The sequence below is a fragment of the Pituophis catenifer genome, unplaced genomic scaffold, assembly GCF_029215685.1.
Source record: "Pituophis catenifer annectens isolate HBS135680 unplaced genomic scaffold, rPitCat1.0.hap2 SCAF_2, whole genome shotgun sequence".
Taxonomy (NCBI): domain Eukaryota; kingdom Metazoa; phylum Chordata; class Lepidosauria; order Squamata; family Colubridae; genus Pituophis; species Pituophis catenifer.
In genome coordinates this window covers 188,986,702-189,130,880 of record NW_027256882.1, presented here as the reverse complement: position 1 = coordinate 189,130,880, position 144,179 = coordinate 188,986,702, and the positions used below count along the sequence as shown (strand labels likewise).

At 41.9% G+C, this 144,179-nt stretch overlaps 1 protein-coding gene across 2 annotated transcripts; it reads right to left on the bottom strand.

Annotated features, from left to right (window-relative positions):
• Nucleotides 1–60,157: 60,157 nt before the first annotated feature.
• Nucleotides 60,158–120,356, bottom strand: SLC22A15 (solute carrier family 22 member 15). 2 transcript variants are annotated; one of them, XM_070938360.1, is made up of 13 exons: nucleotides 120,209–120,356; nucleotides 119,219–119,364; nucleotides 118,684–118,896; nucleotides 116,364–116,496; nucleotides 114,033–114,197; nucleotides 95,706–95,835; nucleotides 91,243–91,458; nucleotides 85,959–86,099; nucleotides 84,419–84,504; nucleotides 77,935–78,055; nucleotides 73,077–73,149; nucleotides 68,420–68,608; nucleotides 60,158–61,063 (listed from the first exon to the last, which is right to left on the bottom strand). In XM_070938360.1, the coding sequence occupies exons 1-13, from the start codon at nucleotides 120,342–120,344 to the stop codon at nucleotides 60,983–60,985; spliced, it is 1,830 nt and encodes a 609-aa protein (XP_070794461.1). In that variant the 5' UTR covers nucleotides 120,345–120,356; the 3' UTR covers nucleotides 60,158–60,982. The 2 variants fall into 2 exon arrangements, with proteins under 2 accessions (XP_070794461.1, XP_070794462.1); XM_070938361.1 differs by lacking the exon at nucleotides 119,219–119,364.
• Nucleotides 120,357–144,179: the final 23,823 nt, after the last annotated feature.

The window sequence follows — 144,179 nt, the reverse complement described above, 5'->3', positions numbered from 1 at the left end:
CATCCATATGCATTATATAATCCTTGTATTTATTTGGCATTTGATTTCTGGTATTTCTGATTGTTTTTTCAGGCTTACTATCATTATCGTGTAAATATCTTGCTTCCTTTTTTGTTAATGAATCTGTCTTTATTTTGTGTTGACTGTTTGTCCATGTTTTGGTTTTGTTTCTATGCTTGTTGTCATTGTGCTCTTCTATAGTTCTTTTCCCTTGGAGTTTGGTATCTGTGTTGGTGCTTGGGAATATTTCATTAAGATGTATTTTAGACCAGTTGGCCTGTTCATGGAACACAGCCGTTCTGGAAACTATAAATTTGTTATTATTATCGATGAATCTGTATCCTTTTGTACCTGTCTCGTACCCCATAAATCTAAGTCTTCTAGATACGTTTTCTCCTTTTCGCCTTAACTGTTTGGGTATGTGTACGTCTGCAGTGACTCCAAATATGTGCATGTGTGCTAATTTTGGTTTCCTATTATACATTACTTCATATGGTGTCTTATTTACAATGCTGGACCAAGTTCTATTTTGTGTGTAATTGGAATATTGTAGGGCTTCTGACCAGAATTGTTTGCTTAAGCCAGCATCTTCTAATGTGCATCTAATCATGGTTTGTAATGTTGAGTTCTTTCTCTCTGCCACTCCGTTCTGGAATGCGGAAAATGGGCTAGATGTGTAATGTAACATTTCTTTGTCCTTCAGCCATTGGGAGAATTCCTTAGACATGAATTCACATCCCCTATCTGTCATGATTTGCTTTATTTTAATATTGTGCTGTGTTTCTATACATTTGTAAAACTCTTTAAATTTCTGAAAAGTTTCATCTTTATGTTTTAATGTGTAAACAAATCCATAGCGACTATAATCATCCACAATGGTTAGAAAGTAACGTTTTTTATAAGTAATTGATGGTGTTAGTGGACCAACTAGGTCCATGTGTACCAAATCAAAAATTTTGTTGGTTGACCTTGTTGATTTTCTAGGTCTGGGACTAGTTTTAAGCTTTGTAGACTTACATACTGAGCATTCCAAATAGTTTTCACAATTTTTTATTTTAACACCTTCTGCGTGTTCAGTCATCTTTTGTACTACAGGAAAACTGGCATGTCCTAACTTCCTATGTAAAACATGAGCACACTCATCGTGAATTGGCTTACCTATTTTTGGTTTTTTTTCATTATGTGTATCTTTGTGATTATGAGTTACTTCACATTCATCATTTTCACTATTACTAATGTTTCCACTATCTATTTCAATACTATCTTCCATATTTGAATCAATGTTGTGTAACCATTTCTCCTTTGTTATTAAATAAGGTAGGCCTCCTTTGATTATTACTGTACCTATATCTATTTTATTTTTCTCCAATGTCGCTTTTCCCTTTGAAAACACAATGTTAATATCAGAATCTCTGCTTAGTTTTATGGCACTAAGTATGTTATGAGGTATTTCAGGTATTAGTAATACCCCCTCTATTTTTCCAAGGCCAGGTAAGGTTACATTCCCTCTACCTATTACTTGGACTTTTTCTTGGTTAGCTACCTTTATTACAAATTTATCCTCCACAAATGAAGACAATATATTTCTGTTATTTGTAGTGTGATTAGTTGCTCCAGAATCAATAAGCCAATTATTGTTCTCTAGCTGTTGTATGTTAGTGTTGTCTTGTTTGTTTAGTCCGTTCAGTGAACCAGATTTTCTATCCTTTGAATTATCTCTGCCCCCTCTATGTTCTTTATAATTGGGTGGACTTCTATATCTATGTCTATCAATGGAAGACTGTCTGTTGTTGTACTTATTTCTATATTCTGACCTATGTCTTTCTTTTGAAATTTTAGGGCAATCCCTCCTATTATGTTCTTTGGACCCACAATTGTGGCATCTAAATGTTTCATGATATCTTTCTTGAAAAGCTACCTTTCTATATAGTTTGTGTTCTATATGGTTGTTAGAGCGACTCCTCCTTGAATTGTCTTCAGCTATTAACTTATTGGATAGACTTTCTATGGATAAGTATCCTAGATTGATTGTGTCTAAATGTGACATATAATTATCCCATGATGGGTCAAGTGAGTTGATGATAACACTTTTCATCGTTTGATCTGAAATCACCTCCCCCCTTAAATGCAGTTCTGCTCTAATTTTGTTTAAAGATATTAAATGTTCACTTATGGTAACCCCTGGTTTTATCCTAGAAGAGAAGAAATCTTTAGACATTCTTGTGGTAGTAGCTACACTATCACTGTGAAACAAATTGAACATGCATTGAATAATTTCTGAGACAGTCAGATTTTGCTTAATGCTGTGATACATTGCAGGAGATACACTGGAAATTAATAAGAAAAATGCTCTATGGTGTAAGCAATCTAACTTTAGAGTCCAAGGTCTTTTGGGGGGATTAGTGATAAAAAACAGTAAGTTTTCTTTCATAAAGACAACCTGGAGCTGCTGATACCATTCTTGCAAATTAATGCCATCTATTCTCAGCTTTGGGAAGTCACTGGGTAAGTTTCCAACATTATTGGGTCCATTACTTACAACCGGGGGTAGTCCGTGGTCTCGTAAATGCTGGAAATTACAAAACGGCGTGGGAATGCTCGCAACGAGTCTGCACGATCCTCTCCGCGTCTCATGTCTTCCTGGGCCGTCCGCGTAGTCTTGCACATGCGCGTTGCTCATTTCATTCCTGGAGTCGTCGTGAGAGGTTCTCGTCGCTGTGGCTCGTTCGCTTTGTTCTTCTTCAGATGAATCGGTCTCCGGCTCGATCTTGGGAGTCCCGATGGTAGCGATTGTTCATTTTCTTCTATTGAGAGCGCTGGTCCTTGGATCGGTCTGCGGTGTGGGGTGGTATCTGCAGGGCTCTCTGGGTTCAGGTGTCGGTGCTCTCGTCGTCTGGATGGGAGCGGGTAGATTTTGAGGCGTTGGCTTGCTTGCTTGCTTTCTGGTTGATTTTTTAGTAATCTTCAGTTTCGGTCCAAATGCAGCAAAAAGCGTTTTCATTGCTGACTTTATTTGCGTGTCTGTTGAATCACCTTCGCTTTCTGATTCTGATTCTTCTGAGGTATGTGATTTTTCTTTTTCATTTTCTTTATCTAGTAATGTCTTTCGCGCCAGAAATTTTGAATCAAGTTTTCTGATTGGCTCTGCTTCGCTCACCTTGGAGGTCTGTTGAAACCAAGATGGCTGCCATTCGAAATTTTGCGCGGGATCACCGTTTTTCTTCTTCACTGCGTTTTTGTCTGTAATCGTATCACTCACTATTTTTGAATCTTTTGGCTTTTCAGTAGCGATGTGTTTCTCTCTCGCTGCTCCACTGTTTTTTAGCATATCTTGGAGGTTCGCGATGAGGCTTTCATCGTTCTTTTGGCTTTTTAAAAGTTTTAATATCTCTGACCTGAGTTCGTTGTTTTCTTCTTGGTCATCATTTTCATTTATTATTTCTTCGTCTTCTGTGGTGTATTCTTCAGATTCTCTCGAAATTGCATTTGTGGACTCATCGATTATTTCTTGATCCGTTTCCATTTCTTTGCTGTATGCCCTGGTGTTGGGCCTATCTCTCTTAGACATATTTAAGTTTTTATTGAGTCAATTCAACCATCCTCTGCTACCAGCTTGTTGCGATATTTTCAGGATCAGACTCAATAAATCATTTGAGAATTAAGAGTTCAAATATATCTCTCTTTATTTACATAAGGCATTCTATATTCACTGAATATTCACAGATAGAAGCAAGGAAGGGATGTGTGCAGCTCCTTATATATACAATGGGTGGAGCTAGATATGGGAGTGGTGAAGTATGAATACATTAAGAAGTGAAGAATAAATTAACCCCTGATATCCTGTCCATATACTATTTACATAATGGAGAATAAGGCATTTACTTGTGACAGAAACTTTTCTAAAAGGAAGAGTTGGTGTCATTCTCTCTGCCCTGGCATGCATCTACCTTTGTACATTTGCATTGTACATTTGTATTAAAATCTTTAAAAGCAGTATATTCTTACTACTCCCCTATTAAACCCTGAAAATATAATTGGATTCAAGTATCTTAAACATAATGATTGTTTATGTTCATTATGTTCTTACCTTCATATACGTGGGACCCACTTCAGCTTTGTAATGTAATACCCATTTGAGATATGGGGTGCTCTTTGTAAATTAAAGATAAATTAGGGATTTGCTTCTTGGGCTTAAAAAGTTAAATCAGAGCTGCTTCCCTTGTGCTCTAGAAAAAGAAAACACCAGTGTGCCATGACTCTAATTCAAAACCCTTCCAACTGGCCACAGACACATTTTTCATCTGGGAGAGTGTGGAAAACGTGTAGGGCAGACTAGTTCAAAATGTGAAAAATCAAAGTGAGTATCTTAAGGGGATGGCATCTAATTTAATTACTTCACACAAAGTCTATGTGAAGCAGGGTATAAATGAAGAGTTAGGTCCCTTGCAGCTATTAATGGAGGCACAGTCTGCATATTGTTCCTAGAAGAATCTGCTTTATATCAGTGCAGGCCTCTGATCCATTTGGCCCAGCCTTATCTAATCTAGTGGAGAGGTTGGCCCTGTGTGTCTTTCCAGTTCTGATACCAAGGATCCTTTGTGGAGATGCCAAAGATCAATTGCAAGACCTTCTTTATATGCGCTGAGTTAAGTAAGAATATGTGGGTATGTTCACTCACACACAGTATGATTTTTACTGAATAACAAACAAAATCCAGGAGACGAGTCCCATTCTTGCCAAGTTGCAAGTTAAATATATTTCTTATAGTACAAGCCAGTATTTATGTTTCACTCCTGCTACCTACTAATCATCTGTACTCAGTTTAAATGAGCTCTGGATTCATAGAAGACAATGCATCTTTCATTCACTTTGTTTACTGCCTTTACCCATAGAAAAACTGGAAACTGAATTAATAAACTTTCAGCTATTTATTTTTGGAGTCACAAGATTTCATAGACAATACATGTTGCCAACTGTTATATTAAGTGCTTTTTGCAAAGGTCAGAACAGAAAAAGTGACCTGACGTGACCAATATTCATTTTTAGTAGGACTTTTCTAATGAAGGAGATGTTGAAAGTGAGCTGTAGGTTGAAGGCAAAGTACAGGTACTAATCTACTTATGATCACAACTGAGTCCAAAATTTATGTTGTTAAGTGAGACATTTGTTAAGTAAGTTTTGCCTCACTTTACAACCTTTCTTGCCACAGTTGTTAAGGTAAGTTGCCACAGTTGCAGTGATAAGTTGTTAACTTATCACTGCAGTTGATAAGTTAGTACCCTAGTTGAATCTGGCGTCCTCATTGACTGCTTGTCAGAAGGTCACAAAAAGTGATCACATGACCTTGGGACACAGCAACAGTCATAAGTATGAACCAGTTGCCAAGCATCTGAATTTTGATCACATGATCATGGGGATGCTGCAAAGGTTGTAACTGTGAAAAATGGTCATAAATCACTTTTTTCAGTGCCATTGTAACTTTGAACAGTCACTAAATTTATTTTATTTTATTTTATTTTATTTTTCAATTTATATACCGCCCTTCTCCCTGAGGACTCAGGGCGGTGCACAGTCAGAATTAAAAACATGAAATACAAATATTAAAAACAATTAAAATCTATATAAATTTGGCCCAAAATTTAAAAAACCACAAACCAATTAAACATTTAAAAATTTTAAAAAATTTCTTCCTAAGCCAGTCCGGCTTGCTGGAAAAAGTGGGTTTTAAGGGCACGGCGGAAGGCACTGAAGTCTTGGATTCTCCTTATCTCTGGGGGCAGCTGATTCCAGAGGGTAGGTGCCCCCAAAGAGAAGGCTCTCCCCCTGGGGGGTCACCAGCCTACATTGTTTGGCTGATGGCACCCTGAGGAGGCCCTCTCTGTGGGAGCGCACGGGTCGCTAGGAGGTCGGTAGCAGCAGGCGGTCTCGAAGATAGCTAGGCCCTATGCCATGGAGCGCTTTAAAGGTGATAACCAACACCTTGAAGCGCACCCGGAAGACCACCGGGAGCCAGTGCAGCTCGCGCAGGAGCGGTGTTACATGGGAGCGCCATGCTGCTCCCATCACTACCCGTGCTGCTGCGTTCTGGACCAGCTGGAGCCTCCGGGTGCCCCTCAAGGGGAGCCCCATGTAGAGAGCATTGCAGTAGTCAAGGCGAGAGGTGACAAGGGTGTGAGTGACTGTGCACAGGGAATCCTGATCAAGAAAGGGCTGCAATTGGCGAATCAGGCGAACCTGATAAAAGGTCCCCCTGGTTACAGCCGTCAGATGTTCCTCCAAGGACAGCTGCATATCCAGGAGGACTCCCAGATTGCGAGCCCTTTCTGTGGGGGCCAAGGACTCGCCCCCAATAGTCAGTGATGGAGTCAACTGACTATATCGGGATGCCGGGAGCCACATTCACTCAGTCTTGGAAGGGTTGAGCTTGAGCCTGTTCCTCCCCATCCAGATCCGCACAGCCTTCAGGCACTGAGACATCACTTCAAGGGCATCGTTGGGGTGGCCTGGGGTGGAGATGTACAGCTGGGTGTCATCAGCGTACTGATGGTATCTCACCCCGAAGCCATGGATGATCTCGCCCAGCGGCTTCACATAAATGTTGAACAGAAGGGGCGAGAGGACCGATCCCTGCGGCACTCCACAGACGAGAGGCCTCGAGGTCGACCTCTGCCCCCCTGCCAACACAAACTGCGACCGGTCGGAGAGAAAGGAGGAGAACCACCGCAATACGGTGCCTCCCACCCCCAACTCTTCCAGCCGGTGCAGCATGATACCATGGTTGATGGTATCAAAAGCCGCTGAGAGGTCTAACAGGACCAGAACAGAGGAGCAACCCCTGTCCCGAGCCCTCCAGAGATCATCAAGCAATGCGACCAACGCCATTTCCGTGCTGTGCCCAGACCTGAAACCCGACTGGAACGGATCTAGATAAGATGTTTCCTCCAGGAATTGTGGAAACTGTCGCACGACCACACTCTCAACAACCTTCGCCATGAAGCGAAGGTTGGAGACAGGACGATAGTTGGCCAATATTGCCAGATCCAGGGACGGCTTCTTGAGGAGAGGCCTCACCACTGCCTCTTTCAAGGCAGCGGGGAAATAACCCTCACTCAACGAAGCGTTGATAACACCCTGAAGCCAGCCTCGTGTAACCTCCCGGGAAGCCAGTACCAACCAGGAGGGACACGGGTCCAGTAAACATGTGGCCGTACTAAGTCTCCCCAAAATCCTGTCCACATCATCGGGAGTCACAGCATCAAACTCCTCCCAGATAACATTCTCAAGACTATTCCTCGTCACCCTGCCCTGATCTACCCAGTCAGAGTCCAAATCCCCCCGGATCTGAGCGATTTTGTCATACAGGTATTGTCCGAAATCCTCCGCCCTGCCTTCCAGGGGATCCTCCCGCACTCCCGGATGGAGCAGGGAGCGGGTCACCCTAAACAGGGCGGCCGGACGATTCCCTGATGACGCAATAGAGGCGGAAAAGTAATTAAACTTTGCCGTCTTTATCGCCACTAGGTAGGTCTTAATATGCGACCTTACCAGTGTTCGATCAGATTCAGCGAAACTGGCCCTCCAACCGCTCTCCAGGCATCTTTTCCGGCGCTTCATTTCCCTCAGCTCCTCAGTAAACCAAGGAGCTGCGCGGGATCGGTACCAGGTCAGAGGCCGCAAAGGCATGACTCGGTCCAAGGCCCCACCAGCTGCCCGATCCCAGGCGGCTACCAGGTCCTCAGCCTAGTCATTCTAGATCCTCAGGAAATGGCCCAAGCTCCATCTGGAACCTATCAGGATCCATCAGGCGCCTGGGGCGGACCCATCTTATTGGCTCCGCCTCCCTGTGGCGGGGTGTAGCGGTTCGAAGGTCCAGGCGAAGGAGCGAGTGATCTGACCATGACAAGGGTTCCATGTCTATATCCCCTATAATAAGATCACTCAACCACTGGCCAGAGACAAAAATCAAGTCCAGAGTGTGTCCCCCCCTGTTGGTGGGGCCATGAACTAGTTGGGTCAGGTCCATGGCCGTCATGGAAGCCATGAACTCCCGAGCCGTCTCAGACGTTTCACCGATGGACGGCAAGTTGAAATCACCCATGACCATAAGCCTGGGTGTATCAACTGCCACCATGGCTATCACGTCGAGGAGCTCGGGCAGGGCCGTTGCCGTGTGGCAGGGAGCCAGGTACGCAAGCAACAAGCCCATCTGAACCCCATGACCCCATCTCACAAAGAGGGATTCACATCCGGCAATCTGTGGCACAGTGGTCTCCCTCGGACTAAGACCTTAAATGAACTGTTGTAGGTCCAGGGTACCTATATTTTCTATTAAAATAACAATACTTCTTATCCTGCATTCCTAATATTCACAAGTCATGCCCAGAATAAAAGTTACCCCTTTTAAAATTGTTTGCAACTTTAAACATGACGGCTGTGGCCAGGGGGACTTTTTATCAGGTCCGCCTGATTCGCCAATTGCGTCCCTTTCTGGATCAGGACTCGTTAAATACGGTCACTCATGCTCTCGTTACTTCCCGCTTGGACTACTGCAATGCTCTCTACATGGGGCTCCCCTTGAGGAGCACCCGGAGGCTCCAGCTGGTCCAGAATGCGGCCGCGCGGGTGGTTATGGGAGCGACGTGGCCGCGAGCTGCACTGGCTCCCGGTGGTCTTCCGGGTGTGCTTCAAGGTTTTGGTTACCACCTTTAGAGCGCTCCATGGCATCGGACCGGGGTATCTACGAGACCGCCTTCTGCTACCAATAGCCTCTCACCGACCAGTACGCTCCCATAGAGAGGGGCTCCTCAGGGTGCCGTCGGCCAAACGGTGTCGACTGGCAGCCCCCAGGGGGAGAGCCTTCTCTGTGGGGGCACCTACCATCTGGAACGAGCTCCCCCCAGAGATACGGAAGATCCCGGACCTGCGCACGTTTCACCGTGCTCTCAAAACTTTTCTATTTCAGCAAGCTGGCCTGGCCTAACTCCCATCTTTTAAATTTTTAAATTTTTTAATTCGTGATTTTATAAATTGGGTGTTTTAATCTGTGTTTCGGCCGAAATATTTAATAATTTTAAGGGATTTTTTTAATATTTGTATTATCTGTATTTTATCTTGGCTGTTCACCGCCCTGAGTCCTTCGGGAGTAGGGCGGTATAGAAATTTGATAAATAAATATAAATAAATAAATAAATAAATAAATAAATAAATAAATAAATAAATAAACCCAAGGAACAAAATCTGCAAACCATAAACAGATTACTAATCCTGTCTGGTGAAACTCAAGTAGTCAGCCCTCAGCAAGGACAACCCAAGACAAGACAAGACAGGGATTTGTGATTAGTGAAAAAGGTCAAATCTGAAAGCTTTACAGTGTTTACTTCTTTTCTCCAACCATTCTTTTTTCCAGCCTTCTCTATCAGGGTCCAACGAACAACGCACCCTGGACTCCTGAGGGTTCTTTAAAAACAAATAAACAAACAAACAAACAAATAAAAACAGAACTCTTTCAAGTTAGGATTTTAATATTATCCCTCCCTCCTCCTTCTCAATCCCTTCTGGCAGTATGAAATTAAATTGTGTTCCTTTTTGTCCTGTTTTCTTTTGTTTTTGAAGGTGGCAGGGTGGGGCAGGAGGATAGGACTGTAGAGCTGTCCTCATCAGGAGAAGAATAGAATGCTATTGTCAGGATCCTGCCATCAAAGGGGAAGGGAGGGGGGAGGCATTTGGGGCAATCCACACCTGTTTGGAAAGTGGGGAGAGGAGGCTGACATGTGAAGAAGACCAGAGCTGTTTGTATCCGTTATGCCGGGTATCTTCAAGGCCTCTCGCCTTGGTGTGAAATTCCAGCAGCCTAAACAACCCAGAGTTTCCCACAACATCACGGCCGATCCTGGATTGCATGACAACGGACTGGACATTGGGGGGAGGGATGGGGAATGCTGAGTTTGGCACTTTGTATCGGTGAGTGGAAACTTCAGATTCCGCTTCACCTTCTTGCAACTGACATCTTTAGTAAAAGTTGTTTTCACTTCAATCAATTAGAGTCGAGAGTCTGCTTTGCTAAATGATTGTTTTTGGGCAGGTCTGACAGATATATTTCTTATAAGTAGGGCAATTTGAAATGCTAATTTGGGGGTAAACATCAATAGGGCAGGGCAGACTGTACCTTCTACCACTGGTATTCCTAATATCCTATATAAGGAAATGCAGGAAATGACCTGGCTGAATGCGAGGGAGGGGTCAAACACATAAGAGACATAAGTCCAGGCCCTCTTGAAGTCTGTTTACTCTTATTTGGTGCTAATTTGCCTTGACCATTAGTAGATAAGATTCTTGTGTACAGGTTGCATGGAATAAACCCGTAGTGCTTTTGAACTCTATTCTGGCTACTGATTTCCTGTGCCTGACAGGAAAGTCATAATTTGGGACAGGTTGACAAACTCTGACATGACTAACTTTAGCTTCCTTCAGGATTAATAGGAGGGCAAAACAGCTAAACAAAGCAAAAGATGACAGCCTGCAGGAATTTTGTCAGCCCAGAAGAAGATATTTATTTGTTTGAGTGATTGTAATTGGGATACATTGTCCACATCTATTCATTGTTCTTGTATGTTTGCCGCAAGGTATTTTTTAACATGACCTTTTTCATGAATTTGTCAAGAAAAAGATTCCAGTTTTTTAGTCTAGGAACAGGGCAATCCAATTTATGCTAAGTCAGCCTCAGGTCTACCTACTTCACTATCTGAATGACAGCAGCTCTACAGGATTTAGAATGGGAAATTTTCTAGCCAGATTCAGGCATCTGCATATTCTGCAGGCTTAGTTAGGCATCAATATATTAGAATAACAAATTAGCATTTTGTGGGAAATAGTGGTAGAGTCTTTTGCAATGGGTACAAAAACATACCTGGCTGGTTGACAACTTGCCATGGCCAACTCACTATGGTCAACTCTCCACAGTCAACTTACCACAGTCAATTTGCCATGGCCAGCTTGCCACAAGACAACTCACCACAACCAACTTGCCACAGGACAATTCAACACTATATTAATCATTTCATTCAGTTACTTTTATTACAGGTGTCCATATTTTCATAGAAATTATTCTAACTCTTGTGTTTCTGGATTTACTTTCTTTTATTATTATTGGCCATGGTTCCATCGAAATTAATTTAACATTTGTATTTGTTGAATTGTCCCATGTCGAGTTGTCCTGTCGCAAGTTGGCCATGATGGCAAGTTGGCTGCAGAGAATTGTCCCATTCCATACCTGACCAGTATCTGAAACTCAGTGTTCATACTCTTAATCAGGCAAGTTTTCCATCTGTTAAGAAAGCAGGCTTTGCATTACTGCACCAATATTCTGTGTAACTGGTTCCCATTTAAGAAAAAAAAAGAAGACAACTCCATTCCATCCTGACTTTTTTTTATCAAGTTGCTGCTTCTGAGGATTTGCCATTAGAATCAGGAAGCAACCATTTGCCTCAAGGTTACAGAGAAGTAACAGACGTGGGGCTCTTTCCTGGCACTATAGAATTTAGCTAAGTCATGTCAACATTAAATGGGAGCCACTGTCATTTACAGGATATTAGCACTGATCTGTCCAGTTCCCCTGCCAAGAAACCTTCCCCTGTTTTAATAAAGAACCATTGTTTCAGAATGTGGCTGCCAGTGAATCTAGCTGGGTTGCAATGGATAACTAATATAGTAGATGCTTTTCTTTAATGTGATGCTAAAGGGCATAATGGAACATATAAGCAAGTATTTATATACTCTGAAATTGTGACTTGCCTTCAGAAGACAGTAACAACATATTAAGCCAATGCATGCCGTTTTTGGATAAACCCTTCCTAGCAAATAACATGTTTGTTGCTTTTCTAATGACCCACCATCTATGGGAACTTTCCAGACATCACATCAATAAACAAAGAATTCTCAGGCACAGAGGCAGGATGGAAAACCACAGAGTTATACACCCCCACTTATGCAAATGAAGGAATCAGACAAATAGTCTCTCAGAGCCACTGACTCACCTGACTTGGCTGGTTACTTTGCTAGTTAAGTACAAATTTTTATTTATTTTTCACATAAATCTTTTAGATATTTTTTCATTAAGTGTTTACCAATAACTAAGGCAAATACTAAATACGGATGGCTCTGTAATGTTCTGTTAAGCTATGATTTATGTAACCATAATTTCTTGAATTAATCCTACTTAGATTCATACAGAAGACAACAATTTCATGATGTCTCAGGTACTGGACTAGGATCCAAACTTTATCCCACCTTAGGCTTCGAGGAAAGAGAGTTAATATGGGTTTCTGGAGAAACAGTGAGACCCAAGTCTAAGGAATAAATAATTAAACAAGCATACCTATAAAAATCTCCTACTAATTCCTGTGAATTGGAGTCTTCCAAGAAGCAATGATGATTGCAATTTCAAAAACTAAAAACCCAAATTAGTTGAAAAAATAAACAAGGTTAAAGTAATTATTTAAGACTTAGGGAAATATTCACACATACTGAATCATAATATGATTTGCTTACGAGTGATTTGGTTTACATTTTGTGCTCTGAATCATAATATCATTTGCTTACGAGTGATTTGGTTTACATTTTGTGCTCAGCTGTAATTTGCTTAACCATGTTTTGATGAATAAACCACATTTAACTAGATACGGTATAGTGAATTGTAGCATTTTTATACAACTACATTACAGCATAGAAGTTAGGGTTAAAATTTCTTTCTGTGCCTCTTGTATTCTAATAATTGTTTTTTTTTTAAAAAAAAACCATGCTGATCTAATACTACTATGTTTTTTTCTTCTGTCCCCCTCCAAATATTAAAGCTTTTGCCCTGAACAAAGTAGGAAATAGGTTCATTTCCATATTTGTACTACATTACTTCCATATATATATGGAAATATATTACGTAGGGAAAACCTGGCTAGAAGAAAAACACACATAAACCCTACGAAGAAGTAAGAAAATTGATACTGTACCTTTACAGGGAGGATACATAAGATATGAGTGTGGCCTACTGATGAAAGCAAATGAGCTAGAAATGGATCTATTTAGGTCTCCCACCTAGCAGTAAGAGCTTGCTAGCTGTTAGAAAAGAAAAAAGCCCAGAACCGAGTGGATGTGATTCTACTGAGCTGGAGCTACAAAAAAACCTTGGTTACGTAGGGAAAACCTGGCTAGAAGAAAAACATATATATATATATATATATATATATATATATATATATATATATATATATATATAGAGAGAGAGAGAGAGAGAGAGAGAGAGAGAGAGAGAGAGAGGGCATATTTACACAACATGCTAATTATCATTAAGTACCATTGAATTAGCACATGGGACCCCCAAGGCTGTGTGCTCTCCCCACTTCTCTCTATATACCAATATATATATAACAATCCATCTGTTAAACGACTGAAGTTCGCAGATGACACAACAGTGATCAGTCTCATTCGAGAGAATGATGAATCCGCATACAGACGGGAGGTTGAACAACTAGCCTTGTGGTGCAACTGGAACAATCTGGAACTGAACACACTCAAAACCATAGAAATGGTGGAAGACTTTAGGAGAAACCCTTCCATACTTCCACCTCTTTACAATACTAGACAACACAGTATCAACAGTAGAGACCTTCAAATTTCTAGGTTCTACCATATCGCAAGATCTAAAATGGACACCTAACATCAAAAACATCATTAAAAAAGCACAACAAAGAATGTTCTTTCTGCGCCAACTCAGAAAGCTCAAACTGCCCAAGGAGCTGCTGATACAGTTCTACATAGGAATTACTGAGTCTGTCAACTGCATCTCTATAACTGTCTGGTTTGGTTCTGCAACCCAACAAGACAGACAGACTACAGAGGATAATTAGAACTGCAGAAAAAACAATTACTACCAACCTGCCTTCCATTGAGGACTTGCATACTGCACAAGTCAAAAAGAGGGCTATGAAAATAATGTATTTACAGACCCCTCACATCCTGGACATAAACTGTTTCAACTCCTACCCTCAAAACGACACTATAGAGCATTGCACGCTGGAACAACTAGACACAAGAACAGTTTCCCCCCGAACTCCATTAACTCTGCTAAACAACTAATGTCTGTCCAACTATTTACTAAGTCTGCACTACTATTGGATCTCCTTCCACTTATGACTGTATGACTGTAACTTTGTTGCTTGTATCCTTATGATTTATATTGACTGTTTCCTAATATGATTTGATTACTTATTTGTACCCTATGACTATCATTAAGTGTTGTACCTTATGATTCTTGATGAACGTATCTTTTCTTTTATGTACACTGAGAGCATATGCACCAAGACAAATTCCTTGTGTGTCCAATCACACTTGACCAATAAAAAATTCTATTCTATTCTATTCTATTCTATTCTATTCTATTCTATTCTATTCTATTCTATTCTATTCTATTCTATTCTATTCTATTCTATTCTATTCTAGCACTCACTTAGGGAACATATCCCAGCTGACACAACAAACTATAGCCAGCATACTGTTAAACCCCTTTTGCTTTTGATGATTCCCCAACAATCTTTCCACCAGATGGAAAGAGTATGCAAAAAATCAACAACAGGAAAAGACTAAGCTAGCCCAATGGGAATAGCCACACTATGTTTTGGGGTGGAAGGGAGTGGAGGACACATGATACGTATGAAAAACCAAGTTGGAACGGCAGGAATTCTACTTTTGTACCTTTCTTCATTTTCTTGGAAGATGATTTTTTTCATTGGAAATTATTCATTTGATTGGATTTATATTACACATTAGACTGAATTTAAGGTAAGCTAATCTACAGCAAGTGATGGTTACAGACATTCATTAAAGCATTCCTTCTTAACCACAGCTTAACCTGCCATTTGGGTTCAGCCATTACATCAACCCAATATATTGCTTTTTTGGAAGGCATTTTCCAGTCAGTCTTGACCAGTGGTCCCCAACTCCCAGGCCACGGACTGGCACTGGTCCATGGCCCACCAGGAACCGGGCCAAGCAAGCAAGAGGAAACCCACCCACGGATGTACAGGATCCAGATTGTACACAAAACCATATCCCCCCCCACCAGGTCCATGGAAAAACCATCCTCCACAGAACTGGTCCGTGGCACCGAAAAAGATTGGGGCTGCTGGTCTTGACTTAGCAATGCCTGGATTAGTCCCTGCAGTTTTCTTGGCCTTACAACTTCTTAAGGCTGAAAGAAAGGGACTGGCTAAAGATCACCCAGCCAGCTTTGTTCTTAAGGTGGGACTAGAATACTTGGTCTCCCAGTTTCCTCCTGGTTCTTTACCCACTTCACCAAACTGATTCAATGTATTGCTTAAATATTGTTTAACATGCCATATGAAACAAGCAACCATCAGAGCAAATCTGTGTGGTAAATTAATATTCTTCTCACGGGGGATAGGGAATAAACCAAGAATGGTATGATCAGACTATTTGCATAGTCCATGGATAAGGTGAGATTTTTAGAGGGCTTCTGGGAAATGGATAAAAAACCAGAATGGATTCGAATTGGTGACAAAAATAAAATTGATGCTACAAACAGATGTGTCAAAGATAATGTGAATGGTCTAAGAACCACAACCATTTCAATGGATAGTATACCTTTTAGTAAGCCTCCAGCCCTTCTGCAAGATTAGAACAGTGCAAAACACATAAATTCACCAATCACAGAGCATTAAAGGGAAACTGAAACTACCATGAGAATCATATTTTCTAGTACAAAAGCAGGCCAAAACTCAATATAAGAGCCGTAGTGGCGCAGTGGTTTAGAATACAGCATCACAGGTTAATTCTGCCAACTGCCAGCAGTTCAATTCTGACTGGCTCAAGATTGACTCAGCCTTCCATTTTTCTGAGGTGGGTAAAATGAGGACCCAGATTGTTGGGAGCAATATGCTGACTCTAAATCACTTAGAGAGGGCTGTAAAGCACTATGAAGTGGTATATAAGTCTGTGCTATTGCTATTGCTATTTTGAAAAACTAAATAAAAGAAGGCAACCATATAATAGGTCTTTTGGCTCTCTGAGATACCTGTGATTCAGGCAGTTTTCTAAAATAGGGACTTAGCAGAGAGAATTTCCATAGAAGATTTACATCTGTCATCACTTGCATACTTTGTACAAATTCACAGTTGTTCTTATTGCACTTGAAGTATCTTTGAAAAATAATTTTTAGCTCATTAATTTCTTCAGCCTCGATAATTTAGACAGAGTATCAGCCAAGTTTATTATAGACAGCAACCAAAAATTAAATTCCAGCAAAATATTCATTGCATAATATTGAATGTGAATATATATGTATGTATGTACAAAAAAGTTTATCCTTAGAACAACAGACAGACCAGAGCTCTTGAATTTTATCAACAGCTATTTAACATACAATCTAGCAAGCCTTCCTGGTTGCAGAGATGATAATGAAACAATTGTTTCTTGAAGAGTTCAAGCTTAAAAATTACAAGTAAAAAAGAATATGTTTTAGCTCCCACCTTTTTTCTAGTTAGATTAGACAAATGCTAAAGATAAAAAAGCCCTGAATATTTTCCCCAAAGCATTTCTGAAGGTAATGCACTTAAATTGAAACAAGAGAAGACTAGCTGATAAGAGCTAGCAACATTCACATTTCCAAGATAAGCAGCTCACTGAAAAGAATTTCCTTAGGAGATGCCTGGGGAATAAAGAAAAAACAGGTTGATTAAGAAGCAAGTTCCTGAAAGGAAATAGCCTTTAGTCTTTAGTTTATTAGTTTTATCACAAAGTTAAAATCCATCTGGAAAAAGGGGGGAAATCATAATCCAATTTAATAAACTTTGAGGGCAGTGCAGATCTCTCACTGAACCATGTAGTTATCTAGCATTTGGGCAGATGATGGCTGCGCATTTCCCTCTAGCTGTTTGTCAGTGTATTCCCCTGGAAGAGCTCAGGCACTTATTGATGTGTTTCTATCCCCCCAAAAAAGTGTTGCCATCACCCCTCACCTAGAATTATCTTCTGGTTATACAATCAAGCTCAGTTTCACCAATTTTCTAGCCACCCCACAGTTGAACTTTGTAAAGAGGGCAAGAGCTGAATTGTACCGCCTGCAGCATTTTCCAGCCATTCTGTCTGCAGTTGTGTCTCAGTCTATGTGCACATACCCCTTGTATTCACCATTTACAGCTCTGTCTCCTCTTTGAAGTTTAAAGGCCACCCAATAGACTTGCCCATCCCCAAGAAGTCCATAGGACCAATAAAAGGACATTTAGGATCAAATCAGCCTGGCCCAAAATATTTGTTGGAGAACTCATAGATGACTTTATGTAATTATATACTTGGCAATAAAATACATTTTGTGAGATAATTATCTTTTTATTCAATTCAAAGTGTTCTAGCAGGAACATCCACCTGGGCAGCAAAATAGGCAAGCAAGGACATGTTCTGGGCTGCCTGGGTAACAGTTCTGCCTCCCATGGGCAAGTTGCTCTACCATGCAATTCTAGGCATAGGACAACGCACACAAAATCACTTTTCTTTGAGATGATTGTCTAGCTGGGAGCAGGAAGCAAATCTCAATAAGAGAGATAATATCAGATGCATTTAGATTTCTACAAATTAAACTTACATTCACATAATGCCCAGCATCCAGGCTGACTTTAGAACATAGAATCATAGGACTGGAAGGGACCTCAGAGGTCTTCTAGTCCAGCCTCCTGCTCAAGGCAAGAAACCTTATACAAATGGCTGTTCCAGTATATTTTTGAAAACCTCCAGCGAGGTTATTCCATTGATTAATTGTTTTCACTACCAGAAAATTTCTCCTTAGGTCTAAGTTGGATCTTTCTTTAATGAGTCTCCACCCTTTACTTCTTGTCCTGCCCCTGGTGCTTTGGAGAATAAGTCCTTTGCTGCTTTGATGCTCTGCAGTGAAATGTTATCCTGGAAGAGAAAGTAGGAACTGAACCTGTTGCCCTAAGAGGTGTTCTAAGCTCAACAGCTGAATTTACTAACCACTGAGAACATGGCCTGGGGGGAAAGGAGGAAATAATAATTTCTCCTTCACCAAGGTATATCTCAAGCTGATTGAAGTATCCTTGATTCTATTTACACACATTAATTTCCATGGAGTTATGGGGAGGGGAACAGAGCTTCTCGGATATGTGAGGAAGAAAGAGCATCCTGTAGAGATATGGAGATGCTGCACTCACCAAAGAAGCCTCACCAACTTTCTTGTCTACTTTTGCCTCTCCCAGCAGGAGTCTGTGTCTGTGTGTCTGTGTTAAATGTGTCCAGCTATCTTCCAGAAAACCACAGTACAAATGCTCCTGAGAGTTTAGGCTGTCCCACCCTTGGCTTCAGCACTGCAGTGTCAAGGTTACAGGGCGGGTAGGGGAAATATGTGTTAATATCAGTCCTGTGGCCTTCTGGGTACTTTTAAAATGCGCCTATGGCTTTGACGCAGTGCTGAAGCTATGGGGAGAGCCTTACCCATGGGGAAAGTGACTCTGCCACCTGCACTCTCTCTCTCTCTCTCTCTCTCTCTCTCTCTCTCTGTGTGTGTGTGTGTGTGTGTGTGTGTGTGTGTGTGTGTGTGTGTGTTGGGGGGACAGCTGCTTAGCTGCTGCTTCTGTGGGAGGAGAATCTTTATCTTGCAGGAAAGTGCTGCTTTCCCTCCTTCTCTCCCCTGCTTCCTCCCCCAAGTCTTGCTCTGGGTGGCAGGAGAAAGGCGGAGGGGGGAGACAGAAGGAGCAAAGAATGGCTCCTTTGATATCAGTTGTCCAGCCTGAGGGAGCTGACAGCACCAGAGTGGTAAGTGCTCTGCCTGATGTAACTGGGCCCTCTCCTCCAGGTTTCCTATATGGATCCAACTCCAATTTACATAACTGAAAAGACAGTTGGAAATAGCACTTTTCTGCTGCTGTGGGGAACAGTCTTCAATCTTTGCTGCCTCCAAAATTTATTCATCCAGTGGACTACATTGCAGGGCTGCCCTGAAGCACAACTTCCTGGGCCACCCCCACCTCTCAGCAGGTGTGGATCCCAAGGAAAGAATTCATTTGTCTTTGAATGGGCAGAGGGGTTGCTGATGGTGGGATGTAAATGGGAACAACTACCCTTGTGTTATTTTGCACAAAAGCTAATTTAAAAAGACTATTTAAAGAACTTCATCTAAGTACCTGCCTTTTTGTTTACAAAGGCAGAGAAATTACATACTCACAGCTGTGCCAAAATTTTGATTGCCTCTCTTGTCTCTAAAGGCTGGGGCCATTTCTGCCCTGCCCTGCCCCTGCCCTGCCCTGCTCTGCCCTACCCCCCACCCCACCCCGCCCATGCACCTCAAAGGCCTCAAAGAAATATTGCTTCTAGGCAACAACAATGGAATTGTTCACACAGGCATTAGCCTTGGGGGGAAAAGGGCTGTGGTTGAAGGAGAGGCACTGGAATATATAACAATGGTGTCTTCTAGCCATGGAAAATACTTAAATTGGCTTCCTTCCCAGTGTGGAAATTTACTATGGAAACCAGTATCCCTAAATGTTACATGATCTACAGTAAATGGGTCATGATCTACAGTAAATGATACTAACACTTATAGCCAGGGAACACATTACTACAAAGAAATAGTCTGGGTTGTTTATATCCTGCCATTTCTTATAAGACATCTGTTTATCCCACACCTAATGAAAAAATACAAATAGATATGTGTTCTCTTCTTGCTTTGCCCATTTGGGATCAAGGAACAAGACAAATATTAAATAGATAAAGAAAAGCGAGTTTCATAATTCAATATTCTAAAATACTTGCCTAAATATAAATGTAGCCTTTTTTGGCCTGGTATTCTCATTGCACTTTTACTGATGAAAGTAGCTTGGAGAGAAAACCTATTTAATACTGTTTTAATGCTTAAAAAAACTTTTTTCAAAATGTTCTATATGAAAAAGAATGTAACATGATTCTACTTTAATGTATCACAGATCTTATCAAATTACAAGGCTTGCTTACATGTACCACTTGATATTGGTTACTCTCTAAATCAGAATTTGTAGAAAGCCACCAATAGAAAAATATTACATTCAAGGAACTCCACCTCTAATTTCTTCAAAAATCTCCAGTGGTCACCTCACATAAGATGTCCTCAGAGTGAGGAGAAGGGAAATGAGGACATATGCATTATTTATTGTATTTATTCATTCAACAAACTTCTGTTGCAATCAAAGAAACTCTCAGCAACTTGTTATAGGTGTAGTTGTAGATCATGCCTCACTGGCATCACACACTATAACACAACTTTTAAGATGTCACTTGTGCAGGATGATGATGCACATGTCATTTTGAAGTTGTTGCAGCTTGTTATGGAAACCACTGAATAGAAGGCAGACTTTGCCAGCAAAACATCTGTATTTCTTTCTGAGCTCACTTTCTTTTTTGCTCATTTTGGCAATATTTAATTGATTCCACTCAAATCTTTGAACTATTACTAAATAAATGATAACAAATTAAATGGCGTCCTTTTTTGTTTTACTATGTAAGCATAACTACTATTTGCAGCTTTAAATGTTAAGCAAGTATCTAATATGTTTTATTTAAAATATCAGAAACTGTTTTAAGTTATGGACTCTATAGAATCTATTCCAGGAAAGGATCTTTCAAATGATCATCAGTGTAGCAGTATAACCTGAAGCCATGGTATCTGCATACGTGACAAAATGATGATTTCCCCAGTGTGTATGGGGAAATCTGCAACTGGAACAAAACTGGTTAGGTATGCGGACAGAAATAAAATTCAGAATTTTATTTGTAAGCTAGGGAAAGTGCTGAAAGCAACATAATGAATTTGAATAAAGACAATTTAATTAGGAAAAGCAGTTAAATGCATACGGGTGAATCCTGGCTTGGTAATGGTAATTGCTTTAAAAAAAAAAACATTTTATTGCTTTAAAAAAAGAAAAAAGACAATGCAAACAAAACCCAGAAGGGAAAAGAAAAGAGGCAATAAAAAGTAGAAGAGAAGGAAAAAGGAAAAAAGAGGAAAAGAGGAAAAGAAAAAAAATATTTTTAAAAAATGACTTCAAAATCTTCATCACAAGTAGTTCTAACAAATTTAATAATTTTTTTACCCCCTACAAAGTTCCCATAACTCTTCCTTATCTATAAACAAGTCCATAAATCATTAAAATATTAGTCCTGGTGTCAAAAAAAGTCCATAAAGCATTCATGGTATTATATAGAAACATGTACTTTTAACTTTGTCCAAACCAACCAACCCTGTATTCCTTACTCTTGCTTTTAACAATCTTGATTTTTAACTCATTCATATGTTGACATAGGATTTGATTTCTCTTCAGGTTTTTTTTTTCTGATCTCAAAAGTTGCTTTGAGGCTGTCACACCTGCCCCAGTCTGATCCCTTAGGGAAGTAAACACTTGATTCCATGTGGTTGAAGTGAAAAGGCACTTTACTAAGAGATACTGATTGCAATAAAGTCAAGCAGAATCTAAAATTCCTGCACACTAATACAGAACTAAACCTGGGTATTTGCCTTTTACTGCCCAGGGCTCAGGGCAGCCTGTGCCCAGGGGTCCTTCATGTGACCTGAGAGGGATGGCGAGGCTCCTCTGATGGATGAGGTTTTGGCACTTGCTCTGGTCTTGCCTTCCTCCACTGAGGACCTCTGGATTCCCCCTCCCAGCCTTGCCTGGCCCCCCACAGGAGGCAGAAACATGGCTGCAGAAAAGACAAATGTAGTTTGCAGAGCAAAGATTAGTTTACAGATTAAGATCTTTCTACTACATTTTTGGGGGTAAGATTACACATTAACAACACAGAGAAGGGCTATGAAGATGTTCAGGAGTAAAACTATTAACTCTAGATGGAAGGAACATGCCTACAGCAACCAAAATGCGGCTAGTAGAAATAACTCCTGCCATGTCACCACCATTGTTGTGACCAAAGTGCCAGAAATCTAATAGATTGATAGTAAGACTAATGTTGGGAAACTATAGAAAACAAAATTTTTATATCAGATCAACAAAATATGAAACGTTATGCTCTGGTGATGAAATAAATATGAAGGCATGTCTCAGAACTCATGCAAGCCACAAAAATATCATTATTGGAAGAAAGTATAAAGGAATTCATATTTTCTGCCCAGAGAAGGTAAAAATGTCTGTTATTGTGAAAAAGAACTGAACTCACTGAGCCCCAGAAACATTATGAAGGATCTAGAGCAGGGATGTCAAACTCATGTCGTCACAGCAGCGTCACAGCAGCGTCACGTGACACATTGGGATTCCCCCCTCTTTGCTAAACTGGGTGTGGGCATGGCCAGCTCTTGACACATCTGGCCCTTGGGCCGGTAGTTTGACAGCCCTGATCTAGAGATTTTCTTTTGTATTTTAAAGGATCTAGAAACTTCCTTTTATTTCTGTCTTTTAATCATAAGACAGAATAGCTGTTTTTCACAAACATTGCAAGCAATGCAGCCCAAAGTCCAGACTCCATCATACTTAATCCTGTGGTGAACAGCTAAGCACAGGATCTTCCTAATCCATTCTAATGCAAATATTATGCTTGAGTAGCTTTCCATTGTACATAGGAAGTTAGCACCCACCAGGGGTGGGTTCTACTTACCTTTACTACCGGTTTGCAACGGAAGCGCACATGTGCATGCTCAGAAGCTTCTGCGCATGCGCAGATCATCCATTATGATGTCTGGGTGGGTGGGCGGAGCGTCCCACCACTTTTACTACCGGCTTGCAAGAACTGGACAGAACCAGGAGCAACCCACCACTGGCATCCACCCTTCTCCTAGAACCATGATGGCAAACCTATGGCACGTGTGGTGCAAGTGGCATGTAGAGCTATCTCTCTGGGCACGCCAGCCGTCACCCGTTGTTCTTCCGGGTTCCGGCACACACATGCATGCCAGCCAGATGGTCTTTACACGCACAGAAGCAGAAGAAGAAGCACATGCGCGCTGGAGGATCTGCTCTTCCAGTTTCTGGCACTCCCATGCATGCGCACCAGGGAGCTGCTCTTCCAGTTTCCAGTGCTCCCCCACGCATGTGTGCACGTTCCCGTTTCGGCATTTGGTGCCAAAAAGGTTCGCCAAACTCTCCTAGAAGAATGAAATATTCTAGGAAATATTAAAAGGGCAGAATATTATACCTCCCTAGAAAGAGTGCAGAGAAGAGCAACAGAGATGATTTAGGGAACTGACTGCTTAAACCAAGGAATGATTAAGGGAACTAGATTAAGGGAACTAGTTACATCTAGTCTATAGAAGAGAAAGGTGACAGGAGAGCTATTTTCCAGTACTTGAGGAGCTGTCCCAGATAAGAAAAGCTCAACTTATTCTCTATAGCACTTGAGGGCAGGCCAAGAAGCAATGGGTGGAAGCTCATTAAAGATAGATCCAATCTGGAACTAAGGAGAAATGTCCTGACAGTGAGAACAATTCATCAATGGAACAGCTTGCCTTTCGAAGTTGTGGGTGCTCCATCACTGGAGGTTTTCAAGAATAATGGAACAATTTGTCCAGAATGGTATAAGGTCTCCTGCCTTGAGCAGGGGGCTGGACTAGAAGACCTCCAAAGTCCTTTCCACTCCTATGATCCTACTTAAATCTTCTACTAATAAGAAAGATATATTCAACACACTGGACCTTTTTTTCTGAATAGACATCCATAGATATGTGCTACACAAGACATTTCACACTACTCGGGGACTTCCGGTTTGCTCTCCGTCGCTGCCAGACAGTCCCTCGGGACCGCCAGCCCCATCGCCTGTAAAGAGCCGCCTTTACAACGGAAAGGCGGCTCGAAAAACTTCATTTCCATAAGGAAATGTGAGATAGAGCAGGTGAGGGCAGGTAGAGCTCTCCGCGAAGCCCCCAGAGTTTTTTTTAACTCTTGGCGAAGCGGATGAGGCTCCCTATTTCCCTCGCCGTTGCTCCGGGCTTTGGGAGACCTCTGCCTTTTTGCAGAGCCAGCGACGAGAACAAGCCTTTTAAAGAAAATTAACAGACTAAGTAAAGAGGATGAGATCTGGACCTGTGACCCTAAATCGCAAGTATTTTTATTTACTTTGTAAAAGATATTGAAGAAAGCAAAAAAGAATTTTTAAAATGGCGACTGCCGAGGCTTGAGCAGGGAAAGCTGAAAAGGGAAAGTCCTTCCGTTTCTTATTAAGCCACAAAGTAGCGGAATAAATACTCCTGGCTACAATTGAAGAAAAAGCTCTACTTTTGTGTTTTCTCTTTCCTGGAGATTTGATATTGATCTTGTTTGGAAAGAAGCTTTTTCTTTTCTTTTCTTTTCTTTTCTTTTCTTTTCTTTTCTTTTCTTTTCTTTTCTTTTTTTCTTTTCTTTTCTTTTCTAAAAGAGTTTGTCTGTGTGGAAATATGGTGTTTAGACTAATAAAGCCAGACAAACAAGCGGGGGGGGGGATTCCCCCATCTACAAACTATATGAACAAGTTCTAAACCTACAGACTCAGAAAACTGATTTTAATATAATTGAATTTCTCTTGGAGGAGATTGTAAGAAGGGATGAGATTATGAACCAGAACTTTGAAAAATTTAAGCAGGAAATTAAAGAATTGGTGCAATTAAAGTTTGATACTTTGCAACGAAAGATTGCAAAAGTGACTAATGGTTTTTCAGAAATTGCTATGAAGTTGGATACAAATATTAATTTATTAGAGTCTAAAATGGAGGAAATTGAGGATAATTTGGACAATAAAATACAAAGAATTGAAAATGATTTGATAAACACCCAAGACAATAGCTTAGAAGAAAAACCTAAAATGGAAGCTGATCATGAGACTTGTAATGCTGAAAATATAAAACAACGGATTGAAAAAGAAGTTTTAATGATGTAACATAATCTCACAGAATATGCGATTAGATTGAGAGGATTACCGGAAAATAACAGAGATGACTTAAGGAAAATATCTTCTGAAATTCTGGCTGGGATCTTAAAGGTTCATCCTGAGGAAGTATTTTGTAGGATTGACAGAGTCTATAGAATAAATTCCTGGATTGCAAAGCAAAGGCAACTGCCTAGAGATGTGGTGATTTATTTTACAGATAAAGAAATAAGAAATAATATTGTGCAAAAATCTTTTAATTCTACTTTGCAATTGTTTGGAAGAAAGATTTGGATATGTAAAGAATTACCACCTAAGATGTTATTGGAAAGAAAGAAATTTGGATTTCTGGTGACTGAGCTTAAAAAACAAAATATTTTATTTAGATGGGATGTTCCAGTTGGTATAATATTGAGATATCAAGAAGAAAGATACCAATTAAATACTGTTGAAAAGCGGAAGAATTTCACCAAAATTTTTTGAAAATGAGCTCAACATTTTTATGCACAACACAAGATAAGTAGAAGGAGTTGGAAATAAAGGAAAAATATCGAGCTACAGAGGCTTCTGTAGATGAATCGCCTTTGGATTCTTTAGATGCCTCAGTTGGATTATCTATAAATAAGAGAGACATGGCATCGGATTCTAACGTGATGACTCATCAAGTCACAGACAAGCATGGAAATCAATTAGTTGATACACAACTTATAGAAAAGAAATATGAGCCACAAAAGCAAAACCAACAAGATCAAGTCATAAATCAGAACGAAAACCGATCAGTTGATATACAACTCGTAGAAAGGAAATTTGGATGGAGATCAAACCCACAAAAATTCAAGAAAAAAAGAAATAGATCTCACAAAAACAAAAATTTCTAAATTAGGCAACAGTGAAGCCAGTTATTCAAAAGATGACTGAATATATGAAAAGATAGTTGAGGCAAAGTATTGGTTAATATTATCCTGAGGAGAGTGACAGACCTCTGCAATGCCGTAATTTTGGGATGTGAAAAGGGCCTTAAATTGTTGGATTGGAATTATCTATTTTGGATTTTTTTGATAAATGTATTATGTCTATGCTGAGCTATATGGTAAGAGAACTATGCTGGGGCATGCAGAAGATCTGGTTGTTACCCCATTATGACGGTGGGAATTAATAATCCTGAAGAAAGCCACTACTACAGATATTATATGGAATACAATTACAATGTCACTCGGGTGGTTGTTTTCTTTTTTTATATACATGAAGATATTCATTTCTGATGGGGGCAGATGATAACTGAGGATTTTGAACATTCTGTTGCAATCAGGATGTTATGTTACCCTAATATGGGTGATGGAGTTAACAATCCAGTGGAAAGACATCAAAGAAGATATTATATGGACTATAAGTTTAAAGTCATTGATTTTATCTATATAAGAGAATATTTTTTTTTAGCAGGGTGGGCAGAAGAATAAAGATATTAAGAATTGTTATGTATGGTAATTTTGTAGGAAAGTGGGTGGAGACAGGCTAGTTTATTGATTGTTTAGTTTAAGAAAAGGGATGTTTAAGAGATATATTGGAGTGGAGGAAATGGATAGAGTTGAATAAATGTTAAATTAGGATTTATTATATAGTTTTATAGGGGAAGGCTGCTTCGAAATGTCATATTAATATACACCAAAGATTAAATGTTAAATTAGGATTTATTATATAGTTTTAAAGTGGAAGGTTGTTTTGAAATGTTATATTAATATACAGATATATGTATGGGGGAGGAGAAAAAGGGCAGATTATTGCTAAATTGGGAGTCATAATAATATTACTATGCTAAATCAGAAGTTATTATACAATGTTATAGTAGAATGTTATTTTGAAATGTATGGTAAAAAGGGGGATGTAATAATATTATTAGAAAGAAAGGGTCAGTATTTGGGGGATGGAGTAAGGGGATGGTAAAATATTATATAATCTGTTATGAATTTGGATTTTACTTTGAAGAAGTCACAGGGGGACGGGTGGTGAGGGGGGGTTAGGGAGGACGGGGGGAGAAAAAAAGGGGAAAAAATCTGTATTTGAAAAACTTTTTCAATTAAAAAAAAAGACATTTCACACTACTCTTGCATTTGTAAGCAATGCCAATCATTTGGGTATTCGATGGAATAAGGTATATAGTCTACAGAAGTTAACATGAGCCATAACCCGCCTCCTCCAAAACTCCAGTGTTGTAGACCACAGCAGGCTCAATCCATGATCTTCCATTCTACATATTTTATCCAATAACTTACAAGAGTGCCCTCTAAAAGTTATTAAGTAATCTATTCTAAAAGGGTGCAATAACTGCTGTAATTTTCCACTAAAGAATTATTGCCAGACAAAGTAAGGCAAAATTGCTCAAGATATTATGTGAATTGCACAACTCAACAACTTAAATCCACCTTAAATTCTGAATAAAGTTTGATGCCTGTATATCCCTACTGGTCAGGTTTAAACTGGTTAAGGGTATTGAAAAAAATGGTACACATATTTTCATCCTTAAAGTAGCCTAGCTATATAATATTCATTTATCTAGAAATACACATGAGTCTTAATCTCTTTTTAAAAAATGGCATGATAGCTTGAACCCTTTGGCTACATCTCATGCTTCTTACTGAATTGCTGAAAAGTTACTGACTTGTGAAATCCAAATAGACCAGTCAGAAATTAATGCAAGCGGGTCCCTAGTTACTGATTTCAAAATGGCAGGTTCAAAATTGTAGTTATGTAGTTGATGAAGGTCTCAAAAGGAAAAAAGTGAGATGTTTAAAGAATAAAAGGCAATGTATCAGTTTTTACATGGACATGTTTCTTCTTTCTTACTGTGTCCTGTTTTGTATTGCTTTTTTTTTTTTTTGGCTTTTATTAGAACTGTGAAGCTTTTTGGATTTGAAAGGGAAAAATGTGGCTGCAACTTTCTTCAAGTAAGTGAATCTTTTCTCAAAGGCAATGCAAAGATGCCTTTGGTTTAAAGATTAGCAGTCTGATGCTATCTCTGCACCCCCTTTTTAACTTTAAATCCAATGTGCTACATTGCCCTTTCAGTATGACATGAAATATACACATGTAAATGTAGCAAGTATCTTCAGGAAAGCTGTAATGTAATGCCTGCATTTTCTTCTATTTTGTTCTTGAAACAATGGGTGTGCATTGCATATTTATCAACATTTTACAAAAAAAAAAAAGACTGTGAGAGTATCTCGAGACCCTCCCTGTTGATGAGTGTGGATTCTGTGTGAAGGGCAAAGGAGTTTCCTATTTCCCTAATCAAAAAGACATACCTTTGATAATACAGTATGCAGGCTATCCTGCCAATATTGCTGAATTTTATCCTCAGCAGATCTGTTATGGAATGGACAGAAACACTGGACCTAAGCTCCTAGTGCAGAGGGAAATTCTCTTTCATGACTGGTGAACTTTTGCCCCGGATCACCTAGCTGTGTTTTTCTTATAGCGTATGAACGTTGTTCTCCAGCTCTAGCCTGGCAAGAAGTCAATGAAATATGAGCTATTCAGGAAGGTACTTGCGCAACTGGCCTGTCCAGCCCATCCTATATCTTTTATGTTGACAAACTGTTCAGGAACAGAATGTGTGGGTGGGGAGCCTTTTTCATGCCTATAGGCTAGCTGCTAGACAGTGTAGTAGCTTGCAAGCATAAGAGAAGTATATATGTACCCTAAAGAATTAAACTCACACAGCTGTCTGCAGTTGTTGCTTGGACTGGATTGTGAATGGATTCCTTAGGAAGATTCCCCCCACCCCCCCAAAAATAACAATATATCTTAGATTTAAAACTTGTCATTTAGTGATTGTTGGACTTTAAATTCAGTTTCCAGCATCCAGAAAAAGGTAACTTGACCAAGGAAGCTCTGGAATATTTTGTGCACGAAAAAAAAATCCAGGATCTTGATTTTTATCACAAATTGAATATCCTTCTTTAGATAGCTGTTATAGTGCCAACATGAGCAAATACTACCCTGATTAAAAGATATATTTTTCAAGAAAGGAATTAATCACAGTCTCTTAATCAGAGAGCCTTCTCTGTGGAGGCCATTTGGAACGAGCTCCCTCCGGAGATACGGAGGATCCCGGATTTACGCACTTTCCGCCGTGCCCTCAAGACCTTTTTATTCCAACAGGCTGGCCTGGCCTAACTTCCTTTTAATTGTTAATTTTAATTGGTTTTTAAAAAAAAAAAAAAACAGGTGTGTTTTAATTGGTATGGGCCAAATTTATTAAATGTGTTTTAAATTGTTTTTTAAATTTTATATTATATGTGTTTTATCTTTGGCTGTTCACCGCCCTGAGTCCTTCGGGAGTAGGGCGGTATATAAATCCAAAATAAACTTAACTAAACTAAAACTCTTCTTTCATTCAATTGTGTCCAAGTCACAGAGACTGCAGACAAATTCAGAAGCGGTTTGCCACCTTCCTAGAAAGGCACAGAGAAAGTGACCGGCCCAAGATCACTCACCTGCCTTTGTACACAAGGCTGACTAGAACTGATGGCCTCCTGGTTTCTAGCCTGCTGCCTACCCCAAATTGGCTCTTTGCTATAAGCTTTCTATAAACGTTTATATCCTGGCTAGAAATAGTAATAGCCTCGTAGTTTTTGGCACCCTGGGCAACAATATCATTAGGGAGTTCCATGAAACTCTGATTTTTACAACTTCTCAGCAATGGACCAGTCTTGACACATCTAACTTTATGGGAAGATTTATGAATCCATCATGTTCATGAATGGTGCAGCCATGCAAGTACAGATTTTTGTAATTCATTCATCATAAGAAATGAAAATGAAGATCAAAAACTCACTCCTGTTCTTCATGAGATACCTTTATCCAATCTCCATAGTGTACTGAATATGTTTATCTGATATCATAAGAGAACACAAACTGAAAACTTAATGAGTTTTATTTATTTCATTTATTGAAATGAAACCCTGCTAATCTTTTTGGATGAAAAGTCCTCAACAAGATCATTCCATTTTTTTCCAATTCGATATTGAGTTGAGATCATAACTAATTCTAAGCATATAAGACTTTTCATAATTTTCAGTTTTGAAAATAACCTCTTACCTGGAATAATTATTTATAATACAGTGAGAAAATGCATTTTGAATTTTATACTTAAACTAAACATATGGCAAAGCTGTTCATCTTGAAGCTAACTTGTATAATCTCAAAAAACATTTGATTTCAGTCATGGTAAAATCAGTGTCTTTCCCAAAGTGAGAAAATATAATTTGTTATCCCTTTCAGTGTTTTCATCACTGATTTTTGTATCCAACTAAAAGGATGAGACCAAAAATTGTTCATCCTAGATTTCCTTTTTATCTACTATAATTATATCAAAATTGTGGAGGTCCTGGAGTGGGGCACAAAATTGTCCATTTGCTCACCTGTAAAGCCACCAAAACCAGATGGAACTTGGCTAACCAGATGGTAGGAATTATAACCATTCCTTGGAAGGTGTTTCTGCTCCAGCTACTCTAAAGAATGTGTGTGTAAGACATTCATTAATGACATCTCCATGGTTCCCATTACTTTGGTTAATTATTGACCAATTTCTAATCTCCCTTTTTTTAGTAAGAGCATGCAATAATGTTGCAACTCCTAGCTTTCTTTGATGAAACTGATTAGCTGGATCATTTCCCATCTGGATCAAGTATGACACCATAGTTCAAGCGGTTTTAATTGCTTTGGTGGATCACTCATGATCAAGAACTGAACAGAAGTCATGTCTCCATTAATTCTCCTATATATAACATATATATTGGTGAATTTCTGTATATTAAATTTCTGTATATTAAACAAACTATCCTTCTGAGACATTTCAATTTTGAGAAGTTCAATTTTGTAGTGATTCTAATCTAATATAGTATCAACAGTAGAGACCTTCAAGTATCTGGCTTCTATAATCTCCCAGGATTTGAAATGGACACCTAACATTAGAACCATCATTAGAACCATCATTAAAACGGCTTGAAAAATGGCCTGAAAACGGTCCAAATAACAGATGGGGTGGGGCCAGCCAGTGTTCCAATTTGCCGGTTCTCTGAACTGCGCAGAATCAGAACAACCATTTTGGGTGAACCAATCAGAACTGGCAGCAGCCCACCTCTGAATGCAGTTCTACAGAGGAATTATTGAGTCTGTCATTTGTACTTCTATAACTATCTGGTTTGGTACAGCAACCAAACAAGACATGTACAATCGACTTCTATTGATTGCAACCAGCCTGCCTTCCACTGAGGATCTTTATATTGCATGAACCAGAAAGAGGGCTAAGAAAATCCTGGACATAAACTATTTCAATTCCTCCCCTTGGGATACTGCTATAGGGCATTGCATGCCAAAACAACTGGACACAAAGACAGTTGTTTTCCCTTGTGCCATCACTCTGCTGAACATCTAATTCCCACAGTACTGTCTTAAGTCTAGACATTTAGCCATGTAGTGGAGCTGCATTACTATCACCATTCTCTTCTTTCTTATTATCTTCTCCTACTGGTATCTTATGATTATCACTTTGTTGTTTGTATGTATACTAAGAGCTTATGCACTGGAGACAAATTCCTTGTCTGTTCAATCACATTTGGCCATACTCTGCTCTGCTCTGCTCTGCTCTACTCCTACACACTTATTCCCTCTGTTTTTAATATCTATATGAAGAAGTGATGTGAAGGCCATGTGGAGTTTGGTATGGAAGACATCTATCTGGTTAAGGTCAGCTGAAGACTGGTCTCCTTTATTTCTTAAATAAATCTCTCTTTCATGATTGATACCTGAGAAAGGGTATCTGAGTAGTCCTCTCTGTGAGCACATGCACCATTGCCAGATGCTTTTCTGGTTTCTGGCACATGCATGTGCACTGGCCAGCTGGTCTTCACTCATGCCGGAGCGCAGGAAACCCAAAGACTAGCTGGCTGGCACGTGCATGCACCAATTCCATAACACTGTTCTTCCTCAACTGTCAATTCCCCCCTCCCAATTTCCCATCATAAAGTTATACAGCTTTATTGCCCATTTGTTCTCCCTCCCTTCCCCAATTGATGGCAGAAGACAGACAGACAGATTAACAGAGTTGGAAGGGACCTTGTAGGTCATCTAGTCCAACCCCCCCACCCAAGCAGTAGACCCTACCTACAGAGTCTCTGAAAACAGACAAAGAATTATAATATCATATGAATTAGGATTCCCCTGGTAATTCTGTAATGTAGTTGAGGTTGCCACATTTATGGTTGAAGGCCTAATAAGAATCAGAACGATGTTTTGGTTTTAATAGTCTCTTTAAATTTACTTTAAAATATTTTATGAAGTTAAATTGAAATTGAAAAGAAAATGTCACAATAAAAATTTTATATTAAAAAAAAATTAGAACAGTAGCAAATATTAGAACAGTAGGCTAAAATGCCTAGGAATTTATATTCTTTTTTTGTAATATGAAAATTGCTGCCTCGCTTCACTAAAACAACAAATCCTCTGGGATGTTTGTTTAAGAAGAAAATATCTAGGACTATGAGACTGAAGAATGTGCTAAACAAAGAGATAACTGATTTGCAAACTCAAAGCATTCGTACAGGATGTTCTAATGAAAAGTCTGTGATCAATTGTCAAGGAAACAACTATGGATAAGAGGATGAAAAATCAGCTCTATACAAAAGGTCACTCATAACAGACAACAGTTGCTGAAGAAACAGATGGGAAGAAAAAGACATGGACTGAAAATTGTGAATGGTCAGAATTTACTTTGGGGGAAAAAAAATCCCACCCCAATAGATTAAATGTGTGTATGGGGTCCCCCCCCCCTTTAAAAACAGATACTGCTAAATAAATGCTGCTGAATGTCTAGCATATGATGCTGAACACTTTTGTTCTCAGAGATGACCAGTTATAGATTGGTAAATGGGAGGATGAATAAGTAACTGAATCATGGCCCAAACAAATCCATGCTGCCCATTCTGGACAGCTGGACAAATTAGATGTGAATTTGCATTATGATCACAATTTTCATACAATCACAGAACTGTAGCAGGCTATTTAGGCCATCAAATCCAGTCTCCTACCCACTACAGGACTTTTGTTTAAGTCTCCAGAGACAGATGGCTGACTAGTCTGTTTGAAAACATCAAATGAAAGAAAATTTGCCACCATTCGGGATAATTGTTTTTAAAATCAGAATCCGCCTTTCTGTAATTTATATCTATTACGCCATAACCTGTACCATGGAATAATAAAGAAGTCCTGCCTTTCTTATCCTTAGTGGTATTAAAGAATGCTATCATTATTCAAAAGAAACAGATCCAAAACAAGAGGAGGAAGAGGAGTTGCATTATATGCAGGGAATCACTATACTAATGTGGGAGTAAGGTGGGAATGTAACAAATAAAGTAATAAATAAAGTAAAAGCGGGTCCAACTAGATGATCACTGAAGGACCCTCTTTGTTCTTAATATTGTAAAAGAGAAAATGCTTGCAATTATATCCAGTGTGAAGGCAGGCACATTCCTTTCTAGTAGGACTCCTACTTCAAGGCCTCTCAGTTGTCACAGATAAGGACAGTCTAGGTGATTTACACTTTGAAGGTCAGAGTAACAGAGATGTCCATATTGTTGTTTCAACAAGAGATAATTTGAAAATTATGCTTCAGTAACTTTTTAGAAGAATTATTATAACTGTTTTGCAAACTCAGTAATTAGGAAATGTCAATTAAAAAAGACAAATGTATAGGACCATATGAATTGCTGACTTCACAGAATCCTTTGTTTGAAACTGTATAAATGTTCTGAGCTGAAAATCATACTTCGGTCAAACCTCCTCTTGATAGCGATATCAAGGTTTGATCCTTTATTGCAATAAATAATTAAACTGATTCTGTCTGCCCTAAAAGGGATGTTTCTTTAATTCCCAATTCCACAACAACACCTCTACAGAAATACACAACACCAAGGATGAAAACCTTGAATTCATTTGGGTACATATTAGAGGGACATTGCTATAAGGGTATACTACAGGTCACCAAACCAAACAGAGGAAATACATGATTTTTTTTACTAATTAGTTAATTAGTTTTACTAATTAAAGTGTACAGGAAACCCATAATTGTAGTAATGGGGACTTTAGCTACCATGACTTCAACTGGGAGACAAACTCTGCAGAAATTGGTAGATCTACAACTTTCTGACATGTCTAACTGACAACGTTTTCAACCAAAAGTTAGAGGAGGAAACTAAAAGGTGAGAACAAATAATCAATGGAACAGCTTTCCTCCCAAGGTTGTGGGTGCTCTTTTGCTGGAGGTTTTCAAGAAAAATTGCACAGCCATTTGCCCAGGATAGGATAAGATGTCCTGCCTTGGGCAGGGTAGTGGATTACATGACTTTCCAGGTCCTTTCCAATCCAATGATTCTATGATTCTATTCCTCCCCCGCCCTCCCCCCCCTCCGCCCGCCTCCTAAATCAGGAAATACCTATCTTAAATCCAGATTTAAATGCATTTTAAATATAATTCAAGATGCTGGGCCTATCAAGCCTTCATGGTAAAAAAAAATGCTCTGATTATCAACCTCTTAGAGACTTAGACCAAAGAACAAGTAGAGTAATAGACCCAGACTACACCCTACTGCCCCCTTGTGATTTAATGTTCTTCCTACTTTCACTTTAACTATTTTTTATCCTGATTTAATGAATATCATGCCTGATCAGCAGAATCTAGCGTGTTTCTAGATATTAGGCTAACATAGCCTAATATCTAGAAACTTGGTGTTGGATTGCACATTTGAATCAAAGACTTTAGCCACTGTGTTCGAGGCTCGCTCTCATGCTTAGGGACAGCGCATTGAAGCTTCAAAATGTTTTTTTCCCAGGGCTTGCTTGATTTACAACAAGGGTTGTCCAGTTCTCTACCTGAAGGTAAATTATTTGGGCAGTGAATATACTGTACCAAGAAAGATATGTATTCCTGGCAGAGTCTGGCATGATGAAAAGGCTCAAGAGAACATAAGACCTCTTAGTGATATCCCTTTCAGGCATTAGTTCTCAACATTACTTATAAATGAACTATTGTTCTAAGTGACTGTCAGTTACTCCACAGCTGCTTCAGGGGGCTCTGTTGCTGGCATTGCCAGATCACTACCATAACTTTACAGTATACCTCTTCTATTATATTATACAGGAAATTATTATATAGGAAATTATATTATAAAAACTGCTCAGTTTCAATCATATGGGAATTGCATCAGATTTCATAAATTCCAAATCCAGAGGCAAAGCAGTATTAATTCAGATAGATTTTTTTGAGCCCTAAAATAAAATCAGCCCAACTCAATTTTGCCTCAGTTTGGAAATGGGTCCCTTGCAAGCTCTGGGGTGAAATGTACCCAATGTACAAGTAGGTCAAGAGAATTTTTCAGCTGTTTAGATGAGAGTAAAACAGGTTCAAGTGAGATTTTTAAATTCTGGGTTTTTTTTTATAATGGCCCAGAAACAAGTGCCCTTGTTGACTGCACTGCCATATAATATTTTTATTTACAATTTTTATCATTAAAATCCACCCCAAAGTAAAGTCCATCTTACAATATATTTTAAATATTTGTTGAAAACACTTCTAATAAGCTTATTCTTTGATATACGATTGCATTGTTTAATTGATATAGTATGGATATTATTAAATATCTCTGCTAATTTATTGGTTTGATTTATATCTTGATTTATATCAAGATATTTTAATTATGAATAATTTAGAAGTAATTTTAGATAGACAGAAAGACCGCTAACCAAAAAATATAATTAAACTGTCCTTTACAGATAGTTTTTGTCTTAACTGTTTTAACACCTTTTGTTCAGCAGTCATTCAAAGTTATGATGGCACTGAATAAATATGGTTATGACCATCTTCTGAGTTATGGCCATCCCAGCACCTCCACCATGACATGCTCATGATCTGGGTGTTTGGCAACTGAATCACACATATGATTAGTTGCAGCACCCCACGATCGCCTGATTGTCATTTGCAACCTTCCCTGCCAGCTTCCCAAGAAAGTCAATGGGGAAGCCTGTAGGGAAGGTATGGGGTAAATCTCCCATATCCGCACAGACTCCCTCCTGTGAAAAGAGGCACACTAGGACTTTTGGAATGAGAATTTATACATGTGGGGTCTGGAATAACACATAGCCATATTCCTCACTTCTTTAGGCTTCTGAAGTTTTGCTCGGCTCTGCTGTGTACAACCAAGCAATACAGAAGAGGAAAGTAGAGTCTTAGCGTTTTTCTTGGCGATATGAGAAAAGATGGCAAGAAGCTGCAGGACATATTACCTTAATTCTGAACAGAGCAAGGTCTATGCGTGTGTATGTGTGTGTGTGAGATTGTGTGTGCACATAAGATATGGTTCTTGTCTTCCTATTATGTGACTTAGGGAGGCCTTTATTTAGCTAAGGATGGCCACAATTCTCATTATCATAGTTATTTGAAGACACACGTGGGTATCCTGGTGCCCTCATTAGCCCTACTCCAAATTGTTGGGAAGGCCTATACTTCAAAATCTAGTTGATTGCCCAACTCTGCTGGGCCTTTGGCAGTTTGGGGCCTGCTTCTTATTTCTATAGACACCCCCCAAGCCAAAAACCCTTCCAGTTTTCAGGATGCTCTCCTGGCCATCTGACAGCAGCATCAGGAGCTGCAGAAAGCTCACACAAGCTGCAGCTCAAGAAAGATCTTCCACACAGGCGCTGTCCGCACCTACACAAGTCAGGGCCTGAAGTCAATGAGGCAGTGGCAGGGCAGGAAGTAGCAGGAGGAACATTAGCCAGTCTTGTTTACTGGGCTGTGGGTGCCACACCAAGAAGTCAAGTTTAATCCTGCTGACATTTTTTTCTTGACTATATAAGTTTGGGTCTTTTGCTTTTCTGAGTTGTCTTACTTTCTTTTTGATTTACATATTAACTGCTTAATACTTTTTGTAAACTATTTTAAAATATAATTGGAGGATGATGATAATACTTGAGCTAAATAAATAAGCTCATTTCCAACTGAACTTCTCTCTTACTGGTGCAGAAGGGCAAAGCTCAAGAATTGTGCCTGGAAGCCTAGCAATGGCCAGTGAAAGGTGCACAAAATATACACGAGGATTCATTAACATGAAAAAGAAGGCTGAACATTAATTAACTAGATGTGATATGGAAACCGATTGTGGATACTTTAAGAATGACTTCTATCATAGGGCACAAGACTTAAGATTGCTGGGAGGAAATGCAAACCTTCCTGACGTGTAGCTGCCACCTCAGAAGACAGGCAAAGATCAAGCTCACAAGGGAAGCATTATGTCTAAAAACTTGGGTTCTATGATTGAAAACTGCCCAACAAATTGCATAGGAGACATAGGAGAGAAACAAGCATTCTTAAAAATTGCTACTACGTACTATGATATCCAAATATTAGCAGATGTGACATTTAATGGTAGCTTAATAGCTGATGCATTAACAAGTTCAAATCAGTGGTGGAATTAAAATTTTTCTATTACCGGTTCTGTGGGTGTGACTTGGTGGGGCGGCACGTTGCTGTGAGTGACATCGAGTTGGCCATGCCCACTCAGTCACATGACCCACCAAGCCATGCCCACCAAGCCACGCCCACAGAACTGGCAGAATAGGCAGCTCCTGCGGTCTGTCCCTTTATGGTCCCCCCCTGCCCCCCGTGTCAAAGTACCTTAAAGGGACACAGCAGTCTGGCTGCCTTCCAAGCAGCTCCACTGTGATGCCATCCCTCTGGCACAGAAGGCCGCTCTCCTGGCCAGGTCTGGCAATTGGGTGCCGCCGCGCACTGGCAGGCAATAGGGTGCGTGGGTGCAGGCAGTGAGAAGAACAGAGCGGCGGCGATGGGACTTCAGGCCTCTTTTTCAGCCTGTAGTTTTTGGTAGTTTTTAGTGTAAGAAGTCTGCAGCTGCCACATCTTTTCTGGCACAAAAAGCCTCTTTGCCAGCCGGAACCAAGCCGGCAGCGGTGGCTGGAGACTTCTCATGCCGAAAAAGAAGCACAAGAAGACCCGGCAAGGAGAATGGCCTCCTGCGCCAGAGGGATGGCATTGCAACGGAGCTGCTTGGAAGGCAGCCAAAAACTACCAGCAGCTGGAGGCTTGCCAGCTAAGCCTCGCCAGGGACCCCCACCAAGGTGCAGATGAAGATGAGTGAGGTGGAGGGTGAGCGGGTGGCATGCAGGCATAGGCCCCAGGGAAGGCCAGAGTTGGGGAATGGCACGTTCATTCCCCGACCCAGCCAAGGCGAATGGCAAGTGAGTGGAGGCTCCCTGGCAAGGCCAGAGCCAGGGAATGGCGCATTCCCCGACCCGGCCAAGGCAAATGGCGAGTAGGTGGAGGCTCCAACTGGGGCCTCGGGGAATGGTGCCTCCCTGGGCCCCGACCCGAGGCAAAGTGCGAGTGGGTGGCATGCTTACCTTTGGTGAGCAGAGCGGGCGAGGTGCGGAGGCGAGGCGATTAGCTGGGCCGTGTGGCGAATGCAACATATATAGGATGGGGTGGGGCGGGGTAGGGTGGGGTGGGCAGGGCGGGGTGAGGCAAGCAGGTGGGAGGGGGCGAGCGGTGCCCGGGTGGGCAAGGGCGGGGCCAGCCAGAGGTGGTATTTGCCAGTTCAGCGAACCAGTTAAATTTTCCGCTACCGGTTCGCCCGAATCGGTCCAAACCAGCTGAATACCACCCCTGGTTCAAATGTACTACTGTTAAAGAGAACAAATTCTGGGCAGAGCAGGTAGAAACAAAAAGGGGATGGCATACTGTATTGTTATTATTAGTTTATTTGGGGTCATCTGTAGAACATTATCTGTATCAAAAATTACAGTGAATTGTGTGTTTGCTCTGTTTTTGTCTAAGATCAATCTTCCCCAGTGATCTGAGTTCCCTATGCAGCTTCAAATGATCACCTGGGGCTTTGCCTATATTATTTGCTGCACAACTGGGATAAAGAGGCTATTTACACATGAGTGAAACCAGAAATATTTCCAATAATGCAAAGCCTGCCACCTTCTGATAGAATTGAGACACAACAATATTTTGTGAGTCCACAGGGTGCAATCACTTAAATATATTACAATATCCTTCTATTTTTACAAAATATATATATTTACAAACATATTTTATTGCTTTCTACTTTATAACCAAAATCCCCAGAACATAATTAAAGCATAAATTTAAAAAATCCCCAAAAACAAAAACAAAAGAAACAAAAATTTCAGAAGTTAATGCATATTAGATCAATTCAATATACAATTATATCAAATCTTAACCAATTAAACTTGACCATACAGAATCATATTAATCAGATTTCCATGGTGTCCCTAGAAAGTCTATTCATACAGTACATAAAAAGTCTAGCCGAGCAGAACAATCTTACCTCCTGCCTGTGTCTTTTAGAAAGACAATTCTTGAATTCTTGGAGTGAAATTCAACATCCCTTTCCCATCTTTGACTCTTTTACGAGCACTCTCTTTACCATCAAGATAAAAAATATGTCAATCTTGGCATGTGATTAAAGTCCCACCACTTTGTATGTTGACATTGCATGCACATATGAAGAGGTAGGACTTTGTACTTTCAAGAATCTTGTATTCGTTTGTTTTACTTTTTGCCACTCTATGTCAATGTAGTTGAGGCTCAAAACATGAGTTTCTTCTGATATATTGCAGTTTTAGCATACTAATTTGACATTCTTTAAAACTCAACTCACTGGTATGTTAAAACAGTTCCAACTCATTATTCCACATTAGCTGTACATTATTCATAGCTTTTTTCATAAAAAATTTCAGCTATGAAAATAACTGAGTTAAAAAGTTAACTCTAAATTTAAGAACTTCAAAAATTATTTCTGGTGTTAATACTTTAGAAACTTCATAGACAATTAGTGCATCTGTCTAATATTGTACTATGTTTTAATTACCTGTACAGCCATATTTAGACACATAGCCTGTTTGTGCAAAAAAAAATAAATCACCTTTTAAAATACTAAATAAAAAAATATAGTCTATCTTGGTTGTTTTGCCCATAAATTTCAGAAAAATAGTTTGCTAGAATTGGGTTATACTGTTTTATACTCATAAGAGTTTGGATTCAAATTTTAAATATTCTGTCTCACATTTTCCAAATATGTTTTGTGACTCTTAGTGCAGGAAAAACAACTGAATCATGATTATTACCTAAGTTGAATCAGAGACAAGATATTAAAACTGCATAGAATACAGAACATAGAATAACAAGGTTGGAAGGGACCTTGGAGGTCTTCTAGTCCAACCTCCTGCTTGAGCAGTAGACCTTATACTACTTGGGACAAATGGTGTCCAATCTCTTTTTGAAAACCTCTAGTGATGGAGCATTCGCAATTTCTGGAGGCAAGCCATTCCGCTGCTTAATTGTTCTCGCTATCAGGAAATTTTACCTTAAGAAGGCAACTGAAGTTGGACAAGCGCTAGCTCCATGAAGTCCCTCTGAATTCTTCTAGCCAGGAGGCTCTGCGGGGCCGAAAGTCACCCTGTAAGGGTGACGAAGACAGAGGGGATGTTTCGTGAGGAGAGCACAGCCTCCTCGTTTGACCGGAAGAAAGCCCCTTTAACCAGCAGAAGAGTAGACAGCCATTATGGCTGAAACAAAGCCATGGCAGCTGAAATGGAAGAGAAGAAAGGCAAGATCCTGTAACAGTGTGCTTGGTCTGGGTAAGAACTTTCTAACTTTTGCCGTGGAATTTCCCCTAAAAAAACACTCCCTTTGGAAAGTGGGACTCAATTGAGGTGAATAGCAGCAACTAAGACTTGGAGCTACTGTCAGATTTGAAAAAGAAAGAAAAGAAATTGTAGACAGAAGCAACCTTAAAGATAAAGGATAGACCGGCTTGGCTAGTTTTAGCAATTTAAATAGTTTCAAAATATTGGATTATATTTTTATTTCCACCTTGATTTGAAGGACTTTGGAAAATTATTAGAAAATATTTTTGGAGCTATTTTATTCCCAGCAGAAGCAGAGAAAAAAAGTAACAGTGACGCCTACTGGCCAGGGAAGACATCATAGAGTTAAAAAAAAGTGGAAGAAGGAGTGAAAGTTGTTTAGTCTACAGATTAGCTGGAATACACTAAAGAACACCTGCAAATTGATTATACTTGGTATTTGGAGACAGACTGTGAAAACATTCAACTCTTAGAACCTTGAAGATTACAAATATGCTGGGCAGTGTGAAAGTGGGAAACAGCTTGGATTTGTTTTGAAACTAAGTGAAGGTTGCTAATTTAATGGGGTGAATTTGTGAACTGCTCTAATATTGGCTTTCTTGGTGTGACGAATAATTGGGACATTGGGATCTTGATAGATTACTGAATAACTTTTTAATTCATTAAAATACGGCAAAATGCTATAACAGGAGGAAATAAGTATTTTATTAAAATAAATATTATTGATGCTCCAAGGTACACAGGAAATGATGACAAGAAATCATAGAGAGATCATAAAGGAATTAATACATGACATAGTTGTGAGACCAGAAAATTATGAGCAAATGATACTGAATAATGAATATGAAATCCAGGAAGTAGAGGAGAAAACAGAAAGAACAGAGGAAAGGACAGGGGAGGAAAAGCAACAAATGATATAAAAAGTAAAAGAAGAGATAGTAAAAGCTGGTGAAATAGAAAAGGTAAATTACACTTTAAGAGATCAAAAAACAGAAGAGGATACATGGAAAGACACCCCTGAAGTGATGAAAGGATCATTGAAAGGCCTACTGAAGGCTCAACAGAGTGAAGAAGCTATAGAGATAGATGAAATACTTAGATGAAACATGAATGATATAAGATATAAGACCCCAAGGAAGGAGTATGGGAGATGTGCCAAGAAGTCAATAAGAGATGAGATATGAAAATGAGCAAAAGATGAGGGATAGATGTAGAATACTGTTTAATATAGGAGCTGTTCCATTAAAAATTAGTATAGAGGTAGAAACTAGAAATGGGGGAAATATTACTTTTTAACTTGGGAACTATTTTATTAATGGTTAGAAAATAGAAGCAGAAGTTAGAAATTTAGAATCAAGGAGGATATGTAAACAAAGATGAAATAATTGTAATTAAACAATGAATATTGAATAATTATTTACATGATGTTTATAATTGATTATTATTTATTATAGACTAAACTGAAGAGTGTTTAATTAAACAATGGAAAATGCTTAACAAGGATAAGCGAAGGCCATGGCGAATAGATTTTGAGAATAATAGTCATAATTATTGTGTGCATAAGATTTATTATGTGTATTTAAAAGAGATTGTATCCAGACAGTATACTGCTATTGTGAATATGGAAATTTTATATATAACAAAGAAAATTGCATAATAAAAAATAATTTTAAAAAATGGAAATTTCACCTTAGTCCTTGGTTGGATCTTTCTTTAATGATCTCTCTCTCATTACTTCTTGTCCTGCCCTCAGGTGCTTTGGAAAATAGGTCAACTCCCTCTTCTCTGTGATAGACTCTAAAATAGTGGAAGATGGCTATCATGTCAACCCTAGACCTTCTTTTTGTTAGACTAGACATACCTATTTCCCTCAGTCTTTCAACATACATTTTAGCCTCCAGGTCTTATCATCTTTGTTGCTCTTCTTTACACTCTTTCTAGGGTCTCAGCATCTTTTTTGTATTGCAACATAATAGCTTTCTAGTTGTATGTAATAAATAATTGGGAAAATTAAAATATCTATTTTCATATAAAAGTTGTAGCAGAATATAGTTCTAATAAAGAGATACAAGATCAAAATGCAAACATGGTTCCCATTGAAATGACAAGATCTAAAATAAAAAGGTAATTATATGCATTGATATTTGTTTACCTACCTTTGAACTGAAGTGTTGGCCAATTGTTAGGTTAGATCTATAATTAAATAGAACAATGCAGTTCTACAACATTACATGATCATATCCCCCCCCCCCCATTTTCTTGATTACCATCAATTAAGAGGCATCACTTGCCCCAAGGGCTCTTTGGAAAAATTTGCTTTTAGCAGCCTTCTGAAATCAGGACAGAGAAGGGAACCACCTACCTTGATGCGGGGTAGGCGGAGATCATTCCTGAGCTGTAATTGAGAAGGCCTGTTCTGAGCTGCTGTCCCTTTAACATGGAGCTGAGGGAGAGAGCACTGGCAGCTACAGCAAGCATGTATCAGGGGACAGATTCTTCTCTGAACAAATGGCCTCAAAGTAGCATCCTCCTTAGCTAGCAATGCAGAAAGCTTCACAAATAGATTTCCAAGGATAGAAAAACTCAAATAACAAGGCTTATTGTAGAAAAACTACAGGCTGTAACTAAAGATTCTAGCTATGAATCAAATGTAGGCCTTATATAGAATGAATTCAACATTTAAAAACAATTCCACCTCTTTCTCCTACCTGACCATTCAACTTTGAATTTTAGTCCTGCCTTAGGCATGAAAGCCAGCTGAGTGACTTTGGGTTAATCATTCTCTCAGACCAACCCACCTCACAGGGCTATTGTGGAGAAACTAGGAGGAGGAAGGAATTTTATGAATGTGTGTCACCTGGAGTTATTTATAAAAATAATAAAGGCACTACTGACAAATTTGTCAGTGGTGCAGCTGGGTGTCCCATAATTGTAGATTGAAACTATCCCCCAATGGCCAGACTGGTCCAGGCACTTGCCTTCCCCTCCACTTGCTATTAGAATAGTAGAATGAGCTGAAAGGGACCTTGGAAGTCTTCTAGTCCAGCCCCCTGCTCAAGCAGGAGATCCTATACCATTTCAGACAAGTGACTGTCTAGCCCAGGGGTGTCAAACTCAAGGCCTGTGGGTTGGATCCGGCCCATGGTGTGCCTAGATCTGGCCTGCAGAGCTGCCCTAGAAACAGCAAAGGACTGACCCGCAGTGCCTCTGCCAGTGAAAATGGAGCTCGGGAGGGCCACATGCGGCCCTCCTGAACTCCATTTTTGCTGGCAGAGGGTCGCAGGAGGGCTTCACAGCCAAAAACGGAGTTCACAAGAGCCATGGGCAGACCTTCCAAGCTGTTTTCTCTGGCAGAGGGTTGCAGGAACTGTCGCAACCGAAAATGGAGCTTGGGAGCCTATTTTCCCCGGCAGAGCGCTTGAACCACCACAGCCACCATATCTAAATCTTGTTCTTTGAGAGTGCATCATGTTAGTCTAATCCCTAACATGATCAAAACGCTATTTAGGCTACTTCAGGAGCCAGGATCCAATCATGATATGTCACTGGTATGTTTTGTACTGCTAAATGGCAATTATCTCTGGAAATTGCCAAGGGGTTGATAACACCCTTTATCAATGATGCAAAGATTATAGGAGTTTCCGGTTGGCGTCATGATGTCTCAGACGGGGAATTAGCGGGGCTCCTCGGAGCCCTGCGAAAAACCCCGTCTGTTAAGCCGCCGCCGGTTTAACAGGCGGGGACAGGGGGATAGAGAGGGACCTCTTGGACGGCCGAGAGGTACGGGCAGGTTCCTCAGGGCCGGAGGATTGCCCTCTGCGCCGGTGGCGGTGGATGTGGCAGCCATGGCGACTGGCCCAAGATCATGACAATCGGAACAAAAAGATGTGCAGGAGAAGAAGCGGAGAGTGGAGCAGGGAGTTTGAAAGCCGGGTGAGTGGAATGCTGCCCAGGTGGGAACTGCCCGTAAAAGCTGGATTATAAATAAGTATGCCCCAGCCTTAACAGCGGCTGAGAAATATTGGGGCAAAAAGATTCAAATGAATGGTGGAGAAAAGACCTGTTGATAGATAGTGCTAATTACAGACTTCTTGGAAATGACTTTATTACAGATTTGGTCTTCTTTTTTCTTTTCTTTTTTTTTTTGTGGCTGAACGAGACTGGATTATGTTTGAGAGAGAGGAAGAAGAAGAGGAAATAAATATGTTTTTAAAAGTAAAGACAAAAGACAAACGGAGATGGAAAAAATGGCTGCCAGCTGAGAGTGAAAGTGTAAATTCCAGACTGCTTGTTACTTGAAAGAGAAACTTTGTTGCTTGTTACTAAAAGTGGATTATTTTGAGAAAAAATTCAAGAGCCTTGACTTTGGACATATAACCTGTGTAATGGAGGATGTATTGAAGATCAGAAAGAAGAAACTAAATGGAATAATGAAAACTGATTTAATAAGCGTGGCAACAAGAGAAAAAGGGCCTGGCAACAAAAGAAGGACATGATGACATTATATATGGATTAACTTTATAGAACTTATAACTTTGAGGACATTGAAATGGAAAATAAATATACTCAGACAGATTGGAGAAAGAAAAAAAATGGAATATATCATGTAACAAGATAACAAAATACCATAGTTTGAATTAAATAAATGTAATGGTGTCTGGGAGTTTGATGTCTGAATAATCTTAGGAGATACTTTCCTTCTTCTCTTTGCTCTTTCTCTATTTTTTATTTCTTTTTCCTTTTTCCTTTTTTGTCTCTTTTCCCCTCTCTATTTTTTCTAATTCTCTTTTCAACTTCTCTTGTTATATTTCTATTCTCTTCCTTTTTTATTTTTGTTTCTCTTTTCCTTTTTTATTTTAACTATTATTAATATTGTTACTATTCTCTCTCTTTTTTCACTATTATTTTTATTAAAGTTGATTTTATGAATATACAAACAATTTGATTAGAAAAAAAAGAGTATAAATGATTGAAAACATGATTTTTGGATGTTTTAATACCTTTTTAAATTTGGAATTTTTAAGCTCTATTTACAGACTTAATAATTGTCAGGGTGGCAATTAATCCCATTCCGCTTTTGGGTAATTGCACCTTGATTAGAGAATGGATTGAGGCTTTTCCCTTGGAGTATACTTTAAGAAAATAAACCCGAGATATATTCTAATAAACACATTTTATTATAAAGAAGTAAAAACAGTCTTACTAGCTAATTAATTACATCTTGGCAGCGTTCCTGCAGTACCTCTTGGCAGGCAAACAAAAAAAGTTAGAAGAAAGTGAAAGAATGTGGAAAAGGAATGTGGACATGCGCAGTGGCTTCTGAGATAAGGAGCTCTGCATCTACCGTAAGTCTTCGAATGGGAGCCCAGGTGACAAATACAAAAAACGCAGTGACAATAATTTAGAAGAAATTTTTTTTAAGGTGCCGGACATTAAAAAGAATTATTTACAGATTTAATAATTATAGAAAATTGATTTTAAAGTGATTCAAAATGTTGATATTTATTGGAAATAAGCATGGCATGGAGGAAAGCCTAGGAGAGAATAGGAGTTAAGATATTTGTTGATATACTTTTTTATCTTAAATCAGTTAAAGATACGGAGGAGAATGAATTTAAAAATAAATATGAGTAATACATTGTGAATTAATTGTAATTTAATTTAATCAATTAAAATAAAATGCTATGAATCAGTTAAACAAATGAAGCTACACCCCGCCGCAGGGAGGCGGAGCCGGTAAGATGGTTCCGCCCCAGGCGCCTGATGGAACCTGATAGGTTCCAGATGGAGCTTGGGCCATTCCCTGAGGCTCTGGCACACGCCTCGACTGGAGACCTAGTGGCCGCCTGGGATAGGGCGGCCGCTGGAGCTCTGGACCGAGTCGTGCCTTTGCGGCCTCTGACCCGGCGCCGATCTCATTTAGCTCCTTGGTTCACTGAGGAGCTGAGGGAGTTGAAGCGCCGGAAAAGATGCCTAGAGAGCAGTTGGAGGGCCAGTCTTTCTGAATCTGACCGGACACTGGTAAGATCTCATATTAGGAATTACCTAGTGGCAATAAAAGCAGCGAAATGTAACTATTTTGCTGCTCTTATTGCGTCATCAGATAATCGCCCGGCCGCCCTGTTTAGGGTGACCCGCTCCCTGCTCCACCAGGAAGCGCGGGAGGACCCCTTGGAGGGTAGAGCCGAGGACTTTGTTCAGTATCTGTATGACAAAATCACTCAGATTCGGGAAGATCTGGACTCCGACTGGGTAGTCTCAGGGGGAGGGACTGGGGCAGGTCTTGAGAATGTTATCTGGGATGAGTTTGATCCTGTGACCCCTGAGGACGTGGACAGGATTCTGGGTAGACTGAACGCGACCACCTGTTTATTGGACCCGTGTCCCTCCTGGTTAGTGCTGGCTTCTCGGGAGGTGACACGAGGCTGGTTCCAGGGGATTATAAATGCTTCATTGGGTGAGGGTGTCTTTCCTGCCGCCTTCCCTGGACCCGGCAATGTTGGTAAATTATCGTCCGGTCTCCAACATTCGTTTTGTGGCGAAGGTTGTTGAGAGTGTGGTTGCGCAACAGCTCCCCCAGCACCTGGATGAAACGACGTATCTGGATCCGTTCCAGTCGGGCTTCAGGCCCGGGTACAGCACGGAAACGGCATTGGTCGCGTTGGTTGATGATCTCTGGAGGGCTCGGGACAGGGGGTGCTCCTCTGTCCTGGTCCTGTTAGATCTCTCAGCGGCTTTTGATACCATCAACCATGGTATCATGCTGCACCGGTTGGAAGAGTTGGGGGTGGGAGGCACTGTGTTGCGGTGGTTCTCCTCCTTTCTCTCTGACCGGTCGCAGTCTGTGTTGACAGGGGGACAGAGGTCGACCCCGAGGCCCCTCATATGTGGGGTGCCGCAAGGGTCGGTCCTCTCGCCTCTCCTGTTCAACATTTATGTGAAGCCGCTGGGCGAGATCATCCGTGGTTTCGGGGTGGAGTACCATCAGTACGCTGACGACACCCAGCTGTACATCTCCACCCCGGATCACCCCAACGATGCCCTTGAAGTGATGTCCCGGTGCCTGGAGGCCGTACGGATCTGGATGGGGAGGAACAGGCTCAGGCTCAACCCATCCAAGACCGAGTGGCTGTGGTTTCCGACGTCCCGATATAGGCAGTTGACGCCATCACTGACTATTGGGGACGAATCATTGGCCCCCACGGAGAGGGCTCGCAACTTGGGCGTCCTCCTGGATTCACGGCTGTCTTTAGAAGAGCACTTGATGGCCGTGACCGGGAGGATTTTTCATCAGGTTCGCCTGATTCGCCAGTTGCGTCCCTTTCTGGATCGGGACTCGTTACGCACGGTCACTCATGCCCTCGTCACCTCCCGCCTGGACTATTGCAATGCTCTCTACATGGGGCTCCCCTTGAGGAGCACCCGGAGGCTCCAACTGGCGCAGAGTGCGGCCGCGCGGGTGGTAATGGGAGCGACGTGGCGCTCCCATGTGACACCTCTCCTGCGCGAGCTGCACTGGCTCCCGGTGGTCTTCCGGGTGCGCTTCAAGGTTTTGGTTACCACCTTTAAAGCGCTCCATGGCTTAGGACCTGGTTATCTACGGGACCGCCTACTACCACCAATAGCCTCCCACCGGCCAGTTCGCTCTCATAGAGAGGGACTCCTCCGGGTGCCGTCAGCCAAACAATGTCGGCTGGCGACCCCTAGGGGGAGAGCCTTCTCTGTGGGGGCACCTACCGTCTGGAATGAGCTCCCCCCGGAGATACGGAGGATCCCGGATCTGCGCACCTTCCGCCGCGCTGTGAAGACCTTTTTATTCCAGCAGGCGGGCTTGGCCTAATCTCTTCCCTTTTAAATATGTAAATTTTAATCTGTTTTTAAATTATTGGGGTGTTTTAATCTGTCTGGGCCAAAATAATTTAATTTGATTTTATCTGGTTTTTAAATTTTTTATGTCTATGTTATTTTATTGTTTGGCTGTTCACCGCCCTGAGTCCTTCGGGAGTAGGGCGGTATACAAATCGAATAAATAAATAAATAAATAAATAAGTTAGGAGTGGAGGGAAGCATGATTCTGGAGAACAGTGAAAGTAAAGCTGTGATCTAGTCTTACAAATAAGGTAGGAGTGGAGGAAAGCATCATACTGGAGAACAGTTAAAGCAAAACTGGGAACCAGTTAAAAATAAAAATAAGAGTTAGGAGTGAAGGAAAGCACATGCTGGAAAACAGCTAAAGTAAAGTTGTGAACCAGCCAATAGAGTGAGGAGTGGAGGAAAGCATACGCTGGGTAACAGTTAAAGCAAAACTGTGAACTAGCCAAAAAATAAAAAGTTAGGAGTGGAGGAAAATATACCTAGAGAGCAACTGAAATACAGTTGTGAACCAGTTAAAAATAGAGGTTGGAGGGGAGGAAAGCACTGTTGGAAAGCAACTTTTTGACCTGTGAACCAGTTTTATAATAGATTTAGGAGGAGTGAAGGAGATAACATTGGTATGCAGTTAAAATTATACTGTGAACCAGCCTAAATAAGTAAGGTTAGGAGTGGAGGAAAGCATCGCTGGAAAGCAACTGATTAAGATGTGAACCAGCCAAAAAATAAACCTAGGAGGAAGTGGAGGACCTAATACTAGAGAATAGTTAAGCCAAACTTAACTAAGAGCCTGGTGGCGCAGCAGACTAATAGCCTGTTATTAACATTCAGCTGCCTGCAATTTCTGCAAGTTTGAATCTCCCCAGGCTCAAGGTTGACTCAGCCTTCCATCCTTTCTAAGGTAGGTAAATTGAGGACCCAGTTTGTGGGGGCAATAAGCTGACTTTGTATAAATATACAAAAGGATGAAGGCTATTGCTTAACGCATTGTAAGCCGCCCTGAGTCTCCGGAGAAGGGCGGCATATAAATCAAATTAAAAAAAACAAAAACAAAAAAAAACTGTGAACCAGTTAAATAAATATAGATAGAAGTGGTGGGAAACACTATTGGGAAATAGCTATTTAAATTATGAACCAGTTAAATATTAGACTTCAAAATAAAGTATTTTGGGAGTGACAAATTTTAAATGGAAATGTTGATTGATTTAGAAACAATTAAGAGAGGAGGAAAATATTCCTTGTCAAGATTATGGATACTAGCTGTCATTTAAGAGAGGTACAATATAGATTCGATGTAATGGGTCTTAGAAATGAGGAATATATATGAAATATTGATTGTTAAAATGACAAAGATTTGGAATGATGTCTATTTGGAAATAATTGTCTAGAATTTAGGGTGACATAGTAGAATGATAAATGTTTAGAATAAGATTTTTCTTTTTCTTTTCTTTTTTTTAAAAAGTTGTAAATGGATAAAATTTGGAACAAAATTGGTTGACGGAATGTGAGTAATTGTATTTACTTTATACCGAATCAAATCCTTGCTCTAAAAAGGTGTATTTTATGTTTTATGTTTAAAAAAATAAAAAACTTTTCAAAAAACAAACAAACAACCAGACGATTAAAAGTCAAATGTCTGCAAGCAAGCAACCAAGCTCAAAGAGCACTAAGGACTTCACAGTTCAACTCTGAGCTACAGATTTTCTCTTCCGTTGGAACCAGCAGTTAGCAAACGTTCATTGAAATGGGTCTGTTTTACAGGTCTACAGGGAGCTTCCTATTTCTGAATTTAATATAAAAAAGCAGCAACCCAAAAAATAATGATGCAAAGATTATACAAAGAGAAAAGCTATATTTGTTTCTGCTGCAGGATTTTCTCAGGGACTGATGATCCATAATTAAGTTTGGTTTCTGTATTAGCTGACATAAAAATTCTTGGGCAAAGACATAATACTGTAATTAACACAAAAAATACCATCCAGTAGTTTACATTATAACAATTATTCTGGAGACATTGAATGACCTACCTTGTGCTTATTAGGAATACACTATGAATTTTACTTCTCTATGTATACATAGAGAACTGTTTATTTATGCAATTAAAAATACTACAGCTAAAGGATATCTCAGCATTCAGCTTCCTATTTTGATCTTCATCTTCTGCAAAAATGCTAATCCCTTAAAACTCATAGGAAAAGAATGAATCAACATTTTCTGGTGCTCTTGATCTCATGTCTTAAAATAGCAAGGTCATCTCCAATGCCGGTTCAAGGATATATGGTGCCCTTAGGTCACATTGACTGATGGAGCCACTTGTTTATTGGAAGATTTGTGATACAAAAAGAATAGCTTTTGTTTTTGAAAGGAAGGGAGCCACTGGCACACTCCTAAGCTTTAGTGACCTAAGCCACTGCCTACTTAGCCCTCACCTAAAGGCAATATTTGTTGCAAAAAACTAATGATCACCTTTAGCTGTTATTTATCATCTCGTAATGCCTATTTTTCACCAATAATCACAAGCCAAAAGTCTCAAAGTGATCTACACTCATTTGATTGCCTCACTGTAATCTAGCTATAGCTATTTCTCGGATTACTTAGAAATGAAAAAAACAATCACACACACACAAAAAGATTTTGTTCTTAACACAAAATGTTGTCCTTAATTGGAGAAGGAATTAATTTTATTGCAAGGTAAGATCCCACAGAGTTGGTCTCCTCCGGGTCCCGTCAGCTAAACAATGTCGGTTGGTGGGCCCGCAGGGGAGGGCCTTCTCTGTGGCTGGCCCAGCTCTCTGGAACCAATTACCTCCTGAGGTCCACTGGAAGATCTCTCTGTTTTTGAAAATATGTATGCACCACATAGTGTTTTGTTGGCAACCTTATTGATGTGGGGCTTGCAGAGCTGTACCGATCTACCCATTTATTTTTGCAGGCACTGATCTACTCATGTATTTTTGCAGGCACTGGTCTACCCATTTATTTTTGCAGGCACCAGTCTACTCATTTGTTTTCTTTTAACACTGATCAGCTGTAGGGTTGCCCTTTGAAGCCCCGTGGCAGCTGGGACTCAGGAGGCAGCAATAGATTGGGTGTGGGACCAAATAAAAGGTAAGAATAATACAGGGGGTGGGGGGGAGGCAGGGGGGCAGAACCAGTTCGGTGACATCATATCGTCACCACTACCGGCTCGGCGGAACCGGGCAGAACCGGGAGGAACCCACCACTGTTGCTGCTGTTATAATGTGGAATATAATATATTGAGATTTTTTACTTATACTTCCTTTTATAATACCCAATAAGAACAGCTCTGGCTTCATCTCAATTTTTTGTTTTGTAATTTCTTCTAACCATTTTTTTATTTTCATCCAATATTTCTGGGCTTTCGGGCAGGTCCACATGTGATAAACTGTCCCTTGGTCGTAGTTGCATCTCCAACAGTTTGGTGATTTATTGGAGTACATTTTGGCCAGCCTTGCTGGTGGTAAATGCCAATGATAAAACATTTTATAGATGTTTTCTTTGTATGATGCCGACATCGGTTAATTTATAATTTTTCTCCCATATTTTTTCCCAATGTTCCAAATCAATATTGTATCCGAAATTTTTGGCCCAAGTTATCATCGTTTCTTTTACTGTTTCCTCCTCCATTTTAAATTTTAAAAGTCAATTATAAGTTTTAGTTATCATTTTTTCCTCTGTCCCTAATAATATTTTGTCTAATTCTTGTTGTTCACTTACATAATTTTGTAAATCTTTTTTATCTCTTATTTGAATCTGTAAATATGGCCACCAATCTATTTCTAGTCCTTGAGATTTTAATTCTTTATTAGATTTTAATATTCCTTGTCCATCCAATAGCTCATTATATGTAACCACCTTATTCCAGTCTAAGACGTTGGGGTATATCATGGCTTCCATGGTTGATAACCACCTTGGGATTTTTGTATAGTGATTTCTCGTTATTTTTCTCCAGACGTCTAGTAATGCGTCTCTTACCTGATGTCTCTGGAAATATGTATGAGATGTATTTTTCCCCTCCTAGATGAACGCATGCCAACCAAGCTGTAAATTGTGGCCTTCTATTGTTAATATCCTCTTATTTTTAAGAATTATCCATTCCTTGAGCCATGTTACACCTGCCGCTTGGTGGTAAAGTTCCCAATCTGGAAGTCCAAAACCTCCCTTACTTCTACTGTCTTGTAAGAGTTTAAGCTTTATTCAAGCCTTCTTCCCTAACCAAATAAATTTTAAGATTGTTTTATTTAATTCTACAAAAAAGTTTTTCCCAGGTTTTATTGGTACGGTTTGAAATAAAAATAGTATTTTAGGTAAAATATTCATCTTTATTGTCGCAATTCTTCCAGTTAATGATAACTGTAGTTTCACCCAATTTTCCAAATCCTTTTGTAATTGTAATAATTTTGTGTAATTGTCCTCTTTTATCGAAGAACATTTCACTGTCAACCAAATTCCAAGATATTTTACTTTCTTTACTATTTGAATTCCCAATTTCCCTTCCAATTTCTCATTTTGATTATGTGTAAGATTTTTAGTTAATATCTTTGTTTTTTCTTTGTTTATTTTTAATCCTGTTACTTTGCCAAAATCCTCTATTTCCTGTATTAATACAATTCCTGTTTCTAACGGTTCTTCTATAAAAAAGACCAAGTCATCTGCAAACACTTTCATTTTATATTCTTCTTTTTTAATTCTTAATCCTTTTATTTCCTGTTTCTGTCTAATCTGTGTTAGCAACATTTCTAATGATAGGATAAAAAGTAGAGGGGATAGTGGACATCCATGTCTAACCCCTTTATTTATATTAATTTTCTATGTTAGGTCCCCTTTTACTATTATTTTAACAATTTGATCGGAATATATCGCCTTAATTATCCCTACAAATTTTCCCCCAAAGTTCATACTAATTAATTGGGTAATGAGGAATTTCCAATTTAAATTGTCAAAGGCTTTTTGTGCGTCCACAAAAATTAACACTGGACTTCCGGTGGCACTGCAGGTGCTGACAGACGCTCCTTTTGGACCGTCAGCCCCGTGATTTCGTTAAAACCAAGACAGCGCAAATCAGCTGTCTGACGGCTTGGAAACCTTCCCCTCGGGAGAAGAGAGGAAGGCGAGCAGCCGAACTAAGGTAGAGCTCCCCAAAAGCCCTAGGAGCAATTCTGGGGCTTGGAGGGTGAGAGCTCCCTGGTAGTTCGACTGAGCTCCGAATCCGAGGCTTTTCTGCTTCAAGCAGAACAAGATGCCGCAATCACCCCTGCAATCAACATTCAGATTCAAAATAAGCTTAAAGCAGGCAGAACAAAAACAGGAGTCCTAGTAACTGCAAGTACTGAACTTTGTGTCTATACTTCTTCCTTCTAAGACTTTTAAAATGAAAGCAAAAATGGCGCCTGAACTGTAACAGGGTGTGAAAGTGAAAGTTATAGTGAAAGTGATAGTTAACATCGTTAGCGCTTCTAAGGCTTCTAAGGCTGTTTAAGATTATTGGATTCTACACCAAAGAAAGATTTAAAGTGGAAAGACTACAGTTTGGACTTTAAATAAACTATAATACTTACAAAAGATTTAAAAACATTTGGACTTATTGATTTGGTTGCTGTAGGAAGTATAAATTGAAAGCTAAAAATGGCTTCTAAGCAAATAAAATCTGGCTTTAAAAGTGCTGGAGGATCGCCAGCAAAACCATCAAAACTACAATCTTTGTCCACTTCAAACCCACAAATATTGACTTTGGAAGTTCTACAGGAATCTCTGCAGGACGCTTTGAAGCAACAAACTTCTTTTTTAGAGGGGAAAATTAAGTGAGTGTCTGAAGAAATGGCTGAAATTAAAGAAGTTATACAAATTTGGAATATAGAAATAAGAGAAGACATAGTAATGGCATTTCAGGGTCTGGCAAAACACATTGTTGGATGAAAGAGTAGAAGAAATTAATCAGTCCAATTTGAATTTGGAAAATAAAATGAATGAAGTTCAGACTAAGGTGGATAGGGCAGACGATGAAGTGGTGATGTTACAGTATAGAGCGATGGAATTTGCCCTGAGAGTAAGAGGTCTGAGAGAACACAATCGAGAGAACTTGAGAGAGATCTTTGCAGAGGCTTTTGCAAAGATAACTGGGGAGCAACAAGCAGATCTCTCATTGCAAATTGACAAAATATATTGTGTTAATTCCTGGTTTGCCAGACAGAATCAATTGCCAAGAGACATTGTGATTTACTTTACAATGAGGAGGACCCGAAATGAAATTTTACAAGCTTTCTATAAAAATAAACTTCAAATTGCAGGACAAGAGGTTTTAGTGCTGAAAGAAATTCCCCCCAAAATGTTGAGAAGCAGAAAGGAGTTTGCTTTCTTGGTGGATGAATTTAGAAATCGACAGATTCAGTTTAGATGGGATGTTCCAGCTGGACTGGTGGTGAATTATATGGGAGAAAGGTATCGCCTTAACACAATTTGGAAGGCAAGAGATTTTTATACTAATGTATTAAAGGCTGGATGCCCACCATCTCAGGAAATGAGGAGAAGAAAAGAAGAGCTGGCAATACAGGGACATATGGAAAGTAAACAGCCACAAGCTGTAGGAGAGACCTCGCTTATTGAAGAAGATTTATTGCAACTTTTTTCAACCTTTGGAAGTAGCAGAAAAAAGAGAAGAACCACAAGAACAAAGGCAGACCCGTGCAGCAGCAAAGCGAAAAGAACAAGATTTAAAGATACAGCAAACTCAAATGAAAGCTCAAGAAGCTACAAAAACAGAAGTGGGGGGGGGCAAGGCCGAAGAGAAAGGTGCAGGAGGATCTTCAGCTGGCCCTTTTAAAGCTTCAAGGTGCCAAGAATGGCAACTAAATTTTTGACTTGGAATGTCAATGGTTTAAATTCACCACAAAAGAGAAAGAAAATATTTCATTATCTGAATTCCAAAGGAGGACCAAGATCATAGTCAACCTAAGAATTATAGGCCAATATCGCTTTTAAATACTGATTATAAGATTTTTGCTAAAATACTAGCAAATAGGTTAATGGTAATTATGCAACAAATGATTCATAATGACCAATCTGGATTTATAAGTGGGAGACAAATGAAAGGTAATGTAAGACAAATTGTAAACTTATTGGAATATCTGGAAAGGAACAACCAAGTCCCTGCAGCGCTTATCTTTTTGGATGCGGAGAAGGCATTTGATCGATTGAATTGGCAATTTTTATTGAAAATAATAGAAAAGATGCAGTTTTGAGAATACTTTACACAATCTATTAGGGCAATATATCAGAGACAAACAGCACAAATAATAATTAATGGTGGTTTAACAGAAACCAGGGGACAATTAAAGGCTGTTTTTCATTTGTCCCCTGCCCATATCCTTATCCGATAATACACCTCCTTGAGATCTAATTTAGTGAAAACACGTCCCTCTGCCAACCGAACCAACTTATCCTTTATCAACGGGAGAGGATATAAGTGCTCTATACAGACTGCGTTAATTCCCTGGAAGTCAACACAAAGGTGTAGGCCCCCATCTTTCTTTTCGCGGAAAAGGATGGGTGCCGCCACCTGGGCCTCGCTGGCTGAATGAATCCCCTTTTTAGATTTTTTTTCTATGTATACCCTCAGTGCTGTCAAATTGTCAGGTTCCGCAGAAAAAACCCCCCAGCCAAATTATGTTTAGATTTGAAGCTTTATATCTTTTCCGGCACTCACTGACCATCCAAGCAATAAACAATGCAAAGAAAGGATTGACAGAGCTAACATCCGGTGCTCCCCACCACCTTTAAACAGTTCCCACCACCACACCCCCTCCCCCACATGCCTGCCTGTCACTCAGTGCTCCCAGAAGTGCTGGGTCACTCTGGTTGTCTCGCAGTTGTAAGTTGTGCTTCTGAGGCTCACCTGCTACTGGAGAGATTATGAGGCAGTTCTGGAGTCCCTGTAAGGGGTTTGACAAGGTCCAGCTGTTTGCAGCAAGGCTGCCTCCCCTGGGATTGGCCCCTGATGGTCTTTTCTCCCCCTCCCCGAATGGCAGCTCTGAGCTGAGCATGCCAGAGCTGACACCTAGCTCTTCCCTGAAGCTCCTCACACCAGCCGAATACCCTGGCCTGAATGCCACCACTGCTGCTCCTTGCCTTTCTCAGGATGCTCACAGCAGTTTGGACAGGACTACGGTGATGGTGGGGCTAGCGAGGCTTCCCAGAATGCTGCCTGGGTGGTGGCAGTGGGTAAACTGACGCGTGCAAGGAGGAAGTGCATGGAAGACGGCGTCAGAACCCTCCTTGGCTCTTCCCTGAAGCACCTTGCATGAGCTGAATCCCCTGCCCTGAATGTTGCCTTGCTCGGGACGTTCACTCTTCGCTGCCCAGTTCCAGTGGGGCAAGTGGAGTTTAATATCTGCCCCCGGGGAGTACAGTGAGGGGGAGCTGGAGTGGCCAGATCCCTTCCAGGAGGCCCTCATGATAAAAAGGGCCCATCGCCCCTACTTCGCCTTTCAGATGGCAGTGAGGTAACATCACCAGTAGGAAACACCCCCCCCCAACCTCTGGTCCTGTGGATGTTGCCTCTGCTGTGGACAAGCTTGCACGTTGGTGGTGGGAGCAGGAGCCCTGAACTAAAGGTGGTTTTCCTCCTCCCCACTCAAGAAAAGGGTTTTGGCGCAGCATTCTGAAAAAGCAGCATTGTGAATTTTAAGTTTTCTTAATTGGAAAATGGGAGCACATCTCCCGTGCTTTCCTATCCCTCTTCCTAGGTTTCAGATTGAGGCTATGGGCTCCCCAATCAAGAGCAGGGCTGAGGCAGGTGTGAAATCCAGCAGTTCTGACAGGTTCTGGAGAACCAGTAGCGGAAATTTAGAGTAGTTCGGAGAACCGGTAGTGGAAATTTTGAGTACTTCGGAGAACTGGCAAAAACCACCTCTGGCTGGCCCGAGTGGGGTGGGAATGGAGACTTTGCAATATCCTTCCCCCAGGAGTGGGGAGGGAATGGAGACTTTGCAGTATTCTTCCCCTTTTTGGACACTGCAAAATTCATCTCCACTTAACTGATATTTCCAGTCCAATATTTTTTGTTTGCTTTTAGAATTTTGTTAAGAATGGCACTTTTCCTATATATTGGAGAAACTTAGATACCAAACATCAGAACATTTCTTAGATAGAGGGTCTGATTGCTGTGCATTCCTTTGTTCAGTCCAATCTTCCTCATATCATTGATAAAATGTTCTGTTTCTATTCAGCCCATTACTTCTGCACCTGTGTGCCTATTTTTACCTACTTTCAAATTACAGTCTATGGCCTTTGTTCCTTATTTCTCATTTCTATCTCTTGTTATATTGACAATAAATGCCATGTCATTTCAGCCTTGTCTGTCATTTGCTTTTATTTCTTGACTGTAAATACAAAACTGAGCTGTCTCTTGTTAATTGCCAGTTGCCTAAAGAAGCATATAAACATGCAAATTATATAAAAAAGGAAGGCAATTGATTGGCCCCTTTATCAGTTGAAAAGGAGTATGATTTGCAAAATGTTGCATCATGATAACAGAAACATAGGAGACACTCCATCTTGTGCCAAAATTATTATATGTTGCTAGCAGCGTTTTGACTGCCATTGATGCAATGAGAGACTGTCTGGGCATAACTGTCTTGGCATAACAGGCAAAGCCAAGGGCACAGTATCTGTGCTTTGGTTCAAGTCTATTAGCTTGATATGCCACATTTCTCCTTAATGCTATACATGATACCTCAGAGTATAACCTGAACTATTTCCCCCCATATATGCGCCTTAAGATCTTCTAATGAAGCCTTCCACCAAAGGAGGCCACTACAAGCCAGAGTGTTTTTTCTCTGGGGGCATCCCATTTATGCAATGCTCTTCCCAACTAGTGCTCACAGTAGCACCATTTTGTATTTTATTTGATTTTATTGTGTATGTTTCCACTCACATTTTTAAGCATGTCTTGTTGTAAACCACCCATAAAGCTTCCTTTTTAAAAATAATTTAAAACTTTTAAAAATTATATGATTACAAATCAATTTGAATAAGGGTGAGGGTTCAAACTCAGGAGTAATTTGCCCATTTCTAGTGTTTAAATATTTTTGAACATGGAATCATATAATTGTAAAGGCCAGATATCTGTAACCAGAAATCTACATAAAATTTAGATTAGAGCAAATCACTCCAATTCAATTACAGCAACTTTAGGTTTGATTTTTTTAAAAAAGTTCATTCTTAGTATATAAGGGGGAAACATCAAAATGCCTGTAGCTGCTTCAATTTTAAGTTTCAGTTTCCATACCTTTTTAGCAGCAAGGACAATAGACTCTTGGAAAATTCTAAGCCTGCAATTTCAGTTGAATATCTTCAGTGGTTTCAACACAATACTTTTTTGAAGTATTCCTTTCTGTATCTCTTTTAAAGCAGTGAGATGAGACAACACAGGGCAGTCAATACTGCCAAATAGTCCAGCAAAGAGCCTTAATCACATTGAACTAATGGATGACAATGATAAAGATAATATGATATGATATTCTGCCTTGATCACTGGATTTGTGGAGCCCTAAGAGAGCTGGTATAACAAACTTGGGGAGGAGCCCCAAGCACTGGCAGGATTGATTGGGCCAATGTTATACCTTGAAGCAAGGAGAGTTTATAATGTTGGTGTTCACAGAAAAGGAAGCCTGCATTATATGTAGACTATTCATAAATACAGTAAACTCCATTTAGGCCGTTACCTCTTTGTGTTAACTCGTCACAATTTCACTTACTGATAAAACTTAAATTTTGTTTGTACAGAATTTTAAAGGAGATTTGACCCAAGAGTCGATTCCTGACTGATTTGCCTTACTTGTATGGACACCTAGTGGTGTTTCCAGAACCAGCACAGAAATGTAATAATACATTAGCATATCAGAATGAAAAATTAAGCTTGTAATTAGGTGCTCAGGAAACTGAGAGGTGCATGAAGCCCAAACAATGTTAACATTTTCATCTCAGAACAGGGCAGAAAGTTTAAGAAAATGACAGATGAAGTGGGCCAGTTAATATAGCAGCACTGATCACATTATTCACCCTCTCATTAGGCAACTTTGCAAATTGTTTTTAACAACCCTAGAAGCAGCAGAATCTATCAAATCTGCAAAATGAATGCTTTTGATTAAAGCTCTGGCCAATCAGAGCAAGAGGTAAAAATAGCAAGGGGTAAAAAAATAAATGGACATACCACTTGAAAAAGAGTTTCGAGTGCTATGTCCATTTATGTAAAAAGAGAGCTCTGAATAGAGGGGTATCTAAAAACAAGATTAAAGGGGTGGGGGAAGTTCAGTAAAAGCAAGGCAGCGGAAGCCAGCAAATTGTTATAGTTTTATTCCTCTGAACCTGAATTCACATGCTGTTCTCTACTGATAAGACTGGGTCTACCAGACATATCCACAGCAAGCCAAGAATTTGTCAAAATAGTGAAATGTGTGCCTTGATGTCATGATGCAAACTTCATCCATTATGTACTTGCAAAGAGAATTTGCGTTGCAGTATCATAGCACACATTTTGTCATTTGTTCCTCGTAGGCCCTACTCAAGTGTGGCTTTTATTTCACCTTCACTCTTATTCATCTCCGCAAAGGAATACAGTATATTGCTCAGCCCATGTTAATGGTACCATCAAGTATATTTCATAAAGTAAGTAAACTGAGGTAGACAAGGTTTCTACATAAATCATTGATTTCAAGGATATATTCCATTATATTCACATAAAGATTTCTGTAGTCCCCTGATATTACACAAATACAAAAGTGAAAGTAGACAGAGAAGCTATTTTTTGCCAGATGTGGAAATACAATGAAAGAAATCAAGGAGGATCTTTGGCAATAACTAAAAGTATATCTGAAAAATGATGTCATGGATCATAGTATGATTAGTTGCCTTTTATAATATCAATCATTTCAACTTACAAACTTCTCTTCTTTGCAACATTATCACACACTATAAAATCCTAAACACCCAATTCTGTATTATATACAACATCAGATTTCACAGTATATATGTAACATCTTGCAATATCTGAAGCCATTTTTTCTATTCAATAGTTAATAATAGCTTTCCATGGTCAATTTTTCAGTACAGTAAAATAAAACCAAAGTGCAACAAACATGAAATTAACTTAACAAAATCAAAATACAAACAAAATTCTAATATATGCTAAAGATTTGGCTTTGTAACAGATGGATTGTCATGATTCAAAACTAGAGTTTACTTGCATATTTCTTACTGTCCTAGTCAGCTCCATGTGTCAAGGGAGCCTCCTGGTGGCCATAGTCTTCTATTACAGTCTGATAATTTTGAATCATAATTTATTTTTTTCTTAAAAACACAGTATCATATTGCTACTGTCACAATTGCACCTGGCACTTGAGTAAGATTTAGCCAACATTTTTTTCACAAAGGGCGCATAATATTGAACAGGGATCCCTCACTTGATCATCTGAGTCTCTTCACTGGCATCATAGAATTCTTCATTGTCACTTTCGGTCCTAGATGAATCTTGGTCAGACTAAAACAAGAGTAAGAGTTTAGTTACAGGAATATTTCTTCAGCATGCTTTGAATAAAATATTTAATAGGATCAATCTTGAGACTGCAATAATATTTTACCAATTTATGGATGGAAGACAGAAGTCTTTGGCAGGTTTACCTTCTCTTATTGTTTTTAGCATTCCAACTGCACTAGACCTAATACTAAGACTAACTTACAAAGATTTTAAGGATTTAAAAAGGATTTAAATAGCATACATGAAAATACAGTAACAACTAGTGGAAACTAAGCAAACTGGTATATTCCAAAAAATGTGTATTTTTTAATTCTATTAGAAATACAATATATTTTGTATCCATTAAAAAAGCTGAGTGCCGAAGATTTGATGCTTCCAAATTGTGGTGTTGGAGAAGACTCTGGAGAGTCCCTTAGACTGCAAGGACATCAAATATGTCCAATCCTAAAGGAAATCAACCCTCACTGTTCCTTGGAAAGACAGTTGTTGAAGCTGAAACTCAAATGCTTTGGCCACCAAATGAGAAGAAAGGACTCACTGGAAAAGACCCTGATGATAAAGATTGAAGGCAAACGGAGAAGATTACGGCAGAGACTGAGAGTACATAGTGTCATTGACCTAGTGGGCATGAGTTTGGGCAGACTCAGGGACACATTGGAGGACAGGGGGTGTGGTGTGCTGTGGTCTATTGGGTTGCGAAGAGTCAGATATGAACAACAAAAATGCAATCTGTGCCCCAGTGGTCATGGTTTCAGAGATATTGTATTTCCTTACCTAAACAGAAAAACAAAATGACCATGTGCAGGCAAAAAGCACTGGGAGCAGGCGTGACTTTCAACTTCCTGCAGACTTCCCCATTCAGTTTCCTTGTGAGAAGCTGGCAGAGAACATCGGAAATCTTCCTTCCTTCCTTCCTCCCTCCCTCGAATTCCTGCCAGCTTCCCCATTTCCAGCATGAAAATCAGTGGGGCAGCCAGCAGGAAGTTGCAAGGCCAAGGCCAATAGAATAGATTCTGTTATGGTGCTTCTTCTTCCATCTTCAATTCTCATTGTTGGCACTAATTATGCCTATTTGACTGTGCTTTAAAATACCGTATGAAGCAACCTCTATAGATTGTAAATCACATGTTATAATTTATGCCAGAAAATGGGAACTCTGGCTTTGAGATATAGATGAATAATAGTTCCCTGGCCGACCAAAAATACTGGATATTGGGAGATATAATTCAACAATATTTCAACTTCAACCCAATTAGTATGCTATATGAAACCTGCTAACTATGGCTTATTCAGAAGCCACTCAAAATATAGTGTAGCACAATGAATTAATTTGGGAATTGATTGAAAATCAGCTAGAAATTTTCATGCAAAATAATAGAACTTGAATCATTCAGTTTTCAACACTGTACAAAACAGTAGTTCTATTTTTGTTATTCTTTTTATGTATTTTCAATTGTCAGTCAGAAGATAGGGTAATGGTACTAACTACTAAAATGTGTAAGATGTTATCTCTTTGACCAAAAAACTATGTACTGTAAAATGATTTAAATAATAATACTGTTGAGGATCTTTTGATGTATTTCTTTATGTTAATTTAGTTGAGGGTGGGGGAGTAAAAGAAGAATGTTTATGACATTTGTAAGAGGAAAAAAAAGCAGTTATGTAAAACACAGATAGGAAAATGCCATCAGCTGATACAATTATCACTATATTTAGAAACTGATTATGTACAACTCATAAAATTTAATCAAAGAGGCTCATCTTTTTGATTAATGGGAAGCTTTTCTGAATATTACGAAAGTTTTTCTATATTTGCCTGTGGAAATATAATACTCTATATAAAATAAAACCTCAATTTAATGAACCAACATTTAACAGATTTTGCATGCAAGAGACTAAAGTTAAACAACAAACAAGTCAGTTCCATGTAAAAATAGTTTGGGGGAGGTAGTTAAAATTTGCATTTAAATTCTATGTTAACCATTTGTGATTATATATTTTATATACATAATTATGTATACTACTGCCTTGAATGGCATGAAGTTTAATATATACTTGGGAATAACAGATACAGATACTACCCCCAAGTGGTTCATAAAATTATTGCTTTCTAATTAAGATTTTCCTAAAGAAGAAAGGCATCTAAATGATATATAACTGAGTTGCAAGGGACCTTGAAGCCCAACCCCCTGCTTAGGCAGGAAACCCTACACCACTTCAAACAAATGGTTATCATTTAGATTCTTTTTTTGTGGTACCTTTTGTAGTTCCATCTCTAGCCTCTTATATTCTTCTTCTAATATCTTTTGGTTTTGTTTCTTCTTATTATTTTTCTTTCCCATATAAGTTATAGCTAAACCTCTAATGTATGCCTTAGCATGTAATGAGGTCTCTTCTTTTCTACTCTCTTTAAAGAAAAAGTCTAATGCTTTTTCCATGAATTGAATAAATTCCTTATCTTTTAATATTGATTGGTTCAACATCCATCTTAATTTTTTTTTTTTTGTCCTTTCCATTTAACTTTTATTGGATTGTGGTCTGCCCAATTACTTGTTTCTATGTCTATTTCTTGTACATTAGATCATTATTCAGCTGATGTCCATGTAATTTCTATTCTGGACCAAGACATATGCCTATTTGAATAAAATGAATATTGCTTTTCCTTAGGATGTATCTCGCGCCATATATCTTGGATATCTACTTATTCCGCCATAAAAAAAACCTTTTGGAAGTGTTTTCCTAGCTTTTTTATTTTCTTTCTTAGTTTTATAATCCAGTTCCGCATCCACAATTGCATTAAAATCTCCTACTGCACATATATTTTCATACTCCAATTCTATTATTTTCTTATGAAGTTTACCATAAAAGTCCTCTTGGTTGCTATTTGGTACATAAATTGCTACCAAAAGTGTCTGTTTGTAATTCATTGTCATTTCCACCATCAAAATCCTCCCTTCTCCATCTGTGAAAATTTGCTTAACATTTATTGTTTCTTATAAGTAAAGAGATACTCCTCTCTTCTTATGGTGTGATAGAGAGGTATATAGTTTCCCAATTTTGGAATGTTCTAACAGTTTATTGTGTTGTTTTTTTAATATAGAACCTCTTGCAGGCAAATTATATCCAACTTTAATTTTTTCTAGTTTACTAGAAGTCTAGTTTAAAAGTCCTTTTCCTTTTGATAGTTGAATTCAATGCATTTATATTTATTGACAGTAAGTTTATTTCTTCTTCCATGGTTTTACTTATAGATGGGTTTTGTTGTTGTGGTCGCTCTTATCTCTCTCTGATCTTTTGCCTTTGCTCCTTCTCTCTTTGCTATTTCCTCTAACTCTTTCGTCTTCTTTTTGTTGCGTTTTTCTCTCTCCTATGGCTTTTTCTTGTTGTCTATCCTCTTTTTCCTCTCTTCCTCTCATTTCCTCTTGTGGTCCAAAATAGTGTTCATAAAATTGTTCTGCTTTTTCTATGGAATCCAGACTATGTCTTTGCTCCATCCAGGTCATCAATATTCCCTCCGGTATCAGCCATCTAAAATTTACTACATTCTTAATGAGTTGTCTTGTCAGAAATTGCTATTTCTTTCCTTTTGTATTTTGAAGGGTCATCTCTCGCTCTTTGTAGTATTTCTGCTTTTATTGTCTTTTTAATAAATCTCAAATGTACCACTTTGGGGTGTCTATTTCTTGTCGCATATTTAGTATAAACTCTAAATATTTCATCCATCTCAGCAAGCACCTTTTCTTTGGTCACCTCTAAAGCATTTGCCAGCAGCTTTGCCATTATCTCTGCCAAATTTTCTCCCTTTTCTTCCTCAATATTCTGGAATTGCAAGTAGTTATCCATCTCAAGTGATATTATTGTTCTCTTATGACTCTCAGACTGCCAGGGTAAGTCTGTAATCAACTTCTTCCACTCTTTTCTCTGTTTATTCAGCTTTCTCTTCTACTTTCTGAATGTGTTGTTCATTTATAGTCATTATTTGTTAAAAATTCTCTATTTTATCCTCTACTTTTCCTATTCTTTCCTTAATGTCTTCATGCCTGAATGGCCTGAATCATAGCATCCAATGACCTTTGGCTGCTGGGCTAGATGTTGATGATGCTGATGATGGCACCGATGTAGTTTTCTTCATTTTGAGATGTTTTAATAAATTTAAACCAATTATTAAAGATTATAACTACAATACCTCAAAAGCCCCAGTGTTGACCGCCCACTTCACTATCTTCTTCCAACTTCCCTATTTACAAAGCTATTCAATATTACTGTATCCCTTCTTCCTTCCTCTTTTCAATCTCCAAATAATGTCACTGTTTTTTTTATTGTAATCCCAAAGGAGCGTAATTATAATCCACAAAAAAGAAGAAGTGAAACTGTTAATTATAATCCAAGAGGAGAACGAAGATATAAATTGTAATCCAAGAGTTGTTAAACTGTTGACCCCTTTGTTCTTCAAAAAATATTCTCTTCTTCTTTTGTTAAATTTATTATCCACATAGGCCCACTAAGCCCCAAAATTCAACCACCAACTGTCTTATATCTTCTGAGGTGAGTTCACAAGCAGAAAATAAAAGAGAAGGAAAATATTTTGCTGTTCTCAGTTTCTGTTCACTTTATCTGTTTAGCTTCCGCTTGAGTTCCAAGAGCTACACTATTTTTAAAAGTCTCAGTATTTCACTCTGTCTCAGCTATTTAACATAAACAGCTTATTGATGCAGGTTTCTTTGTTTTAATAGCCAGTCTTTATCTTCTTCAGCCTCTCAAGCAATGGTGGGCTGCAACCGGTTTAACAACCGGTTCTGTGTGTGCGTGTGCCTAACGTGCTTGCACATAGCTTTCAAAATACAGCAATTTGAAGCTCATTTGCTTGCCTTCTAAGGCAGCGCCAATAAGTAGAACAGCAAAAGCACAAAAATCAGCTGTGCCACGCAAATCAGCTGAGCCAGAAAGAAGGAAATATAGGACAGGATAGGGCGGGGGCAGGTGGGCGGGGCCAGCTGATTGTCAGAACTACCGATTCGCCCGAACCAGTCCAAACCAGCTATGTTTTCTTTCCTTTCTCACTTGCACCTCTCAACATTTCCTTCTGCCTGTAGGTGTCACTGTTGTTCTGTTTCTCTCCCTTTTCTTCCTTTTATTTTATATTATATTATCCTGTCCAAGTTTTTTCAAAAAAGGTTCTCTAGATCCAAATTTTATAATCCCCAAAAGCTTCCAATTTAGTCAATATTATATTTGAGGTCCCCAGTCCAGCTTCCTAGTTTCCAAGTTCTTTCATTCTTTTAAAAAGTTTTTCTTCCGGTTTTAATAATGGCTCTCAGGTTTCCTTGCTGCTTTTCTTGGGAGATGGCTGTCACCCAGATCGTTCACACTGTTCCTCAGTCTTTCGCGCTTTCTTCATTGGTGGCTGCCACAGCTTCGGTCAGGCATGCAATAGCCATCCTTTTCTTCCTGCTGGATTGAGAGCCTTCTCTGGATTGATCCAGGAGTTTGCGAACTCCCTGAGGTCTTACTTCATCACCCTTCCGAGGTGATTTAGGTCCATCAGAACCTCCTTGCAGTTCGAATTTCAGCTCAATCCCCCGGGGCCCCGTGGAGATGCATCATGTCGCCGCAATGTCAGCCCCATCCTCAATTGAGGACTACACATTGAGTGTGGTTGGTCAGCCAGTTACAAATCCATCTGGTGGTGATGTTGTCTAACCCACATTTTTCTATTTTATCTAGTAGTAGGTTATGGTCTACTTTATCAAATGTTTTACTGAAGTCCAAATAAATTATATCGACAGCATTCCTCTGGTCCACTAATTTTATCACTTTGTCAAAGAATGCAATAAGATTAGTCTGGCATGATCTATTTTTGACAATCCCATGTTGGCTTTTGGTTATTACTTTTTTTCCTTCTAGGTGTTCGCTGATTCGTTGCTCGATTATCTTTTCCAGAATCTTCCCTGGTATTGAGGTCAGGCTGATAAGTCTATAGTTATTGAAATTATCTCTCTTAAAGTCCAAGACTCTAGTTTGACTTTGTTCTATTGCTTGTGCTTGCATAATGTTGAATTCCAATATTGCATGATCACTTGTCCCCAAGGTTCCTGTAGCTTCAACACTTTCTATCATTTCATCTTTGTTAGTGAGAATTAAGTCCAATATGACTGATCCCCTTTTCCTTCTCTACTTTTTAGGAAACAAAGTTGTCTGCTAGGTTTGTTAGGAACCTGTTGGACCTTCCACTTGGTACAGAGTTTGTCTCCCAGTTGATGTCAGGGTAGTTAAAATCCCCCATTACTATTGTGTTATGTTTCCTACATACCTTAGTTAGCTGCCTAGCAAAAAGTTCATCTATTTCCTCTGTTTGGTTGGTTGGTCTATAGTATACACCTATGACAATGTCATTCCGCCCCCCCACTTTAATATTGACCCAAATGCATTCAAGATAATTTTCGTCATTGTTGTGCTCTATTTCGGTAGAGATATAGTTATTTCTTATATATAGTGCAACTCTGCCTCCTCTTTTATTTGGCCTATTTCTTTTAAATAATTTAAATCCCTCTAGCTGTATGTTCCATTTGTGGCTTTCATCCCACCAAGTTTCCGTAATGGCAACAATTATCATATTTGCCTTCATTTACTTGAACTTCTAATTCTCCCTATTTATTCTTCATACTCTGTGCATTGGTGTATAGACATTTGAGTCCATTTTGATTGACTCTGTGTTTACTGTCTACATAACCTGTGTTGTGCCTGACTGCCCCGACTTTCTTGCCGCCTGTTTGATTAGTGCACATTGTATGGCACTCACTATTAAATGCTTGGGTTTGCTTGACAGAAAGATTGATAATCTTACCTGCACAAACATCTATGTAACATGCACTGATAACCCTATTAAATTTAGATTGCTGGGGATAGAAATGTTCTGTATCAATTAATTCTCTGTCCCTGCTGTTCAGTTTAAATGTTTATCCAGAAAATCTGTGAATTTAATGCCAAGTAACTCAGTTGGGTTGAAGGGTTGAAAACAGATTAGGTTCATTTGCCAATCTGGTTGTTGGGGTAATCAAGTTAAGGCCAAACTTTACTTATCTTTACTTATTTCCAAAGACAATCCAAAGCTCTTTTAAGGCCATTTTAGTGAATTTGGTGATCTGGTTCACCTACCTTATCCATTGTCCTCTCCTCTCCTCTTTCTTTTCTTTCAATCTTGCTCTACATTATGTCAATGAACACTTTTTAGAAGTACAGTACTCTATAAGACTTTGTTTTTATTTTTTGAAGCCCATCATGATCAGCTAAAATGATATTAATCTAATTTAGAAAAAAATTCCTAATCAACTTGATAGTTGTTAACATATGATAAAATACCTGTGAATCTTCTAAGATCTTCAGTGATATGGCTTCACCCTCAAGCCTTCGATATGAGCAAACTGGTATATCAGATAATGTCTCCAACAGTGGGCTATTTAGGGTTTCTGGCAGTAACAGACTCAGAAAACCAGATAACACACTTGCCACTCCAAATACAACATATGGCAGACACCAATATATAACTTTCTGTAAAAAAAAAGATTATTTGGGGCAGCAATTATACTTTTCATGTTAATCCCACAACCCAGCTACTAAACCTTTGGCACATTTAAATCATTTTTAGATGCTCTGAACTGTGAATCTGGTATCCTCAGTATACCTTAACTGATTCAAAATTATGTATTTTCAATATAATATATATTATATTCAATAATTTCAGTATGTAAGGAACTAGAAGAACATCAATGGGAGTCCACTAATGGGAGAAGATGGCAAAAAGGTGATGGGCAGCAGGGGAAAAGCAGAACTGCTTAATTCTTTCTTTTCTTCTACTTTTATGCCAAGGGAAAAACAACCCAAACTATCAAAACCAACACAGTAAGGGACAGAAAAGGAATGCAGGTCAAATTAGGTAAGAAATTGGTGAGAGAACACCTATCTATTCTAAGCAAGTCCAAATTGCCAGGACCAGATGGTTAACATCCCAGAGTTCTGAAGGAGGTGGCAGATGTGAACTTGGAACCACTGAACCATATCTTTCAAAGATCCTTGAGCACTGGGGAACTAACAGGGGCCTGGAAAAGAGTTGAAGTTATTTCCATCTTCAAGAAGGAGAAAAAAGTAGATCTGGAGACGAGAGACCAATCAGCTTGACATCAATACCTGGAAAAATCATGGAAAAGATAATCAAGCAACAGATTTGTGAGCACTTACAAGATGATCACTAGAAGCGTGGGTTTCTTAAAAATATATCATGCCAAACAAACCTTACTGCATTTTTTGATAAAGTGACTAAATTAGTGGATCAAGGAAATACTGTGGATATAGTTTACTTGGACTTCAGTAAAACACTTGACAAAGTAGACCACAGCCTACTTCTCGATAAGAGAGAACAATGTGGAATAGCAATATCACCAGATGGATTTGAAATGATTGACCAACTGCACTCAGTGTGCAGTCCTCAAAGTCACTATAACTACATGGAGGAAAGCATGAAGTGAAGTGCCTCAAGGTTCTGTCTTAGGCCCAGTGTTCTTGAACATTTTCATAAATAATCTACATGTTAGTTCAAATTTGCAGATGATACCAAGCTGGGGAGAACTGCCAACACTTTGGAAAATGCAACAAGTTGCAGTTCAATGGTGAGAAAAGTAAAGTCTTGCACTTAGGCAGAAAAACCAGATACACATGTACAGAATAGGGAATACTTGGCTCAACAATAATACCTGTGAGAGGGATCTAGGTAATCCTTAAATGATGCTTAGACTCTAAGAAAGAATGCAGAAAAGAACAACAATTATAAGTGGTCTAGTGGCTAGACCATATGATGAATGATTAAGGGAACTAGGTATGTCACCCTAAGAGAAGGGTGACATGATAGCTGTCTTTCTGTACTAGAGGGGCTGTCACAGAAAAGAAGGGGTCGACTTATTCTCCAAAATACCTGAAGGCAGGAAAAGAAGCAATGTGTGGAAACTCATTAAAGAGAGATCCAAACTAGAATTAAGGAGAATCTTCTTGATAATGAGGACAATTAATCAGTGGAACAGTTTGCCTCCTGGAATTGTGGGTCACTGGAGTTTTTCAACAAAAGATTGGATAACCATTTGTCCAGGATGGTATAAGGTCACCTGCTTTGGACACGGGGTTGGATTAGAAGACTTCTAAGTTTCCATCCAGCCCTGTGATTCTGTGAAAATTATGTAAGCACAGATAAATATACAAAGTTATACTAAGCAGAATTAAATTATCTGAAGAAGAGGACAAAATGGAAGGGAGAGAAGTTGGGGGAAAACTTGATTCTGATCTATAATACCTTACTCATGCCTTTGATTTAAAGGGAAAAGTATAACATAATTCTCATGAAGCAGAATGAACTTCATTCTTTTGCAATATGGATTGCCTCCAACTGTTTTAGAAAACACACAATGAATCACTGAAATTTGCAACAAAATTTGGGAATAAATTTCTCATCATATTTCACAGGTTTTAGACTAGAGTTCTTAATCTGGACCCCTTTTAGTCTGATGAATCCTATGAAAATTAAATGAAATAAAACATACAGATACAGACTACTGCAAAGGAAACTCGTGAAAGAAATAATGTTGCAGTGTCAGATTTTTACCCTTGATTGGGCCATATAAAATCCTTTTGTTTTATCACTGGTTTAATCTCCTTTGATATCTGCCCCTTTTCTCCTTAGAAGAAAGGAGGGGAAATGTGATATGGAACAGGATATTCTCTTTTGTTTTTTTCCTGGATTTTTCTTAATATGTTTCTAAAATGCCAAAAGAACTCTGAGAAGGTTGATAACATGAAGAATGAATCCCCTGAAATATTGATAGGGATATGGCCTGACCCTATGTAACGAATTGGAAAAAAATCCCTTCCCAAGTGGTTGAAAGTGGTTGAAATAAAACTCAATCCAATCAATTTAAACCTGTCTTTCCATGGAATGGTCAGAGACCTTCAGAGTCCAGGAAAATCAGACTTTACAGAATCAGTCAGAAATAGGAAAACAATCCCTTTCCAGTGGATTTTAAAAAGAAGGGATAGCTCAATGTGCTCTAGGCTTGCAAATTCCAAATTAAGAAAGAATCCCCATAGAAAATTGGATTGGTAATCTAGGAAAAATATAGTTATCTATATTAATGGAAACATATAGTGGCTGATGAAAACTACATTGAAATTAGCATTTTGACTCTAGGAAATCATCCAAGTCCCTTTGGTAAGCCCTTCTAACCTTATTTAATCTACCATGGTTCTCTCTCTGTGTATGTATCTCTGGCTGGAAAAGCATCAGCTGAGATAAACTGTAAAAATCATAGCTCTTTTGTTTTTCATATCCCATTTGTTTTGGTAGTAGTGATATACATAATAAAAAGCCTGACTTTTTAATACAATCAGTGCTTTCATTCTGACAAGAGAATTTGCCTCTATCATTTACCCAGCTGTGTTTAGATCTCTAAAAGAAGGTAGGAAGTTTGCTACTTTCCATTTGCGTAAATAGACCAGAGAGAGATTTTTTTGCTGGAATAAAGTAGATGGTGCAACATAATGAACAGGCTTTCCTTAGGCATGCAGGAGAACACAGTGGAATTGTGGTGAAAGGCTGAGTGATTCCAACTCAAGGGAGTGCCAACCCATTATATCCCAATAATCTACCCAATGCAAAGAGGAAACGTTGGGCCAGCATGGCTTTGGCCTGGTGTATCCAATGTAAAGAGGAAACATGTCAACAGTTTGGGGAGTGGCGTCAAGCTGGCCACGCCCATCCAGTCAGCCACGCCCAGTGAGTAGCATCAAACTGACCACACCCATCCAGTTGGCCATTTACCCCTCCCCCCGAGGTGAACCACAGCCCTGATTCGGCCCTCAATGAAATTGAGTTTGACACCCTTGGTTTAGAGGATCTTAATATGTAAGACTAGTTGCCTTGAAAAATGAATACATTGGATGTAATCATGTTGATCCCTCTGTGGGAAAAGGCAAGAACTTTGTCCTGAAGGTTAATACTGCAACCTATTGCTTCATTAGATGTTGCTTTTATATTCTAGTTACTGGCTCCCTCCTGGATCAGAAGAATAAATAAAGAAATGCTATTTCCAAACTTTGTGGAAGAGAGGTTTTTCTGAAAGTCCACAGTACAAATGCAATGGAAACGGAGACCAGCAATCAGATAGTAGGTAGCAGGCTTGCAATAGGCAAATTGGAGTCCAAAAGTTCCAGTAGACTTAGAATGTCCACATTGTAGGTGGTCTTCCATTTTCCCATGGAAAACACCACTTTCCTGCAATATCACATTGGATTGTCTTTAACTGTCTCAACAGAGGGCTTGCAATGAGAGCCCATTTTGAGGGCATGTTCTCAGCAAGTGGGGCTACTTCTCTGAGCCAGGACAAGGTGATTGTGTAGCTGCAGTCCTTATCACAAAATCTATCTCTGAAAAACAATACCATAGCAGTACCATTTCTGTTGCAATGAAACAATTTAAATTAATGTCTGTAGAGATTCTCAGTCATCCAGCTCATGATTGTCCCAAAGGTGTCTTTTCAGGAGAAAAGGGGACAACCATGACCTGGATGACTAAGAATCTCTACAAACTTTTAGCTATACAATTTGGGATGAACATTCTTTGAATTGTGTAGGAGTAGGAATGGATTTCCAGAGGAAAAATTTCAGACTACAATCAGGAGCACTACTCAGGTGACCTGAGGACACAGGTAAACCTCCAAGTGCTTCAATGACCCACTAAAAGGATGCAGATTACCAGCTGTCTGCAAGGAATATAAATCCTTCCATTCCCCATTATCCTGTCAGAGCTGAAGAAGCTTCTTGGATGAGAAACGAAATGTCTTCAAAAGAAAAAACAAGAAAGTCCAATTGCCTCCTGCAAAAGCACCTTTGGGACAATTTAAATAAATCTACACATTGGTGCTAATCTCATTTGGAGGTGCAATGGGTATGAAAAGAATAGAAAAAAATTAAGACATACCAGAGATGGGACAAAAGGAGCAATAATTCCACCAACTCGGGAAAACATAGAACAGGTTCCCATTCCAACATTCCTTTAAGGAAACAAAACACAATTATATTCATGTGAAGGTTTCTCTTCCAATTTCTCTTCCAATGGCTTAGGACCTGGATATTTACAGGACCGCCTGCTGCCACCAGTAGCCTCTCACCGGCCAGTACGCTCTCATAGAGAGGGGCTCTTCCGGGTACCGTCGGCCAAACAGTGTCGACTGGCGGACCCCAGGGGGAGAGCCTTTTCTGTGGGGGCACCTGCTATTTGGAATGAGCTCCCCCGGAGATACGGAGAATCCCGGATCTACGCACCTTCCGCCGCGCCCTCAAGACTTTTTTATTTCAACAGGCCGGCCTGGCCTAACTTTTCCCTTTTAACTTTTTAAATTGTAAATTTTAAATTTGTCTTAAGTATTGGGGGTGTTTTAATTTGTCCCGGACCAAATTATTTAATGTGGTTTTATACTGTCTTTTAAATTTTGTAATCTATGTGTTTTATTTTTTGGCTGTTCACTGCCCTGAGTCCTTCGGGAGTAGGGCGGTATATAAATTTAATAATAAATTAAAAAAAAAAAAAAGGATTGGAGTTATACTTCTAAATCCAAGAAATCTAAGAATTCTTAGAAATTTAAAATAATTATTTGAGGGCATAATTATTTTAAACATTTATGATAATTGTACCACTGGAAATCCCAGAGCTACAAAAAGCTTTGAAAGCCTTTGAGAGAAAGGGGAAAAAATCAACCAGCAATCATGTCAACGACATTTCAATTCAATTCAGAATAGAACTGGAAGAGACCTTGGAGGTTTTCTAGTCCAATCCCCTGCTCAAACAGGAGACCCTACAACATTTCAGTCTCTTCTTAAAAACCTCCAGTGATGAAGAACCCACAACTTCTGAAGGCAAACTGTTCCATAGGTTAATTGTTCTCACTATTAGAAAGTTTCTCCTTAATTCCAGGTTGCATCTCTCCTTGATTTGTTTCCATCCATTGTTTCTTGTCCTGCCCCCTGGTGTTTTGGAAAATAAATTGACCCCCTCTTCTTTGTGGTAGCCCCTCAAATACTGGAATACTGCTATCATGTCACCTTTAGTCCTTCTTTTTTCTAGACTAGCCATATCATCTTAGTTACTCTTTTTCCAAAGTCTCAATATCTTTTTTGTAATGTGGTAACAAAACTGGATGCAGTATTCCAGGTGTGGTCTTACTAATGTTTTATAAAGCGGTACTAATACATCACATGATTTTGATTCTATGCCTCTATTTATAGAACCATTATAAGGTCTATTGTTCAAGTCTGTCGAGATCCTTTTGGATCCTGAGCTTGTCTTCTGGAGATTCCTGCCAGTTTACTGTCATCTGCAAATTGGATGAGTTCTCCTTCTATTACTTCATCTAAGTCATTTATGAAGATATTGAAGAGTACTGGGCCTATTTAATTTTGCTTACATTTAAATTAAATCAGATTAAGTCATGAATTTTATTCTAAGCAAGATTGTTCTGGCCTTGTATAAATTCAAATAAAAAATAAGAAAGCAAGCTTGAAAACCAGGAACATTTTTTTAACCTGAAAATATACTTTATTCCTTGACATAAGATTACTTCAATTTAGCCTACATACACTCTAATTAGATCAATACCTTCTAAATATTTTAAACAGATTATTAGATACTAAAAAAACATTTCATGAGATGGTCAAATCCTTGGGTTTTCTTATCAATGTCTTTACACACAAAGATAGTAGTTTCAAGTTTCCTCATTGCCAGCTGGTTCACAGAGCTTGTATTTTGACCTCTATTTCTTCATGGACACAAACTGTTAGCACGATAAATAGTTATTTAACTACTTTGATGTCTTGGCAGGGACTTAGTTCCTTTTTTAGTTAGAAAACAATTTTTTCTTACAGTTTTTTTCCAGGCTTTAAGATCTGGAAAATGATACGGAAACTTAAACTTGACCCCAATTTTCATGAGAAAGTGACATTTTGGAATGGTGTCAGGCTGAAAATTGCTGATACATTTTCTCCCTGGTAAAGAATGGAATTAACACACTATTTACTATTAGTTTTTTATAGCAAAAACTATTTCAATTGTCCAAACCTAGTGAACAGTAGTATATTCCATTTAAAACATGTTCTGACTTTTTAGTTTGTGCCTGATATGTCAACAATTAGTCAGAATATTGAATAAAATCTTGGAGATCCCCAAATTTACAGTTAATTATGGGTACAACTGAAAAGCAATACATACTAAGATATGTATGGAAAACCTGCAAGAAACTTGAAATAAAGAGCAAAAATATCTTGTTTTAATGAACTAAATAGCTAGAATTTTGATTAATGTTAAATTAATATCTTATAATTGTGCAATGCAATTTATTCAACAATAGGTTTATTGGAAACTTTATGGAAAGAACATGGACTCCTATGTTTTTTGTTTTGGTTTATTCAGCAAATTGTTAATATGGTGTTGGGAAGGAAAATAGTGCTTTAAACTGTGCATATGCTGGCAAATTATATATAAAAAAATTGGTGTCTCAGAAAGATGATGGTTCCTGGATTCACTATTTCAGTCTATAGCTAAAGGTATTGTCTTATCTTGAGAGACTGTGCTACACTTGATTTAAAGTCTTGGTTTGAAGACTTGTTTATTCTCAAGAGATGAATTAGTTTTTAATCAATGTATGAAAGGTCTTATCAGTATCACTGCATATGGTAAAGATTATTTGCTATTTAAGAATGGAAAGGGGTTTTTTTTTGTTTTACATATACCTATTTCACTGTGGTTTTTTGTTTTTTGCCCTTTTCTGTCCACTATTTTTATATTTGATTAATATCTTTTATTTCTATATTAAATCATTTTTTTAAAAAGAGATATTCAATCCAACTCTAAATTCAAATCCCTACAGCGCCAACACATTATTTTGTTTTGATTTATATGGTTGCCCAATTCTCAAAATGGTTAAAAATGGTTAAAAAAAAGACCCCCCCCAAATTAAAGCACAATAAACATTTAAAACAAAATAAATGATCCCAACCACAGTATATTCCATTCAAAGCCTTTTAATTTTGGATGGGCTCATTCCACAAACTGGCCAACTGGAAATGCCCTAATACTAATATTTCTACTAGCTGAAATTATTATAGGGCTATGACTATTTTGAAAACAGTTCCTATTCAAAAAATGTGCTTTTGAACTTCCATGAGTGTGTAACAATTGTCTACCATTAATTAAAAGAGCCTTGGTGGTACAGGGGTTTAAGGCACCCTGTTATTAAGCTTATTAAGACCAGCTGCCTGCAATTACTGCAGGGTTCGAATCTCGCCAAGGCTCAAGGTTGACTCAGCCTTCCATCCTTTCTAAGGTAGGTGAAATGAGGACCCAGTTTGTGGGGGCAATAAGCTGACTTTGTATAAATATACAAAAGGATGAAGGCTATTGCTGAGCATATTGTAAGCCGCCCTGAGTCTTCGGAGAAGGGCGGCATATAAATCAAATTAAAAAAAAAAAATTGTAGTGTATATTGGTAACCTCATAAAAACAGGCACATATTTTCTTTTAGACTTGCATAGAACCAGTTGCTTTAATTTGCAGCCAAGAAGAACTGCATTCAAGCAAATTCCAAAACATTCCTTCCATATTTCTGAAACATGCATAGCCCTAATCTTTTATTTTGTCTGATAAATGTATAGCAGCATAACAATGACATTCTTTATCACCAGTATGTTGACTATGTTTTGTTTCAATATTTTCATTCTGCCTGCCTTTGGACCAAGTATGAAATAGCTACTGAAGTGTTTTTATATGAACTCTGAAAACCATATATTAATACAAAAGCTATACACCAGGTTTTAAAAATAACATATTTTCTACATGATCTATATCCTTTGTCTAAACAAGGTTTTTTAGTTTAGGTATTACATTTTTAAAAAATTATTTAGATGTATAACCCCCTTTTTTTTTTATTCAGGCATACATTCTGCTTCCTCTTCCTATTTTTCTCCACAACAACAATCCTGTAAGGTAGGTAGGCTTAAGAGAGAATGACTGACAAAATGCACTGAGCTTCTACCGACTAAGGGTAGATTCGAGCCTGGATCTCCTTGCCCCTAGTCCTGTGATGGCAAACCTATGGGAAGCGTGCCAGAGGTGGCATGCAGAGCCCTTTCTGTGGGCATACGCACCATCACCAGTTGCTTTCTGGTTTCCGGTGCATGCATGTATGCCGGCCAGCTGGTCTTCGGGTTTCTGGCGCTCCGGCATGTGCGAAGACCAGCTGGCTGGCGCACATGCACATACTGGAAACCCAAAGAGCAGCTGGCCGGCATGCGCATGCTCACCGGCCAGCTGGACTTCGGGTTTCTGTTGCTCCGGCATGCACCAGAGGTGGGTTCCACTTACCTTTACTACTGGTTCACAATGGGTGCGCGCGCTTCTGCGCATGTGCAGATCAACCATGACGACGTGGCAGATGGGCGGAGCATCCCGACGGTTTTACTACCAGTTCTATAGAACCAGACTGAACTGGGAGCAACCCACCACTGGCACGCACATACGTGCACACCCATGCGTGCATTCCGGTTTGGGCACTCGGTGCTGAACAGGTTCTCCAACACTGCCCTAGTCTAACCGGTTAAACATTATATTTCAGACAGAGCTCAAATTCTCATATACAAATTCTAATGAGCAAAAACTCTGATCTTCCTGATTTGCTGCCTCTCTGCTGAATGCGAGCTCTAAGAATGGTGTTCTACCTCTAAAAAAAAGAATGGATAAGTGATCATATAGAGTTACATTAAGTGACTACAAACCAAACTTGACTTACCTGATAACAGTAGGATAGAGTTCTGATGTGTAGATATACACAATGTTAAAGGCTGAACTGATAGTCAGCTTTCCAAGTAAAGACAAAGAACGGTTGTTCACAATTGCAAATATTCCTGTAGCTGTTGGAACAAGAAAGGATGACTTTTAGAATTCCATTTATCCCAGAATTGGTTTATTTATATATCAAATTTAGGCATTGCCCATCATCTCTCCAGGCAATCCTATGCAAAGTACTCCCACCACAGGTCCCCTCTCTCTGCTGAACTGCTGAGATCTTCTTTATGGACTGCTTTGATTTGTATTTATAGTATTTATGTGATAGGCTACCATTGACAGACAGAACTAAATAAAATCATATGACCTTATTAAAAACACACATACAATTTTTTTTGTTTAGTCAAGAAAAACATTTTATAATACTGTGTTTCCCCGAAAATAAGACCTGGTCTTATTTTCTTTTGACCTCCGAAATAAGTGCCAGGGCTTATTTTCAGGGGATGTCTTAATTCCCCCCCCCATCCTTCAGGGCAGCTCAGTATCCCAGAGAAGCCAAAAATGGAGGAACCGGAACCGTTGCAGCGATACTGGCTGGGAAATAGCGAAGCTCCGATGGGCTTCGCGAAAACCCAGCCAGATAAACCGCTGTCGGGAGGCCTTCGGACCGGAACCATCTTGGAGGGATGGGAGAGAGAGAGAGAGGCATCTCAAAAGACCAAAGAGGAGCAGACAAGCTCCTCGGAAGGTCGGAGACAGCTCTTTGACCCAATGGTGGTGGAGGTGGCCATTGTGTCCGCTATAAGCTTGGGCAACCGGATTAAGATGTGAGCAGGAGTAGAGAATGAACAGAGTATTGTTACCAGGTGAGTAATTGGCCAACTCACAGGTAAGAAGAAAAAACTTTTAAAAGCTTGAAAGAAGTCCCAACGATTAATTAGTGGCTATTTGGCACTTGGGAAATTAAGCGAAGGAAAAAAAGAAACTTTAAAACTAAAACTAAAGCCTTAAAAGGAACCTTTCACTAGGACTTAAAACTGGATTTGGATGAAATTAAAACAAGACAAGAAAAAAGGAGATAGAGAAGTATTCTTTAAACAACAAAAGGATTTAATTTGGAGAAGAGGAAATAATCATTTTTGTGGATTTACAAAGGAATATTTTGTGGCTGGAGGATTTGTGAATTGGAGAGAGACATCTGCTGGTGGAAAAAAGTATCATACTAAGTTTATTTATATCATCATGTGAAAGTACTGTAGGAAGGTTTTGTTTATATAACTAGAATGTGATTGCAAGAGGAGCAGAGTGAACAAAGACTGAAATTGGAATGGTTCAAATGAATGTTTGAATTGGACACTATCTGGAAAGGAAAAAAAAGAAAAAAGAGACACTACATGGACTTTGAATTTGAATTATATGCAGAGGAATAATAAACTTAAAAATCCTTGCCTTTTAAATTGATAACATGGAGAATTGGGAAAGAAATAAATGAAAATAAAGATACAGATGATTACACTGGGATTAACAGTGACAGAATAAAAAAGATGATTACACTGGGATTAACACTGACAGAATAAAAAAGATTACACTGGGATTAACAGTGACAGAATAAAAAAGATGATTACACTGGAATTAATAGTGATAGAATAAAAATGGATAAGGGGGAATACATCTCAAAAAGGAAGAGAAGAGAAAGAAATGGGGAAGAAAAAGGAGAAGGCGGCAAGGGAATGTGAGAAAAGGAAGAAAGTATCAAGAAATGGAATTGTGGAGAAATTAAAAGAAAATAGTTAGGAGATAGTAAAAAGGAATTTAAAAGATGAACATGCTAATTGAAGAGAAGGATGTTAACTCTAGAAATTATATGTAAAAAGCAATTTAGAAGGAAGATACAGATTATTGTAAAAGGGATATAAGTAAAGATAAAATGAAATGTAAGTAAAAAAGAAGAAATACACTATTTAATGTAAAATAGATCAGTAGATGCAATGTGAAAGACAGAATGGACTATATATTTTGTTGTTGGAAGATGTATAATTCAAGAGAAATAACAGTAACAAAAGAATTAATTGAAATTAAAGGGGGAAATTGAAATGTAAAATTGAATAAAATGGAAATGTTAACAAATGATGTAAGTAAGAATAAAATAATACATGTAAGAAATAAAATAGAAGAAAGATATTGTTAAGGGTTGGAAGGTTATACTAGCAAAGGATTTAAGATAAAAATGGAATAAGTTGAAATACATTGTTAATAATTAAAAGATAAGGGGAATTTTGAGAAAATAAATGAAAGAAAAGTCGGGGTTGCCTGGACATCATAGTGGAAAATAGAAAATAAATACAGCAATAGAGAGAGACGAAAGAGGAGTAGAGGGATGGAAGGGAGGAAGAAGGGAGAGAGGAATGGGAAGAAAGGGAAGAGGGGAGGAAGGAAGGGAAGGGAAAGGAGAGTAGTAGGAGAGAGGGTTAGAAAGGGAGAAAGAGAGGAAGAGAGGGAGAAAGGAAGGGGAAGTAGAGAAGGAGTAGGAGAAGTGGGAAGAAGAAAGTAGAAAGGAAAGAAGGGAGGGAGATGGAAGAGATTGAGAAGATTGCTGTACAATAAAAAAGATGAAATGGAAGAAAGGCAACCCTGAACATGCATAAATGCACTAGGATAAAGAATGAGTTATTAAAAAATAAAAGAGAATAAATCTGAGTTAAAACAGAAAAATTAGAATTTGAGGGCGAATAAAGATGTTGTTTATACAAATAAGCATAGAAATTTTAAGACATGATCAAAAAAATGGAAAAAGGAAATTTTGGCAAAAATTGTAACTGAGTAAAATGTATTTGAATATGTTAAATTGTATAAGTTATGATATGGCCAATACTCTGTTCATAAAATATGTGGGTGAAAACCGGGGGGAAAAAATAAATAAAACTTGATTTTAAAAAAAAGCCAAAAATGGTGCTTTGTTGGTGCTCTCTGAGCATGCTTGAGGCCAGAAAGCAGGCACGGTTGGGGCCACAGCTGCTTCTTCTTCCTGCTTTAGCTTTGCCCTCAGTCAGGAGCAGGGTGGTTCATGGCGAAATGTGGGTGAATTCACTTGCAAGGTAGCCTCAGCAGGAGGAGAGGTTCACTTGGGTAGTAGGTTGAGAAAGTGGGGTTAATATGCGAGGTATGGGTATGAGTCGAGCTTGGCATTTCACCTTCCTGCCTTCTGAAAACTTTTGGCTGTACGCAAGGAAAGCAGAAGCAGCAGAGACTCTGGCTTCTTTCTCTCCACCAAACTTCGCCAGAAATGGATCTTCACGAGGCTTGTCACACCGGTGCAGCCACTCACGATGCCACAAGGCTCATGATGGTGGGAGGCTTGTTGCGGCAGGAGAACACGACAAGCCTTGCGGCATCCTGCCGCAAGTGGCCAGAGGGAGACCCAGGTCAGTGGGCAAGTGAGTGGATGAGCAGAGTGCACCAGCCTGGGCGGCAGGAGTGCCCAGGGCTTCTCACTTTTACATTCCCTCCTGCTGCTGCTGTGCTGGCTCAGAGCTGCTGTGGCCACACTGAGTTCTGAGCAGCATGTGTGTGTGAAAATGGGAAGCCCCCAACTGCCTTCAAATTCATGACAGCGCTGAACAAAGGGGACCTGCAATGGTTCATAAAGTTGTGTCCCTATGGCCACGTGATCACCACTAAAACCGTCCCAGTGGCGTCTACAAGCAAAGTCAATGTGGAAGTTGGCAGGGAAAGCAGCAAGTCATTCCCATAAATTGCATACATCACTTTTCCTCCAGAGGAGCCCCACAACAGAGTTCAAGATCTCATACTCCAAAGCAGCCCCTTGCCTCCCTGCACTTTTCTTGCTTTCTTTTTTAGGAGTTATTTATTTATTTTTAAGTTTGGTTGGATTTTTATTTTTAAATATACATCAATATCAATACATGAACAGTGTAGCCTCTGGGTATAATTCATTTTGATAGAAGCAGCAATAATAATATTAATAATATTTGTTACATTAATCAAATTTAAATAATCTTAATAATAGTATACATGTTTGTTTTACAGTAGTCATTCAATATTTCAATGTTTCATTTTAATGCCAATGATATTATTTAAGCATATATAGTAATACCATCGTTCAGCCTCTAGTCTTTCCATCTAGCTATTGCTTATATTCTATTATATAAAAATTACATATGCTACTATTCCCCCTATTTCTTATTTCTGCCTCTATTCTAGCTTCTAGTCAGGCCACCATTACTAATCCTAGTTTTAATCCACATGTTTATATTAAGACATAGTCCTTCATTATTTGGTTGTTCAATGTTTCAATACACCATTCTAGTACCAATCATCATTTTATTTATAGATACATAAGAATACCAACTTTCAACCTCCAATCTTCCCATCTAACTATTACTTTATATAAAAGTGTGCATTCTTATTTCTCCCTCTATTCTAGTTTTTAATCAGGCCATAATTATATTAGAAAAAAAATCCTTTCTATCCATCATCTCTTGCCCATTTTAATACTTCAATTCTTATTCAGTTTTTAGCTTGCCTCCCATACCCCTCTCTTAGATCTTTGTCTCTATCAACATCTGTGTCTTCACCATTCAGTCTGAATATTTCTCCCATCTCTATCCCCCTAAGCTGCCAGGTCTCCAGAGTGTCCACTAAAGCCCCTATCTCCCTTTCAAAAGTATCTTCCAGCTTATCCGATTCCATTTTTAAATCTCTTAAAATACTTTTCCCTTGGTTTATTTCATTAGTCATTATTATCTTTATCATCTTCTCCTTCTCATCTCCTTGCTTTATTTGCTGATTTGTCTATTTTTTCCTCCATTCTTTCTGTTGTCTCCTCTCTTTCCTGGACTCTTTGATCTTCACTCATTATCAGTTGTATGATATTTTGTATTTTCCCATTTATCCTTGCACTAGGTTCTTCATCTCTCTGTGATTCTTTGTCATAGTATACCTAATGCTTTGAAACATCAACGCCATTTCTTTTGAAATCTCACTCATCTCCCCCTGATGGCATCTTGTCTTATTTTGGTAAGTCCCGCTCTTATTCAATAGTCCAAAAACAATATATTCAGGTCCAATGTTGCTCCTCAGAAAGTTCAATAATCATAGTTCTTTACATCTCAGGATTATTAATCTGTTCCATTTAAGTAGTCCAGGCAGCTTTCCAAAAATCAAAAGTCACTTAACTTTACTTAAAGGTCTTCCTTATTCTCACAATAGAGTCCAGTAATCATAAAGTAGATAGTTATAGAACAGTGAGTATCACCATAGTCCTCCAGATGGATGTTATTTCTCTTATCAGAAATTTGCAGACTTGTAGAGGTATGGTATATTTCCATTCACCAGTAGATGGCATCCTCAGCTTAGGGTTTAGCATTGTTCTGAGTCTAACAAATTCATTAATCCAAATTTAATTCAATTTATGGGAGCAAAGTCAGCTATTCAAGTAGATGGTTCCAGCATTTTATAGTGCCTTTCCAGAACAAAGCTTACCCAGTTAAAAGTCTAATTTTCTATGTTTTAAAAGATCTTTAGCTTTTTTCCCCTTAGTTCCTTTCTTTAGGGTCTAGGATTTTTCTCTCTATGGTTATTCGTCACTTTAAGAAATAGTTCTAAGAATCTCTTTTCTTGGGTTTTCTTCTTCTTTTTTTCTTTTAAAGTTAGGGTCTAAATGAACACTTACTGTTCATCTACACCACTCCTGCACATTTCTTTGTTGCCTCGGCTGTCCCAGCTTCATGGCAGCCATGTTGGCTGCCTCTTCTCCTTGTCGTGGATGAGAGGGAAGAAGCCCTGGGTCAAGCAGGAGTTATGGCTTTCTGCAACCTGCAGGGCGCCTCTCTTTACTTCACCTCTCCTACAGGGTGGCTTTAGCTCCTTTCGGAGCCCTCCAGCAGGGAGAACTTGGTGTGGGAGCGTGGAAACCCGCTCCTCATGTCCGATCTTGCAGCGACGTCAGCCGGAAGTCCCTCCCTGCACTTTTCTAAGCCCATGTGCTGCCCTTGCTGGCCCATGGGCTACCTTTGCCAGCCTATGTGTCCTCCTTAGCAGCACCAACCAGCAGCATCAACCATGCAACACCTGTAGTATCAACCATCCCTCCCCCGTATTCCTTACTTGGGACTCCTTATACAGTTCTGGGATGATGACAGCAATGGGAAGTGTGGAATTGTTATCAGTAAGCAATGCAATCACATGTCATCACACTTTACAACCACAATGCATAATAGCAACCATCCTGGCAATCCCCATTGCCATTGTAAACCCAGGACTACCTGTACACTTGTTAGGTTAAGCTGATAGCCTCCCAACTCTGGCAAGGTTAGGAAATATTGGAGAAAAGGAATTGTGACTGCTGCCTGTCCTATGTTTCCAGGCTATGAGGTTCATAGTTCAGGGATAACCAGAGCATTCTTAGAGAGGGGACCAGCTCCACATTTGATTAACTCTAGTTTCCATAATTAAATAAATCCTTTTACCTTTCTGTTGTGGAAGGAACATGACAAGGAGAGAGGCTAGTCCTCCTAGAAACAAAAATGCAGCAAGTGTCCGTTTACGGCCAAACCTGATAATCAGAAGGAAATGAAACCAAAAAAAAAAAGGCAATATGAGGAGAAATTAACGAATGTATTTGATTTATATCCTGTAAAAAGGCACTATTTTATCATGATGCCATGAGATGAGGAGAGTTTGATGACCCATTGCTCTTGTCATACCTGTGCTGATTTCTACTAATCACCACAGTGAACTACAGAAACTTTCCAGATAATAATGCATTTGCACTTCTCACAATGATGCTTCATTTTCTTGCTAGATAAAATGTATATTAAATACCTTTCTAATTTACCAACATGTTTAGACATATCATTAAAATAGGATAGAAACTCTTTTATAGTCTGTTGCATTGATTAGGCTTCATAACTAGAATATCACTTTATTAATTTTCCCCCGTCTTTTATTCCAGTTGCCAAAAGTTACAAAGAACACTGAAATGATGAAGTGAGACTACTACAAAATATGGATCTAGAAACTTGCACTATTGCAAGACTCATGTTCTTGATCTGTCCTAAAGAAGAGTCGTGGTGGCGCAGTGGTTAGAATGCAGTACTGAAGGCTACTAGAAGTTTGGCCGTTCAAATTTACTGGCTCAAGCCTTCCGAGGTCGGTAAAATGAGGACCCAGATGGTTGGATATGCTGACTCTGTAAACCACTTAGAGAGGGCTATAAAGCACCATAAAGCCGTATATAAGTTTAAATGCTATTAATATTGTTATTTTTAATTTTTTGATAATCATGTGCATATATCCACACACAAGGACTGCACATACAGGAAGTCTTCGACTTACAACCATTCATTTAATGACCATTCAAAGTTACAACAGCCCTGAAAAAGTGACATGACTATTTTTCAGTTTCAAGCACTGCAGCATCCTCATAGCCTTATGAACAAAATTCAGACACTTAATAACTGGCTCATATTTATGATGGTTGCAGTGTCCCGGTGTCATGCAATCACCTTTTGCAACCTTCTGACAAGCAAAGTCAATGGGGAGACCACTTAACAACTGTGTTACTAACTTAACTGCAATGATTCACTTAACATTTACAGTAAGAAAGATAATAAAACAGAGCAAAACTCAATTAATAACTGACTCGCTTAGCAATAGAAGTTTTGGGCTCAATACAGTCGTAAGTTGAGAACTACCTGTACTGAACTGGAAAATGTATATTTTTCTGCTCATTTCTTTTAAAAAAGGAAAGCCATGCCACTATTTGGTGATGGAATCTTCAGTTGGTACAAACTTAGGGGGTCTCCAAAAAGATAAAGGGGGGAAGTACAGTCAATGGGATGGACTTGGTCCATCTCATTATAAGTAAAAACCTGTCTTTCATGCTAAGTGCATAAACTGAATGTGTAGAGATGCTTATATATGATCCCATGGACTCATGTTCTTGATCTGTCCTAAAGCAAATGCCTGCATAATCTGACATATATGTAACATCTATTCAAAACTTACCATTTCTGTCTTATCAAATAGACACAGAGTGGGTATGCAGGAATCTCTATTAGACCAGAAAGTGCCAAATTAGCATAGATACTGCCACCCAGATCACCCACGTTGAGAGTAAGACCATAATAAACCAAGCTGCATACAAACCTAGAGGTGACAAAAAAGAAATATTTTAATCACAATACACTTTAATATACTGTGTATAAAATAACTATAAACTTGAAAGCAAACAAATGTGTTATGCCTGACCATTTTCTACAATTTCCAGAAGACCAACAACTGGAGTGCAGTGGTTAGAATGCAATATTGCAGGCTGACTCTGCCCACTGCCAAGAGTTTGCCTCTGTTCGGTTTAAGGTTGCCTCAGCCTTCCATCCTTCTGATGTTGGTAAAATGAGGACCCAGATTGTTGAGGGCAATATGCTGACATTGTAAACTGCCCAGAGAGGGCTGTTTAGCATCCTGGGATGGTAATGCAAGTCTAAATGCTATTGCTATAATCAAGGGTGCCAATTTGATCTTGAAGGGAAGCATGTTCCATCATATGGAGACTACTACAGACAAACATTGCTTGAAAAGTCCAGCCCTGTTCAGCTCAGCTGCTCCCACAGGGGACCATTAAAAGATATTGGTAGGAGGACTGCAGTATATAATTAGGGGGATCTGTTAAGCATCGGGAAATCAGGAGATTCAGGCAGTTCAAATGAGCATAAAGGTTTACTGCAAGTTTAAGCTCTCTACAAGAATCTGAGCTACTAATGGTCAAGGGAAATTTGCAGGAATTAAGAATAAAAAGGAATTCAAAGTGAGCTGGACTTAGACCTCTTGTGGGCGCGCGCAGGGATTCATGATTTATGACGTTTGAGCCCTCCCTCTGCTCAGCCTGGTCATCTACGAAGAGAAACAGTCCGTAAGTAACTTAGTGTCAAATCATATACTGTGATATAGCTTTAAGAACTACTGCTTCTCCAATTTTACACAAATGTAATCAGGGCAGGAAGTGACATAATAGGGTTATTATGTTCTGGAATTTCATATCCAAAGTACTGCTTGATGCTAATTCAAGGCACAGTCTTTATGGATGTGAGATGCAATGATAAAGCTCACAAGCCATGATCCTTGAGTGATACCTGATAGTACACTGAGGAAAGTTAAGAGTCCTGCAAAATATGCAGAACCTGTTACACCTAAATATAACTACTTTTCTTTGGCATTGTTTTTTTATCTTCTTTGGAAAAAGGTATTCTCTGGATAGGTACCAGAGTACCTTACCTCACTTGGCATGCTAGAGCTGGCTTTTGAGAAGAAAATTATGTCCCTTACATTATCTCTTCCTGACATCATCTGGTAGATATTTTTAGTGCTTGAGAGAATAGTTGGAACAGCATTTTTCTATGAATGCAAAAAAAAAAGATTTTTTTTTGTTCCAATAAAACATGTAATATATGTTTCAAGTTTTATTTCACTGAAAACAGAATAGCTTTTAAATTTTCTTTGCACAATAATGTGGCTTTTTTGTTAATTGTTTAAGGCACTTGTTTTTAACTAGGCTCCTTGTTTATTTTGATGTATTTTCTGATGATTGCTTCAAATTATAGCATATATTTAGCTTTTTTATACTTTAATTTTTGTTTTATTTCTTAACTCTTCAATTTTTAAATAAAAATTACATGGAAATTATCTCAGGAATCTTGAGCTCACAGCCCTCATACCACAATAATTATATTTCCAAAATCACAAGCCCCAAAATAGTGCTATGAATACTAAATTTTCATATTTTAAGAGTGGATTACAGGGGTGAAATGCTCCCGGTTCGGACCGGATCACCCGATCCGGTAGCGATGGCGGTGGGTGGTTCGGAGAACCGGTAGCAAAAATCCCTGCCCCCCCCCCACCACCACAGCCACACATTCATCAGAGGCTTTTTTTTTTACCTTTAAAAGCATTTTTTCTACAACCTCTGGCTTTTTTGTTAATTGTTTAAGGCACTTGTTTTTAACTAGGCTCCTTGTTTATTTTGATGTATTTTCTGATGATTGCTTCAAATTATAGCATATATTTAGCTTTTTTATACTTTAATTTTTGTTTTATTTCTTAACTCTTCAATTTTTAAATAAAAATTACATGGAAATTATCTCAGGAATCTTGAGCTCACAGCCCTCATACCACAATAATTATATTTCCAAAATCACAAGCCCCAAAATAGTGCTATGAATACTAAATTTTCATATTTTAAGAGTGGATTACAGGGGTGAAATGCTCCCGGTTCGGACCGGATCACCCGATCCGGTAGCGATGGCGGTGGGTGGTTCGGAGAACCGGTAGCAAAAAACCCTGCCCCCCCCCACCACCACAGCCACACATTCATCAGAGGCTTTTTTTTTTACCTTTAAAAGCATTTTTTCTACAACCTCTTCTGATGAAAAAATGCTTTTAAAAGTTTAAAAAGCCTCTGATGATCGCGTGGCTCAGCTGGGATCATCAGAGGATTTTCAAAGCATTTTTTTCTGCAACCTCTTGGCCAAAGAGGTGGTAAAAAAAATGCTTTGAAAAGTCTCTGACGATCCCAGCTGAGTTCCCTGATCGGCAGAGAGGCATTTTTTAAAGAGCCTCTCTGACGATCCCAGCTGAGTTCCTGATCGGCAGAGAGGCTTTTCAAAGCATTAGAAAAAATGCTTTGAAAAGTTTTTTTTAAAAAAAGTTGGCCACGCCCACCCAGTCACATTACCCCCCCCCACCACCAAGCCACGCCCACAGAACCGGTAATAACAAATTTTACATTTCACCCCTGGTGGATTATATTCAAAGTGCATTTGGCAGATAATACAGTAAAGACAACATAAATAATTTTGGTCTCTTTTATAGATCATCTGGTTATTAAATTTATCAGGTAAAATTTGATGAGTGTTTTAACAAATGATTTATGAGATTGTTAAAGTAGATCCTTAAACAAGTCTACTGTTGTCCTCACCCCATTCCTAAGAGGTCTGTAAGGGACGTGCATAAGTGCACCAGCATGCCTACCGTCCCTGTCCTAATATTCCTTTTTACTCTTACTTTTTTCATGTATTCAAATTATGTTTATACTTTTACCTGTTACCTTATATATGCTTGACAAATAAATAAATAAAATAAAATAAAATGTAAAATGAGGAGGGGAGGGTGATCAGAGTTGGAGATGAGGGTGTGGGGCCGGGCATGGTGGGAAGCAAGCTCAAGACCTGACTTGTGCTTAGCTTTTGTACCATACTAATAAGAACTGCCAAGAGTCGGACATGACTGAATGGATATCATCATCTTCTTCATTATCTTCTTCTTCATCATCATCATCAACATCAAGTATATGTAGATAGATGTCACTTTATTCTGTTTTCTTTTAATATACTTCTATGTAGGATTTTTGGCTTTATGTCTTTGTTGTTGTTGTTAATCGCGAAGTCGTGTTCGACCCATCACAACTCCATGGACAACGTTCCTCCAGGCCTTCCTGTCCTCTACCATCCCCCGAAGTCCATTTAAGCTCACACCGACTGCTTCAGTGACTCCATCCAGCCACTTCATTCTCTGTTATCCCTTTCTTCTTTTGCCCCCAATCATTCCCAGCATTAGACTCTTCTCCAGTGTGTCTGGAGTCTTTATATCTTAGTTTTAGGCAAATAATATTCTAGACTTTTTTTTGGTCTTTGAGAGGCAGTTTGTTAGTGGTAACATTAGCAACAATAATATTCTTTTGGCCTGTGTTTTGTTTGGTCCTCCTATTTTGCTTTTAAGAGTTTTGAACTGTTTTGTTCTATATTGATCTTTGAACAAAATAAAGTTTGGCTGACTAACTATAATATCATGGTTAGGTACTAATGCTAGCATCATGGTTAGCTGTTAGCTATGGCAAAGTAAAATGGCATAAAGTAACCGTTTCACAGTATTTTATATATGTATAACTTTTCAGAATTTCGGAATGTGTCTGTGTGTCTATGTATAGCAGGGGTTCTCAAACTTTTTAAACAGGTGGCCAATTCATGGTCCCTCAGACTGTTGGGGGACCAGACCAGCTGGGTGGGTGTGGCTAGGTGGTCATGTGACTGGGTGAGCGTGGCCAATTTAGCAGTCCAAACAATACACACACATTAAACTTTAATTTGTTTTGCTTCTGGGGGTGGAAAGCAGGTTAGTGAAGAGATGTAGCTGCCTTGGGGTGTGTATGAGGGACTTCTGTTTGTGCGTGTGTGTGTCTCTCTCTCCGTCTCTCTCTCAGGAGGTCAGGGAGGCCAAAAATGGGCCTGTTTTTGGCCTCAAGAGTCCTCCACGCGTCCCGTTTTTGGCCTCCCTGGCCTCCAGTACCTCTCTGCCGCCCAAAAATGGGCCTGTTTTTGACATCCAGAGACCTCTGCGCTTCCTGTTTTTGGCCTCCCCAGGCTCCAGAAAGCGGGGGTGGGGGCGGTGGGTAGGCGGGGTGATGTGGGTGGGGCAGCCTCGTGGTCCCACATGGGCTGGATTAATGGCTTCGGTGGGCTGTATCCAGCCAGCGGGCCGTAGTTTGAGGACCCCTGGTGTATAGCATACCATACCATCATATTTGTCATTTTCAATTGATCAGAGCCTTCTCTGTCAATATATGAAATGGCTCTGTGTTGTGGCATTTAGAACTACATCTCATGTACATTCAAATCAATTTGACTTTAGATACCTACCCTATCTTGAACATACATGCTAAAGATTTGCTCTGGGTGTATATTTAATCTTAGGGATAGAAATGTAAAGGTTTTAGGAGGCAAATCCTCATCTTCATCTCCACTCAAAACATAACATGACCCCAAAATCATACTGCTGAAATTCAGTATCAAAAACAATCAAATTTAGCAGTAATTTCTATCTGATTGGAAAGGAAGGAAGTATTGTCATTGAGAATTAAAAAGGACTGATATGCCTCCTAAAGGTCAGCTTGATTTGAAAAGTATACCAATCTTATACATAATAAGATATAGCAAATTATGATGAATCACAATCTAATTAGCATTACACTTCAATGTTTTCCATGGCAACATGGCTGAAACAAAAACATTTACACAATAAATTACCATCTTTAGCATTGTCTACATTATATTCCAAATCCACTCAGACGTTTTGCCACAACCCTTTTCTTAAGTAAATGATTTCAAACTAAGAACTACAGAGACAGTAAAAAACCCAATAAATTACAAGAGTCCCCAAATCACTACATGACTATTTTATGACATTTCAGTAAACTGAAAGCAGCACTTCCAAGATAATTTTCAAAAAGTAGCATATATACCAGATGAACATCATGACCAGAGTACGTCCCAAAAGGATCTTATATCGGAACAGATCAATTATACTACAAGACTCCTTACAACTCCATGCAGTTGGAAGTTTAAGTGAAAAAGTGCACTTGGGCTTGTAGTTTCTCTTTGCAATGAGGTAGAGAGAATCTTCAGCTTCATGGAGCCGACCTTGTGAATATAACCAACGAGGTGACTCAGGAATGAATCTAGAACGAAAGAACCATTCATTGAGAGCATTAGGGATATTTTACTACTGAAAACTTCATGCTGGTACACATATTATGCACATATTTTAAACTAAAAATAAGCATCATCTTATGAATAAATGAGAACAAGTTTGCAAATATGCAGCACATGAACTCCAGCATGCAACTGTTTTAAAACATTTAAAGAAATATGTTTTAACATGCAAATCCAAATTTTGAATATTTCATGCAGTATGAAAGCAAGACGACAGAACCATTGGATATTGGCACAGCATGCTCAAATATAATTAAAACCACGGATGTAGCACAATTACTCTTCAGGGGGTATTCAGATCTGCCTGACAGGAGATCAGTTTTATTAGTAGCTCTATTAATAGTATTTGTAAATTTTAGTTGTATGATTTTTATGAATATTTTACAGACAAATTATTTTGGTCACTGTAAGCCACCTATAATTCTGAGAAAGGGTAACATAGAAATGTTGATTCTCAGTTCAAAAAACATATTTCAACAACATAGATAGAAATGGTTGATCATAAATTTAACCATTCTTAATCAGAACTATTTTTCTTTATTTCATTCCCCTAAGCAATTTAAAGTTCAGATAGATTAAAGATTAAACAACAAATATATAGAATACATTTTTTTTTTTCAAATATTCTCCCAATAAAGTTTCTATTCTGTTACCAGGGGCTTTTATAAATTTAAACTTGGAATAAGAAGAAATTTATTTCTTTCTTCTGAATGCAAATTGCTTAAGTAAACTACTAGTTTTAATTCAAACGTTTACATTTTATCCTTTCATTACTTTAAGAAAGAGGGATGTAGGATGATGCTCTCAAACAAGGATAAGCAAATTTTTCTTTGGACTGAGCTTTGAAAAACAAACGAACAAAATACTTTGAGGTTTTCAGAGTTATTTATTCAGATTTTGGTGGCTTCATTGACACATCCATGAAATTTTCTTGGCAGTAATACACAAGCAATTTACTCAGTGGTGGGATTCAATTTTTTTAACAACCAGTTCTGTGGGCGTGGCTTAGTTGGGGGAGTGGCTTGGTGGTCATGTGACCGGGTGGGTGTGGCTATGTGCATAGGGACTACTCAGAGGGCTGAAAAAAGTCATTTCTGACTGGTCCTCGCACTTATGACCTTCCTCACATTTATGCCCATTGCGGCATTCTTAACAACTGTCAGTCATTTCACCACTACTTGTCTTCACCACGGTGACAAGATAGGGCGCAAAACGTAAAATGTGAGGACAGTCGTAAGTTCGAGGACTGGTCAAAAGTGCGAGGACCAGTCAAAAATAACTTTTTCAGCCCTCTGAGTAGTCCATATGCACAAAAGGACTACCCAGAGGGCTGAAAAAAGTGATTTCTGACAGGTCTTCACACTTTTAACCGGTCCTCACCCTTATGACTGGTCATCATTTATGCCCATTGTAGCATTCTTAACAACCATGTCACTCATTTCACAACTGCTTCTCTTCACCATGGTCATAAGATAGGGCGAAAAACATAAAATGTGAGGACAGTCGTAAGTTCGAGGAGTGGTCAAAAGTGCGAGGACCAGTCAAAAATAACTTTTTCAGCCCTCTGAGTAATCCATATGCACAAAAGGATACAGCAATAGAGAGGGATGAAGGAAGGCGAAGAGAGATGGAAGAAAGAAGGAGAGAGAGGGAAGGAAGAGAATGGAGGAAGGAAGGGAAGGGAAATTAGAGTAGGAGTGAGGGTAAGAGAGGGAGGAAGAGAGGAGGAGAAGGAGAAAGGAAGAGGAAGTAGAGAGGAGAAGAAACGGGGGGGGGGAAGAAAGTAAGAAGGAAAGAAGAGAGAGAGGTGGTAGGTTTGAGGAGAAAGATTGCTGTACAATAAAAAAGATGAAAGGGAAGAAAGCCAACCCAAACAAATATAAAGATATTAAGATAAAGAATGAATTGTTAAACTTTAAAGAATAAAAGAGAACAAATATGAATAAATAACAATAATTAGAAACACACATACAAACATACAATGTATTTTCTTTGAACAGAGTATTTGGCCGGTTCACAAATTTAAACAGTGTTTAGTCATTTCAATTAAATTTACAATTTCTATATTTCCTTTTTGCCATATTTATTCCTCATCTATTTTTGTAAAAAACCAATATTACCCTTCATCCTCATCTCTAATCTTAATCAAATTCAATTTTTCCCTTCTATTCTATATTATACCCCTTCCCATTGTCATCTATTTTTATATCCATCCTCACATTGGGTAATTATGTAATATTACAGTTGTTTAATATAAATTCAACATTTTAATATAAATCAATTAGTTATCTAACTACCTTTTTTGTATATTAATCAATATGAACATGAATATTCCAATTATTTCCATGCAATCCAATTTCTTACAAATCAATTAATTATATTTACCAATAATAATAAACCAAATAATTTCCCCCATATATTTCTCCAAACCACAACTTAACCATTTCTGCTTTCAACACAATATACAATTAATAGTATCTCAATTATTACAATTCCCTAGTTAAATAGAGCTTTTTTTCTTTTGTGTTTTAAAATCTTGAACTCTCCTCTTTTTCCCTAAATTTCCCATTGTTTGACCTACCTTTTTTGGTGAGGAAAAAGAAAAGAAATCTGCCTGCCTAATTTTCCAACATTGCAGCAACAGCAAAGCCAACAGCCTACTTTACTTTCAGTTTCGTTTTTCAGCATAGCTAGGGGGAAAAAAATCTGCTCCAGCAAGCAGCAGAGCCCTGAGCAAAACAGCTGAGAGCAAATCAGCTGAGAGTCGGGAGCCGATCTAATAAAGGGCTAATTAGCCTATCCTGAAGCTCCGCGGGCCAATAAAATTACAAAAAAACCACCGAACTGTTTGTTAAATTGCTGGCTCGCCCGCCCCTCGCCCACCACTATTTATTGGCAATAAATAGTGGTGTGGGGGGGGGGCAGGCAGCAATTTAACAAACGGTTCGGCCAAACCCCCTAGAACCGGCAGAATCCCACCACTGAGTTTACTACAGCCTTTTTCTGGGAAGTTATTTTCATTTAAGTTCCAAAGCTGTCTTGGATTCAGGTATTTCCAGTCTCCCATTCAAATACTTGGGTTGAATCTGTTTAGATTCTTTGGGGGGAGGCAACACACCCACAGACTAACATACACACCTTCCTTCAGTTATTGCAAGAAGTGTTTGAGATGTGTTTGTGTATGTTCACATGCTTCTGAAGGAAGCCTTTCTCCTCCCCCAACCTTAGATTTTGGTGGATTTTTATCTATTTTTTGAACTGGTGGCCCCTTGGAGAGTGGAGAGAAATCCCTGGCAACTGCAGATAGGTAAAACCTGGGCCCTGAGTGGTGCAAGAGAGGACTAAACCCAATGCAGGTAGCGGAGTGGGGGGACAGGCAAAGGCTGGGGCAAGCATTGCCACTGTAGAAAAGCCACCAGTGGGAGAGAAAAAGTGGGAGGGAAGCCACTTGCTGGGTGATTAGGTTGCTGTTTAATTGTGGCTGCTCAGAAAATGGCACTCACTTCTGGGACAAAGCCAAGTCCAGTGGCCCAGGGACACTGGAGGTGGGGTGGCATGATTGGTAGCAGAGATGGGGTGGAAAGCAGGCACGAGGCCTATGGAGGATAGAGGGGAGAGGGGAGGGGTGGCACTGCAGGGTCCCTGTGGTTGGTTGTAAGGGAAAACAACTGGGGATGCTTCAGTCACTATAATTTTGAAACAGGCTCTGTAGCTTGGGTGGGGGGCTGTTCTAACTTTAAATGGTAGTTAAGTAATCTCTGTTCTCTGTTGTATCTAAAGGCTTCAAATTCTTAGTACAGAGTAACAACAGCTGATATCTTATGAAATCTGGAGACAAAAAGTAACTTGCATGAATCAAACTTGATATAACAAAAAGAAAAAAGAAAAGAAAAAAAGAGTTGGTTCAACACAAGAACCTGTGAAGACAATGTCAATAGTAGCAGTGTTGCAAATGATACAGATAACCACCTCTTGCCTTTTGTTTCTAGATTCAAGACAGTACACTTTAGGAGTAACAGTGGAAACTATTTAAAAGGAGAATTATTAAGACAAAGAAATTTAGAAGATAAATACCAAGAAAAGAGCCAAAATTATTTTCAAATATAGAGAAATTAGGATGGAAGAGACCGAAAAGAGGACAAACAGCTATTCTTTTTATTCAGTGACAAATGTTACTCATATTTTAGCAAAATAATGTAGGTATATAACTTACAGACAAAGGAGAAAGACTACCGCTCCCTCCAGGTTAACCACCACTGTTAATAATCTCCAGGAGCGAATGAGATATCCTAACAAAGCATATTGAGCAATTCCCACAGCAAAGAAGAGGCAACCAAATGATCCTATTATAATGCAGATGGGGAAAAAGTGTTATTGACGATTTTGTAGTGACTTTTAAAATGATGATTTAATAGACAAGCGGAGAATAACAAATATGCAGTTGTTGTTCATATACATGAACAAATATGCAGAGATAAAGAACATTCAAAACTCTGAAAAGTGGTAGATGCCATCCAAAAAGGCTGTTATAGGCATATTCCAACATTCCAAAATGTTTGTCATAGACACTAACATATTGTTGGGGTGGGGGAGAGAAAATTATTCATTATAATATGAACCAAAGCAATTTAGATCTAATACACAGTTTTTTTCTTAAAATCCTAAACCAGTGAACTGGACGTTGTCTTACCTGAACGTCCCTTTTCAGGGCGCTGCGTACACTATCCATCAACGGGTTAATCCTCCAGCTTTGGCAATAACTGAGTGAAAGCTAAGACTTCCCTTTCCTGCTGCCAACCACGCCCCCCAAGTCCCATGATCCCCAGTCTGAACGAAAACACCGCAAGCAATGATTGGCAGTTAGAAACCAAACTTTATTGAACAAGACCTTAAACAGGAACAACAATCGGTCTGGCAGTCAGACCCAGGGCGGGTATGGATAGTGTACGCAGCGCCCTGAAAAGGGACGTTCAGGTAAGACAACGTCCATTTTCCAGTGCGCTGCTCCCACTATCCATCAACGGGATATACCCAAGCTTAAACCCCCTGGGCGGGGGGCTGACTGCCTCCTGGGCCCTCTTCGACTAGGACCCTTTGGAGAACCCTACGGCCAAAGGCCGCTTCTGCCGAGTCATAAGTGTCAATTTTGTAGTGGCGAATGAAGGGTGACAGAGACGACCAGGTCGCCGCTCTGCAGATGTCTGCCACCGACGCCTGCGTTGCCCAGGCCGCCGAGGTGGCCGCACTGCGGGTGGAGTGCGGAAGGATTCTTCTCGGTGGTGGCCTGGAGTCCAGATCATACGCTAAGGCGATACAGGCCTTAATCCACCTGCTGGCTGTGGAAGCCGAGATCTTCAGACCCATTGAGGCTGGGTTGAAAGACACTAGAAGCGCCTCCGAGTGGCGGTATGCCGCTGTCCGCCGGATGTAGATGCGGAGCGCGCGACGCACGTCGAGGGTATGCCAACGCCTTTCCCTGTCGTTGCGCGGGGATGGGCAGAAATCCGGGAGGATGAGCTCCTGAGCGCGGTGGAACCAGGAGTTGACCTTGGGCACGAAGGAAGGATCCAGCCGTAGTACTACTGTGGAATCTCTAAAAATACACAGGTCTCCCCGGACCGATAGGGGAGATAGAAATGAAACTCTCTAGCTCTGAAACTCTCCTGGCCGAGGTGATAGCCAGGAGAAAGGTCACCTTAAATGATAAGTACTTGAGGGCGACCGAGTTTAATGGTTCGAATGGGGTTGACAACAGGGCCTTCAGTACCAGAGGGAGGTCCCACGATGGATAACGGTGTACTGTAGGGGGCCTGAGGTTCGTGGCACCGTGCAGAAAACCTTTGATACGCGGGTGGTGCGACAGTGCTTGGTACGGCGGACACGAAATGACGGTGGACAGAGCTGCTGTCTGACGTCTTAGGGTGGCCGGAGCCAGTCCCTTGTCCAGACCAGTCTGCAAGAATTCTAGGACATCCTGCACCACCGCTGCTGTGGGGTCCGTATGGTGTTGGGAACACCAGCAGCAGAAGGCGCGCCAAGAGGACTCGTATATGCGAGTCGTAGAGGGTCGTCTGGCCGCCTGGATGGTGTTGACGACTCCGTCCGACAGTCTGTCCTTCTTTAGGATGACCCTTTCAAGTGCCAGACGGCCAATTGAAGCCATTGAGGCTCTGGGTGAGTGACTGCTCCCTGGCACAGTACAACCTTGTGTGGTGGGATCACCCATGGTTGCTCTACCGAGAGAGCTACTAGGTCGGCGTACCACATTCTTCGGGGCCAGTTTGGCGCGACCAAGAGTAGGTCGGCTCTTTTGACCAGTAACTTCCGGATGACACGAGGAAGTAGAGGGATCGGCGGGAAGGCGTATAGCAGACCCCTGGGCCACCTGCAGCGGAGAGCATCCTGATCCTCTGCCTGTGGCGTTGTGTAACGGGACACAAACCGAGGAAGCTGAGTGTTGGCCGGGGACGCGAAGAGGTCTACCACCGGCGTCCCGAACCTTGTCGCTATCTCCTGGAACAGGCTGGGGTGTAGTTGCCACTCCGCCGGATCTAGCTGTTCCCGGCTGAGCCAGTCTGCTGTGACGTTCGTCGACCCCGCGATGTGGTCCGCCTTTATCGACCGCAGGTGCTTCTCCACCCAGGTGAATAGGGCCTCGGACTCGAACATCAGCGCTCGGGACCTCGTGCCCCCTTCTCGGTTCACATGAGCTTTGGCCGAGATGTTGTCTGTCAGGATGAGGACGTGATGGCCTTGCACTGTGGATTGAAAGTGTACTAGGGCCAGCCTGATCGCTCGGAGCTCCAACAGGTTGATGCTGCACTGCCGCTCGCTCCGTGACTACTGCCCCTGTGCCACTTGGGAGCCGAGGTGAGCCCCCCATCCCCGGAGGCTCGCATCTGTGGTGAGAGTCAATCTGTCCGGATCCAGAAAGTCGCGGCCTTTGAGAAGCGACGGGGACACCCACCAACCGAGGGACCGGCGTACTTGAGATGGGAGGGTCACCTGTTGAATCGAGCTGGCTTTGCCCGTCCGTTGGAACGGAAGAAGGAACCATTGGAGGGACCGCAAGTGTCTGCGTGCCCACGGTACGATGCCGAAACAGGAGACCATCTTCCCCAGCAGGCGTGACAGGTGCAGCAGACGTACTTTCCTCTTTGACAGTACTTGCTGAGTCAGGACCCGAATGCTCTGGACCCTTTCTGGAGACAGGAAGACCTGTCCCCGTACCGAGTCTATCACCGCCCCCAGATGCAGGATACGGGTCGATGGCCGCAGCTGACTCTTCTCGTAGTTGATGGTGAAGCCGTGGTTTTGAAAGGCTTCCAGGACCCGCTCCATATCCTTGATTGCCTGATCGTGAGACGATGAGAGGACCAGGATATCGTCGAGGTAACAAAGAACTCGTACCGGGATCTCCCGGAGAGTGGCTGCTACCACCGCTACCAGTTTGGTAAAGGTGCGGGGCGCTGATGAGAGTCCGAAAGGCATCGCGCGGTACTGGAAGTGTTGCCCCGCGTACTCGGATCTCAGGTACTGACGGTGGTTGGGGTGAATGGGTACGTGAAGGTAGGCCTCTCGTAAGTCGACTGATTGGAGCAGGTCCCCTTGTCTGACCCCTGCTAAGATTGACCGAAGGGAGTGCATTTTGAACCTGCGGTACTGGACGGTCAGGTTCAGCTGCTTTAGATTTAGGATGCCCCTCCAACCTCCGGAGTTCTTGGGCACGAGGAAGAGCATTGAGTAAAACCCCGAACCGTGCTGATTCAACGGTACCGGTTCTATGGCTCTGATCTCCAGGAGGTGTGATACTTCTTGAGCCATCAGGAGGGAGAGGTCCCTGGCAGGCGGGACCGGGCAGCGCACGAAACGACGGGGAGGAGGACCGGAGAAATCTATAGAAAGCCCTAAAGAAGTCGTGCGTTGTACCCACAGATCCGATGTTGAGTGGGCCCATTGTTGGTGGAAGAGATGGAGCCTCCCTCCGATGGGGCCCGCGGCTCGGGCGTCACTTCCCCCTCCTGGGGGTTTTAAAACCTGCTCCCCGGAATGGTCTCTTAGACTGTTGATGTCGGCCTCGATCTCGGAACTGCTGTCTTTCTTGGTTTCGGTCACCACTCTGAAACTGGGCTCGCTGAGAGGGGGGGCCTCTGGACCCCCCGTTGGAACGAAAGGGCTGCTGGTGCCCATACGGTGAGAATCTACGTTCCTGGCGGCGGTAAGCCGATGGGAGGATCTTCCTCTTGTCCTTGCTTTCGATTAGGACAGGTTCTAAGGCCGCCCCGAAAAGGTCTGGGGCTTTGTATGGGGCTGCTGCGAGTTTCCATTTCGCTTTCAGGTCGGCTTTCCAGGGGCGGAGCCAGAATAGCCTTCTAGCTGTGACTGTTGAGGCAAGTGCCCTCGAGGCAAATTTTGCGGAGTTCAGAGACGCATCCGCGGCGTATTCTGTGGCTGCCAAAATTTTGTTTAAATCTTGGTGCAGCCTGGCATCCTCCGGTGGGATCCTCTCCTGCATTTCTTTCAGCCAGATTAGAGCTGCCCTGTTGAAGAAGGACGTTGCTGTTGCTGTCCTGATTGCCCACGAGACTGCCTGATGTGACTTGCGGAAAGCCCACTCTGTCCTTTTATCCTCCGCTTTTAGGCCGTCCAAGGCGTCCGTGGAAATCATGGAGGTAGCTGAGAGGGCCGCTACCGGTTGGTCTACTGAGGGTAGGGCCAAAAGGTCCTCCAGTTCCGGTGCTGAGCAGTAGAGTTTCCTGTCCAGACTGCTGGGTGTCGTGAGAGAAGCTGGTTGTCCCCACGGGATTTGGATTACGTCCGCAAACAGTTGTGGACAGGGGATGCAGTCCTTTTCTGGCTTTAATGACTTGAACAGGGCGTCGTGGGGTCCCGCCGGAACCTGAGGGGACGGAGTCACCTCCCCCGGTACTCCCAAATTAGTCGAGAGCCTCGCTTTGTGGAGAAGGGATTTGAACAGTGCCGGGCGGAACAGTCCTGTGAAAGCCGGGGTGTCAGGTGTCAGTCCCTCGTCTTCAGAGAACTCCCTGTCCTCCGGTCCCTCTTCTGCTTGATCTGAGTCATCCGAAGATGAATCGTGATCTCGTGAGGGATGCGCCTGGGAATGCTGTCGGTGTTGTGTCCCTTGCGCCAATGGCTGTGCCGGGGCCTGTGAGGCCTGCTGAAACTGCGCAGCCAGAAACGTGGAAAAGGCGGATGACAGCATTGATTGGAAGTCCGGCTGGCCTGGCGGGGGTGCTCCCTCTGTTGCTCGTAACCCTGCTGCTGTTGGTGTGAAGGTCGCCTGTGCCCCGGTGCTGCCGCTGTGACAGGTTGGCGGTTGAGACGTCCGGCAGGGACAGCGAGACTCCTTTGGAGCGGAGCAGTGAATTATCTGACCCGGCAGGCTTGGGGGTAGCTGGTGTTGTAGCCAGTTCAGCCAGGCTTGTGATTCCAGGCAGACCCTCTCCTGGGGATAGGCTTGCTCTTTGGGGGGAGCCTATCTCCAGGCCTGATGTCACTGAGGCTGCCTTCTGCGCCTTGGCCCATTGCCTTTCTAGGGCCCTGTGGCGCCTTTGGGCGTCTCTGTCCAGTATGAGAGGCGCCTTCTCCGCCTGGGTTTTGCGGCTGGTGGACTCAGACCGCTTGCCCGACCCCTTTTTGTCTGATTTGTGTGACTTGCGCGGTGGGCTGGCCTCAAGCTCCATGTCAGAGGAGAAGGGTGACTCTGACATGGCTTCTCCCTGCAGGCTGGGGTCTTGCACGTTGGATTTGTGGCCCCGGGATTGCTTACTGGCTTCCAGGAAGATGGGGCCCGAAGGTCCCCAAACTGCCTTAATTTGCGCGGCTTCGCAGCTGAGGGCTTCCCCCTTCCCGTGCTGGGCAGGCAGGTTGCTGCAGGCTCGTCCGGGTGGGGCCGGAAATGACGCTCAAAATGGCGGCCCGCAGGTCCACCAAGATGGCGGGCGCACGTGGCGCCAAATTCAAACGGGCTGTGGAAGCAGCGGACTCACAATGGCGGCCCGAGGGTCCGACCAAATGCTGCTAGCAGCCCGAGAAGCCTGAGCCCTCTTTTGCCGCGTTGGGAGCGTCTGCCGCCTTACCGCCACTCGCGTGCGCTCCGAATGAGCCTGGGAGTCTCCTGCCGCTTCCTGGATGCGAGCGGCGGTAAACCGCGCCGCCGCCGCCGCCGCTTCTGAGCTCCGCTGCTCCTTCGGCTTGGAAATGTCCCCCCCCCTCCGGAGGGGAGCCTAGCGCTCGGCTGCTGCCGAAACGGAGCGTCCCAGGTGCGCTGAGGCGTGGGCGAGGGGAAGAGCTTGCCCGCTGCCCAGCTGACGCTTTGAAATTCCCAGCCGCAAACTCCGGTCTTCGCTGCAAGGCAGCTACCCGATAGAAAAATAAAGTAATCAAAAATAAAGAAAAAAACCTAACGGAAAGGGAAATCTTCTGGAAAAAAAAAAAATATTCCAGCAGCTCAGAAAATCACTCCAGTGTTGCCAATAACTGAGTGAAGACTGGGGATCATGGGACTTGGGGGGCGTGGTTGGCAGCAGGAAAGGGAAGTCTTAGCTTTCACTCAGTTATTGCCAAAGCTGGAGGATTAACCCGTTGATGGATAGTGGGAGCAGCGCACTGGAAAAACTGCACTTCCAGCCAACCAGACCAAGAGCCCAGACTGTAACCTGGCAAAGGATTATAGGAGATAGCAAAGCTGCCTGAACAGTAACAAATAATTAAATACATTTACTTAGGCAGGGAAAACCTCTAGTTTTATCACCCAAATCCAGAATTTGAGGTTGGCACCTTCATCTTCTGGCACCCTGATCTACATTCCTTCACTATGGTAAGAGTAACCCTTTGTCACTTCCTGTCCCAACATTCTTTCACTTTGTTATCTGGCTTCTGCTCCCTTTCTCAAGATCATTTTAAGTTCAAAGGACAACCTGAAGGACATCCTGAACACCAACAATCCATAGAATCATAGGGCTGGAAGGGACCTCAGAGGTCTTCCAGTCCAACTTCCTGCTCAGTGCAGTAGCTTCTCCCATCCCAGCCAAATGGTTGTCCAGTCTATTTTTAAAAACTTTCAGTGATGGAAAAATCACAACCCCAGGAGACAAGCTATTCCACTGATGAATTGCTCTCGCTGTCAGAAAATTTCTCCTTACTTCTAGGTTGGATCTTTCTTTAACAAGTTTCCACCCACTACTTCTTGTCCTGCCCTCTGGTGCCCTAGAGAATAAGTCAATCCCCTATTCTTAGTGACAACCCTGCAAGTACTAGAAGACAGCTACCATGTCCCACCGCCCAAATCCTTCTCTTCAATAAATGGACATTGACTTACCTGAATGTCCTTTTTCGGAACGCTGCGTATACACTCCAGCATTGGGAAAATCCTCTTATCTGACAGCAACTGAGAGAACTTTTTTTACTTATCTACCCACTCTGTGCTCTCTCCACGCCCCCTTTTGCACCCGAATCCCCAGTCTTGAACGAAGACACCATAGGTGAACTACAACAAAATTTATTAACACAAAACCACCACAAACCAACATACAAAGAAAGGGAGGGAAATGGAGTGTATACGCAGCGTTCCGAAAAAGGACATTCAGGTAAGTCAATGTCCATTTTCCAGAACGCTGCTACTACACTCCAGCATTGGGACATACCCAAGCCTAACTTCCAGGGTCGGGCAAAACACTATCCAACTCAGAGGACCCAGCCACCACTGCTTGCAAAACTCGTCGCCCAAAAGACGCCTCAGCCGAAGCGTAGGCATCAATACGGTAATGTCTTATGAAAGGCGACAAGGAAGTCCAAGTAGCCGCCCTACAGATGTCCAACACAGAAGCCTGGGTAGCCCAGGCTGCAGAAGTAGCCGCACTCCGCGTAGAATGAGGCAGAATGTTCCCAGGAACAGGACGACGCTGATTCTCATAAGCAGCAGCAATACAGGCCTTAATCCAACGACCAATCGTGGTCGACGACACTTTCTGACCCATGGATGCAGGATGGAACGAAACAAATAGGGCTTCCGTCTTCCGAAACTCGGCCGTCCTACGCATGTAACGTCTCAACGCCCTGCGCACATCCAGAGTGTGCCAGAGAACCTCCCGGTGATGTCTCGGCGACGGGCAGAAATCCGGAAGCACTAATTCCTGCGCCCGGTGAAACCACGAGTTAACCTTGGGCAAAAAAACAGGATCCATCCTCAGGACCACAGTGTTAGCATGAAAAATGCACAAATCTTTCCTGACGGATAAGGCAGCGAGCTCAGAAATGCGTCTAGCCGACGTGATCGCCAGGAGAAATGCAACTTTGAACGACAGAAACTTAAATGAAGTGGAACCCAGCGGCTCAAACGGAGACAAAGTGAGAGCCTGCAAAACCAAAGATAAATCCCAAGTGGGATAACGATGAACCGTAGGCGGTCTCAGGTTCGTAGCTCCATGAAGGAACCCCTTCACCCACGGATGATGAGCCAAGGAAGTGTACGGTGGACAGGATAACACAGTGGCCAGGGCCGCCACCTGGCGCCTGAGAGTGGCAGGAGACAAACCCCGTTCCAAACCCGCCTGTAGAAAAATGAGGACATCCTGAACCGTTGCAGACGTAGGATCCACATGAGCAGTCGCACACCAACGGCAAAAGGCTCTCCACGTGGCTTCGTAGATCCTCGTCGTGGATGGTCGACGGGCCGACTGAATTGTACCAATCACCGTATCCGGCAAACGGCCTTTCTTCAAGAGGACGCGCTCAAATGCCAGACGGCCAACTGCAGCCATTGGGGCTCGGGATGACGAATGGCCCCCTGACACAGCACGATCCGATGTGGAGGAATCACCCACGGGTCTGTCACCGAAAACTCCACAAGATCTGCGAACCATGGCCTGCGGGGCCAATGTGGAGCCACCAGTAATATCTCCGCCCTCTCCACTATCATCTTGCGAACCACCTGCTGAATCAGAGTGACGGGTGGGAAGGCATATAGTAGACCCGCTGGCCAACGACACCGCAGAGCGTTTGTGTCCTCTGCCGCTGGAGTCGGATACCGAGTGATGAACCGGGAAAGTTGGGCGTTGGTCGGACTGGCGAACAAGTCTACCAGAGGCCGTCCGAAGCGAAGAGAAATCTCCTGAAATAGACTGGGAAGCAGCTGCCACTCGGCCTGGTCTATCACTTCCCTGCTGAGCCAATCCGCTCGTGTGTTGGCTTCCCCGGAAATGTGGTCTGCGAGGATGGACTCCCGATTCCTCTCCGCCCAGTTGAACAGACGTGTCGACTCGAGCATCAGCGTCTGTGACTTCGTCCCCCCTTCCCGGTTTATGTGCGCTTTGGCAGATGTATTGTCCGTGAGAATCAGGACATGACGACCCCAAACCAGCGACCGGAAATGCAGAAGGGCGAGACGAATGGCTCGAAGTTCCAATAGGTTGATGCTCTGTGCACGTTCCTCTGGAGACCATTGTCCTTGACCCACCTGGGCGCCCAGGTGGGCTCCCCAGCCATGGAGGCTGGCATCGGTGGTGATCACGACCCGGTCTAGTTCCAGAAAACTGCAACCTTGCAGGATGGCCGACGACTTCCACCAACACAGTGACATTCTGACTCGCGGAGGCACGAACACCGTCCTTGTGGAGTTGGAACTGCCTGTTCTCTGGAATGGAAGAAGAAGCCATTGCAGTGGACGAGAATGTCTGCGTGCCCACGGAACAACGCGGAAACACGAGACCATCTTCCCCAACAAACGTGACAGCGTCAACAGAGGAGCCTTCCTCCGGGTCAGCACTTGGCCCACAAGCGATTTGATGTTTTTCGCCCTCTCTGAAGACAGGAAAACCTGACCCTTCTCGGAGTCTATCAGGGTCCCGAGGTGTAGAATCGCGGTCGTGGGAACGAGCTGGCTCTTGTCCAAGTTGATGGAGAATCCGTGCTCTCGGAACGCTGAAAGCACCGTGTCTCTGTCTTGCGCCGCTTGTGCCCTGGACGAGGACAGGATCAGAATGTCGTCCAGGTAACATAACACCCTCACCGGAACGGTACTGAGATACGCGGCCACTACCGCCACCAGTTTGGTGAAAGTCCTGGGAGCCGAGGAAAGACCGAACGGCATTGCACAATACTGGTAATGCCTGCCCGCATACTCGAATCGCAGAAACTGTCGATGCGAAGGAAGCACTGGAACATGCAGGTAAGCCTCTCGCAAATCCACCGACTGCATCAGGTCCCCTTGGCGAATAGAAGCCAGAATGGACCGAAGAGAATGCATCTTGAAACGACGGTAACGTACCGCCCGATTCAACTCCTTGAGGTTGAGAATGCCTCTGACCCCTCCCGAACTTTTGGGAACCAAAAATAGTATCGAATAGAAGCCGGTCCCCTGCTGGTCCAACGGAACCGGTTCTATCGCGCGGATCTCCAGCAGGTGTGCTATCTCTTCCACCATCAGGCTGCGAGAGTCTGTGGACAGGGAAACTGGACACCGGATGAACCGTCGTGGGGGCCGATCCGTGAATTCGATTGCGAGGCCCTCCGAAATAGTACGACGCACCCACTCGTCCGGAGTGGACCGGGCCCACCGATGACAAAAGGCCCGGAGACGTCCTCCCACTGGTCCCGGAGTCGGTGAGTCATTTGCCCCTTCTGAAGGGCCTAGAAGTGGATCCGCGATAGGGGCGCTTGGAGGAGGACTGTGATCTGCCACGCTCTCTGAAACGTTGTCTGTCGGAGAAGCGGTCTGGAGCCTGGAACGACTGCCGGTAAGTCGAGGGGCCTCCCTGCCCCGAGTAGGAACGAAATGGCTGACGTTGCGTGTAAGGGGTGTAACGCCTGTCTTGTCTGCGAAGGGACGAGGGCATAATTTTGCGTTTGTCTTTGTCCTCCACAAGAATCGGCTCCAATGCCGTGCCAAACAAGTTCGGAGCTTTATACGGGGCCGCCGCCAACTTCCACTTGGTTTTCACATCGGCTTTCCACGGCCGTAGCCAGAAAAGGCGTCGCGATGTGACAGAAGTCGCTAACGCCCGCGATGCAAACTTGACAGAGTTCAACGAAGCATCCGCCGAATACTCTGTGGCTGCAATAATCTTGTTAATATCGTGGCGCAAGCGGGTATCCTCTGGAGGGAGGCGTTCCTGAAGTTGGCGTAACCAGATCAAAGAGGCCCTATTGAAGAACGAAGTAGCCGTGGCAGTTCTAACAGTCCAGGCCACGGCTTGATGAGACCTACGAAAGGCCAATTCGGTGCGCCTGTCCTCTGATTTGAGCCCCTCCAGCGGATCGGATGAGACCATCGAATGCGAAGTGAGAGACGCCACCGGTGTATCCACAGTGGGCACGTCCAACATGGCTTCAAGCTCGGGCGCCGCACAGAACAGCTTCTTATCTAAATTGCTTGGTGCAGTGGACGACCCTGGTTGGGCCCAAGGCGCTTGCAAAACATCCGCGAACAGTTGAGGGCACGGAATAAAGTCCTTCTCCTGCTTGACTTGCTTAAACAGGGCATCATGAGGACCGGTCTCAGACGGGGTAGTCGGGGGTTGTGCTCCCACCGAACCCAGATTAGTAGTCAAACGAGCCTTGTGAAGGAGGGACTTAAATAGTGAGGGACGAAACAAGCCCGTGAAGGCTGGAGTGTCAGGTACCAGACCTTCATCCTCAGAGAATTCGAGGTCATCGGGGCCCTCCTCGTCATGGCCCGAGCCCTCAGACGAAACAGACTCACGAGGCGAGGGGGAACGAGCCCTGCGAGAGCTTGAAGAGGCCAACGTGCCCGAAGTCCCCGCCGCCGATGTCTGGGCCGCTGTCTGCGCTCCGGCCGCCATAATAGAAGCCAACGCTGTTGACAACATCGTCTGGAAGTCAAACTGAGACGGAGGCGGAGGATTGTCCACTTCCCGGAGTCCCGCTGCTGTAGGCGTGAAAGTGGCCGAAGGTTGGCGCCGAGGGGGCGGAAAGGCCTCTAAACCCGCTGAGGAAACATCAGGCATCGACTGGGACACGCCCTTCTGCCAAGCCAAGGAACCGGATTGGACCGTTCTCCGCTCCGAAAGGTCAGGAACAGGAACAGCCTGGTGGGCGGATCCCGTATCACCACGGACCAAAGAAGCTGACGCCTGCTTGGCCTTCTCACATCTCTTTTCCAAAGCCTTATGACGCCTGAGAGCATCCTTCTCAGCGGCAGAGGAGGTCTTAGAGTGGCGGGACTTGTGACCGCCAGACTCAGAGCGTTTGCCCGATTGTTTCTTGCGGGACTTAGATCTGACAGGGCTGACCTCCTGATCACTGTCTGAGGAGAACGAACAGTCCGCCATGGTGAGAGTGCCCCAAGCTGAATAGTAATTATTAATCAATTGATAGACAGATGGATTTGTAAAAATAATAAATAATGAATCAATAATTGATTGATTGATTGACAGATGATTAATTGATAAATTGATTGGATGAATACTTGTTTGATTAATTAATTGGTTGATTGAATGACTGGTTGCTTTGATTACTTAATTAATAAATATCAGCTTGATTGATTAATTATTTGAATGATTGGATTAATTGATTGATGAGTTAAAAGTCTGGTTACCGCTCTGGGCAAACACTATGCCCCAACAAGCTGTGTTGGCACTCCTGCCACGCCAAGAACCAGGGCACCCCTGTCTCTGTCCAGGTGTGTGGGAAAGCCTTGCACAATGGCTGCAAATGGGGTGAGCTATAAACGCCCCCCCCCCTGTTTCCACCTCCGAGTCAATGCCCAGGGCGGGGCAGAGACTCAGCCAGTCAGACCTCAGAGAAAAGGCTGCGGCCCTCTAATTAGGGTCCGCGCTGCCACGAGGTGATTCCCAAAATGGCGGCCGCCCTAATGGCTCAAAATGGCGGCCGCAAGTTGGTGGCGCAGTTATAAAATGGCGGGCCGCCCGAGCTTTGAAGGATGGCGGAGCGCTTTCCCCCTGGCGCCGCTCACACGCGGACGCCAATCAGGGATGGAGACTGGAGCGGCTTTGTACGGCGGGAGGGTAGCGAGCTCCGACAGCCACGCCACACCCCCCCCCTCAGCAATCGCTTACGGCCGAAGCTCCGAGGCCGAAAACACCGCCAGTCACAGCGCCGCCCGCAGAAGCCTGACGGGACGGCCGCTGGATGAGTCACGCCACTACACACAGCGAGCCGGTAGCCGCTCCTGCAAATACCTCCGTTCCGGCTCGCTGTTTCACACGGGAGTCGGGGAGCGATCCAGTCAGCCCCGACCTCCCCGGCAATAGAATAACCTTACCGGATCCGCCCCTCAGGGACAGAAGCCGGCAGCAGCAGGCGCAGAAGCGCGAAAGTCGGCACGACCCAGCTCCCTGGGCACGAAACCGACGAGCAGCTGATAGACTCACAGGAACTCAGAGAAACCTAAACTTAACCGAAAAAAGGGAGAAATAAAAAGGGGGCTAATCAAAAATAACCAAAAGGCCTAACGCAACACTCAGAGCACAGAGAAAATCCTCCCAGTGTGTCAGCAACTGAGAGAAAGACTGGGGATTCGGGTGCAAAAGGGGGCGTGGAGAGAGCACAGAGTGGGTAGATAAGTAAAAAAAGTTCTCTCAGTTGCTGTCAGATAAGAGGATTTTCCCAATGCTGGAGTGTAGTAGCAGCGTTCTGGAAAACATACCTACCTCCCTCAACCATTCATCATATAATTTAGCCACCAGGCCCTTCATCTTTTGTTGCACTTCTATACACACTTTCCCGGGTGTTAACATCTTGTTTTGCATCATGGTGACCAGAACTGGATGCAGTATTTCAAGTGTGGTCTCACCAGCACAGTGTAAAGTGGTATTATCACTTCTCAGTGTCTTGAAACTCTCCCTCTTTTGATGCAGCCTAGGACTGCATTGGCTTTTTTGGAAGCTACAGCACATTGCTAGCTCACACTTAAGTGGTTTCTATTAGGACACCTAGATCCCTCTCACAGTTACTTATGTTGAGCCCTATTCCAAACCTGGGTCTTTTTACAGCGGGTCTATGACAATTCGCTGCAGTCAACTTGTCACAGCCAATTTACCATGGCCAACTTGTTGCGTCCAACTCACTGTGGGCCAACTCACCACAGCCAACTTGCTGTGGGACAAGAGTTACACTAATATGAAAGAAATGGTGGAATAGAATCATTAAAGAAAGGATGCAAAAGGAGGGACAGAATGAATTGTAAATGACAAAAATTAAAATATTTATTTATTTTAAATAACTAAATTAAAATTGTTAAATTGTCCTGCAGCAAGTTGACACATGGTGAGCTGGCCATGGTGAATTGGCCATGGCAAGTTGGCCGCAGCGAGTTGTCCCATTCCGTTTTATGGCTCCTGAGCTGCATATAGTCCTTTGGCTGTCCCTATCCAGCCTGCATACTGTAAATTAACTGGAAATTAGAAATCAAATGTAAATAAGTATACACCATGCATGCAATACAACTACATTGCTTTTATTTTGGAGACTAAATTTTTCAATTTACCTATGTATGTGACTGTGCGTGCCTCTGCATCTTCACAGCCCTATTGGTTCAGGCCTCCACAACAGTCCCAATTTCTCATGTAGCCTCTTAGGAAAATTAATTGGCCACATCTGGCCTACTCTATACTTAACGTATTTGATTTTTCCTGCCTAAGTGCAGGATCTTACTTTTCTCACCATTGAACTGCATCTTACTGGATAGGGCCCAATATTCAAGCCTGTCAAGATCCTTTTGGATCTTGAGCCTATCTTCTAAAGTGTTGGCTATTCCCCCCAGCTTGGTGTCACTGTCTTAATTCTCTGTAATTTCTGACACAGGAAACATGACTTAGAATAAAAACCAGACCTTATTTCAGAAAACCTATTTTTGAACTCCACAATAAATAGAAAAACTAGAAAACAATTTGCCCAGGAAACTGACCATGATTCAAAAAGGAGGTGTGTGATTCCCAAAGCAGAACAGTTTTCCTTTGAATTAGCTTTAGCTCCAATAGAATTTTCAATCCATAGAAGGTATGCAAGTCAAGTCAATTCCAAATGTCTCTTCACTGTGTCAGTTAATTCAACTCTCTCCCAAATCTCTCATTTTGAGAGAACTGTTTCATCCCCCAACCCATCTGTATAGAGCAGGCTTGTCAAACTGGCCGCCCACAGGCTGGATGTGTCACGCACAGGCCACACCCACCCCAGCTCCGCAAAGGCAAAAAACATTGTGATAACTCACGAAAAGGCACGTGATGTGATCGAGTTTGATACCCGTGGTATAGAGTATATAAGCAATTTAGAGCACCTTTCTTCTTCAATCTCTCTGTAAATCAGTCTCAATCCCTCATGGTCCCAACTCCCTTCCTACCCACATTTTCAATCTCCCCACTTTTCTGTCATGATTCTGACTTTCTGTTCCCCATCCATTCCTTACATGCTCATGGCCCAACCCACTCTGTTTTCTGTCTTTTTCATATTTGTTTCACACAGAGATAGAAACAAACAAGCACTGATCCTCTTTTTTTTCCAGGCAACAAAACGCTTATTATTCAATCAGAATGGAAACAGCCAGCTGCACTGAAGGCCCAACTAGCAGGAAGAGGAACAATACTGTACAAATATTTTTGGTAATTGTTTAAAATTTAAAATTTGAATTTTTCAAATTTCAAAAATTCAAGCAACTTATTATGAGGGCAGATAACATTATAGTATCCACAGATATGTTGGCATAGAGGGCAATCAGAATGAACTAATTAAATAAGATAAACACTTAAAGCATGATTTTAGACATTTGCTTTTATACTCAAGAATTAAGAATAATTTGCCATTAACAGTCAGAAACAGTGGGTACAATTACAATTTTACACCAAACTGATGCCTGACATGTTCGGAACATTCAAACATCTCTTGAGAAGTAAGAATTAAGAGGGAACACACAGGATTTAAGATAAATCTATTAGAAAAGTGAATGTAATATATTATAGTTTCATTGCAAACTTATTAGACATGTGACATCATTAATATATTTTATTTTTTTAAAAAATAAATTAAAATATTTTAATTGAAAATGGTCAAAGAACTACATTATAAAAATATATTTTAGGAGAAACATAACTGTAGTCATTTCTAAGAATTTATTATTGTACAGTTTCTGTTCTTAGTAGATACTCCAACTTCAGTTTCAAAATGTTCTCAAGATAAAATTTTGCCACACTGAAATTAGAATAAGGGCAAAAGGTAGACTTCTACATAACAAGAATTTAAAAAATGGGAAAAAAACAAAAAAAAATCAATTTCTCAAAAAAAAAAATAAAACACAATCTCAAAATAAATAAGATACAACCTATCTGATTCTTCCAAATACATTACCGCAAACATTATGAACTAAGCTCATGCGGGATCCGTCAAAAAAGCAGGGCTCAGGCTCCTAGGATTAAAATACTAGGAGACAGGAGGAAGAAAGAAAACAGAAGATAATTAAGAAAAGAACTGCAGGTAGCTTAAAGTCAAGATCAAAGATTAAGATCAAAAAGAGAACAAAGGCAAGTGTGAAAAATGCAATGAGAACAGCAGTGGGTACAAGTTAAGACAGAAGCAGAAACAAGTCAAAGAGATGGGAAGGAACATGCATATTCAGAGAAAACGAAAACAGATAGGTTACATAGAACTTTACTACATTTAATTTAAACCAAATCTGCCATTCTTAAATAGCACTTTGGCAAATCTGCTATAGTGATGGATAGAATCATATTTATTACATGCAGATATTACATGTGGTCCTTGTTTAATGACCACTGATTCAGCAATTGTTCAAATTTATGACAGTACTGAATAAGAGATAGCTCTCAGAGTTTTGGCAAACACAGCATGCCAGTTATGTGATTGCAATTTGCGATTTTCCCTACTGGCTTCCCACAAGTAAAGTCAAAAGGGAAGCTAGGGTCACATAAAGTCCTCGCTTAATGACCACAACCAGAACTGCCAAAATGTCTGTTACTAAATGGTACATTTAGGTGGACGATATACATCTCAGAGGGCATTACCACCTTGGCATGGTGAGGGAGCTCTCTAATGAAAGTGATGATGACAGAAACATAAGCTTCTAGATTGGATCACCCTTATTGGCAAGAGGATAAAAGACTTGGGCAGTAAGAACACAGCCAGACTCTATAGAGACACAGAGTATGTAATAGGAAAGGAAAGGAAAGAGCTCTCAATCAAGAATTCCAAGAAGTAGAGTAAAATATGGAAAATGAGATAAATTTTTAAGATCAGAAAAATCAAAGAAAAAACTTATAGCTAAGGTATGAATACAAGAAAAATCACACATCTATAACAAAGGCAAATGGAAATATTATACTGAAACCTTTTACAAGCAGGATTAAAGAATAACAAGACCATCTGAAGAGAAAATCTATTCAGAAACCAACTCCACTATGGTAGATAGTAAAGTGACAAACCAACTGTCAAAAAGGGAAGTGCCAGGTATAAATTAAATGTTTAAAATTTCAAGAAAGAAGGTAATTAAAGTGCTAACTGCTCAGGTTCAACAAATAGGGAACTCAACTAATCTGTTCTGAAGAGGTACTGACTATTCTTCTGAAGGCAATGATTAGCAAGCATAAACTCACATACTTTGAGTTTGTCATGTAAACAACTGGTGTATTAGAAAAAAAAGTTTTGCAAATTTGAGATTAGAAGATGGGGACAATGGTGGTTTAGGTAGATGTAGATAGATAGGTATCAGAGATCAGAGATATCATTGATAGATGAGCTGCAGATTATCATTCAGAATAGGATGAACAGAATATGAAGCATTATCTATATTGTTACTAGGAACTGAGCTTGACTCGATGACACCTGACTAAACTATATGTATTAAAAAATTCACAAACTATTTACAGACTGAGAGAAGCTAAAGCTAATCATATGTTACACAGGTCATTCTAGGCCCAGCAATACTGTACCAAACAATTTCCATCCAGTCTCCAACTTCCCTTTCTGGGGAAGGTTGCCGAGAAGGTGGTATATTTGCAGGTCTAAGGGCTCTGGAGGAAGGGAATTATCAGGAACCACTGCAGTCAGATTTCACATCAAGATAAGAACTAAGATGGCATGGGACATCTTCATGTATAACCTCTGGAAGACCCTGAATGGAGCAGTGTATCCATTCTGGTCATTGTGATACCTCAGTGGCTTTTAATACCATTGCTCATGGTAGCTGGATCAATTCAGGGGGCTGGGAGCTGGGAATCATGGTTCTCCAGTGGTTCTCCTCTTTTTTGGTGGTGGATCCTAGTCAGTGTAAGAGGAAGACAAAGATCCAGTCCACAGGCTCAAACTCACTCCCAGCTCTTATTTTATATTTATATGAAGCTTCTGGGTGAGGATATCCATCAGATATCAGAATCAAACATCACAATGACACATTATGAAATTAACATTATACGTGAATAGACAAACTACTTGATAATTTCTTAATATGTGAAGGAGTTTTTAATTATTACTGAATTACCTTGAGTATTTGCTACAAGAGTAAATCTGAAAGATCTAACCATTAAATCTGTACCTGCCAATGCCCAATAAGCAGTTCCCAAACATTCATTCAACAGGACAAAAGCAACCAGTGACATTCCACCATTCATTACTCCAACCAAGAAACGAGAAACTGCAAAAAATTCATATGTAGGAGAAAATCCATTAGCAACAGCAAATACAATGTCAAGGCCAAAACCTAAAAGAGAAAGAAAAAAAAAATCCTTTAGAACTATTTGATAGTGTTTAATGCTGATTTTATTGGTTTTCCCCCCAAAATCAAGCACGCTTATAAAACAAAATTCTTTAGTATTAAAATGCACCGAGTTACTCAAAAACAGTAGACACTAGTTACTAATCTCAGTTAGAATGAAAGTATATTGTTTCAGATTAACTTTTAAGAAAATTCACATGACCCACTTTGCGGAAAAAGAAGGAAAAAACCCTTAAAGACCACATTTGATTAAAACTAAAAATGTTTGATGTTTGGAAGTGCTGTAAGTACCTTTTGATTGAACTATGAAGCCAAATATAATTATACAATCAATATTTATCTCCTATCTTATACAGGTAATCCTTGATTTACCACATCTGGGACCACAGTAGCTGTTGCTAATGCAGTTGTAAAATGTGACATCACATTACCACATGACACAGCAACATCCCGGCACTCCTCATTGCCATCGTTAAAAAAATTCTACTGGTCATTAGGTGAGGACCCACCGCAATCAAAGCCATCCATGGCTAGGTTCTGCCCAGTCAAAGCCTTGGCTTTTCTAAGGTAAGATATTGACTCCCCTTCAACTCTCCCCAATTGTCTATTCCCCCCATCTCTGTCCTTTTGGTCACCCTGCACCCTGCCTTGTAGGATGGCAAGTGCTGCAGAACCATGCAGCTTTGTGCTGGTGGAGTTGAGATAGCTGCTTACAGCATGGGGCTTGAGGCAGCATTTCTCGGTGGCAGTGGTGGCAATGGGGTTGTAATACAGATTTGGGGGCAGTGGTAGCCGGACAAGACTGCTGAAGGACCCAGGCTTCAACTTCAGCCCCAACCCTAACACTGACACCAAGGAGTGCCACTGTGCAAGGTGGCCAAAAAGGTATAGATGTAAATATAAGCAGGTGGGGAAAGTTGTAGCATTTCTGTAGTTGTAGTGTGGATGGGTTGCCATATGATCATCTGATTCAAGTGATTCAGTTGATCATTTGAACAATGGAAGTGCTGCAAAGCCATATTTTCAAGAACTCTTTGTTCAGAGTCACCATAATTTTGAATGGTTATAAACCAAAGACTATGTAGAGTGATTTCCATTTCTACACATTGGAAACTACTCATTTGATCTGATCTGGGTACTCAAGTAACAATATTTATAAAATCATAGGACTGGAAGGGATCTTGGAGGTTTTCAAGTTCAGTTCCCTGCCCAAGGCAGGCGATCTTATATCATCCTGAACAAATGGCTGTTCAATCTTTTCTTGAAGACCTCTAGAGACGGTGCACCCACAACTCTGGGAGGCAAGATGTTCCACAAAATTGTTCTCACTGTGAATACGTTTATCCTTAGACCCAGATTGGATCTCTCTTTAACAAGCTTCCACCCATTGCTTCTTTTCCTGCCCTCAGATACTTTGGAGAATAAGTCGACCCCCCCCCCTCCCCTGTAGCAGTCCCTCATGTACAGAAAGACAGCTATCATGTCACCCCTAATTCAGCTGGACAGACCTAGTTCCCTTAATCATTCCTTGTACTAGTTATCTCACAGACCACCTCAGCTGCTCTTTTCTGCATTCCTTCTAGGATCTCAGCATCTTTTTTATAGCATGGTGACCAGAGTTGGACATAGCATTCTAAGTGTGGCTATACTAGCACAGCATAAAGTATCATGTCTTGTGATCTTCATGCTGTCCCAGGCTGTTGATGCAGCCTGGGACTGCATTGGCTTTTCTGGTAGCTGTAGCACACTGCTGGCTCATACTAAAGTGTGGTCCACTAGGATCCATCATTTCTAGGTACAGGTATTACTAGGTACATTACTTGACATTCCCATGTGCTTTCTCATTTTGAGGCAGCAACTGATTTTCTGTGATGGCTGGAGAAATTAGTTATCAATTGGAAGGAATAGTCAACCAAAGGGACTCTCAATTGCTACACTTACTGCTTCTTCCACAAACACACATATCAGAGGAAAGTCCCTTCCCTTCCATGTGCAAGAAGGTGGAATAAAGAATAGTAAATCCTGCAACAAACCAATTAAACTTGGCTACCTGAGGATTTACTCAGCTTTCTTGGACATCATATTTTCCAAGGATTAAACAGATTAAACAGAGAAGGCTAACATTTTCTACTAAATTCTAACACAACTTACCTATAAGAAAGACTTTTTTCCTCCCAAAGTGATCTGATAGTTGTCCAAAAGTAATTACTCCAACAAACACACCACCAAAGAAACATGAACTGGCAACACTGATCTTATATGAAGTATTGCCAATTAAAAACCACTATGGACAGAAAAGAAAATGTTAGGTACAATCTAATGGAAAGAAGTACTGAATCTTTCAACAAGAGGAAAACTAAACCATATTCAAAACTAATCTTCCATCTTTCATTTTTCAGATATTCTATTTGGCAGATGGCTATCTAAGAACAATAGAAAAGAGCAGATTGACATTCCTGATGCAAACTGAAAAGGATATGAATTATTTATCACGTCAAGTTTTATTCAGTATCCTCACTTGCATTCTTATGCTCAACCACAGAGCCACTAAGACAGCAAACATCCTTTTAAACACTTAGCCTGCAAACTTGAGAGTCATATTCAAATGAAGCTCCAGGGCTGGGGAAAATCCTAAAGGTCCTTCTTAAGGTTTCAGGAAGAATGCTTAATACATGTTTAGAACTGTTTTGGCTATCAGATCCCCCAGAGAATAAACTAACCACTGCCATTACTACAACTGTTGAAATTGCAGGCAGGGCTGTCTAAAATCTATCTATATATAAAGGATGTATGTATGTATGTATGTATGTATGTATGTATGTATGTATGACTTTTAGAGTGAATCTAGGACAACTGCAGCCAACTCACCACCAGCAGTTCACCACCAAATAGCCTGTCAAGATGCTGCAGGACAACTCCACACAGCCAACTTGCCATGGGGATAACTTGCCATGGGTGGCTGGAGGGAGAGCCAGGTGGGTGAGTGAGCAAGAGACCAGGCAGAGTGCAGAGTGGTGGCTGGGGGCATCCCACTTTCACACCCCTTGCTGCCACTGCCGCTACACTAAGCTCTAGGCCAAAGAGGCTGAGGACGGCAGTAGTGGGCAGAGTGGGAGGCGGCAGCAGGGGGCATCCCATTTTCACACTAGCACCAGACATGGGATGTGTTAGAGGTTCTATATTTGCAAGAGAGCATTCCTGTTAGCCATTACCTGGCTTGAACAATTATTAGTGAAACAGATTTTATAACTATAACAGAAGCAATATCCATTTACTGGAAATGCATTACTGGGATAGGCAAAATCTAGTACCTAGCAACATCCTACCAGGACAGTCTAAGCATTCTGTGTCTGTTGGGGGGGGGGTACAAAGGCAGAAGGAAGTTATTTGAAATATCATCATCTAGATAGGCAGAACAGGCAGAATTATAAACAAAGAGGAAGCAAAGAATAAATTCTTTAAACTGTATATCTTGCTGCTCCACTGTGGTCAAGTCATGAGTACTAGGAGTCAGTGTCATTGGAGTCACACCTCAAATAAGAGTTTGGCAAGGTGAGCAAGCATATTCATATTTTTCTTATTTTTTCTTTCTTTCCTATTTTTTTCCAATCCAAACTATTACTGACTCGGGAGGCAATTTCTGGGAGCTCATAACTACAAAATGCAAACAGGAAAGATCTACATGGAAGTGTGTTCACAGAAGACATCAAGGAAGGGTTCAAGCAACATAAATTAGGAAAACATGATGACCTTCAAAGTGTGTATGACATTGGTCTTCCTGCCTGAGAAGAATGCAAACAGCATTTGGTGCAAATGCACATTTGTTTTTATTGGAGGAGAAAATGAAGGGATTTGAGGAAACAGTTGCTACACTGAAATGTATCCAAGAAGGCAAGAGGTTCCTGAAACTCTCCAGAAGGGACAGTGAAGACTATAGGAAAAATTATTTTTGGCTGAAACAAATATATGGAAGAATATTACTTGAAGGAACAAGACCATTGGAAGCTCAGGAACTGTGCTGTCTTCTAGATGCCTATATTCAAGATGTGATGGAAAGATTATCAAAACTATTCAAACCCACTAACAATTTCCTTTTTTCTAGATGTGTACAGATACAGCAATGAAAGCACTTTGTAAAGACAAAATCTCATGCTCTTTCAATGAAGGCAAAGCCAGTGAATAAGGATTTTCCTCTCCTCACTAGTGGTGGTAATTACTGGAAAATAACAGCTTTTTCAAATGGTCCTTTCTTCAATCCTTCACTAAGTTTCTATCTATTAACAGCTTAGTCGCTATTCTGGGACATTTTAGCTGCCTCTAAAACAAGGTTCATATTACTTCATTAATTACAAATTAATTCATATTAATTTGAATTTTGTCCAAAAGCTCAACATTGCTGCTTATGACTTCCAAATTCTAATACTAAAGTTATAATATTCAGCTTTTCCACAGAAATTATTATGCTTCATACCTCAGAGGCTATTGATGTAAAATTCCTGTTAAAATGTATGTATTTATGAAGGTCATTCCAACTGGCTGTTAGAAGCCACTTTCTAAAGTTGTTTTCTTCAATAGTTGTGTCATTACTATGGCTATGATTAGCTAGTATTCCTTCAAGATCCCAGTGATAAGGTGGTATTGCTCCTACCAGTGCAATGAGGACTGCTTCACTGGCTACATAGAGCTGAAACAAGAAAAATAACATCAAGATCAATGCCAGATAAACAAACAACATTCAAAGCATTCAAAAATTGAAGAGCCAGTTTGATCTAGCAGTTAAGGTACCAGGCTTGAAAGGAGAAGATCATGAGTTCAAATCCTGCCTTAGTCATGAAAACCAGGTGGGTGACTTTGGGCCAATCACTCTCTCTCAACCCACCTCACAGGGTTGTTGTGGGGAAAATAGGAGGATGGTGTGTTGGATATGTTCATCACCTTGAGTTATTTGTAAACATAATAAAGGCAGGATACGAGCAGCATGTTGGCCTAGTGGTAAAGATCCTCACCTCCCATTTAGAAGGTTGAGAGTTCAAGCCTAGGAAGCGCAGATATTTCTCACCTAGGGCGCAAAGAAAAAATATCTGCTGCCAAGTCCACATGGCTTCAGGGCGTCCAGCAAGTAAATGCTCAGCTTCATCCAGTTGTCTCGACTCTACCCCAAATTAAGGGATTGCAGGTTTGTAAAAAGTGAGTTTTAATAAAGGCAGGAAATAAATAAACAAAAAAACCTCAAACAAATAAATTTCAAATAACAAATTTCTCAAAAGTGAAAAGGGTGATCTTTTTTTATCTCTTGGATTATACTGGACTTCAAGTACTACCAAATCAAACTCTTTGGATACTTCAGTTACAACTTGTTCACATTAAGATATGACTGAGTCTTTGCCTGCCCATGAAACCGTTATAAAATCTGACCAAACAAGGAAGCCTTTCATTAATCATACTTCTCAGCTTGAGTGAAATAGAAAAATCTGATAATTCAGACTTCCTGGTCTACTTGAACTATAAAAACAACAACAGTGAATTGACAAAATGATTCAATGTACAGTTGTAAAGTCTTTACTCAATAAACACACAATGTTAACCAACAAATGACTCACATCTTTTAAACCATGCACTTTCTACATCTCAAACTTCCTTCAACTGATTTGCACACAAAATATGACTTAATATTTTCAGTCATGTCCTTTGCCATTAGACAGCTTGTGTAGTCTGTCTAAATTCTCCTCGGAGTTTATAGATAATAGGGCTAAGGGGTCTCATTTAAAACAGACAGCACACCTTTTCACCACCGTCTTGCTCTCTTAATCGCCCCTGAAATTCCCTGCATTCTTCTTGCGGATTTTGTAGGTGGACCTCACGCCACCAAGACATACGTTTTTTCCTGACGTAAATCGCACTGCGCTATGCGAACCCTGCCCTACCCAGGACCAAAAGCGGTCCTTTCCTGATGGGTCGGTCATACGAGCACCCGGCCCCTCAGGAGTCTTTCTCACCTGGAGCAGCGCGGCCAGCAAAACGCAAAGCCACACCTGGAAGGGGCCCATCTGGCCCACCAGAAAGAAGGCCTCTTCCACCTCCATGGTGATACTCGCGAGGTGGCGGCCTTCCTCCTCCTCTCGGGTCGCGCATCCCCTTCCCCAGAACTCTTTGGCTCTTTTCGGAGCCAAAGCGAAGCAGCGCTAACAGAAGAATCAGCACCCAAGAAGCCGAGAGCAGAAGTACGCTTGCGCAGAAAGGAATTCCGACTTCCGCTCTAGGAAAACCATTCAGCTGGGTAAGAGATTTCCGGGTTGTGTCGGACGTGGCCTTTATAAGGCGGGATAGGTGCTCATTTGAGAAGGTGTAGCGGAGGTTGGGCGTTAGGGGGCGCTCGTCTCCGCTCCTTCAGATTCTCCTTAAAACTGCGCATTCGTCATATGAAAAGTTAAGGTTCAGGATGCAACGTGGTTTGAAAACTAAACAAATGAAGTTGACCTAGGGGCCCGGGAAACTGTGCAACACGGCTAATAAGGCAGGGCACTATTAACCGAGGCCCGGAGAAAGAATTCAGATTGCTCTCCTGACAGTTATCACCCAAATTTCTTCAACCCAATTAAAGTGATTGCATAAATGCAGCTATGCTTTATTACTTGGGAATAGGATTCAAACCAGCCCATTGTTAGATTCATTTGGAAGAAGTGATCAATCCATTCTGTTCAGCATTTTAATTATTTAATTCCAATTTAGAGATTTGGTTTTTAAGATGATTTAATCAAATATCTAAATATGTGAATGTACCTAATGCGAATCAGTTTTCTGATTCAGTTTAGACTTACCTTGAGTGCCTTGAGTTATCCCTATTTTGGGAGTGATGAGTTTATAAATTCTTTTCCATTGCCACCAACAACAGCTGGTTACTGTTCAGAAGAGAGATGAACTCTCCTGACATTCACTAAAGGCTCTCGGTTGCTAATGGAGAAGTATAGGCCAACATAATGAAGAGTCAGTACTGCTTTGCGGTGCGGAAGTGCCCCTCCTCAGCACTTGGTTCTGCTTCAGCTACATTCACTTAGTGAATTAGTGATAAGATATCACCACTGTGGGAGAAGCAGGTAGTTATTTTGTGGGGTGCTGCAGAGCTTGGTATTCTCCCCCTCTTTAACAAATAAAATTAGTGGACCAGCAAAATGATATTGACATAAGTATACTTGGATTTCAGTAAGGCATTTGACAAAGTAGACCACAACCTACTTTTTGGGAAGCTAGAAAAATGTAGGATAGACAGCATCTCCACCAGATGGATTTGTAGCTGGCTGACAAACCACACTGTGTAGTTCTTAATGGAACTACATTTTCACAGAGGGAAGTAAACAGTGGGGTACCCCAAGATTCCATCTTAGGCCCAGTACTCTTCAACAGCCTCATAAACGATTTAGATGTGGGAATAGAAAGGGAACTCATCAAATTTGCAGACAACAAGTTGGCAGGAATAGCCAACACCACTGATTTTAAGATAGGTTTAAAATCAGGATGGATCTCGACAGACTTGAACACTGGTTCTTATCTAACAAAATGAAATTCAGTGCAGAAAAAAGTAAGATTTTACACTGAGGTATGAAAAAACAAATGTACAGATACAGATTAGGTGAAACGTGGCTCAATAGCAGTAACTGTGAGAGGGATCTTGGAGTCCTAATGGACAATCACCTAACCAGAAGTGTGATGCAGCAGCCAAAAAAGCCAGTGTAATCCTAGGTTGCATTAACAGGAATAGAATCAAGGTCATGTTAAATGTTAGTGTTCACCTTGGTAAGACCACACTTGGAATACTGTGTCCAATTTTGGTCACAACAATACAAAAAAGATGTTGAGACTCTGGAAAGAGTTCAGAGAAGAGCAACTAAGATGATCAAAGACCTGGAGACTAAAACATATGAAGAATGGCTGCAGGATTTGGGTATGGTTAGTCTAGTGAAAAGAAGGACTAGGGGTGACATGATAGCAGTGTTCCAATATTTGAGGGGCTGCCACAAAGAAGAGGGGGGTCAACCTATTTTACACAGAACCAGAAGACAAGACAAGAAGCAATGAATGGAAATTAATCCAGGAGAGAAGCAACCTAGAACTAAGGATAAATTTTTTGACAGAATAAAAAACCAGTGAAATGCTTTGTCCTCAGAAGTTTTAGGTGCTTCATCACTGGAGTCCTTTAAAAGACTCTACTTGTCTGAAATGATTTTGGGTCTCCCGCTTGAGTAGAGGGTTAGACTAGAAGACCTGCACTATATGTAAAGGATCACTATATTGCTGCAGAAATGCATGAAAGAGAGACGAAAACCTCCTAGAATGCATATGGGTCACTATAAAAGGAAAAAAAAGAATGACATGGCCATAGGTATATACTATAGGCCACCCAATCAAGCAGAAAAAATAGATGTCCTTTTTGCTAACCAACTAACAAATATATGTAGGAAACACACTACAATAGTAATGGGGGACTTCAATTACCCTGTTATCAGTTGGAAGACTAAATCTGCACCAAGTGAGAAATCAAATAGGTTCCTAACCAACCTAGCTGACAACTTTGTTGTCCAAAGGAGGGAACTAGGTAGAGGAGGGAACTACATGGAGCAAAGTAAGCAGTGGGGTACCACAAGGTTCCGTCTTGGGCCCAGTACTCTTCATGAACGACTTAGATGAGAGAATAGAAGGGGAACTTACCAATTTTGCAGATGATACTAAGCTGGCAGGAATAGCTAACACCCTAGAAGATAGGCTCAAGATCCAGATGGATCTTGACAGACTTGAACACTGGGCCCTATCTAACAAAAATAAATTCAGTGTAGAGAAAAGTAAAGTCTTACACTTAGGCAAAAAAACCCCCAAAGTATACATATAGACTGGGTGAAACCAGGCTTAATAGCAGTAACTGTGAGAGGGATCTTGGAGTCTTAATGGACAACCAGCTAAATATGATCCAGCAGTGTGCAGTGGTAGCCCAAAAAGCCAATGTAATCCTAACCTGCATTAACAGAGGGATACAATCAAGATCAAGTGAGGTACTAATACACTCTATAAAGCCTTAGTAAGACCACACCTAGAATACTGCATCCAGTTTTGGCCACCACACCAAGGGTGGGTTCTAAATTTTTTTACTACCGGTTCTGTGGGCGTGGCTTATTTTGTGGGTGTGGCTTGGAGGTCATGTGACTAGGTGGGCGTGGCTAGCTGGTCAGAGTCATTTCTGGAAGGTCCTCGCACTTACGACCCGACTCATTTGTTTGATTTTAACACTGATCAGCTGTAGGACGGCCCTTTGAAGCCCCGCGGCAAGAGTTTAAACAGTTTTTTTCCCTCTAGTCATCAGCTGGGACTCAGGAGGCAGCAATAGATTGGGGGTGGGACCAAATAAAAGGTAAGAATAACGTGGGGGGTGGGGGGGGGAGGGTGGGGGGGAGAACCGGTTCGGTGATGTCATATTGTCACCGCTACCAGCTCGGCCGAACCGGACCGAACCGGGAGGAACCCACCACTGCACCACACTATAAAAAAGATGTTGAGACTCTAGAAAGAGTGCAGAGAAGAGCAACCAAGATGATTAGGGGACTGGAGGTTGTAGGAAGCTAGCACCCACCCCTCTCCTAGAAGAATGAAATATTTTAGGAAATATTAAAAAGGCAGAATATATTTTCCTGGATGAAAAATGGAGAAACATGTTTTAAAGACACAGCAGTTTCCTGCCTCCACCCACCTTTGTCAATGGAGCATCATCTGCAACAAAATAGGACCCATCTAGCAACAGAAACTCACCACATGGCACCTGGGAAGATTACATCAGCCAGCAAGGCTAGCTAAGACCCCCAGCCCCTGGGAGTCTGACAACCAATCAGGATACTCAGGAAGATCAAAGCTCAGAGAGGACATAAAACCAAGGCACGCTTAGCATCTCAGCCCTTTTCTGTTTAGGAACTCAAACCATATGATCCTGTCCACCATTAAACCATCTTTCCAAGCAGTCTCCATGTTTCCAGTGTCTTTTTCCCCACTTGGAGCTGAACCCAGAAGGATATTTCTTCCAACAGCCTAAAACATACGATGAATGGTTGCAGGAACCGGGCATGGCTAGTCTAGTGAAAGACCAGGGGAGACATGTTCCAATATTTGAGGGACTGCCACCGAGAGAAGGGGTCAAGCTATTTTCCAAGGAACCTGAAGGCCAGACAAGGAATAATGGATGGAAACTGATCAAGGGGTGATTCAACCTAGAAATGAGGAGGAATTTTCTGACAGTGAGAACAATCAACCAATGAAACACCTTGCCTTCGGAGGTTGTGGGAGCCTCATCACTGGAGGCTTTCAAGAAGAGATTGGACTGCATTTGTCAGAAATGTCCAACCCCCTGGCCAACCCCCTGCTTGGCCAGGGGGTTGGACTAGATGACCTACAAGGTCCCTTCCAACTCTATTATTGTTAAGGATCTACATGAAGATGGTATTAAGCCATTGAGGAAGATCATCTGTGACATGGATTGAGGTATCCATTAATACACTGATGATACTGCACTGGCTCCCGGTGGTCTTCCGAGTGTGCTTCAAGGTTTTGGTTACTACCTTTAAAGCGCTCCATGGCTTAGGACCTGGTTATCTACGGGACCGCCTGCTACCACCAATAGCCTCCCACCGGCCAGTACGCTCCCATAGAGAGGGGCTCCTCCGGGTGCCGTCGGCCAAACAATGTCGGCTGGCGGCCCCCAGGGGGAGAGCCTTCTCTATGGGGGCACCTACGATCTGGAACGAGCTCCCCTCGGAGATACGGAGGATCCCGGATCTTCGCACCTTCCGTCACGCGCTTAAAACGTTTTTATTTCATCAAGCTGGCCTGGCCTAAATCATCTCCTCTTTTAAATTTAAATTTTAAACATAAATTTTTAATCTGTTTAATTATGGGGTATTTTAAAATTCAGCCTAAATTATTTAATTTGTTTTAATTTATTTTAGATTTTGTATTTCCTGTGTTTTATCTTCTGGCTGTTCACCGCCCTGAGTCCTTCGGGAGAAGGGCGGTATAGAAATTTAATAAAATAAAAATAAATAAATACTCAGCTTTATATCCCCCCCCCATTCAAGTGATGCTGTGGCTGCCTTCTCAGCATCACTTTATGTTGTAAGCTGCCCAGAGTTGTTGGACATGAGATGGGTATCAAATAAATTTACTAATAAATAAATAATAAAATGTTACTAAAATCAAGTTTCTTTGGAATATCCCTTGCCTGGCAGGATTTCATGCCTTTCTGACTATTCCACTCCTAACTGCTCTATCTCTATGTAAAGGACCTTTTTTTTAAATTAGGAGGACATAACTACCCACTAGAAGGGGACGGATCACATAGGAGAAAGCCTTAAAGGTACGCCTCTGGTTCAGATTGGGGAAGAGCTCTATTTAATGTGACTATGTATATTTGTATTTCTAGTAAGAAACACAGCAATATGATTACTTAATTGGAATTCTCCAAAATAACCAACCAAGCCTTATTGTGGGTGGGGATTAGTGTTCCTATCAGGAACAGGAAGAGAATGTTCTTTTAAATTTGAATTGCCCATCCCAGTACACCAGCAGCAGTGGCAGGTTTCAAAATTTTTTACTACCGGTTCTGTGGGTGTGGCATGGTGGGAGTGGCATGGCTTGGTAGACATGGCTTGGTGGGCATGGCATGGGAAGGATACTGTAAAATCTCCATTCCCTCCCCAATCCAGGGGAAGGTTACTGCAAAATCCCCATTTCCTCCCGATCAGCTGGGACTCGGGAGGCAGAGAATAGATGGGGCCAGTCAGAATTTTTACTACCGGTTCTCCGAACTACTCAAAATTTCTGCTACCGGTTCTCCAGAATTGGTCAGAACCTGCTGCAACCCACCTCTGACCTGCAGCCTTCCTTTGTTGAAGCATCCTCAAATGAAAATGGGATGAGGAAGAATAAGCATTGCAGCAGCAATAGTAACAGTCTGATGGAATGCATAGTCCAATCACAGTCCTCTCCCCAAAAACAGATCCAGAGTGGCTCCTCTCAGAACTCCCCAAGCATTCTCCCCAAGCCTGATATACCAACCAGCTGTAAGCTAAACGTGATCCCTTCTGCTATATTGGCCCAGGAAGAACATATTTTAGAAAGAAAAGTCCAATGGCAAGAGACAAAACAACACTTCAATCAAGTCACCAAGAGTCCTTGAAATAAATGCTGCTAGAAGCAGCTGTATAGATAGTCCTTGACTTAACAACAGTTCATTTAATGATCGTTCAAAGTTACAACGGCTCTGAAAAAAGTGACTTATGACCATTTTTCAATTACCTTTGTAGCAACCCCATGATCATGTGATCAAAATTCAGATGCTTGCAAATGGTTCATATTTATGACTGTTGCTGTGTCCCAAGGTCATGTGATCACCTTTGTGACTTTCTGACAAGCAAATCAACGAGGAAGTTAGATTCACTTAACAACCAAGTTACTAATGTATCAACTGCAGTGAGTCACTTAACAACTGAGGCAAGATGTAGCCTGAGCAAGGTGATGGATAGGGACTGAGGATTACAAACTGGAGATGATGATTTACTCTCCCCCTCAACTGTCCCTCTCTCCTTTATCAGATCTAGATCTATTACGACCACTCAGCGTTAACTTGCAATCTTAGATCGATCTGCAGCTTTATTTACCACCTATTCCCCCAAGATTACCCTGATTATTTAACCCTAAATACTTTGTCCAGTGGCTCTGCCTTACTTTTTTGATCTAATCCTCGGCCATCGCTGGTATCAGGACTGGAGGAGATACAGACATCGAGAGTCTTGGATTATGGGGAGATAGACCACCTTCTCTTTGTTTGTTTCAAATGGTTTGGTCGCTGTGAGAGGACGACCTTTTGAGACCTCTACCCCCACCTCCTTTGGATGGACTTACTACAACCACAAGACTTCCCATCGTCGTGAGAGGGCAATGATGTTCCGATGTATTGACATTTGTAACATACTGGTCTCCCTTTTACATCTATTTCCTCCCTTATTTTAAATTACCTGTCTTAACCATCTCTAACACTCTTAGAAGAAAATGATCCTTCATCTCCTTCAACTCGCTCCTATCTTTGATGTATTCAACTGCGGAGCTCCTTGCACTGCGAGATTCCCCCCTCTCGCATGTCTGGCCCTCTCAGTTATCAAGGGCCGCCCTTGAGGACGGGTTTTGGAACCCTGAGAGGTGGTTTGCAAAAAACCGACGGCTTTGGGGGGTTTTAGATAAATCTTTAAGTTCTATTTTAAGGGGTTCTGGGAGGGATTGTGGGAATGGATCTGGGGGGATCCATAAATCCACTGAAAGGGGTAATGGGTCTGATAATCATGGTGGGGAGGATGGGGACAGAAATCTGACAAGGATGCAGGGGGATGAAGCGATGGGCATTAGTATAGTAAGTGGGAGGGGCAGATATGACGGCTGCAGGGGGCCATATTATGTTTCGGGAGTGCGCACTCAATGTTTACGAGCGATTGCCCACTCCAACCCCCAAAGCACTGCTCGTTTCCCGGGTTGTTCAGAGTCTCAAACCCTGGGTCTACGGCTGATGTTATGTAATGCCAGGTCAGTGGTAAATAAAGCCCCCCTCATTCATGATCTTATTTCAGAGGGGGGTGCTGACCTGGCAGGGATTATGGAGACCTGGTTAGGCCAGGAGGGAGGAGTTCCCCTTGTGGAAATGTGCCCGCCAGGTTTCCGTGCATTCCATCAGCCAAGTACTCAGGGAAGGGGTGGGGGGGTGGCAGCAATCATTAGACAAAGTCTTTGCCCGAGGGAGGCCACTGTTCCTCAGATAGCCGGATGTGAGTCCCTCCTTGTGAAGTGGGGTCGGGGGATTCAGATGGGCCTACTGATTGCGTACCTGGCTCCCTACCACGTAACAGCGGTCCTGCCTGAGCTGCTCGACATTATAGCCGGGATGGCGGTGGAAACCCCCAGACTTATTGTTATGGGGGATTTTAACCTGCCATCTGCTGGTGAGATGTCGGAGACGGCTCGGGAGTTCATGGCTTCCATGACGGCCATGGACCTGACCCAGGTAGTTCAAGGCCCCACCCACTTGGGGAATCACACTCTGGACTTGATTTTTGTCTCTGATCAGTGGCTGAATGATCTAAGAATAGGGGATATAGACATCAAGCCCTTGTCACGGTCTGATCATTCTCTCCTTCACATGGACTTTCAAGTCACTTCCACCCACCGCAGGGAGACGGAACCAACCAAATGGTTCCGTCCCAGGCGCCTGATGGACCCCAAAAGGTTCCTGATGGAGCTTGGGCCATTTCCTGAGACTCTGGCTCACGACTCGACTGAGGACCTGGTGGTCGCCTGGGACAGGGCGGCTACTGGGGCCTTGGACCGCGTCGTGCCTTTGCGGCCTCTGACCCAATGCCGATCTCGTCTAGCTCCTTGGTTTTCCGAGGAGCTGAGAGAGATGAAGCGTCGGAAAAGACGCCTGGAGAGCGATTGGAGGACAAGCCGATCTGAATCTGACCGAACACAGGTGAGATCTTATATTAAGACCTACCTAGTGGCGATAAGAGCGGCGAAGTCTAGCTACTTCTCCGCTCTTATTGCATCTGCAGAGAACCGCCCAGCTGCGCTGTTTAGGGTGACCCGCTCCCTACTTCAGGTGGGGGTACGGGAAGATCCCTTAAAGGGTCAAGCTGAGGATTTTGTACAATTCCTGCATGATAAAGTCGCTCAGATTCGGGAAGGCCTGGACTCCGATTGGGTAGATCCAGGGGAGGAGACGGGGGCAGGTCTTGAGAGCGTTATCTGGGAAGAGTTTGACTCTGTGGCTGCTGAGGACGTGGACAGGATTCTGGGCAAGCTTAACGCTGCCACATGTTTATTGGACCAGTGTCCCTCCTGGTTGGTACTAGCCTCCCGGGAGGTTACACGAGGCTGGCTCCAGGGGATTATAAATGCTTCTCTGAGTGAGGGTGTCTTTCCCGCTGCCTTGAAAGAGGCGGTTGTGAAGCCCCTCCTCAAGAAGCCTTCCCTGGACCCGGCTATATTATCAAATTATCGTCCAGTCTCCAATCTTCGCTTTGTTGCGAAGGTTGTTGAGAGTGTGGTGGCGCGACAACTACCCCGATACCCTGGATGAAGTTGTCTATCTGGATCCGTTCCAGTCGGGCTTCAGGTCACGATACAGCACGGAAACGGCATTGGTCGCATTGGTGGATGATCTCTGGAGGGCTCGGGACAGAGATTGCTCCTCTATCCTGGTCCTATTAGATCTCTCAGCGGCTTTTGATACCATCGACCATGGTATCTTACTGCACCGGCTGGAGGGGTTAGGAATAGGGGGCACCATGCTTCGGTGGTTCTCCCCCTTCCTCTCTGACCGTTCGCAGTTTGTGTTGGCAGGGGGGCAGAGGTCGACTTTGAGGCACCTTATTTGTGGGGTGCCGCAAGGGTCAGTCCTCTCACCCCTTCTGTTCAACATTTATGTAAAACCGCTAGGTGAGATCATCCGTGGTTTTGGGGTGAGTGTTCATCAGTATGCTGATGACACACAGCTATACATCTCCACCCCAGACCACCCCAATGATGCCCTTGCTGTGATGTCCCATTGCCTGGAGGCCGTGCGGATCTGGATGGGGAGAAACAAGCTCAGACTCAACCCCTCCAAAACTGAGTGACTGTGGCTTCCGGCGTCCCGGTATAGTCAGCTGGTACCATCACTGACAATAGGGGATGAGATCTTGCTCCCCACAGAGAGGGCCCGCAACTTGGGTGTCCTCCTGGATTCACGGTTATCTTTAGAAGATCATTTGATGGCCGTGGCCAGGGGTGCCTTTTATCAGGTTCGCCTGATCCGCCAGTTGCGTCCCTTTCTGGATCGGGACGCCTTGCGCACAGTCACTCATGCCCTATTACCTTCCGTATGGACTACTGTAATGCTCTCTACATGGGGCTCCCCTTGAAAAGCACCCGGAGGCTCCAACTGGTCCAGAACGTAGCCGCACGGGTGATTATGGGAGCAGCTCGTTAAGCCCATGTAACACCTCTCCTACGCGAGCTGCACTGGCTCCCGGTGGTCTTCCGGGTGCGATTCAAGGTGTTAGTTATCACCTTTAAAGCGCTCCATGGCTTAGGACCTGGGTACCTACCAGACCGTCTTTTGCCACCAATAGCCTCCCACCGACCAGTTCGTTCTCACAGGGAGGGACTACTCAGGGTACCGTCAGTCAAATTATGTCGACTGGCGACTTCTCTGTGGGGGCTCCAACCCTTTGGAATGAACTGCCCCCGTTGATACGGAATATCCCTGATCTCCGTGCTTTCCGCCGTGCCCTCAAGACCCTGATGTTCCAACAGGCAGGGCTAAACATACAAACATGTGAATGATTTTTTAAATGTGATCTAATTCTGGGTTTTATTTAATTGACCAAACTAAGTAATAATTTTAATTAGCAATTTTATGATGTTTGTGTGTCTATATTTTTCTTGACTGTACACCGCCTTGAGTCCTACGGGAGAAAGGTGGTATAGAAATATAATAAATAAATAAATAAATAAATAAATAAATAAATAAATAAATAAATAAATAAATAAATAAATAAATAAGAAAGGTCATAAAATGGGGCAAATTTCACTTAACAAATGTCCCACTTAACAACAGAAATTTTGGACTCAATTCTCATAAATCAAGAACTACCTTTATTTCATGCCATGCTTTAATCAAACTTCTCAAAACACAGATGTTTTGTTTCAAACATGAAACACTCAAAGAAGCTTGTGCTATTGGGGTACTTGAAAAAAGCAGAATATTTTCTTTGAAAAGTACCAGTCCACATATCTGCTACATGTTCAGAATCAGTCTCTGATTTCTTATGAGCACAGAACAGACATCAGTTGAGTTTTGTGCACTGAGTAAACCTGCATGCCTTAGTAATATTAACATGCCCCACTCCTGTCACTGTCATAAATTTGCTGTAGGATATAAATTCAGGGCCTGACATTCTAAAAGGACTTGGCATTTCAAACTGCTTCACTGAGCTTAGCACCTGAGGCTCTGTGAAAGCAAGAGTTTTAGAGAGTATATTTACAATGCCTTTAATGGTAGCATTTATTAGATGGAATTGTGTTGATGAGGCGAAAGAAGCTATAGGAGAGATGGAAAAAAAAACAGAGGTGTGAAGGAATACAGCTGCGCTCCCTTGAGGTTGGTAACTAATGTGCTAAACTTGGCCTTTGGATGACTGCAAGGCCAAAATAGGAAACAAATTCTCAGAGTGGCAAAAGAAAATGGTTAATACTCACAATGCAACTATTCATGTACTGTGGCAGCTCAGAAGACAAAAAAAATCCCCTGTAGGTATGAATGTAGTGTAACTATATAATGAAAGAACATCACCATCTTTGCTGATAATACTGGTAATGCTGAGTCTTTAATGTGTATGTTCCCAATGTCAGTTGCCCTGAAATCTAGTACTCAGCATGGCAGAGATACTGAAACCTTAGTTAATCAAAAGGGGAATATTTGGAATTATAGGGCTGGAAAGGACCTTGGAGGTCTTCTAGTCCAACCCCATGCCCAAGAGAGCAGTCTCTTGGACAAGTGAATGTTCAATGTTTTCTTGAAAACCGCCAGCGATGGAGCACCCACAACTCTGGGAGGCAAACTGGACTTCTGCAAGCAAAATGATTAATGCCCTGACCCATACTTTGTGGATTCTTGAGTGTCAGGAGTAGCATAAATTTAAGACAACCCTATCCCATAAAATTTCATTGAAATGGTTCCCCTCACACTAAATTTAATCATAAACTTCAATGAAGTCTAATCCTAATCCTAAATATATCCCAAAACCAATACAAAGAAATCCCCTAAACTAAAATACAGAAGTCACTCTCAGTTTAGTTTTAACCCTAACCCTAACATCTTAAAACTATCCATTGATTTATCAGGCTCTTTGACTATTTTTAAAAATGGAAATGTGATTCTTTTCAAAGCAAAATTCTCATAGAAATCTATTTAACAAAATGTGTTTAGATGAATGAGATGGGGTTAAAAGTGTTCCAACAATAAAACTATTTTTATCTCTATGTATATTATCTCTATCTAATGTAAATGAATTTTTCTAACAGTCTTCTTATGATTTTATGGATTAGGTTTGTCTTCATATATGTTTAACTCCAATGTTAACCATGCTTTATGACTTAAAGTATTATGTAAGCCAGCCAATTATAGTTTATGTAATAGTTGTTAAGAAAACTATGATTAAATGTAATGTTCAGTTCATTTTCCTATTTTGTATTAACAATTGGGAGAGTAAGCTATAAAGCAGCAGTCCCCAACCTTTGTGGCTTCACAGCCCGGCAGCGGGGAGAAGGGAACCAAGCCATGTGAATGGCCGGCTGGCATGTGTGTGCAGCTCAACTTGCATGAATTTATTTATTTATTTATTTATAATTTAATTTATATATCACCCTTCTCCCAAAGGATTCAGGGCGGTGTACAGCCAACTAAAAACACAAGATACAAACAACAGTTTTAAAATAGTTAAAAGTATTAAACAATTTCGGGCCGAAGTTAAAACCCAAAATTTAAAACACCCAATTTAAAATCATTACATAGATAGCCCTGCCTGGCGGAACAGCAGGGTCTTCAGGGCACAGCGAAACACACGAGGTCGGAGATCTTGCGTATTTCCGGGGGCAGTTCTTTCCACAGGGCAGGAGCTCCCACAGAGAAGGCCCTTCCCCTGGGTGTTGCCAGCCAACATAACTTGGCCGATGGCACCCTGAGGAGACCTTCTCTGTGGGAACGAATTGGCTGGTGGGAGGCTACTGGTGACAGAAGTCGGTCTCGAAGGTATCCAGGTCCTATGCCATGGAGCGCTTTAAAGGTGGTAACCAACACCTTGAATTGCACCCAGAAGACCACTGGGAGCCAGTGCAGCTCGGGCAGGAGAGGTGTCATGTGGGTGCAATGAGTCGTGCCCATAACCACCTGCGCGACCGCATTCTGGACCAGTTGGAGCTTCTGAGTGCTCTTCAAGGGGAGCCCCATGTAGAGTGTCGAGTCCTGGCCAGGGCTCGCCATCTCCGGGACGCTGGGGTGTTTGGGACCAGACCGGGTGCTCACCTGACCTCCCGGCACAGCGGCATCGGCTCTGTGCAGCAGCTAGAGAATCGGGCGTTGCAGCAGCTGGACAATCGGGCGATGCAGCGAAACCTACCGGCGCTGTCCTATGACGTCAGAGCTGCGACGCTGGGTGGCACAGAACTCAACAGCTGGTGTGGGAGGGGGGAATTTTGAATTAGTTTGCCGGATGGTGGTTTGGGAGCGGGGAAAAATACAAATAGCGCTGCACGGCGGCTGCGTGCAGCGCTAACTTAAACTGTGTGTTCCGGCCCATTTTGTTCTTCTTGCTGTGCTGCTGCTTATCTTGAATAAAAGATTGTTAAAGGATGCTGCTTCTGATGATTTCTTGGTGGACATGGTCTGGATGACAGATGGAGCCGAGAGAAAGTCAGCGCTGCCTCTTATTCCGTTCCCAGCTTTGCTGCTCTTGCCTGCTGCTGAGGCGTGAGGATGGAGGAAGGGTCGATGCCAGAGGAGGTGGAAATGGAGCTGTTAGCCGAGGCAGCTGGGGGCGAGACGCTTGTAGAGGAGGAGGTCCAGGGGGAGCCTACTGAGCAGCCGGTGGTGAAGCCCAAGGTACGACAGACCCCGGAGGAGGAATGCCAAGAGCAGAACGATGCCCAGCCGCAGAGAGGCTGTCCTGTACAAACAGCCACAGGGGACTGGTGGCACAGCTCTGCTCTCGCTGGACTGAAACTGCCAACCCCCCCCCCCCTTTTGGGTCCAGCCTTCCAGGGCTGGAGGGAGAGACAGTGGATAGAGGAAGAAGAGGGGGAATGGGGTTATGACACCGGGCCCAGCTCTATGGATACCCTCCGGGACCGCTTTGGGGAGGCGAGCTTCCGTGATGCCCCCTCATGGCAACCGTGGGCCACTGGGACGTTTAGTTCAGGGGGTCGTTTCCACCTTGCCAGCCCGAAGCTGCAGAAAGAGCAGGCCCCAACCCAATTAGAGGACCGCACGGCTGCATGGGACCAGGAGTCCTCTCCGGGCAAGGGATTTATGCGACGCCAGGAGCACCAACTGGAGCGGCAACCCCGGGCACAAGAGAGGGCCCCTGCGAGAGGCCTCCAAAGACCAACAGCAGGCCAGGCTCATGTTGACCAAAGGGGTGTGGAGGCGAGAAGGCCACCTGACCCACTGCAGATGTGGGCCCCAGCTCCAGGCATGTGGGTACCACCCACTTGGGGCCCTCCTGCTTTGCAGGCCACTTTCAATGGGAGTCCAGATCGGGTGGCTTTATTTCTCAGCCAGGTAATAAGTCATCTGGACCAGTATGGATGCTGGTACCCTTCCCAATGGTCGTGGCCATAACGGCGGTCTTGGCTGGGGACCTTGCTGATTGGGTGGCTAGCCTGCACAGTAACCACGCTAGGGAGCTGGTCAATGTTGGGAGATTCCTGGAGGCCCTCCGGTCTATCTTTGAGAATGAGTCCAGTGTGCAAGTAGCAGAGGGCGACCTGGTTGCCCTTAAACAGAGGGGTGCTCCCGCTAAATACTATGTAAGAGACTTCAGGAAAATCGCAAGTCGCTTGGGCTGGCCAGAACGGATGTTGGTCCAACAATTCCGCATGGGCTTGGACTGAGAACTACGACAAGCCTGTGTGTACCGGGGTCTGGCACCACATTTGGCAGTATGGTTTAAGGCTGCTATAGAACTGGATCTTGGCCTCCGGGAGTTCCGAGCTCGACCTGAGAGTAGTGCAAGCCAGAGGAAAGGCCAGATGGACAGAGCGACAGAAAAACCCCAAGGCATAAAAGCACCTAGACCGGCTGTATTCTCGGAACCACCGGAGAGGTCCCAGTGACCCGTATTCTGATGTTTCTGGTGTAACCTGGTGGGCCACCGAGCAGCGGAGTGCCCATCGCCAACACCTCGGCCACAACCCCAGAGGTCGATCACCGGAACGGCGTCAAGAGGGTGAACACGACAGCCACCCGAGAAATCCCGGGCAGCCCAGGGCCCCAAGACAGCTACGGAGTCTCAGACCAGGGGTCCTGCAACAATCCCAGCGGTGGGGAAGTTTCCTGTGGTGGACGGGGACAGTGACGATGAGGACCTGGAAGACCCAATGGTGAGCAATCCCATTTGCCCTTTTGTGATACCGATGACGATAAGGACCCCTCAAGCCATTTCTGGGACTCATTATGGGGCCCTAGTGGATTCGGGGTGTACCCGGTGCTTTATCTGTCAAGCAGTGGTGGATGACTTGGGGTTGCAGGTGAGACAGCTAAAAGCTCCCATAACATTTGAACAGATGGATGGATCATTGTTGGGGGGGGCACCGGCTACCCATGTGACAGAGAAGGTACACCTGGAGATAGGAGACCACCGGGAGGTGATCCGCTTTATAGTCATTGAAAAGATGCTAGAACCAATAATATTGGGATTAGCTTGGCTAGATAAGTGGCAACCCACCATCTGGTGGGAAGGGGGGTATCGGAAACTGTGGCTGGCTGTCGATCCAGCGCAGCTTGATGTGGCTAGGGACCCCCATGCATCCTCTATGGAGGGGCATAAAGGGCTGGGCTGTGCTACGACGGTACCCCCTACGGAAAGAGACTTCCCTAGTGTTTATGAGGATCTTGCACTCGTATTTAGTGAAGAGGAGTGTGAGGTCTTGCCTCCCCATCGGCCTATGGACTGTGCTATAGAATTGGTGCCTGGGGCCACACTACCAAAACCAAGGATGTACTCTATGACCCAGAAGGAAATAGCAGAGCTATGGCGATACATCGATAAGAACTTGGCTAGGGGGTTCATTAAACCCAGTAGATCATGTATGGCAGCCCCTGTCCTTTTCAGGGAGAAGAAGGATGGGGGGTTACGCTTATGTGTCGATTTCCGAGACTTAAATGCAGTTTGTGTGGAGCATTTGTACCCGCTTCCCTTGATGAAGGACCTCTTAGCCACGTTGGTGACTGGGCGTATTTTCAAGAAATTGGATCTGCGAGAGGCATATTATCGGGTTCGTATCAAGCCAGGGGACGAGTGGAAAACCACTTTCAACTGTCCCCTCGGCAGTTACCAGTTTCAAGTCATGCCGTTCGGTCTCCAGGGCACTCCTGCAGTTTTTATGCAGCTCATCAACGAGGTGCTGCATGAACATTTGTACAGGGGTGTTCTGGTGTACCTGGACGATATCTTAATATATACTCAAACCATGGAAGAACACGTCAAATTGGTGCATCAGGTGTTACGAAAGTTGTTTCACAACCTTTTCACAAACTGTTTGTGAAATTGTCGAAATGTGAGTTCCACAAAACAAGAATAGACTACCTGGGTTACCGAATATTGGTGGACGGTGTGGAAATGGACCCACGAAAGGTCCAGGCAATCGTGGACTGGCAAACCCCAGGGACTAGAAGACAGCTCCAGAGTTTCCTCGGTTTTGCCAATTTTTATTGACAATTTATCCCTGCATTTGCTACGATAGCGTTGCCTCTAACAGACTTATTGCGTACCAAGCCGCACACCTCCAAACCAAAGCCCGGCCAGTTGTTACATTGGACCACAGCATGTCAAACAGCGTTCGAACAATTGAAATACCTGTTCACTAAAGAACCAGTCCTTAAACATCCTGATCCAACACTAGCATTCATCGTTCAGGTAGACGCCAGTGACATAGCTGTAGCGGCTGTTCTTTTACAGAAGGACGGGCAGGGACATCTGCGACCGTGTGCATACACCTCCCGCAAATTAAGTCCCACTGAATGAGGATGGGCTATATGGGAGAAAGAGGCCTTCGCTGTGAAATGGGCATTGATGACATGGCGTCACCTTCTTGAGGGGGCAGCGCATCCGTTTGAGGTCTGGACGGATCATAAGAACCTGGAGGCCCTACAAACACTGAGACGGTTGTCCCCTAAACAAGTACGATGGTCGCAATACTTCCATAGGTTCTCCTTCCACTTGAAGTACATAACGGCTGGAAAAAATTTCCTTGCAGATGCCTTGTCTCGAATGCCACAATACCATAGCAGACGGGAGGAGGTCGTGGAAGCTCTTATACCGCCCAGTCAGGGGTCACATGATATGTCAACTGTGCTTCGTTCAGAGGGGTCCTTTGTAACTGAACTCAAGGCCGCACTGAACAATGATCAATGGTTGACACAGAACCGAGCCTTACTTACCATTCGGGAGGGGTTAGCGTGGAAAGGCGATAAAGTGTACGTTCCAGAGTGGCTGAGAACGTATGTTCTACGCCGTTGTCATGATTCAAAACCGGCAGGACATTTCGGCTATTTAAAAACACTTCATCTTGTCAGGCGACAATTTTGGTGGCCACAGATGCGCGGCCAGATCGAGAAATATGTAAGAGGATGTTCAAATTGTGCGGTGGCTAAACCATGGTCAGGAAAACCGATTGGACTGTTACAGACGGTAGCTGATCCCAGTAAGCTGTGGGAAGAGATCGCTATGGACTTTATAGTCGATCTTCCCCCTAGCGATGGATACAATGTGATCTGGATGGTGGTGGACTTGTTCTCGAAGCAAGCTCATTTCGTGCCCTGTAAGGGATTACCATCTGCACGACGTCTAACCGACATGTTTCTCCAACACATCTATTGCCTTCACGGAGTTCCTAAGCGCATTATTTCGGATCGCGGAGTCCAATTCACTGCTAAATTTTGGAAGTGCTTCGTATAACGTATAGGCTCCACCCAAGGGTTAAGCTCTGCGTTTCACCCCAGTACCAATGGAGCAGCAGAGCGAGCTAATGCTGCAGTTGAGCGATACCTTCGTTGCTACGTTTCTTACTAGCAATCTGATTGGTCCAGGCTGATCCCATTCGCAGAAGTAGCTTCTAATAACGTCATTCATCGTAGCACAGGCTTTTCCCCCTTTCAGGTCGTATATGGTCGAGACTTCCCAATCATACCGGAGGTAGAGCCTCCATCAACCAGCGTGGACACCTCTGGTAGTTGGGCAGAGAAAATCCGCCGCATATGGCCAAACGTTAAGATAGCATTACAAAAAGCGGCAGACAAATATAAGACCTACATAGATAAAAGAAGGGCAGACCCAAAGCCATTTCAAGTAGGAGATAAAGTATACCTGTCAACCAAATATCTAAAGCTTAGGTTGCCGAGTAGGAAGCTGGGTCCAAAATACCTAGGGCCTTTCCCAATTACCCGAGTAATCAACCCTGTAACAGTAGTCCTCAAATTACCCTCGCTTTTGGGTAGAATACATCCTGTGTTTCACAGTAGTCTGTTGAAACTGGTAGTAGATAGACCCACCGATGCGTCCAACCCACCAGGCCCTATACATACGAACTAATACGAAATAGATAAGATATTAGATTCTAGATATCGTCGGGGCAGACTCCAGTATTTAGTAAGGTGGAAAGGATATCCCTTAGCACAAGCCTCCTGGGTAGCAAAATCTGACGTGCATGCTACATGCCTGGTACGGAGGTTCCACTGCAGGTATCCTAACAAGCCACAACCTGCAGGGACTGTATCTACAGTAATTAATACCTCTCCTCTTCCTCTCGCAGGTGGACCCCTGGTAGAAGGGAGCCGCCTATCGAGCCCTGGCCAGGGCTCGCCATCTCCGGGATGCTGGGGTGTTTGGGACCAGACGGGGCGCTCACCTGACCTCCCGGCACAGCAGCATCGGCTCTGTGCAGCAGCTAGAGAATCGGGCATTGCAGCAGCTGGAGAATCAGGCGATGCAGCCGAAACCTACCAGCACTGTCCTATGACGTCAGAGCTGCGATGCTGGGCAGCACAGAACTCAACAGCTGGTGTGGGAGGGGGGAATTTTGAATTAGTTTGCCGGATGGTGGTTTGGGAGCGGGGAAAAATATAAATAGTGCTGCACGGCGGCTGCGTGCAGCGCTGACTTAAACTGTGTGTTCCGGCCCATTTTGTTCTTCTTGCTGTGCTGCTGCTTATCTTGAATAAAAGATTGTTAAAGGACGCTGCTTCTGATGATTTCTTGGTGGACACGGTCTGGATGACAGACGGAGCTGAGAGAGAGAGCATTACAGTAGTCCAGCTGGGAGGTGACAAGGGTGTGAGTGACCGTGCGTAAGGCATCCCGGTCCAAAAAGGGCCACAACTGGCGGATCAGGCGAACCTGATAAAAAGCCCCCCTGGCCACAGCCGTCATATGTTCTTTTAAAGACAGCCATGCATCCAGGAGGACACCCAGATTGCGAGCCCTCTCTGTGGGGGGTAAAGATTCACCCCCAATAGTCAGCGATGGCACCAGCTGACTATATTGGGATGCCGGAAGCCACAGCCACTCAGTCTTGGAAGGGTTGAGTCTGAGCCTATTTCTCCCCATCCAGACCCGCACAGCCTCCAGGCAGCGGGACATCACATCAAGGGCATCATTGGGATGGTCTGGGGTGGAGATGTACAACTGAGTGTCATCAGCGTACTGATGGACTCTCACCCCAAAATCACGGATGATCTCACCCAGCGGCTTCACATAAATGTTGAACAGAAGGGGCAAGAGGACCAACCCTTGCGGCACCCCCCACGTGAGGCACCTCGAGGTCGATCTCTGCCCCCCTGCCAATACAAACTGCCAATGGTCGGAGAGGAAGGAGGAGAACCACCGTAGCAGGGTGCCTCCTATTCCTAACCCCTTCAACCACTGCAGCATGATACCATGGTTGATGGTATCAAAAGCCGCTGAGAGATCTAATAGGACCAGGACAGAGGAGCAACCCCTGTCCCGAGCCCTCCAGAGATCATCCACCAATGCGACCAATGCCGTTTCCATGCTGTAGCCCTGCCTGAAGCCCAACTGGTACGGGTCCAGATAGTATGGCAACCACTTTGCATGCACATGTATGCGCAACTCAACTTGTGCAAGTTGAGCTGCATGTGCATATGCACACATGCCAGCCTGCTGCTTGTGCAAGTTGAGGTGCGCATGTGTGCATGTGTGCTAGCCTGCCACTAGTGTGGCCTGGTAGTGAATAGGCCATGGCCCAGTAGCAGACTGTGGCCCGGGGGTTGGGGACCTCTGCTGTAAAGGATATGCATATGGGCCAAATGATTCAGTAACATAATAGTATTATGATGGATACATCCCACAATCTAATAATGGTTCTAATAATTTTGTTCCTTGAAATAATTTTGGTCCTTCCTCCTGCTAGAAGTTAAAGGGTTGGATTAGGAACAGATAGACCCTTCAAATCTGTCATCTGTAAAGGAAACATACTTAGTGACTTGGGGCTACTCACCTTTTCAGCCCACTCCACTTCATAGGGAAAAAGAGGAAGATAAAGCATTATAATATAAATGCTACTGTAAGCTCCTGTACAAAAGATAGGATTTGCATCACCTCTTGAAAATCTTATAAATATTATTATAAACAACAGAATGGTATGGATTCCTACTTCTCAGATTATCCCTCATTAATTCCATTTTTGTATTGTCAGTCTGGTACAGAAAATTTATCCAAGCTGGCAAGTATCATGTATAAAAGTTCCTGAGAAAAGTTGGATGAGTGAGATGCCTGGGGAAACAATGTCACTGAAGAATCTCTGGCTTCAGACTTCCGGTTGGCTCTGCGAGCGCCGAAGACGCTCCTTTACGAGCGCCCGATCCCTGGTTCCGTTAAAGCCCCAGAACAGCCGAAAAACAGCTGTCTGGAGGCTTGGAACCCTCTCCCCGGGCAAAGGGGAGAGAGAAGAGCTGACAGGTGGAGGTTGAGCCCCCTCAAACGCCCTAGGAAGGATCCTGGGGCGTGAAGGGTGAGTGCTCCCTAAAAGCCTGTCAAGCCGCTCCGGACCAGGGACGAATCCGCTAATTAGCAGATTTAGAAGCCGCGACCAATTCTGCCAATGGAAATGAGGGGATTTTAACAGTCTGAACCAGCAGCAGGCAGGACAAGCAAGGAGAAATCAGACTGCAAGTATTTTTACCTAACTCCGATGTTTGTAGCCTCCTTCGGAACTAACAATTAGTACTTTGCAACAAAATGGCGATTGAAGCCTGAAGGGGCAGGAGAAAGTGAAAGTCAGAGAAAGTTTTGCTTTGTTGGCAGCCCTTTGTCTGAAAAGAACTTTGTACTTGTTAATGCTGGATGGATCTAACCCAATAACTCACAGGGGACAATGGTATCTCTTCATTGATTCTTTATTCTAGGCCTGGAATCCTCCTAGGCCCAATTCAGGGTAAAGGTCACTGACCTCTGTCTTGTCTTTGCAGGCACACATCTGGAACTGCTGGATGTCCACGTGTAGGGCCCTTTTATATACCAGGGGAGGAGTCTGAGGTAAGGGGGTATGATGGGATATGGGGAGGTGCCAGCCCCTGCCTGGGAGAATTAGACATTTACCCTGACAAATCCCCCTCTAAATGTCTAATTGACGGCGGACATATGATATCTGTGAACATACATGTTAGGTACATAAAACACATGATCTACATATATACACATATTTTTGATGTGAGATATGCGTGTTGCTTTTGAGGTAGTGGCTTTGAAAGTATGTCTGCTGTTTGTTGTTCAGTGTCACAGTGTCACAGTGTATGGCTTTAATGAACCCCATTTCTGAGAATTGCCTAACGTGTTTATATTTTATGTCTATGTGCCTTGATCTCTGTCCCACGGCATCTGCTTTTGATATTTCTATAGCTACCTTGTTATCTTCATGTATGACTATGGGGTATGTTGGTTCGGCCCAGATGTCAGTAAGTAAATCATCAAACCACACTAGGTTATTTGCAGCTTTTGATAAGCAGACGAATTCGGCTTCGGTGGTAGAAGTGGCCACCAGCTTCTGTTTTCCCGTATACCAATGTATAGGGCAATTGTTTAAGAAGACTACGTACCCGGAAGTGCTTTTTCTGCATTTGGCATCCCCGGCCCAGTCAGCGTCTGCATAGCAGGTTAACTTGGGTTTCTCAGACAGGTCTGGTTCGAGGCACAGCTGGGCATTGGCACTGTGTTTCAGGTACCTGAGCAGTCTTTTTATGGCATCCCAGTGCAGGACAGTGGGCTTGCTCACGTGTCTGGACAGTAGATTGACGGCCAGAGCGATGTCAGGCCTCGTCCAGTTGGCGATGTAGAGTAGCGAGCCTATTGTTGACCTGTACAGCTTGTTGTCAACGAAGGGTTCAGCTTCATTGTACATGCTCCTTATGAAGTCCGGTTGCATGGGTGTCTCGCAGGGTTTTGCCCCTGACATGTTGCATTTGGATAACAGTTCCATGATTTTCTCTCTTTGTGAGATCCGGAAGCCCTTGTCAGTTTTAATCACTTGCACCCCTAGGTACTTGTCTATCTTCCCTAGTGACTTCAGAGAGAAATGATTTCCTAACTCGGTGGCAAATTTATCGCATTTGGCCCTTTGCTTCCCTATGTACAATATATCATCCACATACACAAGAACACCTTCGAATGCTCCTCCCTCTCTCTTTGTGAAAAAACATTTGTCTGCAGAGGTGGCTTTGAAGCCCATGGTGTTGAGAGCTTTGGCTAGACAGTCGTACCACCTCTTGCCAGACTGTTTGAGTCCATATAAACTTTTGTTCAGGAGCCATGTGTTGTCCTTTCCATCGTTGTATCCTGGTGGGGCCTTAACATAGATCTCCTTATACAATTCTGCGTGTAGATATGCAGTTTGCACGTCGAATTGGAATACTTCCAGCCCTAGGATGGTGGCAATTACTAGGGCACTCTTGACACTCTCAGCCCTGATTGTGGGGGAGTAGGTATCCGTGTAGTCTTCCGGGTACCTTTGGGCGAAGCCTTGTGTGACCAACCTCGCTTTGTAGAGCGTTTTGTTGTCTTCGAGTGTTTTGACTTTGAACACCCACTTTGTCCCAATTGGCTTTTTGTTCTCAGGTGCTTGAGCTGGCGAGTATACCTGTAGTTCTCGGAGGCTCTCCATCTCCTTTCCCATGGCTTGCTTCCACCTTTCCCTCTCTTCCTGGGGGAGGCCGAGTATCTCTTCGTAGGAACTGGGTGTGAAATGCTCTGTGTGTATGGACATGACGTAGTCCTCTAGTCTCTTTGGTAACTTGTTCCTACTGGATCTAGTTGGTCTGTCTGGAGGCGTATCTGCTTCATGCAGGCATTCAGCTTCTTTTTCGGTGAGGCTATCTAGGTTCAGTGTGGGGTGTCCTTCTTTCCATTCCTTGGCTTTCAGTTCTTGGTGTTTGGGTCTGTCTGTTTCAGTTTCCTCTGGCCCCCTGGTGGTCAGTTCTTTGTCGCTTTGGTCTCTGCCAAGGAAAATGTCATTGCAGTGGAGCTTTGACCAATTCGAGTGCTCATGGAATTCCGCAGACCTGGACACAATGAATTTGTTATTACAGTCCACAAATCTGAATCCCTTTGTTCCAGGCTCATAGCCCACGAACCTTAGTCTTTTTGACACCTTTTCTCCCTTTTTCCTTAGCTGTCGGGGAATGTGGACGTCAGCTGGGGCACCAAATACGTGTAAGTGGGCTAGGTTGGGTTTTCTATTGTACATTAGTTCGTATGGGGTTTTATTGATTGAGCTTGACCACAACCTGTTTAGTGTGTAATTTGAATAGTGTAGTGCCTCTGACCAGAATGATTGGCTCATTCCAGCGTCCTCCAAAACACACCTCATCATTGTTTGGAGCAATCCGTTTTTTTGTTCTGAGACCCCATTCTGGAATGGGGAAAAAGGAGTGGAGCTAAAATGCAATATGCCCCTCTCCCTTAACCATTTTGCAAAGTCCTTGGCCATGAATTCTGTGCCCCGGTCAGTCATTATCTGTTTGATTTTCATCCCATGTTGTAGTTCCACCCTTTTATAAAAGTCTTTGAACCTTTGGAATGTCTCATTTTTATGCTTGAGAGAGTATACATAGCCATACCTGTT

Coding starts and splice junctions, on each gene's coding strand:
- SLC22A15 (XM_070938360.1), bottom strand. CDS start 120,344: ATGCGCGACCCGAGAGGAGGAGGAAGGCCGCCACCTCGCGAGTATCAC. Junction 116,497..118,683: donor TTACATCAATAGCCTCTGAG/GTATGAAGCATA, acceptor TTCTGTCCATAG/TGGTTTTTAATTGGCAATAC. Junction 86,100..91,242: donor CTGGTCATGATGTTCATCTG/GTATATATGCTA, acceptor TGTCACCTCTAG/GTTTGTATGCAGCTTGGTTT.